General features: G+C 42.9%; 4 protein-coding genes across 12 annotated transcripts in view; 2 read left to right on the forward strand and 2 right to left on the reverse strand.

Annotated features, from left to right (window-relative positions):
* LOC125896421 (meprin A subunit beta-like) overlaps positions 1–10,008 on the forward strand; it is a 21,742-nt gene extending 11,734 nt beyond the window's left edge. Inside the window, exons 13-16 of one of the 2 annotated variants that reach the window (XM_049588980.1) lie at positions 1–54; positions 155–331; positions 426–601; positions 7,478–10,008. The exon at positions 1–54 is cut by the window's left edge and continues 157 nt beyond it. In XM_049588980.1, coding sequence (XP_049444937.1) covers positions 1–54; positions 155–331; positions 426–592 — 398 coding nt within the window. In that variant the 3' untranslated portion in view covers positions 593–601; positions 7,478–10,008. The remainder of the gene's footprint in view (positions 55–154; positions 332–425; positions 602–7,477) is intronic. The other variant, XM_049588979.1, reaches the window with a different exon arrangement.
* Positions 10,009–31,016: 21,008 nt separating this feature from the next.
* On the forward strand, positions 31,017–50,695 carry LOC125896422 (meprin A subunit beta-like). Its single transcript, XM_049588981.1, has 16 exons — positions 31,017–31,118; positions 31,446–31,495; positions 31,638–31,665; positions 32,069–32,119; positions 32,211–32,254; positions 33,426–33,501; positions 33,617–33,734; positions 35,869–36,047; positions 36,227–36,445; positions 42,390–42,539; positions 44,140–44,355; positions 46,079–46,335; positions 47,302–47,512; positions 47,613–47,789; positions 47,884–48,059; positions 48,186–50,695. Exons 2-15 carry the CDS (start codon positions 31,454–31,456, stop codon positions 48,048–48,050), a joined length of 1,935 nt encoding a protein of 644 aa, XP_049444938.1. The 5' UTR covers positions 31,017–31,118; positions 31,446–31,453; the 3' UTR covers positions 48,051–48,059; positions 48,186–50,695.
* Positions 50,696–51,791: 1,096 nt separating this feature from the next.
* On the reverse strand, positions 51,792–78,661 carry LOC125896427 (NLR family CARD domain-containing protein 3-like). Of its 2 annotated transcripts, XM_049588992.1 has the most exons (9): positions 78,629–78,661; positions 78,249–78,386; positions 77,429–77,533; positions 63,075–63,313; positions 60,643–62,434; positions 59,666–59,839; positions 56,788–56,961; positions 54,807–54,980; positions 51,792–52,995 (listed from the first exon to the last, which is right to left on the reverse strand). In XM_049588992.1, the coding sequence occupies exons 2-9, from the start codon at positions 78,365–78,367 to the stop codon at positions 52,992–52,994; spliced, it is 2,781 nt and encodes a 926-aa protein (XP_049444949.1). In that variant the 5' UTR covers positions 78,368–78,386; positions 78,629–78,661; the 3' UTR covers positions 51,792–52,991. The 2 variants fall into 2 exon arrangements, with proteins under 2 accessions (XP_049444949.1, XP_049444950.1); XM_049588993.1 differs by lacking the exon at positions 77,429–77,533.
* Positions 78,662–79,629: 968 nt separating this feature from the next.
* Positions 79,630–117,295, reverse strand: LOC125896426 (NACHT, LRR and PYD domains-containing protein 12-like). Of its 7 annotated transcripts, XM_049588984.1 has the most exons (12): positions 117,033–117,295; positions 116,678–116,788; positions 115,922–116,026; positions 113,152–113,256; positions 112,728–112,966; positions 110,689–112,525; positions 109,781–109,954; positions 108,067–108,240; positions 107,376–107,549; positions 106,692–106,865; positions 106,270–106,443; positions 105,112–105,884 (listed from the first exon to the last, which is right to left on the reverse strand). In XM_049588984.1, the coding sequence occupies exons 2-12, from the start codon at positions 116,755–116,757 to the stop codon at positions 105,875–105,877; spliced, it is 3,246 nt and encodes a 1,081-aa protein (XP_049444941.1). In that variant the 5' UTR covers positions 116,758–116,788; positions 117,033–117,295; the 3' UTR covers positions 105,112–105,874. The 7 variants fall into 7 exon arrangements, with proteins under 7 accessions (XP_049444943.1, XP_049444945.1, XP_049444947.1 ...); XM_049588986.1 differs by lacking the exons at positions 105,112–105,884; positions 106,270–106,443; positions 106,692–106,865; ... (7 more) ...; positions 116,678–116,788; positions 117,033–117,295 and adding exons at positions 79,630–83,371; positions 83,773–83,946; positions 84,200–84,373; ... (6 more) ...; positions 99,854–100,003; positions 100,219–100,257; XM_049588991.1 differs by lacking the exon at positions 113,152–113,256.
* Between the last annotated feature and the right edge of the window lie 3,217 nt (positions 117,296–120,512).

A 120,512-nucleotide genomic window follows, 5' to 3' on the forward strand; every position in this document is an offset into this window, starting at 1 on the left:
AAATGAACATGCACCGCACGTTCACCACTGACCCCAACATGAAGTCCTCTGATGGTAAGAGAAGGAGGGATAACTTGTAGTACAAGTCTGACTTGCTCCTTATTGTTGCTTTGTTGGTTAAAAAGAGAATCACAGCTCACCTCTTTCTCCACAGGCACTGAGTACTTTTGGGATAATCCCCAGAAGGTGGGGTCTCGAGTAAATGAGTCTAATGGCAGCTTTTACTATCGAGGCCCAGGCTGGGGATGGTCACAATTCATCGACCACAGCAGCCTAAAGAGCAGAAACTTCATCAAAGGAGACGATGCCTTCTTCCTCCTCAGTCTGGAAGGTGTGGAGTCAGACAGGACCAAGACATCACATACAACCATACTGTATATCATCCTGTCTCTGAAATGTCAACGTTATTGTCTGCTTGTCCTCAGATATCTCTCATCTCCTGGTATCTCAGCCTCTTCCCCGCTCTGCAGTCCAAGCTGACGCCGATCTAATGATGGCTGCAGACCAAGGTGCTCCGCAGGGAGCAGGGATGAGCAGGAGTAATAGACAGCAGGAGATCGAAAAGGTGCCGATCATACAAGACATGTCCTGATTCACAGAAGTGAGTGTAAAACATTAGGGTCAGCACTAGTTCACATGATAGCAATTACTTACCGTGTTGATGCATCTAAAGCAAACTGTTATGAGAGGCCCTTTGAGACATAATTCACACTTGGTTTCACATGTAACATCATACTCTCATACATACACCACCATACTCTCACACAAACACTACTATACTCGCTTATATTTATCATTATGTTTTCTTTTATTTACTGTCATACTCTTGTAACAGAGGTAGTGTAACAGAGGATAATATTATATGTATGTAAGTATGATAGTATGTACATGAAAGTAACAGTATATGTAAAACAAAGTTCTAATATATGTATGAGAGAATAATATTATATTTGAAACAGAATAATAGCATATGTAAGAGAAATTAGTTGTACATGTGAATGCAAATAATCATGTGTAAGTGTAACCCCTTCCTAACACTGGAAGTATGATATTAATCTGGGCTACAATTTCAAATTTACTGAACAGGATCCTGAGTGCTTAGCGGTTGATGTTGAATTGGCTAAATCCCCTTTTCCCAGTAGATGTTATCTTCACAGGCGTATGTATCTAAAAGGTAATAATAGCGCGGTGCCTCCACTGTGGAACTATTTAACTCAAACCCTATGAGCTACACTTATAATTCCCCAGAAACAATGTTAAATATCACAAATGTGAATAAACCTTAGAAGATAAAATGCTCAGGACAACACTGGTAAAATGTACAACATGAATTAATTTATTTTCTTTTATCTTGGTATCTTTTCTGTATGCTTGTAACCAAAATATTATTTCTCTCCTCTGGTCCTTGTCCAGACATAAATGTTATCTAATGTTGACCACAATAAACTCAAAATAAGTACCAATGTACCAAAAACCCTTAAATTGTGAAATAGGATCAAATAAAATTTCACGCAAGTGTCCTTTAACTTTTTAAAAGTAAATACCAAACTCAGGTAGTTGACCTTTAACTTTTTAGCTTAAATTGAAAATCTCACATACGTGTCCTTTAAACTCAAAGTTTGTCTTGTAAATAAAATAGAAAAAAAATATATTTAGTCCTCAAAACACTTTTATCTCTTAAAATAAATATGTTACCTTATTTTTTTGTTTTTATCCTACCAGGACAAAAAAAAAATGTACCAAATGAAATACCTTCAAATTTTTAGATTAGAATCACTTATGAACTCTTAACACTCCAGATGAAATATATTTTTAACAAGACACAGTCTCAATGAGTTTATATTTTCATGGTCCGTTAACTTAACCCTTTTTAAACGTGTCCAGTTATTACCAAGCGCTTGGGTTTCTAACCGTTGGGGCCCTTATAGTCTAGCAGCAAGTCCTCAAAAAAGGCTTTAGTTTTCGAGATACCCCTACCCGAGGTAGAACAAAACACAACAATGTTTTTTTTAAATCTTTAGGGTCTCCCATTCATGAAATGGATTGTCTTCAACTTTTATTTTGGGGCAAAATTATTTTTGGGGGGCATTCTTTACAACTACCCCAATCTCTGAAAAAGGGACAAATCAGGCCAGTTCGGGTAAGGGAAATATGACAAAAAAGCCAATTTCTTGAGAATGCTCACTCCTTTCCTCATAATATTTGCTGAAGTATAAAACAAGTGTCTGCCCTACATCACAAAAGAGTCAGAAAGTAATTCACTTTAAAAAATCCTGAAATATAACCCTGAAAACATGGCTTTAATTTAGGCGGAAATTGCATTTTTGTGATAATAAGAAAAGAGGGCTTCTTTACTTTTCTCTTATTTAACAGAAAATCATAAAGTCCTGTCAAATACACTGTTACTGTATTGTCTAAGGTGTTTTTGAAAAATAACCATTGGTTGTTTGGAGATACCTAGTACAGTTTTGTTGTAAATGAGGTTTCTATAGGTAAACCCCTTCTCTAAAAACAGCCAAATTAGGTCATTCCGAATGAGGAATGGGTGGCATAGCCTATAAGTTAAGAATGCTTAATCTGATGGTCATCACACTTGGGGAAGAAAAGACCAGGTGATTGAAAGGTTGAGATGTGTATAATACAGTCCTGTCAAGACCTTAAACATGAGTTTTATGAGTGGCAAGTTATGGGAAGTTTTATCCAGGGAGAAGAGATTCATTCTTCCGAATAGGGGAAGGGCAACATAAAACCATGTCATTTATTAATGGAAATCTATTTTGATCAGATTTACAATTTCAGTAGTCAGAACAATCTGTTCTACACACTCAAACAGAAAGTGTATTAATAAATTAATTTAGCTGGGAATTATAAGGCTCTGAATACAGACAAGTGCTGCACACTTACAGTACACTTACAGTAAGTGTAACAGTAACAGTCAGTGTGGGGGCGCTACTGATGGTCAGTTATTTTAAATCACAACATACAGCTCTGCTGAGGAGAAACATGAAATGCGCTGGAAACAAAGGAACCACCAACCTAATGGCAAATAACAGGTAAGACAAATGTGCAAATGACATATTCCTTCATATTTTTAGATTAAAGAATAGTTTGTTTTATTTGCAAGATAGATTGGAAGTTGTAAGTCACTGGCAGGTGTTCTGATCTAGGCTGACAGAGGCTAGCATGAGTTAGCAGTTGTGTGTGTGTGTGTGTGAGAGTGTGTGTATGTTTATGATGGAGAGAGAGACTTAGGCCAAAAATTGGCCACATAAAACTACTGTATTTTCCATATTTTCCAGAGTTTACTGTAATAATGGAGCCAACAGAGCCAGCGCAGTCAGGAAGCCAGTGACAGTCATATCCTTTGAAAAAACTGTCTTAGTTAATTCTTCAGTTAGTTCAGTGAAAGTGCCCTACAAGGAGATAAGAATAATCCACACGTCAAGAACCCCACCTTGCAAGGACTCAAAACAATACTTAAGGCTGCTGAGGAACGAGGTGATGAGGTCCACAAGCGACTATCCCCCCACTCTGACGACATACTGTCCTTCAAGGTTAAGGTTTCATATCACAGATCATGTAGGGCCAGTTATTCCAATGCACATAACTATAAGCCTACGGCCAGTGAGCAAGAACCAGCCAAGGATCAGTACACAAGGAAACGACTGACCAGAGAAACTGGATTTGACATTCGCACCCAGTGTTTCATTTGCAGCCAGAAAGCCACAAAGGGAGAAGGCCTGACAAGGTCAAAGGTCCTCAGTGCAGCTTCAGAGAGGCATGATGAAAAAGTACATCATCGTATGCTCACCCATCCAGATTTATTTGCTTATGATGCCAAGTATCACAGAAGCTGTCTTGGACACTACATTTCAGAAAGAAACATTTCAGCAGCCAGAAATAAATATCTGTCAGAAAAGAAGTTAAACGAACATGAAAGAGCTTTCACTGAACTAACTGAAGAATTAACTAAGACAGTTTTTTCAAAGGATATGACTGTCACTAAAAAATGATTTTATTTTTTTTAACTCGGTCACGGAAGTCATTTAAAATGCAGCGAAGCATAATATCCTACTTAAATTAAAACATACTGATGTAACACTCAGATTAGGTTTTTCAAAAGTGCAAGTACACAAAAAACTAAATGTCAGTCCTTGCTTTTCACCTCTAATGATCCAGTGGCTATAAGTGCTTGGTTTTTATTTACATCTTATTTAGCGTATTTGGAGAGCATTTTCCGAGTTAGATCGTCACTTTTTAAACATGACAGGCTTTGTCATAGTGTGCAGTGTTGTACAGACTGTAATGTGGCACTGAATATGTTTGTAGACTCGTGGAAAAGGAACAAGAAACACTGATAAATATGCTTGGATATTTTCAAGGCAAGCCGAGGGTAACCAGTTGTCTCAGGTCAGCCCAAATCAAAATGTTACCTGGATGCTGACGTAACTTACTAATACCCGAGGAAAGCCGTGTATTTTGTGCGTCTCAGTGGCTCCCACAGGTAGACGTGCGGTTAGTGTTATATTGCCTTTTGTTGACGTGATATCGAGTCCAGCTTGAAGCAAATTTGTGTATATCATGTTTTCTTTCCTTTCTTTTTTTAATGTCGCTGGTACGTAGTGCTCACTTAGAGAAGCATATTCGCTGTGGTAGATGTGGGCTGCGACTTTAAAATCGCCAGTAATATGTTGTGTATGTTTGTGAATTTGTGACGAATCTGCTGACGGAGGTGCAGCACATCTGCGGCTGTTCGGTAAGGAAACCAGTTAAATTGGAAACCAGTAGGGACACAACACCGGCACGGTCCTCGTCTCTCTCAGTCTTCAGATGAAGCGGCGGCTGGCGTTTATAGCTGATTGTCCCTCACCACGATACTAGCTTAAACGTCCACGCTTTTCAAGTTTACACTTAACACTTTTTCCAAAGCTAGTGAAAACAATAAACGCGGTTAGCCTAGCTGCACTTCACTTCAAACTGCGGTATAATGAGTCGCTAAACAGTGTGTCACACAAGACATTTATCTGCAAAATAATACTTGTGCCAGTATTTTTAAAAGTATTTAAGTCTACAAATATCAGTCACCTCGATATTAAACTTAGTTTTTCCTGCTTCGCTCGCTGAACGGCCACGCTCCTCTCCTGCCAACATGTCCTCCTCTCCTGCCAGTTTTTTTTTCTCCTCCTCGTTTACTTCCACCAACCAACAAAGTAAATTCTGATTGGCTGCAGCTTTACAGAAAATCTATTGGCTGACTAGACAGAGCTTTACAATTCACCACAGCAACTTTATAGGAAATGTAGTTTTCAATGCATATACACGTATATGATTTAAAACACACTTTCCTTCTAATTCTGTATTTTGTAGGTCCCTACATAAGGAACAAAATGACAGTGAATGTAAGACAGAATGATAGGGTGTGTGAATGAGAATAGTTGTTTGTGTGAGAGAGTTTGATTGAAACGGAAGGTAGGGTGACCATATTTTGATTTCCAAAAAAGAGGACACTCGGCCCAGCCATGACATAGCCTACTTAAATGATACTCGCAGTTTACTCATAGATGCCTTATAATTTTAATATATTTAAAATGTATATGTATGGATAGAAAATTCTCTAATATCTCTCAAAGACAGAAATTCAGATAGGCCTCAATAGGGGACACATACACACACTAGAGTGTGGCAATTCGAGCCCCACGCTACCCGACGGGTCGGGCGGGTTTGGTCAGAAATGTAGCTATAAATTGTATTCGGGCTTGGATCGGATTCGGTCAGCTTTCAGTGAAAATGTAGTGTGAACATAAATAAAATCCTATTGTCTGTCCTGTTTATTGCTTGGGGACTGTTATTTATGTGACAACACCTGAACAACACACACACACACACACACACACACACACACACACTGGCTGTTTGTTTCTACCTCCGCCTTGATTGAACGTTGAAAATAAAATAAAAGAGGGAGACAGGTTATTCCTATTTTATCTTATTTTGTTTTATTTCTCCCTCTCCCCTCGCTGGAAGCGTCGGACCTCCTGCTTCCCGCTCCCATCTCAAACAGAGAGGTCTCCCTCTATGCTGAGCACCCACAGCGCACGCCCGGCCTGTTAAATAGCCTGTAACCGCAACAACTGTGTGACACAAAGTCAGTGCTTTGGTCATTAAATAATGTCGGGCTCGGTTCGGGTCCGGACAGAAATATGCGGCCCGTGCCGCACTCTAACACACACACACAAACACACGGAAAACCGGACATTATCATCAGTTTATGAAACCCCCCCCAGACGCCCCGTACGGGACGTGAAAAGTGGACATGACGTTTGGTCAGCCTAACGGAAGGGAGTTTGATTGAAACGGAAATAAGATTGAATTCTCAGTTCCTGATTGGTTATTTCTGATGAAGTGAGAAGAAGGCCTGCCTTCCCAATCATAATATGAGAAGATGGCGGACCTTGAGCAACTAGGTGAAGCTGTTGGCCTCTGACTGTCCACACAGGCCGCTGAGCAGAGCGGAGTGCCTCCTTGACTGTCCACACACTGAATGAATAGAGCATATTGTTCTGACCATTTTATTTATGGCTGTAGGCTCGGTGACACAAAATTAAAATTGTAATGAAGTGATTTGGGTATTGAAAAATGTGTTTGGTTATGCATTGTTGTGTTATTTTAAATTATAAACAGGGTATTTTCTCCTTACGTTCTACAGTGCGTGCTGTTGTTATTTTATTTTGAAAATTGGCCGGATTCTCTTGTCTTTTCTCTGTCCGACTTCCTGTTTGGTACGATCCGCTCTATCCAGCTTGACAGAAGCGCTCAAGTGAAAAATAGACTAGACGCCGAATTGAAGCGCTGCAGTGCGCGAGCCTCCGCGGGCGCGAGCCTGCCTCAGAGGCCAACAGCTTCACTGAGTTGCTCAAGGTCCGTCATCTTCTCATATTATGATTGGGAAGGCGGGCCTTCTTCTCGCTTCATCAAAAATAACCAATCAGGAACTGAGAGTTCAGTCTTATTTCCGTTTCAATCAAACTCTCTCACACAAACAACTATTCTCATTCACACACCCTATCATTCTGTCTTACATTCACTGTCATTTTGTTCCTTACACATGATTATTTGCATTCACATGTACAACTAATTTCTCTTACATATGCTATTATTCTGTTTCAAATATAATATTATTCTCTCATACATATTTTAGAACTTTGTTTTACATATACTGTTACTTTCATGCACATACTATCATACTTACATACATATAATATTATCCTCTGTTACACTAAGAGTATGACCATAAAGAAAAGAAAACATGATGATAAATACAAGAGAGTATAGTAGTGTTTGTGTGAGAGTATAGTGGTGTATGTATGAGAGTATGATGTTACATGTGAAACCAAGTATGAATTATGTCTCAAAGGGCCTCTCATAAACTGTCATGTTCTTTGTTTGTGTTCTGTCCCAAATGTGTCTTTCATTACAGTGGCAGACGTCCCACGATTTACCATCTCCTCTCACCACTCCATGATGTCCCGATCAGAGAAAGCAATCAGCACTAACAAGGCAAGAGATCACATTACTACATGATCTCTACAACCATGGGCACCAAATTATAGTTAAAAGTGGAGGAGCGGAGGGTCTGGGGCTCCTCTCTATGTCTATTATTTTACCAAGCCACTTTGCATGAAACCACGCCCACTTCCGCATGACGAAAATGAGGAACTAGATGTCAAGGCCTGATGACTGGCTGCCAGCATACTGCTAGTCAGTCCTCTGTGCGATATACCTGCAGCCCCTCTGAATTATTTCTCCCCAGAATGTTTGTTGATCCAGCGGGGAGTTGGGGGGCGGTCCAGTCACTGAAGGTCCATGAAATTCATAGCGTGGAAAACACAATAGGTTGGAAAATAGCAACATGGGTAGTTAAAGGGAAGCTTTGCTGATTTTCAACCAGCTCTGTGTTATCGCAGTGTGTGCAAGCAAAAGTTCGGTGGACCTCCACCAGCAAACGACCTTCCAGCGCTTATAGCACAATGGAGAGCCAAACACTTGGAGTTCCCCGCTGAACATACTTCCTACACTGTGATCACCGAGCTGGTTGGAAATCAGCAAACTTTCCCTTTAACAGATGTAACGACTTAACGTCAGCCAGCGACTGTCAGTATAAAACATGGACTGTACAATAAAGATGAACATGACAGCTCCCCAGAAGTGATCACCCCCTGGTGGCTGGATGCAGTATAGGTTATAAACCCCGCTGCCTCAATGTTTAGCAGATGGGACATGGGCCAAACTAAAAAAATAAAAGTGCAACCCAAATAAATTTTTACCCAAAACCATCTGTTATTTTAGGTAGCTCTTATAATGTTCAAGTGTGGTGCTCAAAAGTGGTTTGACATCATGATTGACAACTCTGTGGAGACTGCCACTGCGCAGACTCTGGCTTCAAATGATATCACCAACATGAAATGGCAGCGGACGTATCCATGATGTTTTGACTTTTTTTGTACGGAGGGAGTGGAGACACATAGTCCATCTTTTAAGACAGTCTATGGTAAAAACAGACACATGGATACATAAAGGAAATAAAGGGACAATGAAAGCTAACATCCTGCCGCTAAGAAGAGGGATGAGAGGGGTAGAGCTCCTTTGTGTTTTGGGGCAAAGGTGGCGTTCAAAGCCACTGATGAACTCAAGCTGTGTTGTTTCATACCCCGCCCAGCATGCCACAGTGAGTGTTACTTGCAGCCAGTAATCGGGCCTTGACGTCTGGCAGCCTGCTTTCGTCATGCAGAAGTTTCATTTAAAGTGAGTTGTTACAATAACAGGCGCATCCTCGGCCAGAAAATTTTCTGCATTCCAGTGAATTTTTACACTCCAAATTATGGTGCAAATGTGTTAATTTCCTTAAAGAAAAACACGAAATTCAGGTGAGAGGTGACAATTCAAAATTTCAAAACATCATGTCGTGTAAAGCAGTGGGGCTCTTACACATTCTGATTTGCTTGCAAATATTTACTCTCTTGCAGATTAGCTTCTCATTTAATGTTGTCTCTGCTGAGTCACACACGTAGGCATGATTTACTTAGTCCTCCTTTGTGTCTTTTGCTTGTAGAAGTATCCTCTTAAAATGTGAATGTGGCACCTATTCACATTAATGATACATTTCATCAGAAACACCTGGATTTTAATAGCTCATCTGAGTTTCAGCAAGACTTCTGCTCATGTTAACTTCAAACTGCAGACTGTCACCAAAGAGGCCGCTGTTTGTTTCACATGTAAATTTTAAGACAACCCATCATGTTTTTTTCTTAATCTAACCATGAGTGTTTGTTGCCTAAGCCGAAGGAAATCAAACTAAGGACTAAGTATTTTATCTATGTTGTAAGTACTTTTTTTCAAAGTATGCATTTAGAGAGCAGAAACTGCATTTCCTGTAAAAACAAAGGTGTATCTTGTGAAAGAAACAATCGACATGCTGTATGTGAACATCTAAAACAGACGCAGGAGGGTACCTAGCGCAACACACCTGCTCTGTGGGCCCAATGATGCAGAAGCTCCAGGTTATTTTACGCATTAAAGTCAAACATCTTTGGCTTTATTTATAACATTAAAAGGAATGAATGGGGCTCCACCACCAATACTGTATCCAGGTCTCTATACATCCATGGTGAGAATGTGTCTGTCACAGAAAATCTCCTGTCGTGTGTCACGTGTGTGAAGGGTCACATCCAGATCTGAATCTTTAAACATAGTCTGAGTTCATATGAGAAAACAGCTTTGGTTAGGATGGGAAATGTAGTTTTTAATTCATACTGCATCCACTTATCCAAACTAGCTTGAATGTTTAAAGAAAGCAAAGATTGTTGATCAAAAAGTAGGGATGCAAAAACACACGTCTGCTCCCCCAAGTGTAATAGTGGGGTGCAGCTGCTCAGCTTGCTCCATTGCTCAGGCGACTCTGTCTACAGCAACTCCTTTTCATTTATAATTTGAAATAAAAATCTTTATGAACATGCATTTTCAAACCATGTGTTTCTATCATCATTTCCAGATTTGCAACTCAACATTGATTAAAATACTGTGGTTATTTTCTAGGGTCCTCAACCATGTCATTGTAAGCTTAGAGGGAACTTACTTATAACTGACCCTTAGCTAAGCCCTGTCTCTTTGTGATGGGCAAAGTCAGAACTTTCTTTAGGGTGATGGGGTTGCACCAGGGGGGATTAGGACTTGATACTCTTATCAATCCTGGCTACGCCCCTGCATTCAGTTTGTTTTGGTTGGGAGTGCATATTTGTGGCAGGACTGATTCCCCAGATTTCAGGTGATCAGGAAGAAGCCTGAGAACCAGTTCCCTACCACATAATACAAAAACTATTTAGATGGAGAAACAAATCTCACAAATGCCTTCACAGTGACAAAATGCCCCATTAATGATAAAATAAACCAATGAACAAACTGTTGGGAATATGTTCGGCAAGTAAACTCTTGCATGAATAGCACTAAGATCTGCCCTGATGCAGGCAGTCTAGTGGAAAGGTGGTCTCTAATATTTCCTCCACAGAGGTTTCAGAAAACTCAAAATCACCCTCAACCAGAAACTCAAAAGACAGCAAAGAAGTCTGAAAAAGGCCAAGACACCAGAGTTTCTGTCTGAAAATATCTGCTAACATGAGGATTGCATTAGGCTGAGGAAGGATCAGAAAGTCCTTAGTGTGCATTTCCTCACCTCTCTTAAACCCTAAGGTGTTGTCACACCCCGATTGGCCCAGAGGAGAAATGCACCAAGCTGCTCTCAATTCTTATTTAGGAGTCAGTCCCCACACCCTGCACAACAGGTGATCTGAATAACCCTCCAATCAGCTCAGGGGAACTGTGACATCCAGCTGAAACAAATGAGGAAAAGGGAAATGACAGCAAGCACCAAAGAATGAGGGACTGCTACACTCCCCCCATAATAAACCCTGCGTCATAGATGTTTTACACATATCCTTCACACAGTTATTTACCTTTAACACAATTTGACAAAACCCCATAAATTCATCCTCATCACTGGTGTCACTGTCCATAAAGTTGCACATGGCTGCTTCTCTAGCCTCCACCTCAGCACAGGTTGGGTGACCCTCCTTCAAGTCACACACATTATTGTTATGATTTTGATTTTGTTATGATTTTGTTAAGCTTGTGTGTGTGTGTGTGTACGTGTGTGCGTGAGCTTGTATGCTTGTGTGACATGTGTATGTGGACTTGTGTGTGTGTGTGTGTGTGTATGTATGTATTTTTGTGTTGCTCTCCAGCTGCTGGCCCTCATCACTGCGCGATCTGATCCCTTATCTAAAGATTTTGTCCTTAAATGTTCTTGATTTAGCACCATTGGAAAAAGTTGATGAATTTCAATATTTGGGCCTCTGGCTTGACTCTCAATTATCTTTTAAACCTCATATTGATTCAATTACAAAGAAAATCTACTGTTGTTTGAAATTATTGTATCGTTCCATTAATTGTTTTACGCTACAGGCCTGTCATGATGACAAATTTTGCTGGGCGATTAATTGCATCAGAAATTATTGCGATAAGCAATAATATTGCGTAATATTTCGCTTTTAAGGCCATTTTTATTTTGGTTGTTATTTTGCTGTTTTTAGACCATTTTTTAAACTTATATAATGATAGTAAAGGCATATTGATGCAAGTACACCCTTTTAAAGAGAAATAAACATTTATTTAACAAGAATACTTAGGAATGCAAAAAATAAAATTTAAATATCCGAAATAACACGTAAGTTCACAAGTTCCCTGTCTTTCTCTTACGCTCAACTGTTTTCTTTTTTCTCAGCCTCGTCTCCCCCTCACGAAGATCGCACTACATCTGTGTGTGTGGCCCATAGCCCCGCCTCCCCCACAGAGACAAAGACACTTGATGACAAGAGCTTTCCCGCCGTTCATTATGCTAATGAACCAATTCACCTGGTTGCCAGATGATGCACGGCAGTGAATGCTCTTGTCTTCCAATCTCTTTGGTGGAGAGCGACGAGGAAAACAAACACGCATGAATATGGCAATTAATCGCAGCCGGAAAAGTTACCGTCTCCCTTTTAATTTACCGTGTAATTAACTGATTTATCGCATATCGCGACAGACCTTAATATGATTCCCAGTCCCGCCCACTCCTGTTGACCTTTTTTTTCCCATCCCGTCCCAATCATGTGACAAATAGGGAAACTGATCCCCATCTCACACTGTTCTGTCCATTAAAGGCTAAAAGCCCCCCCAAAAAATCTGAAAGGAAAAAAAAACAAAAACTGTCTGTGAAACAATCCCTTTATAACCTGACGCCAGTGTTACCAGATGGAGGACACAATCCGCAGTCTTGTTCTGTGTAAAAGTTCAGATTAAACTAAAATGAGCCTGCAGCAGTCTAAGTGACATAGTCAGTGTTTTGGGTTTGACAGTGTTTCCTTGTTGAACTGCAATGGAGAAATAACTGGAATAATTACCAGAGTAATAGTGCCCTCTTGTGACTGTACACATAACATAAAATGCACTCTACCCAACACTAATTCATGATACATTTGAACAACCAAATAACACTTCAGCCTAACTCAATATGAGGAATAACCCATACACTGACCAGCATAGTAACAGGAGAATTATTTACCAAGAACACATGTGTAAGTTTAATTGTGAAAATACTGTAATATTGTAAATCAAATATTACAAGATTGGATATTAAGAACAATATAATATGAACATGACATTACTCACTTAATCTTCATGGACTTACACCGAAGAAAAAAATGTGCATAAATCCACTCTAAGAACTTACTACTCAGCCAGTCAGGAATTAAAGGTAATTAAACATTAAATGAAGGGAATATTATGGAGGTATTTTTGTGTCTTTTTGTTGCAATCCTATAAAACTGTTTTAAGAGCATATTTCTTGAACTGCAATCAAAAATCAAGTTTGTAAGTAAAAACGTGTGATCATTTTGCTTATAAAATAGTCCTGTGCGAGTTAAAAACTTTTGCTTCAACTTTTGCTTCAACTGCACTTAATGGGCAGGGCCTACGCTGATGGATGAGTGAAGAGTTTCTATTGGTTGGTTTGACGTGGCTCTATACAGATTGGGCTACACTCACGATTCCATCTCTATCACTGGAAACGCTCGACAGTCGGCATTACTGCTGCACCTCGGGGCATCGAAGGTACTGACCGTTACGCCTTCGAATAATTCTGCCCTGGCTAACCAAAAGCAATCTACATGCACCAGTTAAAATAAAACATTCTTGCTATTATTAGGCCTAGTCCACACGGACCCGTGTACTTCTGAAACCATGTATCATTCAATGCGATTTGGCTGTTTAGCCACATGCAACCGCACTTTTGGGCCCCCGAAACTGCATTTCTTTGACACCGGAGTCCAGGGTGAAGTTTTTGGAAGACTCCTATGCCAGCGGTTGCGTGAAGATAGGATAACCGCAGTATTTTATTACCTGTCTCCATTGTTTGATGTCAGAGCAACGGTGAATAATTTAATTTAATTATATATACTTTATTAATCCCCCTGAGGGGAAATTCAATGATTTCACTCTTGCTGTCAATTACACACAGGTCCGAAAGACACACACATGCACAGACAGGACCTATACTTGCACAAAGTGGAGAGATGTCAGGGTGAGGGGGCTGCCTTTGGTCAGGCGCCCCAAGTGGTTGGGGGGTTCGGTGCCTTGCTCAAGAGCACCTCGGCAGTGCCCAGGAGGTGAACTGGCACCTCTCCAGCCACCAGTCCACACTCCATATTTGGTCCGGACGGGGACTCGAACAGGCGACCCTAACCCAAGTCCCTATGGACTGAGCTACTGCCGCCCCATATAGCTCTTTTCTCCTGTGTTAAGTACAATGTATCTTAACCAGTGCTTAATTTGAGCCGGAATGTACTGGAATGCGTACCAGGATCTTTTCAGAAAAGGCCCTGGTGCGTTCCGGAACTAATTTGCATGGGTCTAGAACTTTTCGCATCTAAAAACTGAGAGAGAGAGAGAGAGAGAGAGAGAGAGAGAGATCAAACCATATTTAGGAGATAGTAATGTTAACCTACACATTTAAAACCTAAACACATCTGATAAGGATATTATTGACTTTTGTCTACATCTTTTATTGTTTATTCAGTTTGAGGTACTGCTGGTTGTCAGAGATCAGCTGTGTTTCTCTGGCATCAGCTCTGAAGTCCAACCCCTCCCACCTAAGAGAGCTGGAGCTGAGAGGAAACAACCTGCAGGATTCAGATGTGAAGCCACTGTGTGATCTTGTGGAGAGTAATCACTATAGACTGGAGGCTCTGAGGTCGGTAGAGGGTTGGAGTCAGTTCATGCTGGTTTCAGCAGTATTGTACCAAACACAGTTTGTGTAACAGTATTTCCTGTAAACCTCCTCCCTTCTCAGTGGCTGTGAGAGGAGAATGGTGACAGGCTTTAGGATTGGGCAGAAAGACAGAAAGGGCAGCAACACAAGTTGATGGCAGCTTGTGATGTTTTTCTTTAAATGGTCATCTGCTACAGTCACACTGCTGCAAGTGTAATTTACACACACTGTGTGTAATGTCAAAGAAACATGTATTCTTGGTCACCAATGTTGTGACTTTATCGCAGATTTCAGATCATAATCCTGCTGGAACATGTTCGGTTGTGTTTAGAAGTTTTTATTGATGATTTTTCATTGTAGAAAGTGACGCTATTTTCCATTAGTATCAATTATTTTCCAGCTGACCAATCAGAGCAGACAGAGCTCTTCAGGAAGGAGGCTTAAAGAGACAGAAATTAAAATGTTTCAGACAGAAGGTGAATACAGGTGTTCCAGCACAGACAGCATTAGGAAAATAGGAAAGTAGAAACCTTAAATACAAGTATGAACCTGAACATGAGCATAACAGATCCTCTTTAAAGTGTTTGTTCTCCTCATCTCTGTCACAGCTCTGAGATCAGTCTGTATGAAGCCTGCAAATCAGTGGCTCTGATTTCAAAGAACCATCATTACATTTAGTAACCATGTGGTCTTTATACAGAGCAGAACCTCTGCTGAGGTCCAGTAATCACAGCTGACGTGTTGCTGTTCAGTCTTTGTATCAACAAATTCAAATTATATCAATTCTACAACAGTCATTCAAGTGAATCTCTGTTTGATGATGTGTTCAGCACTCCCTGCAGTTTATTTCTACTGTGCACTTCAGTGAAATCTGCAGAGTAAACAGACTTGATGCCTAAAGTCTCTGCAGGTCCGCAAGCCTCCAGCTCAGTGTGTTCTCTCCAACATGTTAGACCTGAAAGGAACCCGGCTATGCTACACAGCTGCTCCACTTCTGGTCTGAACAGGACTGAAGTCCCTGCTGGTCTTTATACTGGATGTGCAATGTCACTGACTGACAGCTGATTTATGACTTATGTTGTCTGTCTTTTTCTCTCATCAGCTGGAGGTGATTTCTGTCAGAGTAAGTGATCAGCACGGTGGATGTGAGAGGTTATAAAGCAGCTGCATCAGTTTGTGTGTGGAGAGACTCTGACTGGATCATATTACTTGGAGGTAGAGTGGAGATGACTCTCAGTGCTATAGTCTGAACTGCTCTGAGATCAGCTCCACTGTCAAGTCCACCATCATCCCTGTGTATTCCTCTGGATCTGACAGAGTATCATGGACTGCTCTGTTCTTCAACACTTGACTTGTTCTGCTCCACACTCAGCCACCTCCTCCACCCTCCACCTGGACATGAGTCTGAATTTTGTAGATAGATATGCTGAATCTGACCCTGCAGATTTCTACTGTTTATGACAACATCACAGTAAATTTACAGTCATTTAAACGGCACTCAGGCTGCTCAGATTACAGTGAACTAGTGTAAAGTCTGTGATTGTCTCTGTATTGTTTTGTGTTGCACCTCCACACTGTGGAATGATGGAGAACTGCTGTTCATGTTCACATGATCCTGTATGTTGGAGGTTGATGTCAGGATGCAGAAGTCTGCAACTACATTTAATCATTTTTATCACTGAGATTATATTTCTGTATATATGATCTTTTTGCTTCTGCATATGTATGTTCCTATTTTATTTGAATAATATATTCTGTAGCAGAGTGCATCAATTTTTGAGCCATGGTGGTTTTATATTTGTAAAACTTCCTTTAAAAATCTGTGACGACATCACAATGTAAAGTCAAAGAGCTAAGAAGGAACTTGAGGGCGGGGCCAGTAAGAGAAACATTACAACGCATATTCCATACATCTCGTTACTTATAGTGGAGTATGCAGTATGTGTGAGTATGTGGCTGCAGTTATACATGTCTCACCTCAAGACCCCAGGAACGCTATCCAGCATTGCACCCAATTTTTTTTCCAGTGGCCACTTGAGGTATTGCAACAAAACATCCCCTGCAGCCCAAAAAACATTTTTTCCACGGATAATTACTTCTGTCTTCATTGAAACTTCCATATTCTTAAGAACAGATGAAGTTGTGACAGTACTGTTAGACAATATCTATTGTGAAAGTACTAAATAACACCATAGGGACGACGTTGCAAAATAAAGTCAGACTTCGTACCTTAATATTGCATTTAATCTGCTTGCATGGATTCTAGTGATACTGACTGTGGCAAAGGTGGTGATGATGATGATGATGATGATGATGATGAAGATTTTTCTGAATTAATTTTTTTATTTCACCAAGGTTATGATGATGTCATATTTAATGTCAAATTATTGTTGTTTAGCATGTCAAACAAACAAATATGTTTGTTTTATGTTTTTTTGTTTGTTTTGTTTTGGGTTTTTTGCTAGAGACAAAGACTCTAGCCTAAATTGTGTTTAATTTTCCTTTTGGTAAAATGCACTGTATATGATGAAATTAGAAGTCAAATATCCTGAGAATAGTAATCCAACCCTTCTCCCCTATCCTTTCACTGTGGATCCAACGTGCTAAATGTATCACGCATCTACACCGAGTAATGTCTGTCTAAATTACACCAACATGGCAATCATTTAAGCAGAGCTCAGATTGGCTTTTTTATTGAATACTGGCCTGGCGTTAGTTAAGGTTACCTCTTGGGATCCACATTCACAGCTTAGTAATATGCACACTGATTCTAAAAGGGCCAACGTGCCTGAACATGTGGTTAGTAAGAAGAGCCATAGGTTGAACCAGAAGCTTTGAGTTCCCTCTCTGTGTGTATAAAGGATGGTTCATTGCATGCAGGACCTTTGGCCTTTATAACCCTACTACATAGAGGTCACACCATTAATTAAACAGCCTGTACTGTTACTGTGCTAACATTAGCTATGCTAAGTTATTACGTTACCAGTCCATGATTGGAGGGGAAAAAGATGCTGTGGCTCATTGCTTTCGTCAACCTGTGGTTGTCTGTTGCGGATGATTCTGGTGTAGAAGAACTGTGGTTCCAGTGCAGCCTTTGTTGTGCTACACTCCAACGAAGCAGGTAAGAACAAAGTGGTTGCTCTTTGTCCTTACAGAGTTAGAAGTTTGGCACTAACCCAGCTTTGTTTTTCTTGTTGCTTGTGAAGCCCTGAAGAAAATGTTAAGTTCGCATTTAGCTAGCTGTGAAGAGTTTGGTTAAAAGAGAGGCGGTTAGGATAATGGTAATGGTGAGGGGTACATCTCGCTACTTGTAGTGGATTATTGGTGCTTTTGGCCTCATATTTATTCTCTACAATGTCACGTGGTAGCAGGGTTCAGATAGCTGTCGTGTTGGAGGATTTGGCTTGTGCTAGTGGTGGGTGTCATCTGAAGGGAGAATGTCATGTAGGCTCCTAACGAGATGTGGCTGCAGTTATACATGTCTCACCTCAAGACCTCAGGAATGCCATCCAGCATTGCACCCAATTTTTTTCAAGTTGCCACTTGAGGTATTGCAACATCCCCTGCAGCCCAAAAGACATTTTTCCCACAGATAATTACTTCTGTCTTTATTGAAACTTCCACATTCTTGAGAACAGATGAAGTTGTGACAGTACTGTTAGACAATATCTATTATGAAAGTACTAAATAACACCACAGGAATGACACTGCAAAATAAAGTTAGACTTCGTACCTTAATATTGCATTTAATCTACTTGCATGAACTCTAGTGATACTGATTGTGGCAAAGGTGATGGTGATGATGAAGTATTGTTGTTTAGCATGTCAAACAAACAATTATGTTTTGTTTTGTTTTGTTTTTTAACTTAGTTTTTATTTAGAATCCAGCAACTTATACACAGGGGTGTCAAATTATCACGTTAATTGCGAATAATTAATTACAGCCATATTTAACGTGATATGTTTTTTGATCGCGATAATCTCATTTTTAATCTCTAACGTTACTGTTTCTGTATGCCACAGAGTTGCCTTTGATAAAATCCGTCTGTAGGCGTACGATTGGGCAATCGTAATTTTCGGGACAATCAGGGCAGGATTCCGGATTCAGGCCAACTGCTTGGATTTCGGGACTGTGCTAAGCAGTTGTCTTGAATACTGCCCTGATTGTCCCGAAAATTACAGTGAGAGCAGAGTCTGGAGTAGTTAATGTCTGATAAAACATTAAAAACTGATCATGGTGGTTGAGTTGTCATGCAGCTCCCACCGGCTGCACATTGGCTGCAGCAGTTTCTACATGAATTATGGGTGTTGTAGTTTAAAGAAGACAGCGCAAGTTGCAGCCGCAAGGACAGGGAAAGCGCAGGCAGCCACGAGAAGGAGTGATTTGCACGTTGCAGTGCAGCCTCTTGTTCTAACTGTTCAAAACTGTTCTATAAACTGATTTAGCTATAACGAATGTACCAGGTGTCTTTTACTTTGTTAGCTTTTATTTTTTATTAAGTTTAAAGGACAAGTGCACTTACATTGATCACTTCCATGAAATAAAACAAGAAATTGGAAAACAGGAAAACAATTTAGAAAATTGTTAAAATAAAATTAGGGAACTGATCACAGATGTATTGTTTCTGTGTGTTTTTACATCTATCGTTGCGTTAATCTGCAGCTATGCTTTTAATGAAGCTGACATGTCATGACAGTCAAGCATCCCCCTGGTGGTCGAGACTGAAGGTTCCAGCAGTCTTTATTGGGACTAATCCCAAAAACAATAGAATGTAATGGCTAGGTGTACTGCATCTGTGTTCAAGAGTGTAACGGGTGTAGGATAAACCCAATTGCAGCACAAATGAACCAGGTTTGCAGTGTAACAGCTTTTATTCAGCAGGTAAATGCAAGCACACAGACAATCACTTGATGAGTCAGTGGGTATGGCAGGATTCGAACCCCGGTCTCCCGTGTGGTAGGCAAGGATGTTACCACAAGACCAACAGGGCAGGCAGGAATCACAGTGAGGCTCGTGAGCAGGCTCAACGAGTGTGTTGGAGGGGAAATGTCTCAAACTCACTGCTGTTGGAAGTCTTCCTGGCAGTTGGTACAGATGAGGGCTGGGAACGGATCTGGACCTTGAGACGAAGTCGGGTAGGCTGACGGTACCAGAGGTGAGGAGCTGACGGGGTGTAGCTGGCGCAGTGGATCTACCGGCAGAGCAGGAACAGGCTGAGTGCCAACCAGCCACAGACTGACGACGGACAGAAAGCAGGCAGGCAATACTCGTAGTCGAGGACAGAAGGCTGGTGGATTTACCGGGGCTGAGACGTGAAGCAAAGGTCGGAGGCGAGTCGGGTCGATACCGACGTCTGACATCTCCCCCATGGAATGGGCCTCATCATCCTGGACAGGCGGGGGCAAGATGCGGGTTCCCCGACGAGCAGACCCATTGGCTGGCTGGTCGGGGTGTTGCCGATGAAAGTCAGCCACGAGATTGGGGTCCACAATATGGCGAGCAGGAACCCAGGACCTCTCTTCAGGACCGTACCCCTCCCAGTCCACAAGGTACTGGAGACCTCTACCCCGCCGACAGGAGCGAATCAGACGACGCACTCTATACACTGGCCCACCATCGACCATTTGTGGAGGGGGAGGTGGTGGTGCCACAGGAACCAAGGGACTGCTGTGGACCGGCTTAACCTTGGACACATGGAAGGTTGGGTGAACTCTCATGGAACGCGGGAGCTTCAAACGGACAGCCACTGGATTGATGACCTTCTGGATCGCGAAAGGCCCGATGAACTTAGGTGCCATCTTGTTGGACTCCACTCGGAGAGGTAAGTCTCGGGTGGAGAGCCACACTTGCTGACCGGCTTGGTAGGTAGGCGCAGCAGTACGGCGGCGGTTGGCAGTGGCAGCATAGCGACCCACAGAACGAAGGAGGGTGGAGCGAGCTTGGAGCCATGTTCTGCGGCAGCGACGGATGAAGGCTTGGACAGATGGGCAGGAAATCTCCTTCTCTTGGGCGGGGAACAGGGGAGGTTGATAGCCATATGCACTGGAATGGAGAGAGGCCAGTGGCAGAGCAGACAAGGGAGTTGTGAGCATACTCAACCCACAATAGTTGTGACGACCAGGAGGAGGGGTTTTGGGAGGCCATGCACCGCAGGGCTGTTTCCAGTTCTTGATTCATGCGCTCAGTTTGTCCATTGAGTTTGTCTGGGGGTGGAATCCAGAGGACAGACTGGCGGTGGCACCCAGCAGACTGCAGAACTCCCTCCAGAACACAGAAGAAAACTGGGGCCCACGGTCCGACACGACATCAACAGGGAGGCCGTGCAGGCGGAAAACATGGAGCAGGACCAACTGAGCAGTCTCTTTAGCAGTAGGGAGCTTGGGCAGAGGCACAAAGTGGGCCATCTTACTAAAGCGGTCCACGATGGTCAGGATGACTGAGTGGCCGTCAGAGGTGGGAAGACCAGTAAGAAAGTCCAAGGATATGTGAGACCATGGGCGGTGAGGAACAGGAAGAGGTTGAAGTAGCCCAGCAGGCGGCCAGCGGGAGGTCTTGTGTTGACTGCAAGTAGGACAGGCCTTGATGAATTCTTGGACATCCTCCTGCAAGGTGGGCCACCAGAAACATTGGAGGAGGGCATGCCGTGTCCGTAGCACACCAGGGTGGCAGGAGAGCTTGGAGGAGTGGGCCCATTGTAGCACCTCCGATCTCAAGGCTGGAGGGACGAAAAGGCAGTTCGACGGGCAGGAGCTGGGACCCGGCTGTCCTACTGTGGCTGCTCTCACCCTCTCCTCTATGTCCCAGGTCAACGTGGCAACAAGGCAGGATGTAGGGAGGATGGGCTCAGGTCTGTCACCAGAATCCTCTGTCCTCAGGAACTGACGGGAGAGGGCGTCAGGCTTGGCATTGCGGGATCCTGGACGGTAAGAGAGGACAAAGTTGAAACGGGCAAAGAATAGGGACCAGCGGGCCTGGCGAGAGTTCAGTCTTTTTGCGGAGCGTATATACTCCAAATTCTTGTGGTCAGTCCACACAAGAAAAGGCTCCTTGGTGCCCTCCAACCAATGGCGCCACTCTTCTAGGGCCATCTTGACTGCCAACAGTTCTCTGTTACCAATGTCATAATTTTTCTCAGCAGAGGACAGGCGTCGAGAGAAGAAGGCACAGGGATGGAGCTTTTGGTGCCAGAGCGCTGAGACAAAACGGCCCCCACCCCAACATCTGAGGCGTCCACCTCGACCACAAACTGTCGTTCAGAGTCAGGCACCTGGAGGATGGGTGACGAGGTGAATCGATCTTTGAGGGTCTGGAAGGCTGCTGCAGCTGGAGGTGACCACTGGAAAGGCACCTTGGAGGAGGTTAGGGCGGTGAGAGGGGCTGCCACAGAGCTGTAGTTGCGGATGAAGCGCCGGTAAAAGTTGGCGAACCCCAAGAAACGCTGAAGCTGTTTGCGGTTTTCAGGAACAGGCCAGGAGGTGACAGCTGAGACCTTGGCTGGGTCCATCTGGATGTTGCCTTGTGCCACAATGTTCCCCAGAAAAGACACTAAAGAGACATGGAATTCGCACTTTTCAGCTTTTACATATAGGGAGCTCTCTAGGAGGCGCTGGAGGACGGACTGTACATGGTGAATGTGTTGCTCTTTGGACCGGGAGAAGATGAGTATATCATCAAGATACACAAAGACATATCGGTTGAGCATGTCTCGGAGCACATCGTTTATCAATGCCTGGAAGACGGCAGGGGCATTGGTGAGGCCAAATGGCATTAGGTACTCATAATGTCCGGTAGGGGTGTTGAATGCCGTCTTCCACTCATCTCCTTCTCTGATGCGGACGAGGTGGTAGGCGTTGCGCAGGTCAAGTTTGGAGAAAATGGTGGCCCCCTGGAGCAGTTTGAAGGCAGAGGAGATGAGTGGCAGTGGGTAACGTTTTTTTTTACAGTGATTTCATTCAGTCCTCGGTAGTCTATGCAGGGTCTCAATGTCTTGTCCTTCTTCTCAACGAAGAAAAACCCTGCTCCTGCAGGAGATGAAGACGGACGAATGATGCCTGCGGCCAGAGAGTCATTGATGTAAGTCTCCATGGCTTTTCTCTCGGGCTCCGACAGGGAGTACAGGCGCCCCTTGGGAGGTGACGTACCAGGCAGGAGATCTATGGCGCAGTCGTAGGGGCGGTGTGGGGGCAGAGACGTAGCTCTGGCCTTGCTGAAGACCTGGCGGAAATCATGGTACACTGGTGGCACCCCGGTGAGGTCAGATGAAAAGCTGGAGCTGGAGGAGTGAAGCGGAGCTGAGGCTTGCTGCAGGCACCTCTGATGACAGGAGGAGCTCCATTCCAGAACGGCCCCAGTGGCCCAGTCAATGTGAGGGTTGTGAAGACGGAGCCATGGATATCCCAGGATGAGAGGCAGGCAGGAGGAGCTCAGAATGTGGAACTGGACTGTTTCGTGATGATTACCAGAGAGCAGCAGGTGAACAGGAGAGGTCTGATGTGTGACGGTGCCCAAGATATGTCCGTCTAAGGCTCTAGCAGGAACCGGGTGAGGCAAAGGAACCTGCTCAAGCCCCAGCTGAAGGACCACCTCCTCATCAATAATACAGGCATCAGCCCCAGAGTCAATAAAGATGGCCAAGGTGTGGGGGCCATCTGGAAGGAGGAGGCAGCCTTGGAACACGGGTCTCTGGCTTTGGGGAGGTGACAGGGCAGTTGAGCTCACCAGGGTCTCCCCGGCTACTGGTGAGCTCTGGCTTTTGCTGGACAGCTGGAGATAGTGTCCCGCTACCCCACAATAGAGGCAGAGGTTGGACCTACGGCGGCGCTCCTTCTCTTCCAGGGAGAGGGAGGTGCGACCCAGCTGCATGGGTTCAGGATCCCCAGGCTGCTGACCCATTGAGGTGGAGTTGCTTGTAGAAGCACCCCCACGGGAGCGGGGTGGAAGAGAACGTTGGGTTCCCCCTTGACGCTTCTCTCGTCGACGAGCCTGGATTCGAAGATCGATTCGGATGGCTAAATCAATCACCCCGTCCAAGGTGATGGGGTGTCAAAACCAGTTCATCTTTGATGTAGTCAGCCAAGCCATGGAGGAAGGCATCACAGAGGGCTGAGCTGTTCCAAGTGCTATGGCTGGCCCTCGTGCGGAAATCAATGGAGTAATCTGCTACTGTTCTTTCGCCTTGTCTCAGTCCCATCAGTCCCCTTGCAGACTCAGAACCACAATTCTCAAAGCCGAAAACCTTGCCAAGCTCAGCAGCAAAGAGGTCAAAGGAAGCACAGGCTGGAGACTGCCTCTCCCACTCAGCTGTTCCCCATAGCTGAGCTCTGCCCGTCAGGTGGTTGATGACAAAAGCAACCTTCGCTGGTTCAGTGGCGAAGGTGCGGGGTTGCAGGGCGAACAGAAGAGAGCAGTTGGTGAGGAAGGGCCCACAAGTCTCTCGATCACCGTCGTAACGCTCCGGGGTACCCACCCGGGGCTCAGGAGCGCCTCTGGGCGGAGAAGAGGCTGGTACAGGTGCAGGAGCCGATGCTTCAGAAGAGGAGGCAAATCCAGTGGAAGAGGAGAGCTGGGAAAGTTGAGCTGCTAGCTGTTGCATCTGTCCAGCTAATGCTGCTAGCGCTTGTCCCTGAGCCTCAGCAGCCTGCCTGGCCTCAGCAGCAGATTGTCTGGCTTCAGCAGTAGATGCAGTCATCATGGCTTCATGTTGCTGCAGGACGCCCTCAATAGTCTCGAGGCGACTAAGTGGTGTGGGATTGTGTGCTGGGTCCATAGCTGGCCAGATTGTACTGTAACGGGTGTAGGATGAACCCAATTGCAGCACAAATGAACCAGGTTTGCAGTGTAACAGCTTTTATTCAGCAGGTAAATGCAAGCACACAGACAATCACTTGATGAGTCAGTGGGTATGGCAGGATTCGAACCCCGGTCTCCCGTGTGGTAGGCAAGGATGTTACCACAAGACCAACAGGGCAGGCAGGAATCACAGTGAGGCTCGTGAGCAGGCTCAACGAGTGTGTTGGAGGGGAAATGTCTCAAACTCACTGCTGTTGGAAGTCTTCCTGGCAGTTGGTACAGATGAGGGCTGGGAACGGATCCAGACCTTGAGACGAAGTTGGGTAGGCTGACGGTACCAGAGGTGAGGAGCTGACGGGGTGTAGCTGACGCAGTGGATCTACCGGCAGAGCAGGAACAGGCTGAGTGCCAACCAGCCACAGACTGACGACGGACAGAAAGCAGGCAGGCAATACTCGTAGTCGAGGACAGAAGGCTGGTGGATTTACCGGGGCTGAGACGTGAAGCAAAGGTCGGAGGCGAGTCGGGTCAATACCAGGGAAGCAGTCCGGAAACAAACGCTGGAGAGTCAGGCATGAGAGCGAAGACAATCTGGCAAAGAGTGAGTGGAGTGAGGCTGCATATAAGCTGGCTTGATTGGAGATGGTGAGCAGGTGACAGCAGCAGGTGAAAGCAGTGAAGCTGATGAGGGGTGTGGCTGAGCAGCAGAGCAGGGGAGAGGGAGAGCAGACTGTGACAAAGAGTGTTATTGTTGAAAACAACAAATATGACTTTATAAAACCACTTTTTATAATATATATCAATCTTTTGATCATCTGCCACAATAATGTAATGAATTTAAATGAAATGATAATGATAATTACAGATCATAATTAATTAATCTCTCCATTTTTTTAATCTCTTGACAGCACTACTTATACAATCATTTTCAGAATTTTCATGCTTTTTTTTTTCTATCTTTACAGCTGTGTCTATGTGTCTTACTGGCAAACAACAATCAGTGAAAATGAACCAAGCACATCCCAAGTATTAATTTTGCAATAGAATATGTTTGGTTTATACTTTGTTTTTTGTTTGTTTGTTTTGCTTTGCCTGTACTGTTACTGTGCTAACATTAGCTATGCTAAGTTATTACATTACCAGTCCATGATTGGAGGGGGAAAAGATGCTGTGGCTCATTGCTTTTGTCAACCTGTGGTCGTCTGTTGCAGATGATTCTGGTGTAGAAGAACTGTGGTTCCAGTGCAGTCTTTGCTGTGCTGCACTCCAATGATGCAGGTAAGAAGAAAATGGTTGCTCTTTGTCCTTACAGAGTTAGCAGTTTGGCACTAAACCAGCTTTATTTCTCCTTGTTGCTTTTGAAGTTAGCTTGCATACTTTGTGTCTGCTGCAGGTGCTAACTTGTTTCATCTCGTCAACCATTTAGATGAGTCCTGTATTTGCTTCGAGCGGGCCACATGGTGACCAAAGAGTCTTTTCTGCTGTGAGCAGAAAGGTGAGAAAAAAAAGTGGAGGAGGGACAGATATAGATATAAACAGCTCATTCTAAAGAAACAGAAACAATTATTCTTTCAGCTAATTATCCACCTTATTTACGAACACGGAAGTAAATAGTGATCAACTTCCGTGTTTTTGTGTGTGACTTCCGGTCAGCCGCTTTCCCTCATGCTTTCCCTTGCCGGAGCTAACGGTGCAAGCTAATTTTTTTCAATTTTCAATTGTTTATGTTAGTCAATCAGTTAGTTAGTTAGTTTGTCTGTGTACTTTATATAGATAACTGTGCCCACGTTTCCGTTATCCGGTAACTGCCAGTAAAATAATTCCCTCTAAACGCGAATAAATCGCACGTCAATCAAAAACTATGAACCAAAAAAAGCACAATCTATCCCAAGTGAGACAAACTGCTTGATCCCTGTCTCCAGTGTACCAGCAGAGAACCTGCAGAACCGAATCAGCGAAAAAACACACCGGGCCACACACACCTTTCTGCCTGAGCAGCTGAAGCTGCAGCTTGCACCCTTGACACACAGACGGTGCGTCTGCATACCAGCCAAACGTGTGCTCAACTGTGAGAAATAAATATGTGAGGTGTATGCTGCTTTTCTATCTTTTTTCTTTCTTCTTTCCTTCTTCCTTTCTTTCTTCCTTTCTTTCTTCCTTCTTTCTTCTTTCTTTCTTCCTTCCTTTCTTTCTTCCTTCCTTTCTGTCAGCGACATACACTCATAACACAGGACGGGTTGTTTTTATTGACTGAGATGATTATTAAGCCATAGTGATGCGCAGATAGGCTCTGACAGCACCCGAATCAGCATGTACGCATCAACCATCCCGCCGTTACAACATGATTGAGCTAGCAAAGCAGTTTTGTGTTGCTATGTGTGGTATTTATTCAGTTTTGGGAAATCACGATGTCTAGAAAGCATCAGTGGCTGCAGCTGGCAGGGACAGCTAACACTAGCAGCAAAGCTAACATCAGGACGTCATCTGTTCAAAGCCTCCCATTGTCAGATACAACATGAAACTACTCCAGTTAGCTCAATCATGTTGTAACTAAGACATCCGCTGGAAAAAATATTTTTTTCACGGACCGTGATTAGCCCAGCTAATCTACGATAACCATTGTGTTTATAGACTTTACAAACATCAGATTAGTCTAAACGGTGATATAGTGATGTGAGAAATGTGATATACAGTATATATAGCTAAACTCAACAAGGTAAACAACAAGGCGATTCCCATTTACACAGTGGTCAAGAGTGCTGGACCGGAAGTGTCGCACAAAAAAACGGAAGCTGGCTGCGTTCTGTTTTGCCTCCGTGTTTCCCTTGAAAAATAAGGTGAATACACTAAAGAAAACATACTTCTGTTCCATTTCTGCCAATAATATATCCCTCTAAATCCTACATACTGGAGCTTTTAAAAAAGATGACGCGCACAGCTGTATAGGTTGAATTCAGAGGACAGCCGATAATTTTTTGGGCTGTGTTTATGACCCTCTGAAAAGCTTTTTTGTCTGCAGCCAGCGTACCGAACTGTGAGGTAGTATGTTAAAACGCTCTATTGTGGAGCAGTAGGTCAGATTATTTTTCTTCAGGATTCTCAGGAGGTGCAGATGCTGCTGTACTGTGCCTTCTTGCAGTGGTGTTGGTGGATCAGGAGAGATTGTCTGATATGTGGATTCCCTGGAATCTGAAGCTGATATAGCTAAGTATATTACTGATTTGCCACAGAACAAAATCCTTAGGAAGGATTTTCCGAAGCATCCTAAGCTTTTCCATTGGTCATAAGGAAGGGTGACATTGAACAAATCAGTCATTCATTCATTTTCCGTAACCACTTATCCTCTTGAGGGTCGCGGGGGGCTGGAGCCTATCCCAGCTGATACTGGGCAAGAGGCGGGATACACCCTGGACAGGTCACCAGACTATCACAGGGCTGACACATAGAGACAGACAACCATTCACACTCACATTCACACCTACGGACAATTTAGAGTCACCAATTACCCTGCATGTCTTTGGACTGTGGGAGGAAGCCGGAGTACCCAGAGAAAACCCACACTGACACGAGGAAAACATGCAAACTCTGCACAGAAGGGCTCCCCAACTCTGGGTGACCCTCTTGCTGTGAGGCTACAGTGCTAACCAATACACCACTGTGCCGCCAGTTTTCTTTGATATCATGTATGATACCTGACTACTTGACAAATTCCATATTCAGTAATCCAATTGATGTAAATGGTTTTAAACAACAGAGTGACGTAAAGTGTGATATTGAAGTAAAACCTAAATGGGTAGCTCTTCACACTGCACAAATTACAACGTAATTTCATAAAGTAACTTTAAATTTCTGGCAATGACAAGTAACAATTTCGTCATCTTAAAGTGTAATCTAATGGTTATATGCTGTTTCTGGTGATAGAAAGTAATTATTAGCATTATAACAGTTTGTCATTAATGTAGTCCACTTGTTGAAAACTACTTTTTTTTTTTAACTTCTCTCTTTGATGGAACTTCCATATTCTTGAGAACAGATGAAGTTGTGACAGTACTGTTACCCAATCAGTGTTGGTTTTGAGGGCGATTTTTGAAGAAGTCCTTAATAGATAAATAAAAACAAATGCTGGTCTCTTCTAATAGAAAGAGAAGGCCCACCCACCTTTTGATAAAGAAAACAATAATGAGTGCCATCACTGTCTCTGGTTATAAATCTAAGGGCTGAATGGTAGACAGCATTTAGAGGCACAAGAGTGGAGGCGGTCGCATGGCGATAGATTAGATAGATAATTATGAACGGCCAGTCTGTCTTACAGTGCATACAATAAAGATTAGTGGGAAGAGGAGAGCACAAAATCAAGATGATGTGTACTCTAATGGCTCACATAGTAAGGTCAGCGTAATTAACAGTTTTACTGCCAAACCACAGTCTTGTAACTGTGTTGCAGGCCACATATGGCATATTTTGAACAACAAGCCGGCAGCCATGTAAAGTCAGTCTGTGGGCCACAATTGACCTATGGCTAAGCCGCGCCCCCCTCCACTCACTCAGACAAACTATCAGCATTCAGTGACTGGTGCTATGCCAGGTGTCAGAGTATGTGACATTTCTCAGGAGGCAATTGATGTTTTTTGGGGACATAACGATCAGATGTCATTGAGAAGTAACCAAAAGGGCCTAAACCAAGCATTGGAGGGATATATTAATCATTTTATTGTTGAGAAGGTCGATGAAAAGCTCAAATTACAAGCCAAAATTTACAGGTCACAGTGCACGCTTGTGAACTGCATCTCGTTGCCGTCACCATCAAAGACAACAAGTTAAAGTGCCACTGAAGTTAAGGTTTTTGGCTCAGAATATGAGAAGTATAACAGCCTTTTTACCATCTTTACCAAGAGTGTCTCTCCGTTAGTTTGGTGCTGCAGTATTTACATTGAATCATTCAGCATAACGTTTGTTACCGTTGTTAACGTTTGTAACCTTGTTATCTCTGCCATTACAGATAAGTTAATGAAGCTAAGCTCCAGAAGTTAACGTTAGCTTAACTAGAGCCCTTTGGACAACAGTTAACAATGATGTACGATCACCAAAGTACAAAACTAGAACAAAATAGGCTAATGAACTCCCAGCAAACAAGGTGACATGATGAACAACGCAGCTAGGAGCTACCGTTAGGCTAACTTTAGCTAACGTTAGCGAGAGATGTTAAAGATAACTTTATATTTCTTACCAGCAAAGTGACAATATGTTGCCTCAAACACGATGTTGACTTACCTTAAAACAGATGTAGACATCATTGTTCATCTTATTCACGTTGAGTTGATGTTGTGGTCTAACGTTACCACACAACTTTATCCAAAGGAGACACTTTTCTCGGTTGAGATGTGGTTTAAAGTGTAAGAAATACACCTCGTCGTCCAGCCTCTCAGGATACCTTGTGTTGGAGTTGCATGTACCCCATTTTTACGCTTCAAATCTTCGAAAAAGATGATGAAACTGAATAAAACTGACTTTCTGTAATGCATTTCAATGGACGTCCAGGTAGAGAATGTCCGAGTGTATGGGAATGGCTATACATACTGTCATTGGCTCATCGTGTTTGAGGGCGGGACTTTGGTCAATTGGCCCCCAGGGTTAGAGTGAGCTGTTTATGTCTGCATAGGCAGCCGGTCCTAATGTACGGAGATCACCATTTTGCACCAGCATGTTTCTACAGTAGCCCAGAACAGACAAACCAAACATTGGCTCTAGACAGGGCCATTTGTGTTTTGTCATGGGCCACCATACTTAGCAGCCCCTCCATGATGAGAGCATGGGAAACACACAACATTTTTTAAAAACTGCTTTATTCAGTGTTTTTACTGGTTTAAAGCACCTGGTTCATTTGTTTTGGAGATGAAGAGATGTCTGAGGATAATTCAGCTCCTGGTAAAAACCTCCTGAGCAATGAACACTTAAGGAATTCTAACTGGGAGAAGTTTCAGCTGGTTGTAATCTGCCATCGCTAGTTGCCACTAAATCCCCCTAAATCTTGCTCCTTTCAACACAATGAAAGACGCTGATATCAAGAGGTTTTTGGATATGTGGAAATATCACAATGTGGACCTTTTCAAGAGGGTGGCTGAAGGAATGAAAGAGGGAGGCTGTGTTCACACGTTCGGATCTATTTTGACACGACACAAGACATGTTAGGTCACCCTAATCAGAGTACACATGGCTGCATGTAAACAAAAACATTAGTAGAATATTCATTTTCATCAGCCCTGTTAGCTCAGCTTAATCAGAATATTGTCTTTTTTGAAATATAGGCGAAACCCAGAATATTTTGTGCATGTAAACATAGTCGTGTTTACTGCAGGTCTGATGGCCCTGTAGCAAAATCCACTCTTGCAACAATTCTATTTTTAGTTTAGGGATGTAGGACATCTACAGACAGTCTGCAATCAAAGAGAGAAACACTTTATAACTCAGCAGTCAAGAGACGATTGTAAATAAAATTTCAGACTTTGAGAGCCTTATTTTAAGGAAACTGGAATAAATGCTTTTAAAAACATTTCAAAGACCTGCAAATGAAAAACACAGCGGTCACACATATCCTAAAACTATTCAAGGCAGGTGCTGGACAACAACAAAACGGCAATAAACAGTCTGAAGGAGAGCATTCAGATCAAAATGTCATTTGTTGATGTGCCGATAAATGTCAGTTGAGAGCTACAGCATGTGAACCTTTTTTGCGTGCTGATAAAGACCTCTTCAGGTAGAAGCCAATTTCAGTCCACTGTTCGAATTGCTGTCACAGGAAGTGATGTGGCAGGGTTTGGCTGAAGCATCACATATAAAAGCTGGCGATTGTTTGGGTGAAGACATCATACAGGGCATACATTCCTGTTCAAAATTTCATCACCTGCTGTTCCAGGAGACGCAGCAAGCAGCTGAAATCCAGTCTGAGGAGGCGTTCAGGGACTTCAGTAGGTGAGAAATATACTGTCTCACTTTAATTCTTTATTTGTGCATGGAATAATAAAAGACAAAAAAAGAAGAAAAGAAATATAACAACATAAGAAAATGTGCAGGTGGACTGACATTGAGATGAGAGAACCAGGAGTGCTAAAATGCTAACTCATTTCTGGGATTTAAGACTCATTCCTGCAGCACTCTACAGAGATGCCACAGGTGGACAGTGAATAGTGGGGTACAAAAAAACTTCACAGACACTGAGCACATATTCAGTTTATGAGCGAACATGTGTGCTTGTCTGTACAACTTGTGACACTGTCTGTAAACGTCCTTATCATGTAGCTGGAGCCATGGCAGTCAGCTGGATCATTCTGTTCTATGGCCTGGGACTGGTACCAGTACACCTTTGTATCTTTATACAACATTAACATTCATATTATATGTCCACTGCAAAAACAGTGACATTGTTTATTACAATGATGATGATGATGATGATGATGATGATGATGATGTACTTTTTCTTGTATTTACCAGGCAGCAGCTAAGCTAACGGGTGATACAGGCAAGTCACATATTATAAATGTTTTTCATGTTAATTACTGTCAAAAGGGGGACAAAAACTTGACTCAGGCTGAGGTTGGATTCAGAGTGAGAAGATTTCAAATACCCTGTACCCTTTACACTTGTGATTTTTTGGCAGGCTAAAAAAAACTCTGTGCATCTTTGCTGAGAAGGCTCTCACTCAGAATGATTTAGAAATTAATTTCAAATCTTAAGGTCAGGCACAATTTTAAATTTAAGTATTGATGCGCACTTTAAACATGACATGACATTTTAAAGTAAACATGTCTCAGGTCTGTGGGACAGGAAGCAACCCTAACTGTTCCAATACATTGGTAATTATGTAAATAAGGTACTTTTGTAGTCCTGTTTTGAGCAGCATCTAATTGATTCCACATCTACAGAAATGGATGTTGATGAAGGTCGTGACTGGGACATCTTTGACATCAATGAAGGTTTGTGGACACATTATGGTTTTTGCTTTGTTGTATAATCTGTGCATATTGCTGAGGATTTTCATCAACTGATGAAATTTTCCTGTTGCAGCGGCGGGGCTGGACCTGCTGGAGGGAGATATCGAACAGGACGATGTAAGCTGGTCTACACAGACACCAAAGACTCCAAAGGCTCCTGCTACTCTTCAGTAATCTCCATATTCAGGCCTATTTGAGTATGGCATTATATTTAATCAGGAGAGACAGATGAATGAAGTAATAATAACTGTGTGATAAGATTACAGGTGTAGAGATTAACAGATTATGTGCTGCTCAAGATTTGACAGAAGACTATCCAGTACGGAGTCCAGATGCTGATGAATCTGAGAACACTAGGCGGTGATGGAGAGGTGGAGGTTGCGTACCACTGTAGGAAGAAAGAACTGCAGGCAGGAAGAGAGGCATGTTTAAAACAAGAAGCAGAGACTGTGTGTCGCTGTGCTGTTGGTTCACTGTGATCAGCTGGCAGACAGGCAGAGTGAATGGCTAATGGTACAAGACATAAATTACCGATCTTATCATACAAAAGCTGAGCAGACCCAAACGAACACTGACATGAAGATTCTTTCAGCTATATCCAAGACATATCTCAGGACTACAAGGTAATCTGATTGTTTATTGTAACAGCTTGGTTTGGTCTTACTGTTGCATTTTGTTTGTCGTCTTTTTGCATAACTGTTTTTATGGTAATGCTGCTAAATTTTAGTAATATTACTAATTTTAGTAATATTACTAATGTACTAATATTATAGTACATTATAAAGTGTTAATTTCATTGACAAAAACCGTGTGCTGCTGGATGCAATTATCCTGAAAATGGAAATTCACCACAATCGTGTATTGTGATCCACAGTAAAATCATATATCGTCCCGTCCCTTGGGATAATAATTTATCCACAAAAATATGTTTTTCTGTCCTCAAAATGCCCCATTGTGCACTCGGAATTAAGACACTAACTTCCATATTTGAGCAGTATATGCAGGAAATAAAGCTGGGTGATTTGAACAGCATTAATGCGATGATAATCATTGAATAATTAAAATGATGCTGGTGTAGAGATGTTGTCATTTCAGCATTAGCAGCAGCAGAGAACACAACTTTATCAGTCTCAGGTCTCATTTTTAAGTGATTGTTTGGAAAGACAGTAATAATCAAGGAACGCAAACAATTTCAAAACACCAGGTTACAGTTAGATCACTAAAGTGAGTTTGCCCTGTTTTTATTCATCTCTATTTGTATATGTGTTGTTCTCTTCATTCCAATCAGGCATTCAGAAACTCCATCATAGGTGACAAGTATCGCTGGCCAACAACCATTCCCTACTACCTAGAGGACAGTCTGGGTAAGACACCGCATTACAATGGAAACTTACATTTACTGTACTCATCATGTTATCATGGATATGCACCAAACAAGGAAGCTTTTTGTTTCTTTGTGTTACACTTTGTAATATGTAGAGATCAATGCAAAGGGAGTGATCCTGAAGGCATTTGACCAGTACAGACTGAAGACCTGCATTGACTTCACACCACGTAAAAGAGAGAAGAACTACATCTCTGTGTACAAAGGGGGCGGGTGAGCTGCTCTGTTCAGTTCAAATAATCTGTGGTATTGAACACAACTGTGTTAGTGCGTATTCAAACTGTCCTCCCCACAAAAAGGCTGAATAGGTTGTCTGTCCAAGCAGACCACATCTCTGTTTACTGTTAGGTAGCGACCTCTGGTGGCTGAAGTAATTATGACAGAAGCAAAAGGGCCAGTTGTTAAGAAAATATCATTTGGATTAGAATGATCCAGATATGGAAATCCAATGTTTTGCTATCCATGTGATTGGATCACCGTGATCCAGATACACACTTAACAAACCGGAAAATCAGTGCTCTAAACAAAATATAACAAACAAGCAAACAAACAAACAAACAACAAATTGCTGTCAAAATCAAACAAAAAGTCTTCAATAGATAGCATAAAGTCTAATTTATCACACTAACTGTTCAACAAATCACGAAACGTGCAAAATATGAATAAATGTGGTTCTTTTCTGCTGGGATCAGAATGATCCCTATTTTTTTTGGATCAAAGGTATCCCAGTCCTATTAAGAATGAAGTTTTGATCCATATCAAAACCAAGACTGGACTGTGTGATCTAATCCGATTTCAGTAGCCTTTTTTTTTCCTTTTGAACAACCCAGTTTCAAGATTTGATCCAGAAGTCTGATCAGATTACTTTTGAACAACTGGGCCCTGGTGACGCAGTCAAAGATGTCCTGTAACAGAGGTTCTCAACCAGGGGTCGTTCAGGGAGTTTCAGGGGGTGTCCAGAAAAATGAAGATGTAGTTTATTTTCATTATTTAATTCTCTGTAGAGTTGAGCTCAAAGACTCATAGGAGAAATTCTGATCAGGGGCGTTTGTAGGATTTGAGGACATGTGGTGCTTAGCACACCGGACCTCTGTAGGGGGGTCCGAGGGGAACCTTCTTTGGGAATATTTCTTAATGAATAAGCTCTTATTTATCCTTAAACCAGTTTATTTTCCATATTAATTATGAATTAATAGTTGACAGTGAATGATACTGAGTAGCAACAGAATACTTTGCAACTACTATCATTAAAATTAAAACATTTTGAGGAACATGTACTTGAGTATTTCCATTTTATTCTACTTCAGGCCCTGATCACACAGAGCTTGTTTTCGCAGCTGGAGGCGGCTTTTTGTAATTGTTTTAATGAGAATGAAGCTCTTTGCTCGCTGTATTTGTGTTGCTACGCTCCTCGTGTTTCTGCACTCTAGGCGCCTGGCATTTTTGTTGGCACACTCTGAACTCCTGTTGAAAAAACTTAAACTCAGAAGAGAAAAGTGCCTCATGTCATCTCCACTTTTTCCCCATTGTCCAGTTGGATGATTTGAGAGGCGGGCCTTCTGTGGTGGTCAGGACAACAAGTTTACAGTTGGTTAACAATGGAGGAGGAACTGCGTTTGCGAAGCGTTTTTTTTTTTATTTTTTTAACTATTGGCATTCAATTATTGAAAGAAAAGGCAGTGCGGTACGTCTTGCGTTTTGCAACCTGCTAAACTCTGTCTCTGTGTGATCGGAGCCTCATAATTCTACTCCTCCACATCTCAGAGGGAAACACTGTACTGTTTACTGCACTACATTTATTGCCTGCTTCGGTTATTTTGAAGACTCAGATTATTAATACAAAATATAACTAATACAACTAATAAATGATGATGTTAAGTCAGATAACCAAAAGATATCGTGGGAAAGTTGAACTGGTATCGTAGTTCAGGCCTCAGGACTGCCATATAAAAACAGGCCCTGTTTGCTTTTAACAGCTCTTTATAGGGTGATAAGAGCCCATGTCAGTGTTTCAACACTTTGATCTACTGTCTCCAATTGAGCCTTTGCTCTGCCTTCAAATGCAGACCAAAAATTAGAGAATATTCCTTCATGGAGTTGGTGAAAGGCGAGCTCTGTGACAGCTTGACGGTCCATCACAAAGGTGCAGGACTTTGCAAAGGGTCATTTGGCTAAAACAAAAAATTTCAACAAAAACCTAATGGGAGTGCAGTTTTAAATTCCAGTATAATGGACCGTTAGGTTAGGTTTCTGCACAAATATCAATCCTCTGATATTGAGGCCTCTGAATGTTGACCTTAAAAGACCACTCAGTAAAAAGTGCATCTTGCTTTCCCTCTCTGTATAGATGTTTCTCCTCCGTGGGGAACCAGCGTAAGGGGAAGCAGCAGCTGTCCATTGGTGAAAGGTGTGACACACTAGGAATCGTTGAGCATGAGTTTCTGCATGCTCTGGGCTTCTGGCACGAGCAATCCAGAGCTGACCGAGATGATTACGTCAACATCATATGGGGAAACATCGAAACTAGTAACACTGATCAGTAAAATCTTATGTTGTAACTTCATAAAATAAATGAAAATGTTTATTATCACCTGGGTTTTTCTCCTAATGCATGCCTGCTATCTGAAAACATTTCTACAGTAGTGAGCAGTTGCAATACTGTTGTTCCATTGATCCTTGTTAAAAACAAAAACTGCATTCCCTAGATCATACACACAACTTCAAGAAATACGATGACACAGAGTCCAGTGCTCTTGGTGTTCCCTATGACTACGGCTCTGTAATGCACTACAGCAAGACAAGCTTCAGCAACAACTCTGAGCCCACCATCGTCACCAAGATCCCCCAGTTCATGGATGTGATCGGTCAGAGGATAGGGCTCAGTGCTAGTGACCTAACCAAGCTGAACCGTCTCTACAACTGCAGTAAGTCATGTCAACCTGTCATTGTGTCCATTACACAATTAATGAGAAAATCACCTGCACTTTGAGTGTCGGAACAATCAATACACTAAACCACCTCATAAAATAAAATATTCTAATATTCTAATCCCACAGAGGTACAAGACAAGAGTCAGAGTTTATCTAGCAGGAGGTGATGCAAATATATATTGATAATCTTTGGCAGTAACCTCTAATTCAGACCAGATGACCTCAGTGCTCATTTGTTTATTTTTTTATTTTTTTTTTTCTTTACAACTTACAACAAAAGGGTGTAAGCTTCTTGTGAAGATTGATGCACTGTTAATCTTGCAGTCAAGTATTTTATACCCATAATGCGTGGTTGTGACCGTCACCCACCCTCCCTGGAGACTAGCCTAACAGCCTTTATTGGAAAAACTTCCTAATATGAGTCAGAGAGGGCCGTGATACAACATAGTGTGTCAAGGGGGAAGTAAGGAAACAAGCAAGGGGGAGGGGGCAGGTGCTTAAGTCCTGAGTTGTATAGTGACAGTGCATGTGGAGAAGAAGGAGAACAAATAAACAAACAAAAAAAACAGAGGAGAAACAGGCAGTGTAGCTGATGTATTGCGGCCTTGAGGTGGTTGTGCTCCATGCAGATTATCAAAAATAAACATATATATGTCTACTATACTGTACTGAAAAACAAAAACAAAAGAGAAGTCTATACTGAACACCAAAAATGTGAGAGTCTTGGTGGAGGGGGAAAGCCTGATTGTAGAGAAGAGCTGCCAGCGCGGTGTGGTAGGTTTGAGATGCAAGTGGGCCCCTTTGGAGTGATCCCATCGGTTCTTTGCGATGCGTCACGGAGCTGAAGTATCAAACATGCATGCGTGTATTTGAACCCTCCCAATGTGTTTATGAAAACCATCACCAGGGTCCAGGGCTAGCCCTGCGGGGGAAGGGGGGCGGTATGGCACCCCAAGACCGCAGGAGTGCCCAGACCACCCGCCCGCCCCCACCACCCACCCATGGACGCACCCAGGGACTGTCCCCAACCCAAGGAGCCAGGCGCGGGGGCCCGGCACCACCCCCGGGGAGAGAACCAGCACCGCACCGGACTGGCCCGCACCAGGAGCCGGCCACCAGCAGACGCCAGACCAGACGGTAGTGAGAGCCCACCCAGGCCCGGGCGAACAAGGGAGGCAAGGAGGCGGTGATGCTGCAAGGCACATGTCCCCGGCGCATCGGGAACCAGGGGACCGCGAAGGGCCACCCACCCAAACCCCCCAGGACGGGCCGCCACCAACACACAGGAGAGAGCGGCCCGCCACGAGCAGTCAATCCCCCATCGGGACCCCCTAGCAGAGGGCCCAGAAACCACAGCCGGTCAGGAGGCAGAACCCAGGCAGGAACCCACAGAGCCCCCAGGGCGCCACCCGGCCCACCCACCACAGGGCCACGGGACCCCCCAGACACCGGGAACCCAGCAACACCACCATGATGTAAATGGGCTCCCTGGCTCCAACCCTCAGCCCAGGAGGGCCGGGCCCCACGAGCCACGCCATGCATATCTACAGTGTCTGTAAACCCACCAGCCCCCCTCTTACTATGATTCTCCGATCCCTGACGGAGAAACATTAACCCTACACCGTGAATGTGAATGTGAATGCCCATAAGTGTGATGTGGTGCATTAAAATTGAGGGACATAGGAGACAGGTGGGGGCAAGGCTGATGGCTACAGCATACTGCTGTCCTGCAGCCCGTGCATCCATAAGCACCTGGAACCTGTTCCCATCTGTCCCACAAGATGTAGGTGTATGTGGTGCTTTAAAATTGGAGAGCAGATAAGGATGGGCTGGGGGGCAGCATGGAGGGCTACCGGACACCACTGTCCCATAGCCTGCCCCATCATGAAGCCCCCCAATCCATCAGTGGTATGCACCTCGAAGAGTGAGTGTATGTGGTGCATTAAAACTGTGGAATGTGTGGTGAGTGAACTAAATGTGGTTCAGGAGGCTAGGCCAGTGTAGGCCCGGCTCGAGGGCTGGAGGGATGGATGGGAGGGGCTAGAAGGTGGCGCCAACCAGACCCCGGCGCCACGAGGCCCCCAGCGCCCATGGACAGCGGGGCAGGCAGGCCCCAAGGAAACCCATTGGGCCCCCACCCAACCCCGCCCCACAAGCAACTGCAGCGTCAGGCCCCCGCCATGGTCCCGACCTGGGCCACACCGCCCGCAGCAAATCGACCCCCAGCAGAAGGACGAGGCGCGTCACCAGGGTGCACGGATGACGGGCCCCACCCAGCCCCCCCGAACCCCGACGCGCAGGAGCACAGGCCAACCCGCAACCCTGCCAGTACCCTCCCAGACCGCCACAGACCCAAAGCCGGACCCCCAGCCCATCCGACCCGCCCCCCCACCGCCGGCCGCACACAAACGGGCAGGCCCACACTGCTCAGCACCAGAACACCCCCCGCGGACAGCCACCAGCCCCCACACCAGGCCCCGGGCCCGCCCGAGTCCGGGAGAGAGGAGCAGGGAGGGACGGGGAGAGGGGGGAGGGAGGAGGGAGGGGGAAGGGCGGGAGTGGAGCGAAGGTTTGGGGGGGGGGGGGGGGGGGGGGCGGTGACCATTTTTCTGTAAAGTATGTTAATTGGTTTCTGTGGCCAGCAGATATTTTCTCCAGCGAAATATGTTCTACAAGGAGATTCAGCCAATGGTTGATGTTGAGGGTCTGTTTATCTTTCCAATTGACTAGGATTGTTTTCTTGGCGATGGCGAGAGCTACAAGAAGAGAGTTGCAGTGGCTGTTTGGGAGGTCAATTGTCATCAGGTCACCAATTAAGCACAGGTTGGGAGATAATGGGATCCTGCAGTCCAAAATGGAGGAGAGTTTTTGAGTGACTGTTGACCAAAAGTGCTGGACGGGTGAACATAACCAGAGTGCATGAAAGTAGGTGTCAGCAGTGTTCTGAGTACACTGAATGCATGTGTCAGATTGACTAAAGCCCATTCTATTCATCTTTTGTTGGATGATGTGTGTTCTGTGGAGTACTTTAAATTGGATAAGTTGTATATTAGTGTGTCTTGGCATCTTAAATGTATTTTTGCATATCTGAGTCCAGAAGTCAGGGTCCGGTGATACACCCAGCTCTTTTTCCCATTTTAAAATTGGTAAATGTATAGAACTGGTCTTTGACAGTAGTTTATAAATCTTAGAAAGGTTCTTCTTATTACTCGGAGAAAGCTTTGTAATATGTTTGACAAATTCTGGTGGCTGCAAAGTGTCCTGAGGCGCTGGAATTCTCCTCTTGATTGTTTTTATCAATTGTAAATATTGTAGAAAATTTCCATTTCTTATTTCAAAAGTTTGAAATAAGTTTGTGTATGTCATAAGTATATTGTCTTGGAAAAGGTGATGGAAATGAGTTACTCCCTTCATCTCCCATGTGCTAAAATGGAGAGGTCTTTTGTTAATTTCAAAATCCCGGTTGTGCCAAATTGGAGAGAGCAAGCAAGGTTCTATCAGAGAGTTTGTGATTTCTAGTGTTTTCCACCAGGCTGACAAGGTGGAAGCAATCATTGGGTTCTTAAAACAGTTATGACGTCTGAGTGTAGTGGTGATAAACAGGAGGTCAGAGAGTTTTATATTGTTGCAGTCCGCCTGTTCTAGTTCAAGCCAGGAGTTGTAGTCTTCGTTAGGATATAACCATTTCAATAGGTATTGTAGCTGGTTCACTAAATAGTAAAGTTTAAAGTTTGGAGCATCCAGTCCCCTTTCCAATATGTTTTTCTGAAGGGTGCTTAGGCTAATTTTGCGGACTGCCATGGCCAATGGTTCGATGAATATTGCAAACAGTAGAGGTAAGAGTGGGCACCCTTGTCTGGTTCCTCTCTGCAAAATGAAGCTTTTAGATGTGATCCCGCTGGTGGTGACTGTGGCCTTAGGGGAATTATATAAGGCTGATACCCACTGGATAAATGACACTCCAAAACCAAATCCACTCAGGGTGGCAAATAGGAAGGACCAGTTGACCTTGTCGAAGGCTTTTTCTGCATCAAGTGACAGAATAATTGCTTTTGTATTAATGAGTTGTACTTTACTTATCAGATTAAGAACTCTTCTGACATTATTACTTGAGTGTCTGCCATTAATGAAGCCCATTTGATCATTATGAATTATTGATGCGATTATTTTCTCCAGTCTAGAAGCAAGTGCCTTTGAGATAATTTTGATATCACTGTTGATTAGTGATAGAGGACGGTAGCTAGAAGGAAGTGTGGGGTCTTTGTCTGGCTTTAGTAATAATTTGATTGCTGCTGTATTCATGTGAGGTCTTATACGTCCGTTCTTTTTGATCTCTGTCACTGTACTGATGAAAAGTGGTGCTAATATTGTCCAGAAATGTTTTATAAATTCAGCAGGAAAGCCGTCTGGACCTGGAGCCTTACCTGTTGGCATTTTGTCTAATGTGCTCTGCAGGTCATTAATAGTCAGGGGGGTGTCTAACATATTTCTGTGTTCCGTGGATAACTCAGGTAAATTTAGGTTATCGAGAAAAGCCTGAATATCTTCTGGGTTTGGATTGTTTACTGTTGAATATAAGTTATGGTAGAAAGAATAGAAAATCTGATTGATCTCCTGAGGAGATTGTGTGTAATTTCCGGACGGCCCCTGGATTGTTGGTATCTCTTTATTGCGTTGGAGCTGATTAGCCAAAAATTTTCCTGATTTGTTACTGTGTTCAAAATCATTATATCTTAGTTGCTGTATGATAAATTCAGTTTTCTTTGATAGAATATTGTCCAGTTGCGAGTTTGTACACTGTAATTGGGTCCATACTTGATCACTTGGATTGTTTGCATATTCCTGTGTTAGTTGTTTAATTTTTTCCTCAATGTTTTTTTCTGCTTGCAATTCCTGTTTCTTCTTGTAGGAGGAGTATGATATAATTTTTCCTCTGATTACTGCCTTCCCAGTTTCCCATATTAAAGATGGAGATAAATTTGGAGACTCATTGTCTTCAAGGAAGTTTGCCCACTCCCGTCTCACTATTTCGTCAAAGTCTGGGTCTTTAAGTAAAGAGATATTAAAGCGCCATGTTGGGGGCCGTTTATGGGTGGTTTCTATTTGCAGATTGAGGAGGGAAAAAAATAGAGAAGGAAAGGGAGAATACTGGGTGGGGTATGTGAAGTGTACATTCACACCCTGTGAGATTTTTTTTTTTTTTGAGAAGATCTACATCTGACGTGACCGCCGCTAAGGTGGAGCGGAGTTCTGCGTTGTTTTGCTGCAGGTCGCTAATCTGCTGGTAAGTGAACGCCAAGCTTACCTTCAGGTCTTTTATCTCCTGGTGAAGCATACCGAGCACTTCTAGCTTCTTGTTGATGGATTCCAAGACGCTAAATTCGGAGGATAATAAGTCTTGTGTATCGGTGGCTGAGTCGGTCTTCTTCCTCTTATTGGGGTTGTCGACAGGACCCTCCATGATGCACTCGTAGTAGTAGTGATCGATAAACTCTTCTAGGTCCTCCACTCTGGCTGATGGTGCAGGCTGGAGTTGTCATCCGTTAGGTAATTATATTTGTTTGGCTAGTTTGTTGATATCTAATCTAGCAGCTAGGCGCCGCCATGTTGAATCTCAAAATCTCACAGTGGTCTCGCGGTCTCACACTGCCATCCGGTCTCTTGGTTATCAGTGCTCATTTAATAATCATGTGGCCATAGCCTTTATTATCCAGAATGTTTTCAGGTCTCAGATCAATACACAGTCTTTCTGCTGAGGGTTGCCAGCTCTTTTCTGTTCCATGTTTTCTTTTGGGTTCAGGCACACTTCTGCTGTGAGATGATGTCACCATATTTGTGTGATGGTACTTTTGCTCTGTACCTGCATAATCCCCCCCATCAGTTATGAAGCACTGCACTGAAGCATCTTGGTGAAATTCTGAGTGTTTCCTCTCCACAGCCAAGTCTTCTACCTTTGTGGACAGCTGTGACTTTGAGGAGGACAACATTTGTGGGATGATTCAGGGTCCCGGCAATGCAAAGTGGGAACGACTCACTCGTGCTCGTGGAGGGCCTCAGACTGACTTCTCCAACATGGGACAATGCAAAGGTGACAGTCAATCATAACAAATGCATGTTATAGAGTTGAACCTTTTTTAATGTCCTGGATGTTCCTTTTACAATCTACTGCAGACTCTGACAAAGCATTCTCACAGAACGGTTCCTATGATATCATACTAATTAACGCCCCATTAAAGGGAAATTTCAGTTTATTTCAACCTGTCTCCTATCGTCCTAAATTTGTTTCAAGTGACTAGTGACATAAAAATAATAGTTAGCATGTTAGCCGTTAGCCTAGATACAGCCGGGGCGCATAGTAGCGTCAGACCTGTTAAAACGTAAGAGAACGGGCAACCTTCAAGTGCAAAGTTAGTCCACTAAACAAGCTTTTTTCCCCACAAAGACCGCCTCATATCGTTAGGATAAATGTCAGAGAAAATATAGAATGACATGTAAACGTGTTGTCTTACCTTACCAGTGTGCTGCCATGTTTGTTTACCATTTAGCTCTGCTTTCCAAAACACGGCCGAAATATCGCAAGAACAAGCAGCGATCTCATACCATGCCTGAAATCTCGAGAGCTCTAGATAAAGCCCAGCTGGATACTACTCCAGTTGGAGGTGTTTCGTCCTTGGTCACATCCAGACCTTGAAAATAAGGCTGCAAGCGGTCCCATTCCTTGCAACAGAGGCATTCCTCTTCTGTGGGCACTGGGGCACAGCATTCACAGGTACACCACCAATCTCCAGAGCTACGCAGCCTTCCAGCAGCCATTCCTCCTCTCTCGTCCTCTACCTGTTGCGCCTCTCTCTCTCTCTCCTCCTACGTTCTTCATATTCACAAAGCTCTTTGTCAGTGTATTCTGGCTCAAATAAATAAGGGCGGCCATCAAACTCTGCAAAATCAAATTCCTCCTCCACAAAGTCGAAGTCTGGCAAAAAGTCAGCCATTATTCTATAAATTTAAAAAATAAAAAATAAATGAATGAACTTTTCAGGCTACTGTCCGGTTCTGCCCTCCAGCTGTTGTTGCTTGTTCTTGTGAGATTTCAGGCATGGTATGAGATCGTTGCTTGTTCTTGCGATATTGCGGCCGCACTTTGGAAAGCAGAGCTCAATGGTAAACAAACATGGCACCACACTGGTAAGGTAAGACCACACGTTTACGTGTTATTTTCTATATGTTCTGACATTTATCCTAACGATATGAGGCAGTCTTTGTGGGGAAAAAAGCTTGTTTAGTGGACTAACTTTGCACTTAAAGGTTGCCCTTTCACTTACGTTTTAACAGGTCTGACACTACTATGCGCCCCGGCTGTATCTAGGCTAACGGCTAACATGCTAACTATTATTTTTATGTCACTAGTCACTTGAAACAAATTTAGGACGATAGGAGACAGGTTGAAATAAACCAAAATTTCCCTTTAATGACGTTACGACGTCCTAAACATACAGTCACATGCTTAATGTAAAGTCATGGAGGTTAGGTTTAGGCAAGTAAAGGCTATCCACAAAATTTGAGCCCCTTATAGTGCAGGCAGTCGGACCTGAAGGAGACTTAAATAAACTGACAATAATAAAGTTGGATTAGTCCCATAAAAAGTAATGTGAGGCCCAACATTACTCACTGTTGTCTCCTCCTGCCCTCAGGAAAAGGCTACTTCATGCACTTCAGCACAGCCTCTGCTAAATCTGGTGCCCGTGCTCTACTGGAGAGTCGCTGGTTTTACCCCAAACCTGGAGCCCAGTGTCTGCAGTTCTTCCTCTATAACAGCGGGGCAGCTGATGATGTTCTCAATATCAAGGTGCGACAGTATGACAAGGCCAACCCCAGCGGTAAACTGAAGTTCTTCAAGAGAATTTCAGGTAACAAATGAAATATTGCATGTTGTGTGTTTTATACAGTGTTGTTATAATTAAAGCCTCCACATGCCAGAAGTCGGTGACTTAAATGACTCTGAGCAACACTTTGACTGCATCTATGTCCACCTGCATTCTCTCATTTTTCAACAACATCCCTTACGAATGTTATCAGCCCATTAAATGGCCGTTATCAGGTGTTGTCACTACCATTAAAATGCTCCAGACAGAGCAAAGTGCATCTGCCAGAAGGTAAGAACATGCACATCCACTGCTGTGAAAAAGTTACAGCTGGAGTTCTCAATCTCAAGCCGAGCCCGATGGGTTGGCTAAAAATGTCCGCTTATTGGCCAGGTTGGGCAGGACTCAGGCTGTGGAAAAGACACACATTTATTTATGTATTTATTTATTTAATTTAGAGCAGGGAGCTTCTCTAGCGTGGAAATACAGTGTGGAGAGTTGGTGATCCACTGAGCTGGTCCATTTTCCATCGGAGACACGCATGACTTTTAGTGGTCCAGTTTAGTCAAGTCTGGGCTCAGTATTTTACGTGATAATCTCAGACAGGCTGAGTTGGGGCTTCAGCTAACATGGGTTGGCACCGTTTGGGTTGTAATTTTTTCGGCCTGTTGAGAACTGTACTACTCTCTACTTTCACTTTTGTTTGGTTTAGGCACTAAAACTACATGGTCAGGGATAGGAAGAGATCACAGTTTGGGTTAGAATAAGTACAACTGTTATGACCATTATGTAACGTGAATTACACTGGGTATGTCATTTCAGTTCTGCTCTAATTCTAAAGTCTTCAAATACCATCAGACGCTGACGCCAAAAGCCACTTTTCATGGTGGTATGAGACACCGCTGGGCAGTGTCAGTGTGTAACGCAGCCAGATAGAACCTTTTGCGGTGTTATAATACACTGCTGGTCAGCAGGACCATGTCCATCGCAGTGATATGATATGCTGGTAGATAGCAGAAACACTGCCAGTAATGATGTTCACAAAGAAGCTGGAAAGTCCACATAGTTGGGTGGGAGGCGTGGTGGATTGGATCCCACAAACCCCAGACTTTCACCCAGGAAGCCAGTGTTTGCATCTTGTTTGAATGTAGAGCCAAACCATCAGGTTTTTTCTAAACCTGACTGTGTATGCTTTAGTTGACATCCTGGCATTGGTTGGGCGTCCCACAATGTCAACAGCAGACACATAAGGACACCTAGCCCATAATATATAGACATAAAAGGCGACTGACAAAGCCGCGACATGTGACGACATTGTAACGAGAATGGGTTGGTTTCACACAGGACACAGACAGCCAGAGTTGGGGTGAAGCAGAACACAACAACGGTGTTATGTACTTAAAATACAAAGTAACTGTATTTTGTTACAGTTTAAAGAGCTGCCATTCTGAATACAGCTATTGTCTTTTGAAGGGATTACTTTTTGTTTCTGTTTTATGGTATAATTCTCCGGCCACTAGAGATTGCTGCTTAACAGTTAACATGATGAAAGAAGCCAGGCCAAACCATCACAAATCTGTGCCCCTGACAACTGATAATGGACATTAAATGGGCTGATAACATTAAAAGCAAGGGTCAACATCAAAAAACAAATTATATACATAATAGATCAGCTCAGATCAAAACAAAAACTCAAATATTTCACCTACAACTTCAACCATGGTATTTACATAGTGATTCATCTCTGTTCTATCGGTTCTCCTTACAGGAGGTGATATGGGCTCCTGGGAACTGCATAACATCAATCTGGATATGACACAGAAGGCCCGTGTGGTTTTTGAGGGCGTGAGGGGAAAGAAAAGTTCAAATGGAGGTTTCTCGCTGGATGACATTAACCTGTCATCCACAAAGTGTCCTCAACACACCTGGCACGTCCGCAACATCAGCCGCCTGCTTGCCACCACGTCAGCAGAAAACCCACAGTACAGCCCTCGCTTTCTGTCACCAGCAGGTTACTCCTTTCAGGTAAATGCCTTTTAAATATCTGATTCTCTCGATGCTGAAGAAATCCAAAGCTTGACTCACTTGTTGTTGTTCTAGTTGCTAAGCTATCATTGCACAACAGCTGTTCTGTCGAGGTGTTAAGTTTATGGTCAGTGAACTAACATTACCGTAACATGCTTGCACAGTACTTTAATGTTACTTAATCTCTACAGATATCGACATATGTATGCAGAATGTGCAGGCAGCGGGACAAGACTTTGGTATTTGTAGTCCTTGTTTGTAGTTTTTTGGGGGAGTTTCTCCTTATCTGCTGCGAGGGTCCAAAGGACAGAGGGATGTCGTATGCTGTAAAGCCCTCTGGGGCAAATTGTGATTTGTGATATTGGGCTTTATAAATAAAATTGAATTGAAAAATTTAATATACTGACACACATGTTAAATGCACTCAAGTAGCCAAGATCAAGCTGACAGGGAGAGCTAACAGTTGACGTGGCAAAGTTAGCTTAAGAATATAAGTGTGACCATGTCTGGGTTTTTTTTGTTGTTTTTTTTTTTGAAAGTTGTTAACACAGGGTATATAATGCCAGGGTTGGCCCTCACTAGACAGGTCCACTGGGAAAATTCTAAAACCTCCCAAAAGCCAGTCTGTGCATGTTCGGTTGTATGCAGTCTTGGAATCCATCAGCTATTGTCCCACAACAATTTAGCTTTGTTATCTTTTCTTTTATTTGTCCACATTCATATGCAGGTATCTGTTTCTACAAATTAGTGGAAATGTCCATCCATCTCCAAACTTGAGTCTCATGTTACTCATCGAACTGTAAGCAATGACCAGTGCACAAAAGAGAAAGTCTTGGTCTGGATATCATTTATGTGGATATCCATGGGCTAAAACAGATCCCCTGAAATACTGGCTTGCCCCTAGAGGCTAAATTTGTCATCGACAATAGCTGACGGGATTGCTTCATACTGCTTTGTGATCCACAGGTCAGTGTGTACATGAACAGGAGAAAAGACCGTTCAGAGTACTTGGCCACCTATTTCCGCCTGACCTCAGGCCCTAATGATCACAAACTCAAGTGGCCATGTCCATGGCGACAGGCAACCATCGCCCTGATGGATCAGCAGTCTGACATCAGACGGCAAATGAACATGCACCGAATGGTCACCACTGACCCCAACATGAAGTCCTCTGATGGTAAGAGAAGGGGGGATAACTTGTAGTACAAGCCTGAATCACCCCTTATTGTTGCTTTGTTGGTTAAAAAGAGAATCATAGCTCACCTCTTTCTCCACAGGCACTGAGTACTTCTGGGATAATCCCAAGAAGGTGGGGTCTCGAGTAAATGAGTCTAATGGCAGCTTTTACTATCGAGGCCCATGCAAGGGATGGTCACATTTCATCGACCACAGCAGACTAAAGAGCAGAAACTTCATCAAAGGAGACGACGCCTTCTTCCTCCTCAGTCTGGAAGGTGTGGAGTCAGACAGGACCAAGACATCAAATACAACCATACTGTATATCATCCTGTCTCTGAAATGTCAACGTTATTGTCTGCTTGTCCTCAGATATCTCTCATCTCCTGGTATCTCAGCCTCTTCCCCGCTCTGCAGTCCAAGCTGACGCCGATCTAATGATGGCTGCAGACCAAGGTGCTCCACAGGGAGCAGGGATGAGCAGGAGTAGGAGACAGCAGGAGATCGAAAAGGTGCCGATCATACAGGACATGTCCTGATTCACAGAAGTGAGTGTAAAACATTAGGGTCAGCACTAGTTCACATCATAGCAATGACTCACCATGTTGATGCATCTAAAGCAAATTGTCATGTTCTTTCTTTGTGTTCTGTCCCAAATGTGTCTTTCATTACAGTGGCAGACGTCCCACGATTTACCATCTCCTCTCACCACTCCATGATGTCCCGATCAGAGAAAGCAATCAGCTCTAACAAGGCAAGAGATCACATTACTACATGATCTCTACAACCATGGGCACCAAATTATAGTTAAAAGTGGAGGAGCGGAGGGTCTGGGGCTCCTCTCTATGTCTATTATTTTACCAAGCCACTTTGCATGAAACCACGCCCACTTCCGCATGACGAAAGTAAGGAACTAGATATCAAGGCCTGATGACTGGCTGCCAGCCTACTGCTAGTCAGTCCTCTGTGCGATATACCTGCGGCCCCTCTGAATGATTTCTCCCCAGAATGTTTGTTGATCCAGCGGGGAGTTGGGGGGAGGTCCAATCACTGAAGGTCCATGAAATTCATAGTGTGGAAAATACAGTAGGTTGGAAAATAGCAACATGGGTAGTTAAAGGGGAGCTTTGCTGATTTTCAACCAGCTCTGTGTCATCGCAGTGTGTGCAAGCAAAAGTTCGGTGGACCTCCACCAGCAAATGACCTTCCAGCGCTTATAGCACAATGGAGAGCCAAACACTTGGAGTTTCCCGCTGAACATACTTCCTACACTGTGATCACCGAGCTGGTTGGAAATCAGCAAACTTTCCCTTTAACAGATGTAACAACTTGCGACTGTCAGTATAAAACATGGACTGTACAATAAAGATGAACATGACAGCTCCCCAGAAGTATTCACCCCCTGGTGGCTGGATGCAGTATAGGTTATAAACCCCGCTGCCTCAATGTTTAGCAGATGGGACATGGGCCAAACTAAAAAAATCAAAGTGCATGCCAAATAAATTTTTACCCAAAACCATCTGTTATTTTAGGTAGCTCTTATAATGTTCAAGTGTGGTGCTCAAAAGTGGTTTGACATCATGATTGACAACTCTGTGGAGACTGCCACTGCGCAGACTCTGGCTCCAAATGATATCACCAACATGAAATGGCAGCGGACTAATCCATGATGTTTTGACTTTTTTTGTACAGAGGGAGTGGAGACACATAGTCCATCTTTTAAGACAGTCTATGGTAAAACCAGACACATGGATACATAAAGGAAATAAAAGGGACAATGAAAGCTAACATCCTGCCGAGGAGTAGAGCTCCTTTGTGTTTTGTGGCAACGGTGGTGTTCAAAGCCACTGATGAACTCAAGCTGTGCTGTTGTTTAAATGACCCCCAGCATGCCACAGTGAGTGTTACTTGCAGCCAGTAATCGGACGTCTGGCAGCCTGCTTTCGTCATGCAGAAGTTTCATCTAAAATGAGTTGTTACAATAAGAGACACATCCTCGGCCAGAAAATTTTCTGCATTCCAATGAATTTTTACACTCCAAATTATGGTGCAAATGTGTTAATTTCCTTAAAGAAAAACACGAAATTCAGGTGAGAGGTGACAATTCAAAATTTCAAAACATCATGTCGTGTAAAGCAGTGGGGCTCTCACACATTCTGATTTGCTTGCAAATATTTACTCTCTTGCAGATTAGCTTCTCATTTAATGTTGTCTCTGCTGAGTCACACATGTAGGCATTTACTTAGTCCTCCTTTGTGTCTTTTGTTTGTAGAAATATCCTCTTAAAATGTGAATGTGGCACCTATTCACATTAATGATACATTTCATTAGAAACACCTGGATTTTAATAGCTCATCTGAGTTTCAGCAAGACTTCTGCTCATGTTAACTTCAAACTGCAGACTGTCACCAAAGAGGCCACTGTTTGTTTCACATGTGAATTTTAAGACAACCCATCATGTTTTTTTTCTTAATCTAACCATGTGTGTTTGTTGCCTTAGCCGAAGGAAATCAAACTAAGGACTAAGTATTTTACCTATGTTGTAAGTACTTTTTTTTTTTTAAAGTATGCATTAGAGAGCAGAAACTGCATTTCCTGTAAAAACAGAGGTGTATCTTGTGAAAGAAACAATTGACATGCTGAACATCTAAAACAGACGCAGAAGGGTACCTAGCGCAACACACCTGCTCTGTGGGCCCAATGATGCAGAAGCTCCAGGTTATTTTACGCATGGAAGTCGAACATTTTTGGCTTCATTTATAACATTAAAAGGAATGAATGGGGCTCCACCACCAATACTGTATCCAGGTCTCTATACATCCATGGTGAGAATATGTCTGTCACAGAAAATCTCCTGTCGTGTGTCACATGTGTGAAGGGTCACATCCAGATCTGAATCTTTAAACGTAGTCTGAGTTCATATGAAAAAACAGCTTTGGTTAGGATGGGAAATGTAGACTTTAATTCATACTGCATCCACTTATCCAAACTAGCTTGAATGTTTAAAGAAAGCAAAGATTGTTGATCAAAAAGTAGGGATGCAAAAACACACCTCTGCTCCCCCAAGTGTAATAGTGGGGGTGCAGCTGCTCAGCTTACTCCATTGCTCAGGCGACTCTGTCTACAGCAACTCCTTTTCATGTATAATTTGAATTTGAAATAAAAATCCAGATTTGCAACTCAACATTGATTAAAATACTGTGGTTATTTTCTAGGGTCCTCAACCATGTCATTGTAAGCTTAGAGGGGACTTACTTATAACTGACCCTTAGCTAAGCCCTGTCTCTTTGTGGTGGGCAAAGTCAGAACTTTCTTTAGGGTGATGGGGTTGCACCTTGGGGGATTAGGACTTGATAATCTTATCAATCCTGGCAGTTGGTTTTGGTTGGGAGTGCATATTTGTGGCAGGACTGATTCCCCAGATTTCAGGTGATCAGGAAGAAGCCTGAGAAGCAGTTCCCTACCACATAATACAAAAACTATTTAGATGGAGAAACAAATCTCACAAATGCCTTCACAGTGACAAAATGCCCCATTAATGATAAAATAAACCTTTGAACAAACTGTTGGGAATATGTTCAGCAAGTAAACTCTTGCATGAATAGTACTAAGATCTGCCCTGATGCAGGCAGACTAGTGGAAAGGTGGTCTCTAAAATTTCCTCCACAGAGTAAACTGAGAAACCAAGTTTCTGTCTGACAGTATCTGCTAACATGAGGTCTGCATTCGGTCTAGGAAGGATCAGAATGTCGTGAGTGTGTATTTCCTCATCTTTCTTAAATCCTAAAGAAAGGACATCGTCACACCCTGATTGGCCCAGAATCAATGCAACAAGCTGCTCTCAATTTTTTATTCAGGAGTCAGTCCCCACACCCTGCACAACAGGTGATCTGAATAACACTCCAATCAGCAACTGTGACAGCCAGCTGAAACAACTTGGGGGGAAAAATAAATGACAGCAAGCACCAAAGAATGAGGGACTGCTACATATTTACTTTAACAAGCAAAATTTGCCACACATCTGATCAACTTGCATAAAGGGCAAGATAGGTGTGCATTTCACCATTTGAAGGTGATTTAAAAAATTACATGGTTTCTTTTATCTTACTTGTGCAGGGTTTAGCCATCTAAAAAGTTGTGCAACCTTTTGTGAATTTGTCCCAGAATGCATATTTTAATCCTGTATGGAACATATCATGGTCCACATTGTTCAGAGCATGCAGTTTTACATACTTGTAAACCAAAATCCCCAAATCTGTTGGTGATTTTAAATAAATCGCAGAACTGCTGCAAGAAATAAAACCTTGTGCTTTCATGTACTAGGATATCAAATTTTTGAAACTGTCTACCTTAGAGACATCTCACTGGATCACCTTGAAAAGAAGATATCTGATGACCTGTCTGTCATTGTATCCATCAGGCAGTCGCTTATTGAGCAAAAAACACACGGCAAACATCAGGTCATGTCAAGCATCATTTTTATTTTGAGATACTCAAGGAAAACAGTGTAACTGTTATAATTCCCTCTCAACTGGAAAGCTGTAAGCATAGACTAACTTCCACAGAATGTTTTTTGTTGTTCATAAGAGTGTCAAAGTCATGGGTGGTGGTTGACAAAGTAACTCTAAGGTCGTGTTCAGTGTTTACTCTGTTCCTGTACTTAGTCGTCAGGTGGACCAGAGCTGAGTCGCCACTTTCACGAAGATAGGTTGTGCAGAATGTTGGGATATGTTCGACTGCATGGGAGTCTGGTGACCCTCTGACACTGTGCTTCCTTTAGAAAGAAGTTTTGAAGCAGAATGCAATAACCATTGCTTTGAGTTGACCTATAGGACACCTCATGAAGGAGGACTATTCACTGGATTAGAAAGAAATTAACTTTTCACATATTGATTATTTGCTGAGAATTTTATAATAAATCAATCATCCCACTTCTTCAATTATCCCACTGCTTTCTGGTACAAAATTTATAGCTCAAATAAAAAAAAAAGTCAACAGTTGTCTTTTCACATTTATTAAAGATATAGTTTTGAGGTGTTCAGACTCAAAAGATGATAATACCTTTGCAAGACCCCCCCTTCTGATCACATCATTCTGGTTTTGGTTGTCTGAGACTGCAGCACTGAGAATCATGTCCACTTGGGATTCTTCTGTCAGTCAGTGCTGGATGAAGCTCTCCACTCTACCTCTCAGTAACATGGCCCAGTCAGAGTCATCTCCACTCTACCTCTCAGTAACATGGCCCAGTCAGAGTCTCTCCACTCTACCTCCCAGTAACATGGCCCAGTCAGAGTCTCTCCACTCTACCTCCCAGTTACAGTACATGGCCCAGTCAGTCTCCCTGTCTTCCTCCCAGTAACATGGTCCAGTCAGAGTCTCTGATACAGCTGCTTCAACCTCTCTGGATCATCAGGATGCAGCTGATTCTCTCACCACATCCACCTCACCACCACATCACTCATACTGCCAGAGATCAGTTTCTAGCTGATGAGAGAAGAAGACAGACAACAGAAGTCATAAATTTAATTTACATGCACAGTTATGTCGTGCCATTTTATAGCATGACTAGGCCGTTTAATTAGACTACTGTCCTAGTCCCAGTACACAAGTAACAACTGAACAACAACATCTCAGCTGTGGTTCCTGGACCTCAGCAGAGGTTCTGTTGACTACATGGTTACTAAATGTAATGATGCTTCTTTGAAATCAGAGCCACTAATTTGCAGGCTCCACACAGACTGATCTTAGAGCTGTGACAGAGACGACAAGAACAAACACTTTAAAGAGGATCTGTTATGATTATGTTCAGGTTCATACTTGTAATTAAGGTTTCTAGCCTTTGTGCTCCACTGTCTCGCAGGTTAACTTATATTGCAGTGGTGCCTGGATGGTGTGTCATGGTTGTGCTGCTGCCGTGGTCCTGCCAGATGCCTCCTACTGCTGCTGTTATTATTAGTGATACTTCTACTGTTATTATACACATATAATTATTGTCACATATGTATACTATCAGATATTAATATATACCTACAAGATATTGTATCGCAATAGCCATAATTATTACTGTAATATTATTACTTTCATTAATGTTGTTGTAAGCTACTGTCATTACCGTCTGTCCTGCATCTCTCTCTGTCTCTGTCTCTGTCTCTCTTTCTGTCTCATTGTGTCATACGGATTACTGTTAATTTATCACGTTAATCTATTCTGTACGACATCTATTGCACATCTGTCTGTCCTGGAAGAGGGATCCCTCCTCAGTTGCTCTTCCTGAGGTGTGTACCATTTTTTTCCCTGTTAAAGGGGTTTTTATGGGGAGTTTTTCCTTATCCGCTGTGAGGGTCCTAAGGACAGAGGGATGTCGTATGCTGTAAAGCATCTGAGGCAAATTGTTATTTGTGATATTGGGCTTTATAAATAAAATTGATTGATCAATTGATTGATTAATTGATTGACTGATACTAGAACATGTTTATTTTCCTCAAACTGTCTGTGCTGGAACACCTGTATTCACCCTCTGTCTGAAACGCTCCATTTTAGTGCCTGTCTCTTTAAGCCTACTTCCTGAAAAGCTCTTGTTTGCTCTGATTGGTCATCTAGAGAAAAACTGAAACAGAGAATAGTGTCAAAAATCATCAATAAAAGCTTCTAATCACAACCCAATATGTTCCAAGAGGATTATGATCTGAATGCTGGGAGAAATTAACGTCAGTGACCAAGATTACATGTTTTCCTGAAGTATGTATGTAGCTACACGTAGCAGCGTATGTAATGTAAACGGTTGCTGCAGCAAGACTGAAGCAAATGACCATATAAAGAAAAATGTCACAAGCAGATGTTAGCTTATCTCAGTGGAAACAGTGAGGTTTTTACCCATAGTGATTACTTTTACATACATTAACCTCATTATTTAAAATTTTGGCCATGTTTGGTATGAACATCCAACATTGTAACATTATGTATGACACAAAATAAGGAAAAAACATAATGGGTTCCCTTCAAGCTTAGATTACATGGTGAGACAGTTTGATGAAGGAGGACAGCTGTCTCTATACGTGTTGTGATGCTGACAGCTTTAATCCAGCTTCCTGTAGACATGAACGCAACAACAGTCGTCTTCACATCAGCTCAAGCACATGATCACACCAAGTTTCTGGCTGATTTGATTGGCTGACTGTTTTCTCTGTCTTTCTGTCCAAAGTTTACAGGAAATACTGGATCTTTGCTTTGATTCTAACTGTGTTTAGTACAATACTGCTGAAACCATCATCAACTGATTCCAACCCTCTACTGACCTCAGAGTCTCCAGTCTATAGTGTGGATTCTCCAAAAGATCACCCAGCAGCTTCACACCTGAATCTTGTAGGTTGTTTCCTCTCAGCTCCAACTCCCTCAGATGGGAGGGGTTGGAATTAAGAGCTGAGGCCAGAGAAACACAGCTGATCTCTGACAACCTGCAGGAACTCAATCTGAATAAAGAATAAATGATGTAGATGAGTCATTCATAATCCAATCAGATGTGTTCAGATTTTTAAATATGTAGCTCAACATCACTATGTCCTAATCAATGAGTTTTTCCCTATTCATGTCAACACAGATTAATAACATGCTGATGATCTTAGTCAAGTTTGGAATTAGAGGATCAATACAAAATTGATATGCTGAAAATATGCTCTGTGTGTGTGTGTGTGTGTGTGTGTGTGTGTGTGTGTGTGTGTGTGTGTGTGTGTGTGTGTGTGTGTGTGTGTGTGTGTGCCTGCGTGCATAAACAGAAGTCTGTTGTGACTTCAGGATAAATTTTTACAATAAAAATGAAAATGCACAATTTTACAGATGTAAGTTGCCGTGTCTCATCTCATCAACCGAAACAACATAAATTTTCTAGTAAACAAAACATAGCAGTTACCGTTCTTTCTCCTCCCATCTCTAGTGAAATCTGATCTCCTTCAAGTTGCGGTGCGCGGCTCAAAGCTTGTCAGACACTGTTGTTAGTCCGTTTACAAACATATTACTATTATGTTAATCAAGTTGTCATATTGTTTATTACTAATACAGGTTGGATTTAGTGCTGTGATGCAATCAGCACAGGTTGCTGATTTAGGCGACTTTTTAATTTAGTCATAATGACAAATGCTGGTTCAGCCAGTTTGCATACAATAAAAGCAATTTAAGCTCGTACACTGAACCACAAAAGCAAAATCCAGCTCTTTCAGCATGTAAACTTTAAGTTTAACCTCTCTAACTACAGCAGGACGCTGACGTCCTCGCTCCGCCCCCTCCTCTGTTAAATGATATCTCCCAGGCACGTTACGTCATCAAACCATGTGATGTTTGGTATTGCCGGCTTCAGGAAGCTCTCGACTTTTCAAAAATGACATCATTTTTTTTAATTTATTATATATTTCGCACCAGAGCAGCCTAAACACACAAAGTCCTAAATCACTATGAGTGGTGACAAGTCATGCCATGCCCTTTTTCGACGGGAAAAGTTAAAGGATTACTCACGATCTTATGTGGAGCCGTCAGTGGGCATGTAGCTGTTTTATAGAAGGTAAGAGTCACACTCCTACCACTATTTTTGGCTGAGATATTCCATCTAGAAAGTGGGATCATAACTTTCACGTTTCATATGGCTTTATTTGGTGATATTTTATGGAGTTTCTGTGTCAAAAACAACATCAGCTATCATAATCACACATGATTTCAATAAGGTACAATGTTAGAAGCTGGCTGAGTGTTGTTTGATCACTGATAGTACTGTTTTGAAGCCGAGTGAGCGCTCTTGTCATTTGGAGCTCCGCCTGGATCTTTTCATGGAAAAAACACTGTAGAATGGTCATACTTTGAGCAATCTTCTTTAAATTTTAAACAAATGTTTATTGATAGTGTGCCGCCCCACAGTGTCATTTACCCGCTCATATGAAACCACAGACAGTTATTCATCCTCAAACACATTTTTTATTTTATTTTAGGCAAAATCTTCAATTTTTTTACTGACTTCAGAGGCCCATTACTCTGTCTCTGTATCACCTAGAGTGTTTCTGACACTTTCACAAGAAACAGGGAGTTTTCTTTCTGGTAAGACCTCATGCATGCATGTAGTCAGTGGACATTTTTGTCTGTTGTGACTGCAGATCAGTTTATACAAGAATAATTACACAGATAACAAATGGAAATATAAAATTTTCTGGGTGTAAGTTATCTATATGTAGATAGTTCAAATTGTTACTTAAATATGCAAGATTGATAACTGTAACACACAGTCAGTGAAATTACCTCAGACTCTCCAGTCTACAATGTGGATTCTCCAGAAAATCACACAGGAGCTTCACTCCTGAATCCTGTAGGTTGTTTTTACTCAGCTGCAGCTCTCTCAGATGGGAGGGGTTGGACATCAGAGCTGAGACCAGATAGTCACAGCTGATCTCTGACAAAGTGCACCAACTCAATCTGAATAAAGAAAAATTGGTAGATAAACATCATTAATAATCCATCAGATGTGTTCAGGTTTTGAATGTGTAGTTCAACATTACTATGTCCCAATCAATGAGCTTTTCCCTAAAATGAGTGGAGCGACTTTTTCACTGTGTTATTGTGGATTATCATCATGTCAGCCTTCTACAGACATCATCCAAATGTCACCACAGCATTCATACACCTGTTCATGTCAACACGGATTAATAATATGCTGCTGATCTCAATCAAGTCTGGATTTAGAGGATCAATATTTAATCGGACATATTGGACTAAAGAACTGTTCATTATTTAATTTCTTAAATGACCTTCTTCATATTGTTTTTATATATGTAATTAAAAGCAGAGCCACACATCTATTTAAGTCTGTCTTAAAACAATAGCCACATGCACATCAATAGTTATTGGTCAATTTAAACAAATATTAGTTCAGAGGATCTTCTTCGTATGATGTGACCATCCATCCATCCATTTTCATCTGCTTATCCGGGGCTGGGTCACGGAGGCAGCAGGCCAAGCAAAGCACCCCAGACATCCCTCACCCCAGTAACGCTTCCCAGCTTCTCCTGGGGGACCCTGAGGCATTCCCAGCCAGAGATATATAATCGCTCCAGCGATGTTCTGGGTCAGCCCCAGGGCCTCCTACTAGTGGGACGTGCCCGGAACACTTCTAACAGGAGGCACGCAAGAGGCATCTTCTCTATTTCTACTCCGAGCTCCATCTGGATGTCCGAGCTCCTCACCCCATCTCTAAGGCTGAGCCCAGCCACCCTACAGAGGAAACTTATTTTGGGCGCTTGTATCTGCAATCTTATTCTTACAGTCACTCCCCAGAGCTCACGACCATAGATGAGGGTTGGGACGTAGTCTCTTTTTCCGACTGCTTCACACTCAGCTGCAAACCACCCTAGTGCATGCTGGAGGTCACAGTGTGATGAAGCCAACAGAACCACATCATCTGCAAAAAGCAGAGATGCAATTCTGAGGTCCCAAAACTGGACCCCTGACTGTCCATGAATATCACAAACAGGATCAGTGACAAGGGACAACCCTGGCAGGGGCCAACGCCCACCGAAACTGTGTTTGACTTAACACCGAGTATGTGGACGCAGCTCTCACTTTAGTCATACAGGGACCAGATGGCTCAAAGCAGCAACTCTGGTACCTTGTTATCCCACAGTACCCCTCATAAGACTCTCTGAGGGATGCGGTTGTAAGCCTTCTCCAAGTCCGCAAAATACGTGTCGACTGGATGGGCAAACTCCCACAACCCCTCCAGCAGCCTCGGAAGGGTAAAGGGCTGGTACATTGTTCAACAGCCAGGACAGAATCGACATTGCTCCTCCTGGATCTTAAGCCCTCCTGGCCAACCGGTAGCTGTCTGCTGCTTCAAGTAACCCCTGGGCCAGCCAGACCTGAAAGCCCTCCACCTTCAGCCTGGCAGCCTCCCTCATCACGAGTAAATGGACCTGCATTTGTATAGCGCCTTTCTAGTCATCCGACCACTCAAAGCACTTTCTACACTATGAGTCACATTCACCCATTCACACACACATTCATACACAGGTGGCCAAGGCTACCATACAAGGTGCCACCTGCTGGATAAAAGCTGCTACTTTTTAACACACTCACACACCAACGGAAGCATCATTGGGAGCAATTTGGGGTTCGGTATCTAGAGCCACACATCTATTTAAGTTTGTCTTAAAACAACAGCCACATGCACATTACAAGAGTTATTGGTGGCAGTAATTATTCCTCCTGTCCACACTGAGTGTGAAGTGGTCCCTTCCTAACACAGCTACACTGTAAGAAATGACTTCATGAGTTAAGCTAGAACTATTATGAAGCTTTTGCTGTCTCAGTTTGTCAAATCAAGTGGGTGTCTACCAAAGTTACAGACTGTTAAGCAACAAATCCCCTCTTTGAGTTACTATTCCTCCACTGCAACTCAACAAGGAAACACTGTAAAACACAAAATACTGACTGTGTTACTCAGACTGCTGAAGCCTCAGATTAGTTTAATCTGAACTTTTACAGAGTAAGACAGTGGATTTTGACCTCCATTTTGTAACATTGGATTAAGGTTATAAAGGGATTGTTTCACAGACACCAACAAGAAAAGTGTACTTAGTAGAATGCAGATCTCCACCAGGTGGCTGCATCACAGCTGTGACTCTAGACAACAATGCACATGGTCAAGCTGCACTTACTGAGATTTTCCCTCCTGGGTCCTTAACAGTCAAGATGGCAGCAAAGATAACATCTTGTATCACTCCTAATTTTAGTGGATCTAAACATATTGGGTATGTAATTAATCTGCAGGTGTTCTAGTTTAAAGTTAGACTTATCTTTTCTATGAATGTCAGTTTTTGAGTCATGACAGTCAGTCAAGTGCAGTCAATAAAACAGTGAATCACCACCACCACGAGAGGTTCTTGAGCATACAGTCATAAATGTTTACACAAAATATGAGGCTGATTGGTTCAGTAGATTGTGAGATTAGCTGCAGACAGACAGACTGACTGATACACATACTCACAACCAAATGCATGTTACCAGTGGTCCAGCCATTTAGAAAGACAGACAATTTCTGGAGAAAAATGTAAAGCTTTGTGACCTCAGTCAAGGAGTTTAATTAAATATATACCAAAACAACTACGTAAACAAGTGAACTGACCTCAGAGTCTCCAGTCTACAGTTTGGACTCTCCAGTCCAGCACACAGCTGCTTCACTCCTGAATCCTGCAGGTAGTTGTCACTCAGGTGCAGCTCTCTCAGGTGGCAGGTGTTGGACTTCAGAGCTAAGGCCACGACTTCACAGTGACTCTCTGAGATTCCACAGCCAGAAAGTCTGTTATGATACATATTTAAAAATATGTTATTATAGAGGAAGACACTTTATACTGACTTCACGCATTTGATGACTCAATAGTTTGACATATCCTGAAGAAAATGACAAATTAAAGCTTATAAAAAGCATTTCAGGCACTTTTTTTCTTTCAGTCCCTTGTCTTAAAGAAGGGGATGTGGCATCCACTAACATCCTCCATGCTTCCTATAAAGTGGCTCCAAAACCATTATGGAAAAAATTATAGCAATAATCGGTGGAAGCAGTTCTTTGGGACTACAGAAATCTGTTTCGGAAAATGACACAGATCTTATTTTTTAGTCTTAGGTGTAGTGGTCAAGAAACTCAGGGGTTATTTGCATATCTGATTATATAAATCACCTTCAGAACCTACTGATGGTGTAATAACTGCATTCACTGATAACCATAAAATACTGCTACATGTTGGGCTGAAATGCCTCGGGATAAAACCTCAACCACAACCTCTAAAATTCTTCATTTGTTTGACCAAGTTCACTGTCGCCTCCATCATACAAAGGTGAAAAACAAATAATTATTAGAAATGAACAGAATAACTCGGTTTCATTAACTTGATAGCTATAAACACAACCAACTGAAAAATCTACAATTTTTACACACAGCATTTGAAACAGCTCAAGAACATTTGTGACAACAGACAGATAATTTTTGTAATAAACAAGTGGAACATATTTTAAGAATAATAAAAAAAAAAATTAGTGTGTATATTTGAAGAACTAAACTACTAATCTACAATGATTTATGATATTAATCACATCTGGACTCACAGAGCCTTTCTGCAGTTCCTCACAGCTGGAATCAGTCTCTGTCGTCCCTCCCACGATGTATTGTACTTCTGCAGGTCAAACTCATCCAGAACCTCCTCTGACATCTGCAGCATGTAGGCCAGAGCTGAGCAGTGGAAGTCAGAGAGTTCCTTCTCTGATCTGTTCTCTGACATAAGGAACTCTTGGATCTCCTGATGTACTGAGTGGTCGTTCATCTCCAGCAGACAGTGGAAGATGTTGATGCTTCTGTCAGGAGAGATTTTAGACATGGTCATCTTCTTCAGGTTGTTGATGGCTCCCTGAATGATTTTTGGACTGTTGTCTGAACGACCCAGCAGGCCTCTCAGTAGTCTCTGGTTGGACTCCAGAGACAGGCCATGAAGGAAGCGGACAAACAGATCCAAGTGACCATTTTTACTTTGGAGGGATTTCTTCATGGCTCTCTCCAGTAAAACATCCAGGGATCTGTAATTATCCCCACCTCTCCCCAGGAAGTCCTCCAGTACCTCTGTCTTCCTCTTGGTGAAACAGTGGAACATGTAAACTGCAGCCAGGAACTCTTGAATGCTCAGATGAACAAAGCAGTAGACTGTTTTCTGGAAGATCACACACTCTCTTTTGAAGATTTGTGTACAAACTCCTGAGAACACCGAGGCCTCTGTGACATCAAGATCACAGTGCTCCAGGTCTTCTTGGTAGAACATGATGTTTCCTTTCTCCAGATGATCAAACGCCAGCCTCCCCAGCTTCAGAAGAACTTCCCTGTCAGCCTCCGTCAACTCCTGTGGACTTGTCTCACGTCCCTCATCATACTTCTGCTTCTTCCTCATAGTCTGAACCAGCAGGAAGTGTGAGTACAGGTCAGTCAGGGTCTTGGGCAGCTCTCCTCTCTGCTCTGTAGTCAACATGTGATCCAGAACTGTAGCAGTGATCCGGCAGAAGACTGGGATTAGACACATGATGTGGAGGCTCCTGGATGTCTTGATGTGGGAGATCATTCTGCTGGACAGCTCTTCATCACTGACTCTCCTCCTGAAGTACTCGTCCTTCTGGGCGTCAGTGAAGCCTCGTACTTCTGTTATCCTGTCAACACATGCAGGAGGGATCTGATTGGCTGCTGCAGGTCGGGAAGTTATCCAGATGAGAGCCGAGGGGAGCAGATTCCCCTTGATGAGGTTTGTCAGCAGCACACTGACTGATGACTTCTGTGTGACATCAGTCACAACCTCATTGTTGTGGAAATCCAGAGCCAGTCTGCTTTCATCCAGGCCATCAAAGATGAACAGAACTTTACAGACAGCGAGCTCCTCTGCTGTGACCTTCTGTAATGTTGGATGGAATACATGGAGAAGAGTGAGAAGACTATACTGCTCATTTTTGATCAAGTTCAGCTCCCTGAACGAAAGCAGAATCACCAGACTGACATCTTGGTTTTCCAAACCCTCGGCCCAGTCCAGAGTGAACTTCTGCACTGAGAAGGTTTTTCCAATGCCAGCGATGCCATTCGTCAGAACGACTCTGATGTTTATCTGTTGGTCAGGTAAATCTTTAAAGATTTCGTGATACTTGATTGGAGTGTCATGGAGGATCTTCTTGGAAGCTCTCTCAAGCTGCATCACCTCATGTTGGGTATTAACCTCTTCACTCTGTCCTTCTGTGATGTAGAGCTCAGTGTAGATCCTGTTGAGGAGGGTTTCACTTCCTGTTTCATCACTTCCTTCAGTCACATGTTCACATCTCCTCCTCAGACTGATTTTATGTTCATCTAAAACCTCCTGCAGACCACTACCTGCTGAAAGAGAAGGAACACTGTGAGACTAAAAGAAAAGAGAAGTAGACTCTATTTCCTAAGGAGGTTGAGGTCATTCAACATCTGCCAACCCCTACTGCATAGTGTTTACCACTCAGTGGTGGCCAGTACTCTGTTCTTTGCTGTGACGTGCTGGGGAGAGGGGACACGTACGGCAGACAGGAACAGAATGGATAAAATCATAAAGAAGGCCAGCTCTGTGGTTAGCTCTAAACTGGACACTGTCCAGCAGGTGGCGGAAGACAGGGTGCTGTCCAAGACGAGGGCAATCTTGAAAAATTCCTCCCATCCACTTCATGCACTGGGGGTGATCAAAGGGAGCACCTCCAGTGACAGACTGATTATTCCTAGGTGCAAGTCAGAGCGCAGCAGGAGGTCTTTTCATCCTGCTGCAATGAAACTTTTTAATGAGCACTTATGATACATAAGTTACAGTGTGCATTTTCTGTTTTTTATCTTTATTTATTTATTTATTTATTTATGCATGTAGGTGTGTTCAATTATGGCTGCTGTAACAAAGTAATTTCCTGTGAAGGATTAAATAAAATACTCAAAAGTACCCCTTGTATAAAATTCTAGTTCCACCACTGCATGACATCAGAGGACAGATGTACAGTCGTACTTTGTACAGTGATGGTCTGACTGGCTGTCTGCCATCCAGCTCTTGTTCTGGATCTTTTCCCACTCTGAGGACAGGAGGAGTCTCCTGATGAAGCAGACTGGTCCCAGTACGAGGTGATGCACTGTCTGCAGAACCAGTGTCCACAGCTGGTAGAGACTGGATCCTTCAGGACGTCCTGACACAAAGCACAGCAGGACAGCTGCTCCTCCACAGAAACATGACTCCTCTTCTTCTTCACTCTGTGGAGATGAATACATTCTTTAGACCCTGAGACACTGAAAACCTCCTGAGTAATGTTCTGCTCCTCTGTGAGACAACTTTCAAAAGGCTCAAAGCTTCCTCATTTCTTTCAACATTTCCCTGCAGTCAAACTGTTCTTGATGAGAAGCAATCGCTCCTCAGGCGGTTTTAGTTTTAATTAGTCTTTAGTTTTAGATTAATCACTTGTCTCAGCAAATTCATTCTCTCATCATTCATCCTTTAACTGCTGAACTGCTTTAAAATCCATGAGTGTCATAAGATGGGCATCAAAGTCTGTCCATCCCCTTAGGTTAAGCGTGTCATCCTGGGGGCGTCGGTGGCTTAGTGGTAGACCAGGCGCCCCATGTACAAGGCTGTTGCCACAGCGGCCCGGGTTCGAATCCAGCCTGTGGCCCTTTGCTGCATGTCATCCCTTCTCTCTCTCTTGATGGACTGGGGGCTCATCCTACTCTCCAATGTGCTATGTGTGAGCTCAGTCCTGCATGTTCTTTAATGAAGCAATAGGAGAAGATATTCGGTCTCAGTTAATGTAGTTTATTAAGCAGTAAAGGAATAAAATTACAGAGCTCTGGGTCTCAACTTCAAGTCCCTGACGAACAACAAAGGTGTGTCAGTTCACGAAGTCTGACCTCCTGTCCTTTCCCTGACCCAGTATATTTGAGCGTAACAGAGTGTCATTGTGCACGCAAGGCGTTGTCCTCTTCTCATTGGCAGTTCCACTTCCTCCTTCACCACACCACGCCCCTGCCTCGTGTTAATCTGACTCCTTCCCGCTGACAGTGGGGGCGTGGTTCCTGTTTTGAAAGACAAGAGAACAACACAACTCCCTACACGTGCTGTACCTTACTATCTGTACATCACTTTCTATTATTTTTACCATATATGAAACTAATTATCTAAGCATTGCGGTATGTGCTCCTCAGATTTCATGTCTCTTCCTCTCCTGTACTTCTCCGCTTCTGCAAAGCAAACACATTCAGATCAGCTGAAATCATCTTAGTATTCTCATTGTTCACACATCTAAAACTTATATAGTGAAACACAACTGATAGTAAAATGCATAAAATCATTCTATTCCCAACAGTCCCCCTTTTGGCCTCATAGGACTGAGGCCACTTTTCTTTTTTTCAGTCCCAACGTATCCAGGTCCCCCTTTTTAGGTCTTGTGATTACTGCACTTTTTGTTTCTTTTGAAACAAAAGTTATAACTCCCTTTTGGTCTCATACATGAGACCACTCACTACTGTCTTCTCCTGAGGCTGAGTCGAATCTGAATCAGTAGGCGGCTCTCCTAACAGGGTGGCCGTCTCCATTTGAGTCATCTGATATGGTGGGGGCTGTGGATGTTTCTCTCCACAGCTGTCACTATGATTCTTTCACAGAGGACCGGATACATGGGATACAACAACAACCACATAATGCTAACACATGAGCATTCCCACCAGAGACAAGAATACCGATACCACTAAATCTTTCCACTTACCGAACCACTTCTCGAAGATACCACAGGGTTTATCAATGCCTGAGTGTTCATGCATTTCCTCAGAGAGCGTGCAGCCTTCTAGCGCCTTAGTTACTGACCCGTCTGGAGCTGTGTTGTTTGGGATGAAGGTGCAGCAGAGGCCCTGGAACATAGAGCAGACACCCCTTTCTCCGCCAAAAGCATGTCTAACGCAATTCGGTTCTGTACTGTCATCAGGGAGGTAGCTGCCAGTTGTTCAGAGAGTCCTCCAACCGCGTCCCTAGTGCTGTTGGCCAGTCTAAGAACATTGTAATGCACATAATTAATTCTGTCCACATTTTTGTTAGGGGTGATGGGAAACAGTGCAGCTAATATGGGTATGTTTTCAAAACCAGCAGCCACTTGGTCAGCCAATTTGTACTGGTCTGGGACCCAGGAACACCTATGGCATCCATATACGTGGTTGTTCCTGGCTCATATCAAATGCATTTCTTTTCTGTCTACCTGAGTTGGTCTGGGTATCCCTCATCCCCAACAAGATCAGGGGTACAGCCAGTCGGACCAGTGCACGTACCAACCCAGGAGGATGGCAGGGACAAGTGGAGGGTTTATCTCCACAGTACCAGAACAGGTCCCCTCTAGCCTGAACCATGCTGCTGGCGTTCTGCCACGTACTCACATTCAATGTTCTCTGGCACCAGTCAGCTTGCATCTGTCCCATATCAGTTACTACCCGGTGGAGAGGTTCCTATGGAAACAAGTGTAATTGGCGATTCTGGGACTAAACGTTGGTGGGATGGTGTGATTCTTTATGTGTGGAAACAGAGAACTCAGAGTGGTACAATTAGCAGGATCAGGATACATGGTCATATTTATCATGCAGTTGAAACCAATAGGGTCTGTGTCAGGATACAAAGGGGCTGGTGTGGTGAACAGCGTAGGTCTGGCGGATGAACATCGACACAATTGGACATGTTCATGGATTCTGCTGTCGCCGTCACCCAGTCTAACCATAGGTTTTTGTCTCCGTAGCCTGTGGCCAATCTGACTACGTCACTGCGGGTCAATTTAGAGTAGTCAATGTTTATCACGCCTGTGTTCTGTTGAGGTTCAGGCGCCTTGGTTCCATTACTTGGGGATACGGTGGTATTAGTAGGGGGAGGATTCAATAAGGTTAGTTTAATTAGTCCCATGGTATCGGTGCCACTGTGGTCTACTCCCAACACCAAATACATTGTGGTGTTGGTGCGATCTCCACATTTGGTGCGGTGCCTAATTGAGTTTGACCATGGGTTTGTTGTGAGATTATACACACTTAGCAATATCAGTTCTGCTTATGGGAGCCTGGAAGAGGCTGAAGCTGCTGCCTCTGTATCTTTATCTTTTTCCCAATGTCCTGTCCTCCTACCCTATATGGTGGTGGGTCCCAAAGCCCAGAATACGTCATCACATCTCTCCATCTTCCACACCACGGATTGTGTGTGGGCCCTCCCCATGAGAATCCGCATAAGTACACGTCATACCCCCTCCAATTTGGATCCTTTCCTTTACAGTTTATTACGGAGCACAAGTCAAACTGGAACCCTGTACTTTGCCCTATGATGTATGTCAATTTCTCCACCATACTTAGCTATGCAGGAGTCTGACGTTCCACTCCTGGGGTGTCTCTCCTGGTTCGGTTTAGTGGTGGTTCTACGGCTTTGTCTCTGAGGAAGACTCATAATACAACAGAGGTAAAACAATAACACAGGTTAACACAACAACTCCCAACACAAACCACTTATGGTGGCGTGGTTCTAATCCTAATAATTCTACTAATAATTTCATTTTTTTTTTTTTTTGCAAAAGGTAAATATAAACGTGTAAAATATAAGAGTAAATATGGAGTGTAAATGTTCTGCAAGCGAGTCTTTCTTGTATCCTGGCTTTATATTACTCAAACGTACTCTGGGCAAAGTGTTGCTCCAGAGGAGCTTCAAACCTTCACATTGATCACAGGATATCTCTTCCGCACTTATGCTAAGCTAAATGAATAAATGTCGGTGTGAGTAAGCTGTGCGTGTGTTTTTTTTTTTAAGCTTTAGTGTCTCTTATGTCCTCCAGTGTTCGGGCAGGTGTCTCTGCCACTGCACACTGACTCCAGTGATACCATGTGTCACCTTTTCCCTGTAGTTTGGCGTGCGTGGGGCGTCCGTTCCACGACTTTGTAGGGACCAGTCCACCTAGGCTCTGACCACTTTCGTTTGATCACCTTGAGTAGGACCCACTCTGATGTTGGGGGGTCTTTCCCTTCTGCTCCCTCCCGAGCTGTGGTCACCTGTTTGGAGAAAGCTGACACCAATGCTGTTAGTTGGTCATAATATGGTTTGTATTGCATAGGGCTTTCTATTTCTTCTGTAGTTTGGATCCCAGCTCCCGGTCCGGGAACTGGTGTCCTATTTTTAGTTCATATGGCGTGAACCCTGTCAATGCGTTCACCGAGCTCCTGATTGACATTAGAGCTAGGGTAGAGCATCTACCCAGCTCATTTTAGTCTGAGCACAGATTTTGCCTATTTTTCCCTTAATAGACTGGTTCATCCTTTCCACCTTGCCCTGTGACTGAGGATGATAGACTGTGCCAAATGTGTGTTTTAGCCAATGCCTTCTCTACCTGCTGTAGGTCTTTGTTTTTAAAGTGAGTTCCGTTATCAGATCTGATTCGTTTGGGGAACCCGTGCCTGGGGATATATTGATTTATCAGAAATTTGATTACTGTTTTTGCATCCTCTGATTTGGCAGGTATGGCTTCTGGCCAGCCGGTGTATGCATCCACCGCCACCAGAAGATACCTGTGCCCTCCCACTCTCTCTATCATATCTGTGTAGTCAATAATGACCTCTTGACCTGGGAGTTTGGGAGAGAAATTTCCCTTGGTGTGGTTTCACTGTGGGTCTGACATTATATTCTGTACATATTTTACATTCTCTGATGTGATTCTCAATCATGGCTGGCAGAAAAGGGTGCCACCAATGAGTGAGACCTCGCACCATTTGCACCTTTCCACAATGAGCCACCCCGTGAGCCTCCTGGAGGACTGATCTCATCAGCCCTGGGGGTAACACTGGTCTTCCGTCCGGAGACCTCCACACACCCTCTGTTCTCACTGCTCTCTCTCTTTCCAGATTGTAAGCTCCTGTGAGAAGCTTTCTGCTGCTCTGCTATTAACATATTTACATTACACGGTGGCAGGAGATCATGTACTGTTTCTCTGTTTGTAGCATGATATACTGTGGACTATATCCTGCCTTTCTCTTGGCTGCCATGTCTGCAGCCTCATTTCCCCTAGCGATAGCTGTCCCTGTTTTATCATGGCCCTTACACTTAATGACTGCTACCTGTGCTGGCTTCATCAGAGCCTCCTGTAGCCTCTTCATATCTTTTCGTGTTTAATGGGGTTTTGCTGCCGTTAGAAAACCCGATCTGATCCACTGTGTCATCTCCACATGGATTGCTCCTACAACATATGCAGAGTCTGTGTAGATGTTCACTCTCTTCCCTTCTGACCATTCTAATGCTGCAATCATTGCCTGGAGCTCAGCCAACTGTGAGGACTCTTTCCCTGTCACCCTTTCCGTGAGGACTTCCTCAAACCCTGTTTCTGTCTGTCTCACCACTGCATATGCTGCTTTCAGTCCCTCAGTTGGATGCCTGAAACAGCATCCGTCTGTGAACAGTGTTTCCTCTGCGTTAGTCAGGGGCTTCGCCTGCAAATCTTCTCTCACCCTGGTGTCTTTCTGCACCTTTTCCTCACATCTGTGTGGCTCGCCCTCTCCCATGTTATCTGCCATGTTTACACCTTCATGTGTGACTGTTATGTGTGGTGCATTTAAGATCTTTTCCAGCCTCGTCTGTCTGAGTGATGTCATAGTAAATGCCGCTGAGTTTACATATGCCACTATGCTGTGCGTTGTTAGTACAGTCAGTGCGTGTCCCATCACTATGTGTGCTATTTTCTGCAAAATTTTTGCCACTCCTGCTGCATGTCGAGTGCACGGTGGGTGTCTATCCTCGGTTGGGTCTAAGGATATGCTTACATACATCAGCACCTGTCTGCCTCCCCTTTTTCTGGAAAAGCACACCAGAGGTGTGTGTCTTTTCGAAACATCAAGAAAAACGGTAGCTTGTAGTCGGGGATGGCTAGATCCGTAGCAGCAGAGAGTGCCTGTTTGAGGGAGATAAATGAGGTTTCAGCGTCAGTGGTCCATACCAGGAGCAGTAAGATTGCGCATGCCCTGTGCGTTAACCATGGCACGCAAAGGATGGGTTAGTTCGCCATAAGAGGCCACATAGTGCTTGCTGTACCCGGTGAGGCCCAAAATGACAACATGTCTTTCACGGTGTGTGGTTTTGGGTGATGCAGAATCGATTCTCTGTGTGACGGGGACACGGCCGTGCCCTTAGCCGACACTATGCGACCCAGGAACGAGACCTGCTGCCTACAGCATTGTAGCTTGGTTTTAGAGACTTTGAACCCTGTGGTGTAGGCGTAGTAAGACAGAGCGTGTGGCCTCCAGGCAGGTGGAGGATCGGGTGCGGCCAAGAGGATATCATCAACGTACTGGATTACCACAACCCCTTCTGGTAGTGACAATTCGGCCAGCTGCTGTTTGAGAACCTGATTGAAAAGACCAGGTGACAGGATAAAACCCTGTGGGACGCGGGTGTAACGTAGCTGTCTACCACGATGAGTGAATGAGAAAATGTCGCGAAGGCGGCGCGAGAGGTAGGCAGAAAAGGCGTTCGCAAGGTCTATACAAGAAAACCACTTATGTTCTGGCGACAAGCTAGACATGGCGGTGTATGGGTTTGGCACTGGTACTGTGGGTGTGGAGATTACTGCATTAATGCGTCTGAGATCATGCGCCATGCGATATTTGCCTGTATTCTGTTTCTCTACAGGAAGAATGGGTGTGTTCCAGCTGGAGTTTGAGGCCTCCAACACTCCAGCCTGTAACAGACCCTCGATAGTATCTGCAATACCAGCCTCAGCCGCTGGCTTGTGGCGATATTGATTCTGCCAAATCGGTGTCCAATCATTTAACTCAAATGTAATGGGGGTGACCTGTGCACAGTAGCCCACATCGGTGGGCCCAGAAGACCAGAGAGAGTCAGGAAGTGTGTGTAACATGTGTTCTGCGTCTGGATGGTCAGTCTTTTCCTACCATGAAACCTCTCTATCTGTCGGTGTTCCAGGATCGCCTTGTCTGTAGCTCCCTGCCTGATGCGATATGCTTTCTCAGAGGGTGAGAAATCCACCTGAGGAATTTGAGTGCGGATCCAATCAGTGAGTTGCATTAGCCTCTTACACATAGGGCCCAAGTCTTTGGCCTGATGTTTTGCATGGATTGCCAGAGATATGTGAGGAGGCTTCTTCCTCCCCTTATACCACTGTTGCTGTTCTGAAGCGAGGTCAACAGCTGCAGCCACTCCTCATTACCCACCAGTATACAGGACGACTGTATATCCCACCTGTGACCTTCAATTTCGTTATAAAATGCCTGCTGATACATCTCATCCCCTTTTCTATCATAATAAAGTGTTACATGGAAGGGATCAGGAGGAGGTGTGTAAGGATTTAATGACTGAACCCAAGGGCGCCATGACTGATAGAGAGCGCAAATCCCAGGAGTTGCTGTGGTGTTTGGCTCGAGGAGGCCCCAGTAGATATCTGCCCACTGTCCTTCAGCTGTGGGGGATGTGTCTGCAGATAACAACATTTGTGAAGATGAATGTACAGTTGACAATGAGCAGTTCACAGTGTATCCATTTGGGAACGTCACTATCAGTCCGTCCGGGCTGCACAGGATGGAGGCTCCACACTTTAATAACACATCTCTGCCCAAAGGTTAACAGGACATGCCATTGAGGAAACAAATGTGTGTGGAAATGTCTGATCTGCTTGGAGTATGGTAGTGGTGAGTGGTTTTGTGAGTGGCAGATTTTCTGATTGACCCGAGAACCCAGTTAATTCAACCGCTGATGATGACATGTGAGTAGCAGACACAGGGAGGTTTAATGTGGAATACCGTGCCCCCGTGTCCAACAGAAAGGCAGTTCTTGATTCAGTACTTTCAGTCGCAAGTAGGGGTCTGCCAGCCCTCCCGCGTAGGGGTTCTTGGGCCCGTCAATATCCTTTGGTATTTTCCCAGGTCATCAGAGGATATTGACCCTGCGGAGCGACAGTGGCATTGGGTGCTTGATGCACATAATCTTGATAACCTCCCCTGTGCGGTCCCTGATACCCGCCCCTGGGGTTCTGTTTCCGCCACCCCTGGGAGGTCCGAGCTGCCTGCCTCGCATCCTGTCCTCCAACCACTCGGGGTCAGCATTACATGAGTGGGTCTGGTGTGGACAGCGTTCCCGCCAATGCAATGGGTCTCCACAAAGGAAGCACCCCCCATCACCCTGTCCCCGTCTGGGGCCGCCACGTCGTCCCCTGCCTCTGAATCTTCCTGTACCACCTCGGAGCCGCTCCAATTGGGAGGGCGAGGGTCTACCCCTCAGGGGTTGGAAAAGATCGGGGTAACTGTGGGTGATGGCTGAGGCTGCTGAATCATTTGATTGTTTGATTTTTGTCTTTTTCACATCGTTCGTTTTCGTGCATCCTCCAATTGAAGTTTGAGCAGCTGAACCTGTGCTGAGTCTGTGCTTTCCTTCTCTTCCGCCTGTTTAGCTCTGTGGTTTTTCATGTGGTGTGTGAGGTGTTTCTCCCACTGTTCAGTGGAACAGCCAGGAAGGTCAGGATTGTTCTCTAATGATTCTTTTACCTTCGTAGGCAGTCCCTCTAACACGGCCTTTCTGAACAGGGTGGTTTGTAGGTCACAAGACCCTGGGTGTACTCCAGCCACATCTACCCATGTGTTCTTACATCTGCTAAGGAATGTTGCGACGTTTCGTCAGGTTCGATGTGAAACGTGAGCGTGTGCATGGCGCCAGATGGAATGGGAAACTGTTGTCGCATGGCCCGACCGATAGCAGTGGCATGTTGGGCGAATGGCTCTTTATCCGCTAAATTAACTGTTTTTGCCAACGTCTCAAGTGCAGTTAAATCCCAGCTGGAGAGCTGTTGTCCCAATAGCGCTCCAGTCCCCTAATGCTACTTTGTGACCCATGGTCTGTTTACAGAAACGCTCCATCCAGGGCCTCCTCCCTCTAATGGCGGGGCATCTTATCCAGGATGCAGTGCATATCTGTAAAGGAGAAGGGTTGGTATACCTCTCCTCCTCCTGGGGTCTTTTCCAGGAGTGGCATGGCAAATGTTTTTGGCTTGTTCTTATTTTGTCGGAGATTATAAGGAGAATGTGGACAACCTGAACGTGAGCCCGCAGCACTGTGTGGCCTTTTGATTGACTTTATTATTCCTGTTAGTCTTACAGCCTTCGTACCTTGGTCACTCTCAGAGTCTGACCCTGACCATCCTTGACTTTCCTCATCCTCCATTTCCTCTATCTCAGAACACTCCTCTGGTTCTTCTTTCCTTTCCTTATTTCTCCTTTCTCTGTTGCTTCTATCTGACCTCTCTCTTTGTGCCCTCAACTGAAACACTGCCTCTGCTAGTGGCCTCGGCTCCTCCTCCGTTGCTTCCACGTTAGAGGTGCTGGAGGAAAGAGGGCCCTGTTTCATGCTTCTCTTACTGTCTCTGCTCTCTATGCTGCACACATCATCCTGCATGTCCCTACTCCTGTCTATAGATCTCAGAGTCTCCTGATACACATTCTGCGCTCCGCCATACAATATTCATCATGTCCTGTTTCATTGCCTCCACCTGTACTATTCCCTGTCTTATTTCCTTCATCACTTCCTCTTTGGCCTTCACATACTCTCCTTCCCCTATCACATCTGTATTAAGCACACCGTCTTTAATCATCAACATTGGCATTTGCATATTCTTTCCTGAATATGGTGGGGGAATTGGAGGTGTGTGTGTTTGGGGTATCTCAGGATACAACCTATTAGAGGTGGGCTCTGGTGGGGGTGAGGCTGGATCCTTTGCAGGAGCAGACAGAGGTTGCTTATCTTTGTTTTGTTTTTTGTGACTTTTGTCTGTGTTTTTCCAATAGGCCATGGCTGTAACTGCCATCTGATGGAGCAGAGCTCGTTTGCGCTCCTTCATTTCTTTTGATGTTTCCATGTTCTCTTTATAAATTTAGGTTCGTTCTCCTTTTTAGCGTGTTCTTCCAAATCATCTCTCGCCTTTAACTCTGCAGCCAGCAATTTCTTTGTAACATTTACTGCCTCCTCATCCCGAGGAAGCTCATTTTGGGCCTGTAATGCCTTCCATAAATCATCAAACTCCTTTCCTACAGCCTGTCTCTGCTTATCTATTACTCCTGACAATAACTGTTTCCTAATCTCCCGTACTGTGTTTTTACTAGGATGGGAGGACATCCACCCTGCTCACGACAGTCCCTGTCAAATTCACCGTCCATGATGTCTCTCTGTCCCTCCTCTGTCCTTACTTATTTTACTCAGAGGGTACTACTTGTCACGATGTTAAAAAAAAAATAAAAAAAAGTTCACACAATTACAACAATACAAGCAATACGCAGCGCCACGTGACCGCTCTGCAGCGCAGTCTCGCGGACTTATTTTCCCCTTTCTATCGCTGTGATTTCGCTGCTTAAGTTCCACCAATTGCAGGCCGACACATCCAAGCTTCTACACCACTCTCCTAGGAGGGTGCGGGATGCCTATGGCTCGCGACAATTGGCTTCTATCTTAAGGCAAAATTACACAGCTTCCTCTTTTTCTTCCCCACAGAACGCGACCACCGCTCAGGCACGAAAAGAGTTGGAATTCGAGTCACCTCTAATAGACTCTACACAACTCTTCCGCCCCGTAAAGATAGCTGGTTGTCGGTAAGCCACCCACAAAACAATATCCCCTAAAAGACTTATTTATTTACACTCCCAATATCAGGGTGGTTCTGCGGACCACTGAATAGATGTCTCAACATGAGCGATAGTATTCAGTGTTAGGGATCACATGGAAAACGCTCCCCTGCCCGCAGAACTCTGTAACCTCTTTTTTGTGTTGTAGCAATCTACACAAAGGTCTTTCAACCTCAGACAACCCGTGTCTTCAGACTATATTCTCAGCTGTCCAAGGGGCAACCTTATGGGTTCTCCCCCCGAGCTTATCCACCTCAGGACACTTGTCTTTTTCTTTTTTAGAGATTAGATGGAAAACCTAATCTCAGGGTTTTTCACCCGACTATGTTTCGTATTTAGGAGTCAAATTTATGATTTGCTCCAGGGCCTTTCACCCGACTATGTTTCATGTTTAGGAGTCAAATTTATGATTTGCTCCAGGGCCTTTCACCCTGCCCCGGGGCTTTCACTTTTGTGTTTTGTTCTAACTTTATTCCTTTACATTTCAGACTAGGAGACTTTAGTACAATGACAACACAAGTTTTAGTGTTTCCAATTGCAGAACTTTGATAAAACAGGCGTCTGCTTACCTTCTTTTTAGGCCGCGGCAGGTGTTGTCACAATACTGCTGTCCTCCGCTGTTGAATGTCTTTTATCCCGTCACTTCTCCGGCTTCAAATCACGTCGGGGTCACCAATTGATGGACTGGGGGCTCATCCTACTCTCCAATGTGCTATGTGTGAGCTCAGTCCTGCATGTTCTTTAATGAAGCAATAGGAGAAGATATTCGGTCTCAGTTAATGTAGTTTATTAAGCAGTAAAGGAATAAAATTACAGAGCTCTGGGTCTCAACTTCAAGTCCCTGACGAACAACAAAGGTGTGTCAGTTCACGAAGTCTGACCTCCTGTCCTTTCCCTGACCCAGTATATTTGAGCGTAACAGAGTGTCATTGTGCACGCAAGGCGTTGTCCTCTTCTCATTGGCAGTTCCACTTCCTCCTTCACCACACCACGCCCCTGCCTCGTGTTAATCTGACTCCTTCCCGCTGACAGTGGGGGCGTGGTTCCTGTTTTGAAAGACAAGAGAACAACACAACTCCCTACACGTGCTGTACCTTACTATCTGTACATCACTTTCTATTATTTTTACCATATATGAAACTAATTATCTAAGCATTGCGGTATGTGCTCCTCAGATTTCATGTCTCTTCCTCTCCTGTACTTCTCCGCTTCTGCAAAGCAAACACATTCAGATCAGCTGAAATCATCTTAGTATTCTCATTGTTCACACATCTAAAACTTATATAGTGAAACACAACTGATAGTAAAATGCATAAAATCATTCTATTCCCAACACTCTCTCCCCTTCACACTTAACTGTCCTGTCCAATAAAGGCAAAATGCCCTAAAAATATCTTTAAAAAAAAAGAGTGTCATCCTGGACAGTACATTGTCCTTTGAGGCACACATCAATAATGCTTCGAGGTCTGCATGCTTTCGTCTCCACCTGTCGCAGACACCTCACAACACTGCTTTCCCCCTTAACGCTTTGGTTGCATCCCATATTTATTATTGCAACTCCGTCCTCTTTGGTCTCCCTCTCAAGTGTCTTCATGAACATAAACTAGCCACTTGTGTCATTACTAGAACCCCCTCCATAGATCACATCACTCCTGCAGCTTCACTGGCTTCCTGTTAAATATTATATGGATTTCAAGATTGTGCTTCTCACATTTAAGGCCCTTCATAACCTAGCCCCTCTGTATCTTTCTGAACTCCTTTATATCTACACACACTCCCATACTCTTAAATCTACCTCTGCTCCTTCCCACTTGACTACCATGGGTTCGAGAGCCTTCAGCCATTCTGCCCCCCAGCTTTAAAACTCTCTGCCACAAGACATTTGGAATATTGACTCCCTTTCACATTTCCCCATTTGAAAACACACCTGTACTGTCTGTATATAACCAGTATGTTTCTCATTTTCTGATTTGTCACAGCAGTCAGTTTGCTACTGTGTTCTGTCTGTTTAAGGCCAAATAGTATTGACGTTTGTTTTGGGGTTTTGTGGTAGATGTCCAATAGTTGATGTCGTTTTCTTTTTCTTAAGATATAATTTGGTTGAGCTGGATTGTGTGAGGTTTGTCCTGAGGCCTTGTGCTGTTGGAGGAGGTGAGCCTCAGGACCAGCTAGCTGAGAGGACTCCTCGCACTCCTCTGGGGTCACTTGTTTTAAGGTGTTTGTAGAATTTCATTGCTCTTTTTTGAATCCTAATTACAAGGGGGAATTGAGTTCAGCTCGGCATCCATTATTAGGGGTGTTCCTGTGGACTCTGAGTATACTGTTGCAAATCTCAGTGTGTGGGACTTCATCTGGGTGTTTGTCCAATTTTTCAAAGTCTTGATCTGCAAGAGGACCCCACACTTCACTACCATACAGTAATGCGGGTTCGATTATAGATGTGAATATTTCGAGCCAGATTCTAACAGGTAGACTTTTTCTATAGCATAAAAAGCTCTCATTTCCTTGTCTCTGAGGTCATTAACAGCCAGACTGTAATTTCCTTTTAGGGTTATTCTTAGTCCCAAATATGTGTAGCTGTGTCTGTGTTTTATGTCAGTCGAGCCCAGTAGGAACCTGATTGGGTTTCCCTGACACCTGGGTCACTTCTGGAAGACAATAATTCTAGTTTTTTTCAGATTAACCATCAGGGCCCAGGTCTGACTGAAGATTTGCAGCTGATCCAGTTGCTGTTGTAATGCTTTCTTAGATGGAGCTGATGGTATTAGATCATCTGCAATGAATTGGCGTTTAATTCCTGTGTTAGAAAGGCTGAGACAAGGAATGTCTGACTATTCTGGTGATGTTGCTAATTACACAATAAATGTTAAACGGGGTGGGGCTGAGACTGCAGCCCTGTTTCACCTCTCTGTCCCGCACTGTTTCTGTTATAGTCTCTCTACCTTCTTGTGTGTCCAATGAAACAGTGCTGCAGATTATACACCTGCTATTTTCAAATGTTAAATTTCAGACTCAGTTTCCTGCTGCAGTGAGAGGTCAGCAGGCTGTTTGTACACATCTACATATTCTCTTCACAAATTTTGAGCCACTGAACAGGAAACTGATCAAATACATTGAATTTGAACACTGTACACTTCTTCAGGTCAGTTTACAGTAGAAACAGTCTCTTACTTTGTGTCTGAGGGTCCAGGTTCATTACTGAAGCTTATAGGTCTGTCCAAAGACCGGTCACTCTTCAAAGACAGACAATTTGACACTGGAGACTCTGCTCTCTGTCTATGGAAACAACAAATGTTTTACACATATCTTTAGACCTTGTAAAGAGCAGATGTAACATTAACATGACACATGATCAAGATTTGATAATAACAACAAATAGTTGTGTTTATTTCTCCATCTGCATCTTTGTACCTTGAGCATGTGTTTGGATCTAGAAGCACTAAGGTGTGTCAGATTCAGCAGCTACAGCTGTTATTACAATGTGTCACATGCACATTTAATCAACATTTAGGTAAATATAAGTATCAGGTCAGACTCTGTATAAGTAGATACACACATTTAAAGGACTCTGATCCCCAGTGAGTGACTACAACAATACCTCATGTTATTATAAAAACACAGTGTTGTAGTGTAGATTATCAGATAATATTAAAAACGGAATCATATTCAGGTCAGTTTACAGTAGAAACAGTCTCTTACTTTGTGTCTGAGGGTCCAGGCTCATTACTGAAGGTTACAGGTCTGTCCAAAGACCGGTCACTCTTCAAAGACAGACAGCTGGACACTGGAGACTCAGCTCTCTGTCTGTGGAAACAACACATGTTTTACATATATCATTAGACCTTGTAACATTAACATGACACATGATCAAGATTTGATAATAACAACAAATAGTTGTGTTTATTTCGCCATCTGTATCTCTGAACATTTTACCTACAGCTGGAAACATGTGTATTGTAGGAGTGAAGAGTTTGTAATGGCAGTATAGCCCAACTTTGTACCTTGAGCATGTGTTTGGATAGTAGCACTAAGGTGTGTCAGATTCTGCAGCTACAGCTGTTATCAAATCACTGTACTCTACTGAGTTTCTTTACACTACTCTACTCTACTCTTAACTATAATGTCCTATGCTTCTTTATTCTATTGACTTACTTTACTGTACTCTGCATGTTCTGCATGTGCAGCTTGAAGGAATTTCACTCTGCTATCTTTTACTGTATAATGGCAATGAAGCTGAACCAGTGTTTGAATCTAGAAGCACTAAGGTGTGTCAGATTCTGCAGCTACAGCTGTTATTACAATGTCAGATACACATTTTTGTCAATATTTAGGTAAATATAAGTATCAGGTCAGACTCTGTATCAGTAGATACACAAATGTAAAGGACTCTGATCCCCAGTGAGTGACTACAACAACACCTCATGTCATTATAAAAACACAGTGTTGTAGTGTAGATTATTAGATAATATCAAAAACTGAATCATCTTCAGGTCAGTTTACAGTAGAAACAGTCTCTTACTTTGTGTCTGAGGGTCCAGGCTCATTACTGAAGAATGGAGGATCAGACTTACTCTTCAAAGACAGACAGCTGGACACAGGCGACTCTGATCTGTCCCCCTCTTCCTCCAAATCACTCATCTTCTCAAATCTGAGATGACTGGACACACACACACACACACACACACACACACACACACACACACACACACACACACACAATAATGAAGTCAGTACATTACCCATACAGTCAGTAACTTGTTATTGACAGGACACTGATTACATACTGGGTGGGTATTTTCCTGACACTATAACAGACTAAACAATTAATCAGAATAAAAATCAGCAGATGAATCAATAATGAGAGTAATCATTATTTGCAGGTCTAGTATTAACACTCACCCTGATTCAGACGACCTCTATTCCTCTGACTGCTCCATCGAGTTTAAAATGGAATCTGGGACAAACAGGTTTATCTTCAATGTTCTACCTGTTTGTAACTCCTCCTCCCTTTTTTAGAAAGGAATCTGGGTGAAGTTGCAATCACAGTGACTTGAGACTAAACTTGGGATCGAGATTTGGGACCCCCCAATATTATTATTACTATTATTATTATTTTGGCACATTAACATAAGAAATAAAAAGCAACAGCAGTCAGTCAGGGTGCTGCTTCTCTTTTCTGTGTCACTGCCTGTTTGCAGGAGGGCAGGGCTGCACTCTACACACACACACACACACACACACACACTCACACACACTCACAGCGAAGGGACTTATACAGATTTTAGGATATATTTAACTGGAGTCAGTGACATCGGTGCTCATTATAACTACAACAAAAATGTATCAAACACCTGTTGAACAAGCAACACACTAGTTCTTTTTCTTTTTCTACTTTAATATTTTACTTTTTAAATTTGGCCCATGGCATCAATTCTACATTAAAAGTGTGCTGTAACACCTGACAACTGTATTTGAGTTTTAACTGTCCCTTGTCACAGTCACCACAGTTAACGCACTTAAATCGAGCACCCCACAGAGCAGCATCACATCTCCTTGTGACCTGTCTTCATGGACAGACAGGTAGTGATCATGTTTTGCCCTAAGCCTTGGTATTGTACACTTTTAAAACATCTCAATACAGCCAGTCTAACTTTGGCAATAACCCACCGTTAATCCGAACAACAAGTAAGCTAGTCTGGCATCAAATCACACTGTCTCCCTCAAACTCTGTCAGATTCAGGTTTACCAGCTCCCTGGTGTGAGCGAAGACAGATGCTGAATTGCTTTCCCACCTTATGTCTTTAAAAAACAAACAGAGAATATTTAACTTTCTCAAGCTGGGGAAAGAACATCACATCTGTAAGCCCATTAGAAATGGAGGGAGGCTGTGAGGATTTCCATTAGAGAAAAATTAAATTTTATTTCTGAACCAACAGAAATTAAAGCATTTAGCTGGATCACAGGTTAAATTAAAGGGTTCTGTAACAACAAGATGAAATACAAAATAAGCCTTGCATTTCAGGTCCAAAGAAAAGAAACATGTTTTTAGAAAGCTGAATTTGATGTAAATGAACCAAACTATCTCCCAAAAGACTATTTTCTCTTCAGCACTCTGTTAACTTCATATGTAACTGAACAACTCTAAGATAGATAAATCATCCTCAGTGTGTCGCTGTGTCAGAGCAGCTTCTACTCTGCACATCCAGAACCATTTAAACCTCACTACAGAACAGTGATCTACAGGAGAACAAATATTTGACAGCAGCACAGAATGGGAAGGAGAAGAAGCGTGTTATCTTTAAACTTTTCCAGCCTAATTAAAGAGTGAAAAATCAAAAGCTCAAAAAAAAACAAAGTATTGTCTAGTTCTCGGGAATGAGTGAGTTAATTTTAATTAATTAATTAATTCAATGAGCAGAAGAAAGTGGACGGAAACAGAGATCGGGACAGTCGGATAGGATTTCATCTTACAGTGCAAACTGCCTCAGAAGAGAAACTGCTCTGACTGCACTCAGACAGAAAAAAGAACATGTCAGAAATGGAATACCTGCTCTAAAAGGGCAAATGTTCAATCAGAACACCTGTTAAATGTACAAAAACTAAGTATCAAACAGGTGTTCATTTAACAATGCATACACCCGCCCAGTGCCTTAGGCCTAGTCCACACAAGCACAGGTATTTTTAAAACCGAACTTTTTTGGCCTCCAGTTTTAAAAAAACCTGCGTCCATACAAGCAGTGTAATAAAAATACCTCCGTCCACATGACACCGCAAATTCCACTATCAAGCAATGTAATACACCACAGCAGTAGGTGGCGATATAACTCCTAACTGTAAGGCCATTGTAGCCAATCAGAAGGCAGTAAAATGTCATTACCGGAAAAAACAACAACAGCAGGAGCAGTCTCCGTAATAGCACACTCTTGCGCCTCTGTTGCTGGATGTGGTTGAGTAGCGTTAGTTGTATGATACAGCCACAAAGTGCTGATATACTGCTAAACAGCAGCAGTATTTTGTTTAGGTCCATCCTCAAATCGTCTCTCGCACACACTGGATCGGGTAATAACACAGCTGTTTTCTGTTTACGTCGCACACTGTGACGTCATACAATGGAGACAAGACAAAATAACTGCGGTTATCCTGTCCACACATGACTGCTGACACCGGACTTTTCCTAAAAGTTCATCCTGGACTCCGGTTACAAATAACTCCGGTTACAGGGGCCCAGAAGTGCAGTTACGTGTGGATGAAAAGCCAGACCGTGAGCAAAGAGTCACGGTTTTATAAATATCCGCGTTGGTGTGGACAGCCCCTTAGAGTTTGTTTTGTTGTTGATGTTGTTGTTTCATTTGAAATACTGTTTTTTTGTTATATTTAAGTACTTATTATAATACGGGAGATTTACAGGAAAATACTAATACGGGAGGACGGTGGGAAAGAGGGGTAAAATATGGTAGTTTCCCTGCCAAAACGTGAGACTTGACAGCTATGGTTGGCATTGTTGAGAGGGTAGATCCTGTGAATTACAGAATAGTACTGGAGGACACAGGACAGGATCTACAGGTGGTTAATGTGTGTGACTTGAAGGAGGATCATCCAACCTGTGCCGAGGTGGAGGCTAGAGAAGCTGCCATGTGCAACTTTATGGACAGTGACACCAGTGATGAGGATGAATTTATGTGGTTTTGTCAAACTGTGTTAAAGGTAAATAACTGAGTAAAATGCGTCATACTTAAGCTTCAAAACCCACCATGTCATTTGTGTCATATTGAAAGTTAACTTCTCTTAAGGTGAATAAAACCCCATATAATTTCTCCACACTGAGACACAATAAGCAAAAACATAAATTAAAGCGATAGCTGCAAACCGATGACAGGCTCGGTAAACTTTAGTCATCGCTACCAAAGGATGAGACACTGCTGGCAAAGACAGATCACAAACTGTCACGTCAGTTAAATGACAAAAAGAAAAGAAAAAGAAAAAAATGGAATAAAATTGTTATGGGTGTCCTCATGAAAAATCACCTGCAGTGTCATATCAGTGAATCCAGTCATTATGTGAGTCTATGGGGAAAATGCTTTTTGGGCTGCAGGGGATTTTTCTTTGCAATACTGCGAGTGGCTGCTGGAGAAAGTTGGAGGCAAGGCTAGGTGACGTTCCTGAGGGCTTGATGTTTCTGCCTGGGCAGAACCATAGACTGTTTAAATAATGGATGACGCTACTGTGATGTCACCCATTGGTTTGTGGAGTCCTGCTTTGAAGCTTTGACTCGAGGGAAGCGACTAATCAAATGAATAACTCTGGAAACGCAGGAATGTGCAAAACCCTTCACGTAATGAAACCTAAATTAAAATCAGGATAATTAACTAAGCCTCCTGCTCGACCTCACTCCGGGCCCCGGACTGTTGCTTCGCAGCTCCTGGTCTTTCCAGCAGAATGGAACAGCTGTCTCACAGCAGAGTTGGAGCGGTTGAGTTTGCGATGTCCTGTGGGTACCCCAGTTGGTTGGTTTACGCTGCAGAAAGCCTTTGGGCTTGGCACAAGGACCACTGTGGCAAGTGTTATTAGTGTTATTAGTTATTATTACGTGCAAAAATGTTGAAAACACTGGAGATAAAAGAAAACTGGATCGACAAAATTTAAAAGTTCAAAATAACTTTGATCGTGAGCACAAAAGAGTTACGCATGAGCTAAATAATGTAAAAATGAAAGAGCATAACACAAAAGAGACTAGAGAGTAATAAAAATTACGCACGACAAGAAGGTAAAACACGAATAAGCACGACAGAACTAACAGCAAGAAGAAACAGCAAGGAGACTAACAGAAGACTACAAGACTAACTGAAAAACTAAAAAAAAACTGTAAGAAGACTGACTCGAGCCGCGCCGAGCGCACTTGTATTTGACTGGCCAAAGTGGGCGGATTTGATCAGGGAGGCTCCTCTCGTGATGAAAAATAGTCTCTGTGTTATTTTGGAGGAAACTTAATGCATTTCTTATAAGAGGTCGTATACTTTGATATGTTACATGCGAGGGACACATACTCTTCCCACTGATCATCCAATTAAACATAGAGATTAACATTAAATCAAAATACAATTATTATGCCATGGTATCAGCTAGCCTACGTCAAATACACACACTCTAGATTAACTCAATGACAATATATAATGAAAAACAAAATGAAGAAACACATATTCATGCAAACAAGTTGATTAATAATTCCCAATTATATCTTCATTCAAATTATAAAGTTGACTTCCTTGCAGTAACTCTTCTTAACTCCTCCACAAGATGGCAGTATGGCTACATGTTAGACGAGGGGTTAACAGTTGAAACTAAAATTGAATTCTGCAATTTATCAATCTTTTGTTTTACAGGGTTAAAGCAAAGTATCATTCAGATAAAAACATGATTATGCACGTGTACAAGTCAGGACATAGCAAACGACCAACAAAGAGGAACAAAATGAGTAATCTCACTTCCAACATACATTTCAGTTTTATCACACAGAAGCATTTGGTCAGAGAGGGGATGGCGTGGAGGAGTTTCGGTGTTGAAGGACAGAGCAGTCAGTGATACACTGATGATGATGACACTCTGAATAGACCATGTTACTCTACATCTAGAGTTCACCTCCAGCTGATGAGAGAAGAAGACAGACAACAGAAGTCATAAATCAGCTGTCAGTCAGTGATGCAGCACATCCAGTATAAAGACCAGCAGGGACTTCAGTCCTGTTCAGACCAGAAGTGGAGCATTCATCTTGTATCATGCCTAACTTTAGTGGATCGTAAGTCTTCAACATCACATTAACGTAAACACATGATCACAACAAATTTCTGCCTGATCCAAATGGCTGAATGGTCTCTCTCTCTCTCTCTGTCTCTCTGTCCAATCCTGAAGCCTGTCACCATTCTCCACTCACAGCCACTGAGAATGTTGGAGGTTTTCAGAAAATACTGGACCTTTGCTTTGATACAAAATGTGTTCAGTACAATGTTAATGAAACCAGCAAATACTGACTCCAACCCCCTACTGACCTCAGAGTCTCCAGTCTATAGTGTGGACTCGCCAAAAGATCAGAGAGCGGCTTCACATCTGAATCCTGCAGCTTGTTGTGACTCAGCTCCAGCTCTCTCAGGTGGGAGGGGTTGGACTTCAGAGCTGAGGCCAGAGAGATGCAACTGATCTCTGATAAACTGCACCAAGTCAGTCTGAATAAAGAATAAATTACACACAGTTGTAGATAATAAAACTCTTTTTTCATTACAAAAAAAAGAAATAAAGAAATTTGTAACTAACAGCAACAATGGACATTTTCTATAGTTTAGAAACAAAAGTCCGTGACAACAAATGAAAATATGAACAAATGGAAATGGAAATTTTAATGGATATAAGTGAGGTCTCTATGGAAATTAGGCTAAATTGTAATTATATGTATAATATCTGTAACAGTAACAAACTGACCTCAGAGTCTCCAGCCTACAGTATGGACTTTCCAGGAAATCACACAGCAGCTTCACTCCTGAGTCCTGCAGGTAGTTGTAGCTCAGATCCAGCTCTCTAAGATGGGAGGGGTTGGACTTCAGAGCTGATGCAAGAGAAACACAGCTGATCTCTGACAAACTGCAGTACTTCAATCTGAATAAAGAATCAGAGATGTAAATAAAAGTCATTAATGATACAATAAGATGTGTTCAGGTTTTAAATGTGTAGCTCACCATTACTATGTCCTAAGCAATGAGCTTTTCCCTAAAATTAGTAAAGTGAAGTTCTTATAGTGTTATTGTGGATCATCATAACATCAGCTATCTACAGACATCATCCAAATGTCACCACAACATTCATTCACATATTCATGTCAACACAGATTAATAACATGCTGCTGATGTTGCTCAAGTCAGTCAAATCCTTCCAACAGGTGCATTTGGAAATATGCTTTGATCTGTGTGTGTGTGTGTGTGTGTGTGTGTGTGTGTGTGTGTGTGTGTGTGTGAGTGTGTGTGTGTGTGTGCGTGTGTGTGCGTGTGTCTGTGTGTCTGTGTGTGTGCGTCTGTGTGAGTTTATATGTCCTGAGGGATCATTATCAATGATCAGACATTATTTCTCAAAACACACTAAGAAGAGAACTATTCCCACATCAGCATATAAACTTTATCAATTTAAAACAAATATTAGCTCAGAGGATCTTCTGTGTACAGATGTGACCATTAACCAAAAATTATAAATGTCAATTTACTTTAACAACTAACAGTCGACATTTGCCATAGTTTCTTTAAGAAACAGAAGTCTGTTTTGACTAAATTTATACAAGAAAAATTAAAATATTAACACATAGTAATGTACATTTCTAAAGATATATGTTAAATATGTACATAAATCAGGTTCAATTGGTAATTAAATATAGAAGATCTCTAAGAGTAACAGTCAACAAACTGACCCCATAGTCTCCAGTCTGCAGTGTGGCTTCTCCAGAAAATCACACAACAGCTTCACTCCTGAGTCCTGTAGGTCGTTTCCACTCAGCTGCAGGTTTCTCAGATGGGAGGGGTCGGACTTTAGAGCTGAGACCAGTGAAACACAGCTGATCTCTGACAAACTGCAGGAGATAAATCTGAATAAAGAATAAATGATGTCCCTTGAGAAGACAATGTTCTTGCTTGAAATCATTCAGTGTTAAATAATGTGTTCAGACCTGAAGACGGCTTAGAATGTAAAAGATTAGAAAATGGAAACCTAAAACACCTGAACTCAATAGGATGCAGGTTAACAACTATAAAATACAAAAAGTGAAAAGAAGCTCTCATTAATATTAATGACAATGTGCTGCTACTTCAATAAAGACATAGTGATGTCACCTCTCCATCATCACAAACTCATATTGTGCAAACACACACAAATGACTTATTTAAAGAATAACGAGGGTAAATTTAAGTTAAAATCAAGGGCTCTAGTTTCCCGGCGCAGCGCAGGGTGGCGAACCCCGCGCAGAGCTAGTTTTGAGCAGTGCAACCCGAGGCGCGCTCAGTTTGGTAGTTTGGCAGACCAAGGTGCGCTGAGGTGGGTGTGGCGGCGCAGCAGGGGAAGGTGTCGACAGATCCACCTTGGCGCAGTGACAGTTTCGTGCCAAAAGGCTTCGCCAAAGCTGCGCTAAAAGCTCGCCAGCTGAAACCAGGTCGACTGTCAGCGCAGGTGGAGCGCAGCCGGTGTAAACCAAAGTTTGGCTGACCGGCGGACAGTACGCACACGTCACCAAAACCTCACAGACAGGTTTCCAGAATATCAGGCACATTAACAATGCAATAAATACCCAAAAAAACACTATTCAATGCAACTATCTGCAATCAGCACATAAATGTATCTCTATATCGACTGTCCCATCACATCTGATGTCAGATCAAAGGGGATTGGCACCGTTTGGCATGTTTGGCACGCGTAATGGAAACCCAACCTGCTTTGATTAACACAGTTGCAAACTAATGAGTTCACATCCCTCTCAGCCAACCACAAACAACCACAGCATCAGATAGGGAGTATATATTCAGCAACTATCATCTTAGAAAAGTCAAAAGAAAAGAAACAGAGTGAGACTGCGAGAGACAAAGAGAGAGCGCACACGCGCACGAGAGAAACGCAACATTGATTTACAATTGTGGTGACCTCCTCCCAGGCTACCTTTGCATCATCAGCCCGTGGAGGTCTGCTCGCAGTTCCGTATATTCGGACACTGCGAGCTTGGACGTCCCGGAACAAAACATCAGTTTCCTCCTGGGAGAAGTTTGGCCGTCTGACGCTGCTGCTCTCTTCTGCCATGGCGAATTGAGTAAACTCTCATTACGCCTTCACGCAGCGCATTTAAGGGCGAGGAGAGGGGCTCATTTGATTGGTGTGATGTGTGTAAAACCCACTCCATGCCTTCTCTCCTCCCTCTTTCCAACTTGCGCAGGTAGGAGGGACGAAGGTGGGAAAGAGGAGTAGCTGCACCAGGTGCACGGTGTGCCAAACTTGCAAAATCCGTCTGGCCACACCCAGTTGGCGAAGCCCGCCTCGCCCGGTCTGCGAAACTAGAGCCCCAAATGTTTAACAGGTTCAGAGTAAATTATCCAGTGATGTGTCTTCTTATATTGAGGATTTAGCTCAACATTGCTCTGCCACAGTCAATGGATTAACCCACTGAAGAAGAAAATTGATTTAAGCATGAAGATTCTCAATGTGGATCAGTAAAATATCAGCCTTGTGTATGCAGTTTAGTGCCACCACAACTTTCACATCATATTCATCTCATCACAGGAGCAAAATATGGTGTCTGACCTCAGAGTTTCCAGCCTACAATGTGGACTTTCCAGAAAATCACACAGCAGCTTCACTCCTGAGTCCTGTAGGTTGTTATAGCTCAGCTGCAGCTCTCTAAGATGGGAGGGGTTTGACCTCAGAGCTAAAGCCAGAGAATCACAGCTGATCTCTGACAAACTGCAGGAACTCAACCTGAATAAAGAATGAATAATGTAGATAAAGTCATTAATGATACAATCAGATGTGTTCAGGTTTTAAATGTGTAGTTCAACATTACTATGTCTGAATCAATGAGCGTTTCCCTAAAATAAGTAGAGTGACTTTGTCATTGTGTTATTATGGATCATGATTTGATCTGTGTGAGTGAGTGAGTGAGTGAGTGAGTGAGTGAGTGAGTGTGTGTGTGTGTGTGTGTGTGTGTGTGTGAGAGAGAGAGAGAGAGACAGAGAGATTTCTGCTTTAGCCTATAAACTTTAAAACAAAAAAAGTAAAATAAAAATATGAACAAATGGGAATGTATTTTTTTATGGATATAAAATACATATGCATGTCAACACAGGATCAATATCAAACCAGACATGTTGGATCAGTCTGTCTTAAAACAACAGCCATGTGCACATTGGAAGAGTTATTGGTGGCAGTAATTATTCCTCCTGAGTGTGAAGTGGTCCCTTCCTAACAGAGCTACACTGTAAGAAATGACCACATGAGTTCAGCTGAAACTAATATGAAGCTTCAGCAGTCTGAGTTTGTCAAATCAAATCGGTGTCTACCAGAGTTACAGACTATTTAGCACCAAATTCCTCTACTATTCCTCCACTGCAGCTCAACAGGGAAACACTGTAAAACACAAAATACTGACTGTGTCACTCAGACTGCTGAAGTCTCGGATTAGTTTAATCTGAACATTTACACAGGAGAAGACTGTGGAATTTGTCCTCCATCTCATAACATTGGAGTCAGGTTATAAAGGGATTGTTTCACAGACAGTATGGAAAGAAGGAATGATTATATGAGGCTGGTCCAGTTGTTTGTGGGATTCAAATGCATGACCCCCTTGAGGCTTATGCCTGGCAAAGTCATATAATGTACATGTGGACACCTGAGTATTGTATTGACATGGACTTAAAAAATATGAACATGTCCTTCAACACAAAAATGTTTCCAGTGCAGACTATTTATACGCTTTTAGTTGCAATCTAAAGTTCTGTGACTTCAAATAATTAGTTAATGTTGACATGAAAACAAGAATAACTAAGAACCTGAGGAATCTTTAATTTTGCTTTGATGAATCTCAAACTTGATGATGTCATTCTAAATCATCAATCTTTACTTTTGTTACTGTTTTTTCAGCCATTTGGAAAGACAGAAAATTTGGATTTGGATTACACAGTAACAGACATTGGACCGGACATGACTATGCATTGGACCTGTGACTCAGTGAAGGATGGGGACACAGATCTATCACCCAGGGCTAGAATTAGCAGCACTCAGGGCAAGGCAAGCGCATCTGGAGAGGACAAAAGTAGTACAATCGAGAACAGGATGCTTCAGGTTTGTCCTTGCGGCTGGCAGAAAGTAACATCAATAAAAGGCCTCAGAACTCATCAGGGAAAGAAGAAGTGTGTGACAAAGAAAGGGCAGAGTAGCCGCATTGATCAGTGCTTCCTAAGAAGTCAGTCGAGTCGGATGAAGTCCAGCGACAGGTAGAAAACCACAGTTCACAGGATAGAGGAGGAGGAGGAGGAGGAGGAGGAGGTAGTAAGAGGGGGTGCAGGTGACACTGAGGTTAGCAGGCCAGTCAGAGAGAGAACCATGGAGCAAAAAGTTAGAGTTAGATGGCCTAGGGCAAATGACAGTAAAGAATGGGAGATAATAGAGATTTGTCAGTAATCTTAAGCAGGCTGAGAGGAAATGCAATAGAAAAGTTAGAAAAGATGGGAGATATAATTTACTCATATAGTGCAGAGAGGTTTGGGGTGCATGAGAGAAAGAGGAGTGAAAGGGTACAGTCAGGTAAGTCTAGGCGGCAAAGAGAAATAGAGAAGTTAGTTAAGGAAAGGAGACAGTTAAGAAAGCAGTGGAAAAATGCTACAGAAGAAGAAAGGGAGGGAATTAATGTGTTGCAAGAGGAGTTGAGAAGCAGGCTAGCAGCTCTTAGAAGGGCAGAGCATCTCAGGAAAAAGAGGAGGAAGAAGGAATATGTAGGACAGCTTTTTTCAGGGACCCTTTTAAGTTTGTTAAAGGATTGTTTAGCCAGGAAAAGGGAGGGCAGCTTAAAGCAACAAGGCTAGAGGTTGAGGAATATTTGAGAAATACATATTCAGATTTAGAGAAGAATAGGATAGTAGGTTTTCCACCGGATATCCCTCCATTTGGTGGTATAGAGCACAAGATGGATGTCAGGCCACCTAGGTGGACGGAAGTTCAGGAGGTGATCAGGCGCACAAAGGCTTCTTCAGCCCCAGGGCCTAATGGAGTTCCCTACCAGGTTTATAAAAGTGCACCTGATGTCCTACATTTTTGTGGAAACAGCTCAGAATAGTTTGGGAGAAACAAAATTATACCAAGAGCATGGCGTAGGGCAGGGAGTGTCCTCATTCCTAAGGAGAAGGAGTCTGTGGACCTTAGCCAATTTCAGATGATTTCTCTCTTGAATGTAGAGGGGATGATTTTCTTTAGTGTAGTAGCGCAGAGATTAGCTAGCTACTTAGAAAGGAATAGCTTAATAGATACTATGATGTAGAAGGCAGGAATACCAGGTTATGCAGGGTGTTTAGAGCATACTAGGATGATCTGGCACCAGATTCAGGCAGTGAAGATTAAAAAAAGGGACCCCGCATGTAATATTTTTAGATCTTGCAAATGCATTTGGTTCAGTACCGCATAGCCTCATTTTGAGTGTTTGACTACTTCAAAGTGCCACAGGTAGTTGTTAACTTAGTAAAAGCAAACTTTCAGGATATTAGGTTGTGTCTAAGTACGGCAGGTTTCACAACAGTTTGGCAGAGGCTAGAAACAGGTATTATGGCAGGGTGTACAATTTCTCCATTAGCATTTACTATGGCGATGGAAGTAATGATCAGGGCTTCCAAGTGGGTGGTAGGTGGGGAGTGATGGCAGAACGGGTTGCATCTTCCACCAGTTGTCATGTCATCCAGCTTACGTGGATGACATGACACTGGTGACCACAACAATGCCATGTACAAAGAGGCTACTAGAGAAGGTAAATAAGAAGCTCAAGTGGGCCAGCATGAAGATCAAGCCCAGTAAATCTAGAAGCATCTCAATACGTAGAGGGAAGTTAAGTGGTAGGAAGTTTGTCATAGATGATGAGGAAATCCCATCAATTAGGGAAAAGTCAGTAAAGAGCTTAGGTAGGTGGTACAATGTAGAGTTGAATGATGAGGAACAGGTGGTGAAATTTAGAAAAGATGTGGCAGAAGGATTGGATAAAATAGATAAATCAGAACTTCCAGGAAAGTTGAAGTTGTGGTGTTTGCAGTTTGGGCTATATCCTAGGTTAATGTGGCCATTGTCAGTTTATGAAATTCCAATAACTGTTGTGGAGAGAATTGAAAGGTCAGTTAGCTCCTATATTAGGAAGTGGTTGGGCGCTCCTAGGTGTCTAAGTAGTGTCGCATTGTATGGAAAAGGGATACTTCAGCTGCCACTATCTAGTTTAACAGAGGACTGTAAATGTACCAAGGTCAGGACAGAGCTCTTGTTATCTGGGAGTAAGGACGTGGTAGTTAGGAGTGTGGTTCCAAATCCAACCAAGGGGAAAAAATGGAACCCAAGATCGGCAGTTCAGGAGGCAGAGGCAGCTCTTAGGCATGCAGAGATTGTAGGTAATGTTCAGTTTGGCCAGGGAGGCCTGGGGCTTGGCTCAGGCAGACCGGTATGGAATAAAGTAGGTCCCCAAGATAAAAGAAAGCTGGTTGTGGAACAGATACGTAGACAGGAGGAGATATTAAGGGGTGCCAGGGTAGTGGCCCAGGCTAAACAGGGACAGTGGTTGAATTGGGAAAGTGTAGAGAAGAGGAAGCTTAGTTGGAGGGACCTGTGGAGTATGGAGGAGAATCATATTAGATTCCTGGTAGGGGATACATATGGTGTAACCAACCCCCCAGAACCTAAAACTGTGGGTAAATGAGGACCCATCATGCCCATTGTGTTCAGGTACCGCAACCTTAAAGCATATTTTGTCAGGCTGTAAAGTTAGCTTGTCACAAGGCCGATATACATGGCAACATAACCAGGTGCTGAAAAGTTTAGCTGCAGGAATCGAAGGGAAACGAAGACAGGTGAATTCAGAAGGTTTTAAGAGTAGGAGTTTAGCAATTCAGTTTGTCTGTGAGGGGGAGAAATACAGAAGAAATAAGTTAGTAAGGAGGCAAGGCCTAGAAGGTGCTTGTGATTGGGAAATGCAAGTAGATTTAGGGGTAAAGATTGTTGTTCACCAGGAAATAGTTTGTACCAATCAGAGGCCTGACAGTGTTGTGGTCAGTGAGTCAACGGATAGTTTATTTCATTGAGCTGACAGTTCCTTGGGAAGACTCAGTGGAAGAAGCCTATGAAAGAAAAAAGTTTAGGTATGCAGACTTAGGAGCAGAAGCTGAGCAGCGAGGGTGGAAAACTAGGATTTGTTTTGAGATCATGCTGCAAGGTGAGTGTGTTTGATGATCTTGTGAGTTTATCTATCTCCTTTAACTTTAGTTTATATTGGAGTTATGCTATGTAGCGTGTGAAATAGAGTACGGTGAATGTGCTAGGAAAGGTAGTATCGCCACGGTCACTATCTGGAGCTCACATAAACGGAGCCTGGGTTTGTTGAAGGTGGCAGTGTTGTTTGGGCTGAGAAAGCCATGTGTAAGTAAGATAAAGGAGGTTATTGGGTGGGTGCGGGGAGGGGAGCAGTGAGAGCTGGCATTAGGGGAGTGTCTCTGGGACGGCAGAGATCACTGTCTAGCCTCCTGGAAGCTGTCGTGGGACCAACTAGACGAAACACTGGTGAAAGTAGGTTCCCACCTGATGACCCCAAAACTTGTTCGTTATCACTGCTCACTGGTCTGTATAGTTAAGCCTTGCCATAATAACTTAGCATAGGGCTTAGGAGGTTATTCACTGAGCGCTGATCCTTTATCTAGAGCACACATTTTTTGTGTTAATTTGAACTGACAAAAAGTGAAATGCTGTAACCTCAATCAAGGATCTGAACTGAATATATACTGAACTAACCTCAGAGTCTCCAGTCTACAGTTTGGACTCTCCAGTCCAGAACACAGCTGCTTCACTCCTGAATCCTTCAAGTCATTTCCACTCACCTCCAGCTCTCTCAGATGGGAGGGGTGTGACTTCAGAGCTGAGGCCACGACTTCACAGTGAGCCTCTGAGATTCCACAGCCAGAAAGTCTGTCATGACACATATATTAAAAGATATGTTATTATGGCAGAAAACACTTAATATTTACTTCATGCAATTTCCGAAACACAAAATAGTTTGACATATCCTGTTTTGTTAGATTGAAAGTAGTTAAATGTAAAAAAGGACATGAAGAATTACAAGTGATTTAAAAGCAACTTATAATTTTTTTTTTTAGAAAATATATGTTATTTAAACAGTGTTAAGTAGATCCCATAATTTGAGGGTTTTTTTTGTTTGTTTGGTCTATTTTCCTTAAAAAAGGGGGTGTGGCATTCCCTAACATCCACCGTGCCTCCTATAAAGTGGTTGAAAAACCATTACGTAAAAAAAAGGATATAAAAAAAAAATCTGTCTGCATATCTGATTATATAAATCACCTTCAGGACCTACTTGTGTAATAATAACTTTACTGCACTGATAACCATAAAATACTGCTACATGTTGGGGTGAAATGCTGCTGTGAGAAAACCTCAACCACAACCTTTAAAATTCTTCATTTGTTTTACCAGGTTCACATGCCGCCTCCAAATACTGTAAAATGTAACAATTATTAGAAATAAATAGAATAACTGTGTTCATTAACTTGACAGCTATAAACACAACCGACAAATCTACAGTTTTTACACAGTTGAAACAGCTCAAGAACATTTGTGACAAAATACGACACACACACATCATTTTTGTAATAAACAAATGGAACGCATTTTAAGAATAATAAGAATTTTATAGTTTGTATATTTGAAGAACTAAACTACTAATCTACAATTATTCATGATATTAATCACATCTGGACTCACAGAGCCTTTCTGCAGTTCCTCACAGCTGGAATCAGTCTCCATCGTCCCTCCTCTGTTGTGTTGTACCTCTTCAGGTCCAACTCATCCAGAACCTCCTCTGACATCTGCAGCATGTAGGCCAGAGCTGAGCAGTGGATCTCAGAGAGTTTATTCTCCGATCTGTGCTCTGACTTCAGGAACTCTTGGATCTCATGATGTACTGAGTGGTCATTCATCTCCAGCAGACAGTGAAAGATGTTGATGCTTCTCTCTGGAGAGATCCTGTACATGTTCATCTTCTTCAGGTTGTTGATGGCTCTCTGGATGATTTCTGGACTGTTGTCTGTATGACCCAGCAGGCCTCCCAATAGTCTCTGGTTGGACTCCAGAGAAAGGCCATGAAGGAAACGGACAAACAGGTCTAGGTGACCATTTTTACTTTTGAGGGATTTCTCTGTGGCTCTCTTCAGGACGTCTTCCAGGTATGTGTAGTTATCTTGGTCCTTCCCCAGGAAGTCCTCCAGTACCGCTGTCTTCCTGTTGGTGAAACAGTGGAACACGTAGACTGCAGCCAGGAACTCTTGAATGCTCAGATGAACGAAGCAGTAGACTGTTTGCTGGAAGATCACACACTCTCTTTTGAAGATCTCTGTACAAACTCCTGAGAACACCGAGGCTTCTGTGACATCAAGACCACAGCGCTCCAGGTCTTCTTGGTAGAACATGATGTTTCCTTTCTCCAGATGTTCAAATGCCAGCCTCCCCAGCTTCAGAAGAACTTCCCTGTCTGCCTCCGTCAGCTCCTGTGGACTCGTCTCATGTCCCTCATCATATTTCTGCTTCTTCCTCTTAGTCTGAACCAGCAGGAAGTGTGAGTACAGGTCAGTCAGGGTCTTGGGCAGCTCTCCTCTCTGCTCTGTAGTCAACATGTGATCCAGAACTGTAGCAGTGATCCAGCAGAAGACTGGGATTAGACACATGATGTGGAGGCTCCTGGATGTCCTGATGTGTGAAATCATTCTGCTGGACAGCTCCTCATCACTGACTCTCCTCCTGAAGTACTCCTCCTTCTGAGCGTCAGTGAAGCCTCGTACTTCTGTTACCCTGTCAACACATGCAGGAGGGATCTGATTGGCTGCTGCAGGTCGGGAAGTTATCCAGATGAAAGCCGAGGGAAGCAGATTCCCCTTGATGAGGTTTGTCAGCAGCACGTTGACTGATGACTTCTGTGTGACATCAGTCACAACCTCATTGTTGTGGAAATCCAGTGACAGTCTGCTTTCATCCAGGCCATCAAAGATGAACAGAACTTTACAGACAGCGAGCTCCTCTGCTGTGACCTTCTGTAATGTTGGATGGAAAACATGGAGCAGAGTGAGAAGACTGTACTGCTCATCTTTGATCAAGTTCAGCTCCCTGAACGAAAGCAGAATCACCACACTGATATCTTGGTTTTCCAAACCCTCTGCCCAGTCCAGAGTGAACTTGTGCACTAAGAAGGTTTTTCCAATGCCAGCGACACCGTTCGTCAGAACGACTCTGATGTGTTTCTGTTGGTCAGGTAAATCTTTAAAGATTTCGTGACACTTGATTGGAGTGTCATGGAGGGTCCTCTTGTAAGCTGTCTCAAGCTGTGTCACCTCATGTTGGGTATTAACCTCTTCACTCTGTCCCTCTGTGATGTAGAGCTCAGTGTAGATCCTGTTGAGGAGGGTTTCACTTCCTGTTTCATCACTTCCTTCAGTCACATGTTCACATCTCCTCCTCAGACTGATCTTATGTTCATCTAAAACTTCCTGCAGACCACTATCTCCTGAAAGAGAAGGAACAATGTGAGAGTAAAGACACAAATAGAGAAAAAGAAACAAATTTTATGACATTAGAATTTTTTAGCACTGTTATGTAAGAAAGGGTACTGTTCAGCATGAATCCAACTATTACTCACAATAGCAAGTATGTGCAAAAACAATTGACCAGTGAAACTCCACCTAAATTAAAGTTAGGTACGTTTTTCTCTTGTTAGTTTCTTTTCTCTTCCCTTGTCAAAATGAGGGAGTAGGGGGAGGTAAAGTGTACGGCCCGGTCCGGCAGGGTAGAGTTCAGTCCGCAAAGACGTCTTTCCTTGGCTCTGCCTTACCTATACCCCTTATTACTTTTCTATGTAAATGTGCTCTTCCCTACTTTTCTATCTATCTAACCTTAACCTCTGGCTCCCACTTGGAAACCCCCAGATGGCACTATAACTCCCAATCATAGTCTCAAGTATGTGCATCAAGCGATTGTAACATCTAGTCCTAAATTGAACTGCTGCAGAGTGTCACGCCACAGTCCTTCAGTTGGCTGCTGCAACAACTTGAAATCAGCCAGTGCCAGGGGTCTAATCCATGGGTGTATAAAGAAAACCTCTCTCTTTGTAGCTCTATTGTCTGGTCTCACACCACCCTGACTCCCTGCAGAAACAGCTTTCTGTTGCTGCCATTATACAGGTTCGACCCAGTGCTGCTGCTGTGACCCTTGAGCTGCCACTTGCTCTCTGCCTGGCAAAGTCATCTGGTGGTGGGAGTGAAGTAGAGGGGCTGGGGGGTGGCTAGCTAATTTTTGTCTTATTTGTGTTCTGATAAACACAGAAAAAAAGCAGAGAAAGGAGGGGCTGAGCAAATCAATGTCCTGCAAACAACTCTACAATGAAATATGAATTCTACAAAGAAGCACACAAATAAATCAGTGTATGGTAAACACTGGACATTGGCAGGGATGAAATGTTACACTCTGCTGTCTGATTGTTGTTGTTTTCCTGTTGAGCTGTAAGACAGATCACTACAGCTTAGTTTGCTTAACTCCAAAGTATATGTCATGCATTGCTCACAGTGTATGAGGTTTTGAGTTTTACAATATCAGTTGCCATGATGTCTGTACTGAGAATACAGAGCCTCTTACAGCTACTTGGTGGTGTATGATGTCATGCCGTAAAGTGCCACATGTCTCCTGAGAGATCCTACCTGCTCACCAAAGTTACATGATGCAGGAGCAGGTGTTTGCAGCACAGAGTGAGAATTAACAGCACCATTCTACCTGCTACAAGTCAGTGAATGATCAAAATGATTTTGAAGCTGTGTAAGAGGAAAATGTGTCTTAATGTTGCTTTAATGTGGATGCTGTACAACACAACAAATAAACCAAGAAGAATCCTGTGTTCAGACATGATCACATCAGAGGACAGATGTACAGTCTTACTTTGTACAGTGATGGTCTGACTGGCTGTCTGCAGTCCAGCTCTTGTTCTGGATCTTTTCCCACACTGAGGACAGGAGGAGTCTCCTGATGAAGCAGACTGGTCCCAATGTGAGGTGATGCACTGTCTGCAGAACCAGTGTCCACAGCTGGTAGAGACTGGATCCTTCAGGACGTCCTGACACAAGACACAGCAGGACGGCTGCTCCTCCACAGAAACATGACTCCTCTTCTTCTTCTCTCTGTGGAGATGAACACATTCTTTAGACCTTGTCCTGCCACCTCTGCTGGAAATACTTTGTTTTAGTCACACACTTAAGCACTGGCAGTTCAAATATCTCATGGTGGAGCTTCATGAAAACCTCCTGAGTAATGTTCTGCTCCACTGTGAGACGACTTTCAAAAGGCTCAAAGCTTCCACATGTCTTTCATCATTTCCCTGCAGTTAAACTGTTCTTGATGAGAGGCAGTTGATCCTCAGGTGGTTTTAGCTTTGGTGCTTTTGGTGGACATGCTGTGTAATTCAGACAAACTCAAGCTGTAGATTTAGTCTGAACTGGTACAAAGATTATTCATGTCTCGCTAATTCATCCTCTTATCATTCATTCTTTAACTGCTGAACTGCAATGAAATCATCATGAGCGTCAGAAGATGGCTCTTAGGCACCTTAAAGTAGATTCAACGGTCTGAGGCTGACAGACTGAAATATGGAGATTCTACTGAACATTACTTTCTTCATCTGAAGCCACCAGAGGAGATATTTACCAAAACTGTCACTAATCACCATCAGTGGTGCAAAATTTATGTCTCCACAGTTTTTTCAGTTTTAGCAGAATATTTCCTAGACTTTTAATGAGCTGCAGTTCATCAGATTTTTGTAAACAGTGTTTTCTGCTGCCGAATTTTGTGGAAGAGTTTTTGTAAACATTTGTGTCTGACTGAGACGTGGCAGCAACCCAGTGACTTTTCTCAACTTAATCAAACTATTACTCCTGGGTTTGTTTACACTTGTCAACCTCATACCTCTGGGGGGTGGGGGGTGGAGAGTTTCTTTAACCGTGTCTGTGAATGTTTCATTCAAAGCCATTGTTCTACAAATCAGTGGACCTTTCCCCACTATACTAGCCACTTTTGACTGACAACCCAAGCCTGCTTTTTTTAAAACCTTTTTGTCTCCTATTAAAATAGCACTGGGTGATTTTAATACACACATGGGTAATGTCAACAATACTCTCACAAAGGACTTTAAATCATTTCCAGTTTGGATCACAGCAATATACTGACTTTCCTATACACTTCAAGGGTCACATTCTGGAAATGATTTCCTGCTCTGGTGTATATCCAATCAAATCAAATCTCAGTGCGTGGGACTTCAACTGGGTGTTTGTCCCATTTCTCAAAGTCTTGATTTACAAGAGGACCCCACACTTCACTACCATACAGTAATGCGGGTTCGATTATAGATGTGAATATTTCGAGCCAGATTCTAACAGGTATTTCTATGTTTGAAGACTTTTTTTTATAGCATAAAAAGCTCTCATTTCCTTGTCTCTGAGATCATTAACGGCCAGATTGTAATTTCCTTTTAGGGTTATTCTTAGTCCCATATATTGTGTAGCTGTGTCTGTTTGGGTTTCCCTGACACCTGTGTCACTTCTGGAAGACAATAATTCTAGTCTTTTTCAGATTAACCATCAGGGCCCAGATCTGACTGAACTTCTGGAGTTGATCCAGTTGCTGTTGTACTAAGGAGCTGACAATATTAGATCATCTGCAAAGAATTGGCATTTAATTCCTGTGTCAGAAAGGCTGAGACGAGGAATGTCTGACTGTTTTGGTGATGTTGCTAATTACACAATATAAATGTTAAACGGGCTGGGGCTGAGACTGCAGCCCTGTTTCACCTCTCTGTCCCACACTGTTTCTGTTATAGTCTCTCTACCTTCTTGTGTGTCCAGTGAAACAGTGCTGCAGATTATACACCAGCTATTTTCAAATGTTAAATTTCAGACTCAGTTTCCTGCTGCGGGCAGCACGGTGATGTGGTGGTTAGCACTCTCGCCTCACAGCAAGAGGGTTGCTGGTTCGATCCCGGGCGTGGGAGCCCTTCTGTGTGGAGTTTGCATGTTCTCCCCGTGTCAGCGTGGGTTCTCTCCGGGCACTCCGGCTTCCTCCCACAGTCCAAAGACATGCAGATTGGGGACTAGGTTAATTGATAACTCTAAATTGTCCGTAGGTGTGAATGTGAGCGTGAATGGTTGCTTGTCTCTATGTGTCAGCCCTGCGATAGTCTGGCGACCTGTCCAGGGTGAACCCTGCCTCTCGCCCGATGTCAGCTGGGATAGGCTCCAGCCCCCCCGCGACCCTCAAGAGGATGAAACGGTTAGAAGATGAATGAATGAATGAGTTTCCTGCTGCAGTGAGAAGTCAGCAGGCTGACATCTACATATTCTCTTCACAAATTTTGAGCCACTGAACAGGAAACTGTTAAAATACATTGAATTTAAACACCGAACACTTCTTCAGGTCAGTTTACACTAGAGACTCACACTTACTTTGTGTCTGAGGGTCCAGGTTCATTACTGAACTCTGGAGGTTTTCCTTTGGACCGGTCACTCTTCAAAGACAGACAGCTGGACACTGGAGACTCTGATCTCTGTCTGTGAAAACAACAAATGTTTTAAACATATCATTAGACCTTGTAAAGAGCAGAGGTAACATTAACATGACACATGATCAAGATTTGATAATAACAACAAATAGTTGTGTTTATTTCTCCATCTGCATCTTCTGGACATTTTACCTACAGCTGGAAACATGTTTGCTGTAGGAGTGAAGAGTTTCTACATCTACATGTTTGAGGCTGATTTACTGAACACAACCTCAAATGATTTCAATAGTTTATTCACAAACACTTAAAACTTCACTGTACTCTACTGTGTTTCTTTACACTACTCTGTTTGTTTACTGTACTCGACTGTAGTTCTTAACTATACTGTACTATGCTTCTTTAGTGAACTGTGCTTTTTACATGTTCTTCGTGTGCAGCTTGGAGGAATGTTACTGTGCAATCTTTTTTTATTGTATAATGGCAATGAAGCTGAACCAAAACCAGTTTTTGGATCAAGTAGCACTAAGGTGTGTCAGATTCAGCAGCTACAGCTGTTATTACAATGTGTCAGATACACATTTAATCCATATTTAGATAAATATAACAATCAGGTCAGACTCTGTATCAGTAGATACACAAATGTAAAGGACTCTGATCCCCAGTGAGTGACTACAACAACACCTCATGTCATTATAAAAACACAGTGTTGTAGTGTAGATTATCAGATAATATTAAAAACTGAATCATCTTCAGGTCAGTTTACAGTAGAAACAGTCTCTTACTTTGTGTCTGAGGGTCCAGGTTCATTACTGAAGTCTGGAGGAAGTCTGCCTTTGGACCAGTCACTCTTCAAAGACAGACAGCTGGATACTGGAGAGTCTGATCTGTCCTCCTCTTCCTCCAAATCACTCATCTTCTCAAATCTGAGAACACTGGACACACACACACACACACACACAAACACAGCATAATGAAGTCAGTACATTACCCATACAGTCAGTAACTTGTTATTGACAGGACACTGATTACATACTGGGTGGGTATTTTCCTGACACTATAACAGACTAAACAATTATCAGAATAAAAATCAGCAGATGAATCAATAATGAGAATAATCATTATTTGCAGGTCTAGTATTAACACTCACCCTGACTCAGACACACACACACACACTCTGACTGCTCCGTTGAGTTTAAAATGGAGTCTGGGACAAAGGGTTTAGACAGGTTTTATCTTCAGTGTTCTTCCTGTTAGTAACTCCTCCTCCCATTTTATAGAGAGGAATTTGGGTTAAGTCGCAATCACAGTGACTTGAGACTAAACTTGGGATCGAGATTTGGGACCCCCTAATATTATTATTACTATTTTGGCACATTAACATAAGAAATAAAACAGCAGTCAGGAGGGCAGGGCTGCACTCTACACTCTCTCTCTCACACACACACACACACACACACACACACACACACACACACACACACACACACACACACACACACACACACACATACACACACACTCACAGCGAAGGGACTTACACATATTTTAGGATATATTTAACTGGAGTCAGTGACATCGGTGCTCATTATAACTACAACAAAAATGTATCAAACACCTGTTGAACAAGCAACACACTAGTTCTTTTTCTTTTTCTACTTTAATATTTTACTTTTTAAATTTGGCCCATGGCATCAATTCTACATTAAAAGTGTGCTGTAACACCTGACAACTGTATTTGAGTTTTAACTCTGCCAGACTGCAAGAACCCCATCACTGTCCCTTGTCACAGTCACCACAGTTAACGCACTTAAATAGTGCACCCCGCAGAGCAGCATCAGCATCTGAATTGCTTTCCCACCTCCACATGTCTTTAAAAAACAATCAGAATATTTAACTTTCTCAAGCTGGGGAAAGAACATCACATCTGTAAGCCCATTAGAAATGGAGGGAGGCTGTGAGGATTTCCATTAGAGAAGAATTTTGCGGAATGCTAATATGGTTGTGGAAGCGACAATGTCTGCTTACACAAAAAACAAATTTAATTTTATTTCTGAACCAACAGGAATTAAAGCATTTAGCTGGATCACAGGTTAAATTAAAGGGTTCTGTAACAACAAGATGAAATATAAAATAAGCCTTGCATTTCAGGCCCAAAGAAAAGAAACATGTTTTTAGAAAGCTGAATTTGATGTAAGTGAACCAAACTATCTCCCAAAAGACTATTTTCTCTTCAGCACTCTGTTAACTTCATATGTAACTGAAGAACTCTGAGATAGATAAATCATCCTCAGTGTGTCGCTGTGTCAGAGCAGCTTCTACTCTGCACATCCAGAACCATTTAAACCTCACTACAGAACAGTGATCTACAGGAGAACAAATATTTGACAGTAGCACAGAATGGGAAGGAGAAGAAGAGTGTTATCTTTGAACTTGTCCAGCCTAATTAAAGAGTGATAAATCAAAAGCTCAAAAAAAACAAAACAAAGTATTGTCTAATTCTCAGGAATGAGTGAGTTAATTTGTTGTTTTTCTCTACAGGCTGCAAATCAATGAGCAGAAGAAAGTGGACGGAAACAGAGATCAGGACAGTCGGATAGCATTTCATCTTACAGTGCAAACTGCCTCAGAGTTTGTTTTGTTGTTGATGTTGTTGTTTCATTTGAAATATTCAACTGGTGTTGTTTTTTTGTTATATTTAAGTACTGAATAGGACCCACTATGCAACAATTCAGACTTGGAGACAAAAAAAGCAAAAGATAAAAATTTAATGGAATGTTCCAAAAAAAGGGGTAGAGAGTGGACAGGCAGAGAAGTCAGAGTCTTCATCCAAACACACAATCTTCAGAGTCTCAGGGACAGACACAAAGCAGGGCAAGGCTGGCTTATGACCAGAGATGAGACCTGAAGCACAGGAGACAGCCGTCAGGGGAAAAGAGCCGACAAAAAGGCAAAAACAGGCAGCAAAAGCATTCACAGAGGTTCTTCAGAGTCTGATAGGCCGTTTACATGTTGCCAGCTATTTTCATAAACGGACATTTTACCGTCTCCATTTTGAAAAAGATCTTCGTTTACACTTACCCGTGTGTATATATACACAAGAGCATGCCAAACCTGTAGGTGGCAGTGTAACGAGACGCTCAAGCCTTGCATGTATCCATTGTCACCATAGCAACATAGGTCACACTTTTGAAGCAGGCGCAAGTTCTGGTTCAAACTGTGATGTCAGCTGCCTACGGAGATAAACTCTGTTTATCTCTGTTTATCTCAGTTTACATGCAAATGCACAACCGGAGTTTTCCAAAATCTCCACTCTGGCCGGAGTTTTTAGAAAAACTCGTTTTCAGAGGAGAAATCTCCGTTTGCGTGCAAACGAAGTGCACAAACGAAGGAAGATGTCTCCGTTTATCAAAATCACTGTGTACGTGTAAACAGCCTCTGAGTAGTTACCACTAAGGGAAATGGACGATTTGACAAATACTGGAAGTTGAACTGGAGTCTGTATAGTGAGCAGGCAGGTGAGTTCTTGATAGGCTGATTGATGGCAGGTGTGCAGTGGCAGAGAAGGCGGGGATGAACAGGAGAGGGAGAGTGGCCAGCCACGCCCTGCAGCAAGGGAGAGACTAACACAGACAGGGGAGAGAGACAGACAAGAAACACAAGGGAGAGGGCAAAACACAAGAAACATGAGGGAAGAAGGAGGAGACATTTTTCTTGTTGTTTAAGTCTGCATCATGACCCAGCCCATCAGGCTGAGGATCAGCTTTGGTGAAGATGATGACAGGTAGCTAATTCTGCCAGCAGGGATACCAGACTCCATAGAGGAATTGTTCCAGACAAGTAAGACCAGTTTTGGATTAAATTTCCAGCTTCAATATCAACATGCTGATTTCAGAAATTAGTTCATAAACCTGTTGCTGACCACAAAAATGAATGACAAAGCAACCATCACAATGATCTACTTTCAGATTTATGCAGAAGAAGATGATATACAGACACATCAGTCTCTGAGAACACAGGTGTCCTGTCAACAGTTCTACAGACGTCTCTTTTACAATGGTGGGAATAGGGAAATTGCTTCTTTGCAATACTGCGAGTGGCTGCTGGAGAAAGTTGGAGGCAAGGCTGGGTGACGTTCCTGAGGGCTTGATGATTCTGCCTGGGCAGAACCATAGACTGTTTAAATAATGGACGACGCTACTGTGATGTCACCCATTGGTTTGTGGACTCCTGGGGCCTGTATCACAAAGCGAGATCAACCTTTCCTGGGTTACCCAGACCTATCCTGGGTTGACTAACCCTAACAATGGCAATCAGGATAATCGGTATCACGACGCTGGATATCAACTCGGTAACACAACCCAGGGTTGCTTTATCAAGAGCCGTGAACGCGCACGCAGCGGACCAATCACAATCATGAGAGAAGCGCAGCGTCACTGAGCGTCACTGAGCGTCCTCACAGAGCGCCATATGTGAGGGAAAAAAAGTATCTCATGTGAGGATCAGAGATTAATTCAACTAAAATATGAGGAGGAGAAAAGCAACATTACAGAAAAGGCCAACACTGTGGCAGCTGCAGGAGGAGGAAACGTGCGTGGCAACGCATAACGGGATGAATAATGTTTAGTTTTAGTTTAGATTAGTTTATTTGCACATAATGTTAAAAACAGACAGTATAACATTTACAAGATTAAAAAAAGAAAAGTGCCGGAGAGGTTAGAAGCCACTTAAAGCTTATCAAAGAAATTCCCCTGTCAAAACATCAATGAAATCACATAATAGAGAAGAAAAAAGGTCAGGAAAGAAGAAATAGAGGAGGAGAGAGGGAAAAATCAAGACAAAACAAGGTAGCAAATAAAATGATGTGTAGGTTAAATGACTCATCACTGGTTCAAGTAGCTACAGTACCTGTACCTGCACATCTGACACTGATCACACCCTTGAATGCCATGAAATCAATGCTGCACAGATGAATTGCGTGTGTTACAATTATCGTCTAACATCATTGCATCTGACAAATTGCTCTTCTTTGTCATAACGTTATATATGCTACAATAAAGCTTAAAGCTGACGCCACAATTAAATCATATCAACACCAAATTGATAGTCTGAATAAAATCATCCTGATATTTAGGTGTGTTAGAAATTAACAGCTGCGCAGAAATATACCTAGTCTCCCTCTTTAAAAAACAAAAAGGAAAATCCCTTAAACACCATGAAGTGTAGACATGATAGGCTACTTTCCACATTTCCAGCAGCAAAGCTGTCAATTAGGCCCATTATCTTTAACAGGGATCATTTCCTCCAACAAAACAAAATGTTGGCACTAATTAATGGTGCTATTAAGTGTCCGCAAATGATCAGTTTCTTTCTTATGACATTTCGACTTCTTTCCACTCCTTTTTGAACAGTCTTTTCATTGTCTGTTGTTGTTGCATTCTTTTCTTTTTTTAATGTTCAAAATAAACTTTCAAATCAAAATCAATCAAATGAATTAAACTTCCTGTCATGACTGGGCTGCATTTCTGTCAGCTGAGTCATTTTTTTCCCAACAGCTGATTGGCCAGTGGGTGGTGCTTTTTATAGGATCAGATTCAACCCTGAACTTACCCTGCTCCGGAGCAGGATAGCCGTTCAGAGTAAGTTACCATGGTGATCTACCCCGATAAGAACTGAACCGGCTTTGTGAGACCGAAAACCCAGGGTTAACCCTGAAGTTACCTCGCTAAGACATTAATCCTGCTTCGTGATACAGGCCCCTGCTTTGAAGCTTTGAGTTCAGCACTTCAGCCGTTGCTATCTTGGCTTATGGAGCCAGAAGTGACCATATTTGGGCAAGAGGCTGGAGCTGTGGAAGAGCAAGGGGTGGATCTGACTGAGAAGCTGAGGACACCATCAGCAGACGGCCTGTCACTCAAAGTGTCCCCGCCCTTAATTAGGCATAACTTTAAGCCTAATAAAATGCAAAGGGGTGAGTTATAGCAGCTGACTGACTGTGAGCAGGTCTGAAGAGTCCTCTGGATTAAATCACTTCAGAAACATGTGGAATAATAACAACATTGTTTTTAATCATTTTTGTTGATTACAGAACAAAAAATATTTCACTGACAGTTTCATGTAGGTGGGAGCTCTCAGAAATTATTTGTGCCCCTTCTCATTTATTTATTGTGTCAACACACTGGTTTCTGTAAATAATGTATTCTGCTACAGAATATAATGATTCACATAAAATAGGAACATAAATATGCAGAAGATAAAAGAATGTGTTACAGAAATATCATCTATCAGTGATAAAAATGATTAAACGTAGTTGCAGACTTGTGCTTTCTGACATCAACCTCCAACATACAGGATCATGTGAACATGAACAGCAGTTCTCCATCATTCCACAGTGTGGAGGTGCAACACAAAACAATACAGAGACAATCACAGACTTTACACTAGTTCACTGTAATCTGAGCAGCCTGAGTGCAGTTTAAATGACTGTCCATTTACATGTTTGTTGTCATAAACAGTAGAAATCTGCAGGGTCAGATTCAGCATATCTATCTACAAAATCCAGACTCACATCCAGGTGGAGGGTGGAGGAGGTGGCTGAGTGTGAAGCAGAAGGAGTGAAGGAGTTTCAGTGTAGGAGGACAGAGCAGTAAATGATACACTGATGATGATACTCTGAATAGACCATGTTACTGGAAGGTAGAGTTCCTCTGGAGTCTCTCCACTCTACCTTGCAGTAACATGCTTCAACCTCTCTGGATCATCTCTCTCAACACATCCACCTTTCAGATCACTCACTCTGGCAGAGTTCACCTCCAGCTGATGAGAGAAGAAGACAGACAACAGAAGTCATTCATCAGCTGTCAGTCAGTGATGCAGCACATCCAGTATAAAGACCAGCAGGGACTTAAGTCGTGTTCAGACCAGAAGTGGAGCATTCATCTCGTATCATGCTTAACTTTTAATGGATCATAACTCCTCACATCAACTTAAACATATGATCACAAGTTTCTGGCTGATCTGATTGGCTGACTGTTCTCTCTCTGTCTTTCTGTCCAATCCTGAAGCCTGTCACCATTCTCCTCTCACAGGCATTTAAAAGGTTAAAGGTTTACAGATAATAGTGGATATTTGCTTTGATACAAAATGTGTTCAGTACAATGTTACTTAAACTGGCATTAAGTCACTCCAACCCCCTACTGACCTCAGAGTCTCCAGTCTACAGTGTGGACTCGCCAAAAGATCAGAGAGCAGCTTCACATCTGAGTCCTGCAGGTTGTTTCCTCTCAGCTCCAGCTCTCTCAGATGGGAGGGGTTGGACTTCAGAGCTGAGGCCAGAGAAACACAGCTGGTCTCTGATAAACTGCACCAAGTCAGTCTGAATAAAGAATAAATTATTTACAATTGTAGTTAAAAATTCTATGCATTCATAAAAATAAATTTGCTTTAACAACTAGAAACTAGTTTAGAAACAAAAGTCTGTGTCAAAAAAGACAATATGAACAAATGAAAATGGGAATTTTTAAGTATGTAAGTTAGGTGTGTGCAGACATTGTTAAATTGTAATTACATAATATATATATATATATAATATCTATAACAGTAATAAACAATCAGTGAACTTACCTCAGAGTCTCCAGCCTACAGTGTGGACTTTCCAGGAAATCACACAGCAGCTTCACTCCTGAATCCTGCAGGTTGTTGTAGCTCAGATCCAGCTCTCTCAGATGGGAGGGGTTGGTCCTCAGAGCTGATGCCAGAGAAACAAGGCTGATCTCTGACAAACTGCAGTACCTCAATCTGAATAAAGAAAAAACGTTGTAGATAAAGTCATTAATTATTCAATACATAGGTTCAGGTTTTAAATGTGTTGCTCAACATTACTATGTCCTAATCAATGAGTTCTTCCATAAAATAACTAGAGTGACTTTGTCATTGTGTTATTGTGGATCATCATAACATCAGCCGTCTACAGACATCATCCAAATGTCACCACAACATTCATACACTTATTTATGTCAACATAGATTAATAATATGCTGCTGTTTTCAAGTCTGGAATTAAAGGATCAATACTTTTTTGATCAAACAGCTGCATCTGGAAATATGCAAAATATTAGCGCACACATCAATTTCCCTTTAAACAGTTTCTTTAAGAAACAGAAGTCTGTTGTGAGTACAGACTATATCTGTACAAGACAAATAAAAATATGAACAAATGGGAACATACATTTTTATGGATATAAATTACATATGCACATAAATTAGATCACATTAAAGATATCAGGTAACTGAAGATTACTGAACTGACTTCAGAGTCTCCAATCTGCAGTGTGGACTCTCAAGACAATCACACAGCAGCTTCACTCCTGAATCCTGCAGGTCATTTCCACTCAACTGCAGGTCTCTCAGGTGGGAGAGGTTGGACTTTAGAGCTGAGCCCAGATAAACACTGCTGATCTCTGACAAATTGCAGGAGATAAATCTGAACAAAGAATAAATGATGTAATTTTAGAAAACAAAGTGCCTGCTTGAAATCATTCAGTGTTTGTTTTCAGAGCTGAGGAAGGTTTAGAATGTAGAGGTTTAGGAAAAAGGAAACTTAAAACACCTGAAGTGAAAAATAGCTCTCATTAACATGAATGACAACATGCTCCTACTTTGAAAAAGATTAATGACTTTGCCTCTTGAACTCTGCCAGTTCCACTCGTCATGATGTGCAGCCAAACACAACTCCTTTATTTAAAGAATCATAAAGGTAACTTTAAGTTAAAATCAACTGTTTGACAGGTTCAGAGTGAAATACCCAGTGATAATTTGTATTATATTAAGGATTTAGCTCAACAATGCTCTGCCACAGTCAATGGACTAAACCACTGAAGAAGCTTTAGCATGAAGACACTGTGACACAGTGTGAATATCAGCCTTATGTCTGCAGCTTAGTGTCACTACAACTTTCACATCATATTAATCTCAGCACAGGAGTAAAAATGATGTCTGACCTCAGAGTCTCCAGTCTACAGTGTGGACTCTCCAGAAATTCACACAGCAGCTTCACTCCTGAATCCTGTAGCTCATTGTGACTCAGCTGCAGCTCTCTCAGACGGGAGGGGTTGGACTGCAGAGCTGAGGCTAGATAGCCACAGCTGATCTCTGACAAACTGCAGGAACTCAACCTGAATAAAGAATAAATCACGTAAATAAAATTCATTAATGATACAATCAGATGTGTTCAGGTTTTGAATGTGTAGCTCAGCAGTAGTATGTCCTAATCAGTGAGCTTTTCCCTAAAATAACTAGAGTAACTTTGTCATTGCGTTATTGTGGATCATCCTAATGTCAGCCTTCTACAGACATTATCCAAATGTCACCACAACATGCATACACTGATTCATGTCAACACAGATTAATATCATACTGCTGATCTCAGTCTCAAGTCTGAAATTGGAGGGTCAATATCAAATCAGACATGTTGGACCAAATAACTGTTCATTATTTCATTTCTTACATGACCTTCATCATACCGTATTTGTATATGTAATTAAAAGCAGAGGCATATATCTGTTTAAGTCTGTCTTAAAACAACAGCCACATGCACATTACAAGAGTTATTGGTGGCAGTAATTATACCTCCTGTCCACACTAAGTGTGAGGTGGTCCCTTCCTACCATAGCTACACTGTAAGAAATTACTTCATGAGTTCAGCTAAAACTAATAAGAAGCTTCAGCAGTCTGAGTTTGTCAAATCAAGTGGGTGTCTACCACAATTACAGACTATTTAGCAACAAATTCCCTCTTTGACTTTTCTCCACTGCAACTCAACAAGGAAACACTGCAAAACACAAAATACTGACTGTATCACTCAAACCTTTTTACGCTGCCAGATTTTCTGTGAATGTTGGGCTGTTTTGCTGGCAAGCTGCGAGCGTTTATACCACATATGTCAAAGTCAAGGCCCGCGGGCCAGATCCGGCCCGCAAATGAATTATCTATGGCCCCCGGGATGATATTTAATTACTATTGAAACCGGCCCGCAGGCCGCAGCCACCCGCTGGTGTTTTGCACGCACCAACACTACATTCCCCACAATGCAACGGTAGCCCGCGAACTCACTGCAGCGCAGCAAGCGGGCCTCGGCTTCATTAGGCTGCTCATCAGCAGTCAGAGCAGATGTCAACTTTCAGCTACCCCCTCCCCAAAAATGGCTAAACGGAAGGTGGACGCTGAGAACAGGGGGTTTCAAGCCAGGTGGGAGGCAGAGTACATGTTCACGGAGGTAAAAGGCAAACCTGTGTGTCTTCTGTGTGGAGAAAGTTTGGCTGTAATGAAAGAATATAATCTAAGAAGGCACCATGAAATGTCTCAGAAACACAAAGACAAAGACAAGAATATGAACACGGAACAAAGGCTACAGAAGGTGGAAGAATTAAAACGAGGTCTTAAGTCCCGGCAGGCTCTGTTCACAAAAGCCATAAGACATGGTCAATGTCGACATGAAAACAAGAATTACTCAGGACCTCAGGAATCCTAAATTGTGCTTTTGATGAATCTCAAACTTTATGATGTCATTCTAAACTATAATTTCTCTATGTTTTGTCTATAGTTTTTCAGGCATTTGGAGAGACACAAAATTTCTGAAAAAAGTGAAATCCTGGAACTTCAATGAAGGATCTGAATTGAGTATATACAAAAAACTGCATTAACAAGTGAACTGACCTCAAAGTCTCCAGTCTACAGTTTGGACTCTCTAGTCCATCACACAGCTGCTTCACTCCTGAATCCTGCAGGTCACTGTGACCCAGCTGCAGCTCTCTCAGATGGGAGGGGTTGGACTTTAGAGCTGAGGCCACAACTTCACAGTGAGTCTCATCAAGTCCACAGTCAGAAAGTCTGTTATGACACATATTCAAAAATATGTTATTATGGAAAAAGACAATTTATATTGATATGCAAAAAAATTCCTCCGCACACTGAAAACGAAAACGAAACGAAAAACGAAATGGGTCATGTGACCAGCAAGCATTTAAACACACCTGAGAATGCTTAGGTCAGACCTGGTAAGGTGAACCTGATGACGCTAAACGCGAAATGCGTTGTTCCCTTCATTAAATTTCGATAGTAAAGTCCATGTCAGTGTGCGGAGGAATTTTTTTGCATATCTTATGACTCACGTTCCTGCTGCCTACCAGCACCTGACGATCTGTGGCTGTGCAAGGAGATTTCATTGATTACAATTTATATTGACTTCATGCCTTTGATGACAATAATGCATGACAGCAGTTCTTCAGGACTTCAGAAATCAGCTTTGGAAAATGCTACAGACTAGTGCACAGTGGTAAATAAACTCAGGTATTATCTGCATATCTGATTATATAAAAAGCCTCAAAAACTGTAAAATGTAACAATTTTTAGAAATACATGAAATAACTCTGTTCATTAACTTGACAGCATTAAACACAACTGAAAAAGTTACAGTTTTTACACTCACAGCACTTGAAACAGCTCAAAAACATCTGTGACAAAATCAAGTGGAACACATTTCAAGAATAATATGAATTTTATAGTGGGTGTACTTAAAGAACTAAACTACAATGATGTATGATATTAATCACATCTGGACTCACAGAGCCTTTCTGCAGTTCCTCACAGCTGGAATCAGTCTCCGTCGTCCCTCCTCTGATGTGCTATACTTCTTCAGGTCCAACTCATCCAGAACCTCCTCTGACATCTGCAGCATGTAGGCCAGAGCTGAGCAGTGGATCTCAGAGAGTTTCTTCTCTGACCTGTTTTCTGACTTCAGGAACTCTTGGATCTCCTGATGTACTGAGAGGTCGTTCATCTCCAGCAGACAGTGGAAGATGTTGATGCTTCTGTCAGGAGAGATACTGTACATGTTCATCTTCTTCAGGTTGTTGATGGCTCCCTGGATGATTTCTGGACTGTTGTCTGTCTGACCAAGTAGGCCTCCCAATAGTCTCTGGTTGGACTCCAGAGAAAGGCCATGAAGGAAGCGGACAAACAGGTCCAGGTGACCATTTTCGCTTTGGAGGGATTTCTCCATGACTTTCTTCAGGAAGACATCCAGGGATCTGTATTTATCCTCGCCTTTCCCCAGGAAATGCACCAGGTATCTGTCATTATCCTGGTCTTTCCCCAGGAAGTCCTCCAGTACCTCGGTCTTCCTGTTGGTGAAACAGTGGAACATGTAGACTGCAGCCAGGAACTCTTGAATGCTCAGATGAACGAAGCAGTAAACTGTTTTCTGGAAGATCACACACTCTCTTTTGAAGATCTCTGTACAAACTCCTGAGAACACCGAGGCCTCTGTGACATCAAGACCACAGCGCTCCAGGTCTTCTTGGTAGAACATGATGCTTCCTTTCTCCAGATGTTCAAACGCCAGCCTCCCCAGCTTCAGAAGAACTTCCCTGTCTGCCTCCATTAGCTCCTGTGGACTCGTCTCATGCTCCTCATTATACTTGTGCTTCTTCCTCTTTGTCTGAACCAGCAGGAAGTGTGAGTACAGGTCAGTCAGGGTCTTGGGCAGCTCTCCTCTCTGCTCTGTAGTCAACATGTGATCCAGAACTGTAGCAGTGATCCAGCAGAAGACTGGGATTAGACACATGATGTGGAGGCTCCTGGATGTCTTGATGTGTGAAATCATTCTGCTGGACAGCTCTTCATCACTGACTCTCCTCCTGAAGTACTCCTCCTTCTGAGCGTCAGTGAAGCCTCGTACTTCTGTTACCCTGTCAACACATGCAGGAGGGATCTGATTGGCTGCTGCAGGTCGGGAAGTTATCCAGATGAGAGCCGAGGCAAGCAGATTCCCCTTGATGAGGTTTGTCAGCAGCACGTTGACTGATGACTTCTGTGTGACATCAGTCACAACCTCATTGTTGTGGAAATCCAGTGCCAGTCTGCTTTCATCCAAGCCGTCAAAGATGAACAGAACTTTACAGACAGCGAGCTCCTCTGCTGTGACCTTCTGTAATGTTGGATGGAAAACATGGAGCAGAGTGAGAAGACTGTACTGCTCATCTTTGATCAAGTTCAGCTCCCTGAACGAAAGCAGAATCACCAGACTGACATCTTGGTTTACCAAACCCTCGGCCCAGTCCAGAGTGAACTTGTGCACCGAGAAGGTTTTTCCAATGCCAGCGACGCCATTCGTCAGAACGACTCTGATGTGTTTCTGTTGGTCAGGTAAATCTTTAAAGATTTCGTGACACTTGATTGGAGTGTCATGGAGGATCTTCTTCTTGGAAGCTGTCTCAAACTGTGTCACCTCATGTTGGGTATTAACCTCTTCACTCCGTCCCTCTGTGATGTAGAGCTCAGTGTAGATCCTGTTGAGGAGGGTTTCTCTTCCTGTTTCATCACTTCCTTCAGTCACATGTTCACATCTCCTCCTCAGACTGATCTTATGTTCATCTAAAACCTCCTGCAGACCACTATCTCCTGAAAGAGAAGGAACACTATGAGACTAAAAGGAAAAGAGAAGCTGATGATTATTTTCATGACCAACATTAGATTAAAGCATTTAAAATATTATGACTTTAATAACAATCTTTTATGTGGATGCTGTACAACACAACAAATAAACCAAGAAGAATCCTGTGTTTAGACATGATCACATCAGAGGACAGATGTACAGTCTTACTTTGTACAGTGATGGTCTGACTGGCTGTCTGCGGTCCAGCTCTTGTTCTGGATCTTTTCCCACACTGAGGACAGGAGGAGTCTCCTGATGAAGCAGACTGGTCCCAGTGTGAGGTTATGCACTGTCTGCAGAACCAGTGTCCACAGCTGGTAGAGACTGGATCCCTCAGGACGTCCTGACACAAAGCACAGCAGGACGGCTGCTCCTCCCCAGAAACATGACTCCTCTTCTTCTTCTCTCTGTGGAGATGAGCACATTCTTTAGACCTCGTCCTGCCACCTCTGCTGGAAATTGTTTGTTTTATTCACACACTTAATCACTGGCAGTTCAAATATCTCATGGTGGAGCTTCATGAAAACCTCCTGAGTAATGTTCTGGTGGTTTCACTTCTTTAGGTCAGTTTACAGTAGAAACAGTCTCTTACTTTGTGTCTGAGGGTCCAGGTTCATTACTGAAGTCTGGAGGTACAAATTTACTTAGGTTACTCTTCAAAGACAGACAGCTGGACACTGGAGACTCTGATCTCTGTCTGTGACAACAACAAATGTTTTACACATATCATTAGACCTTGTAAAGAGCAGAGGTAACATTAACATGACACATGATCATGACACACAAAAAGCTGGTCCAAATGGCATACACTCGCGGTACCAACCACATATGCTCTCAGAGCCTGCACAGGGCATAACCGCCCAGACTTGTCGTCCTCTTCACCCTCTGGTGGGTCAAACCACGCCAGCTGGATTGGCTGATTGAGGTGCAAGCTCGACAAAACCTTAGGCAGGAATGCAGTATTCGGCCATAAGGTGACCCCTGAACATAAACTAGCCACCTGTGTCATTACTAGAACCCCCTCCATAGATCACATCACTCCTGCAGCTTCACTGGCTTCCTGTTAAATATCGTATGGATTTCAAGATTGTGCTTCTCACATTTAAGGCCCTTCATAACCTAGCCCCTCTATATCGTTCTGAACTCCTTCATGTCTACACACACTCACATACTCTTAAATCCACCTCTGCACCTTCCCACTTGACTACCATGGGTTTGAGAGCATTCAGCCACTCTGCCCCCCAGCTGTAAAACTCTCTGCCACAAGACTCTCTATGTTCTCCTCTTGGCAATGGAGAGCCTTGTAATGGTAGGGGGTGGGGTCACTTGTTTTATGGTGTTTGTAGAATTTGATTGCTCTTTTTTGAATCCTAAATAAAAGGGGGGGAATTGAGTTCAGCTCGCTGTCCATTATTAGGAGTGTTCCTGTGGACTCTGAGTATACTCTTGAAAATCTCAGTGTGTGGGACTTCAACTGAGTGTTTGTCCCATTTTTCAAAGTCTTGATTTGCAAGAGGACCCCACACTTGTAATTTGTAATTTATTATTTGAGAGGGACAGTGCAAGTTAATGAACATCACCATACGAACAATACAATGATGTAAACATGCCCGATTGTAGCCATTGGCTAATTTCCATCTGTTGTCCCTAGCACATGCTTCAATACCATACAGTAATGCGGGTTCGATTATAGATGTGAATATTTTGAGCCAGATTCTAACAGGTATTTCTATGTTAGAAGACTTTTTTCTATAGCATAGAAAGCTCTCATTCCCTTGTCTCTGAGATCATTAACGGCCAGATTGTAATTTCCTTTTAGGGTTATTCTTAGTCCCAAATATGTGTAGCTGTGTCTGTGTTTGATGTCAGTCAAGCCCAGTAGGAACCTGATTGGGTTTCCCTGACACCTGGGTCACTTCTGGAAGACAATAATTCTAGTTTTTTTCAGATTAACCATCAGGGCCCAGGTCTGACTGAAGATTTGCAGTTGATCCAGTTGCTGTTGTAATGCTTTCTTAGACGGAGCTGACAATATTAGACCATCTGCAAAGAATTGGCATTGAATTCCTGTGTCAGAAAGGCTGAGACAAGGAATGTCTTACCGTTCTGGTGATGTTGCTAATTACACAATATAAATGTTAAACAGGGCGGGGCTGAGACTACAGCCCTGTTTCACCTCTCTGTCTTGCATTAATAATCCATAGAAGTTCATTCTTTCTAAGTGTTAAATTAGTGTTTTTCTTTTCATTTATATCAGACAAGATAAGGTTTGTTTTACTTTGACATGTTTCAACGGGTGTCTTCCGTCTTCTTCACAAGCGTCACCAGATGTCACTGGTGGCATGCCTTATATCAGCTGGTATTACGGAGGCGTAGTCACCCTGTAAAGTTTAACAGGACAACCACGCCTCCTGCTGTCAGGTCGCTCCTCGAACACGGCACCCCAAGTATGTGACAGCATATATGCTCCCTCATTCCGGTTCATCGTCCTGCAGGCCCGCTTCCTTATCTCCACTGCCTCCATGATGCAGTGTTGGAAAGAAATATCTATAATCTATAATCTATATATAATATATGTGCAGATGACTCTGGCCTCCTCTTAGTTCATGATGTGGTTCTCTCTTTTGCAGTGATCAGAAATAGCTGAATTCAGGTTTTCTTGATCGGCCTTTTCTTTTTCCAATCTTGTGTGTCTTTTTTCTGTTTCTTTTTTGCATTCTTTCTGGTGTTCTTTTTTTCTTGTGTCAAAGCATCTGCCCATTTCCCCAATGTAAGTTGTATTGCAGGAGCGGCAAGGAATTTCGTAGATGACATTGCACCTATGGTCTGGTTATATCTTGTCCTTCGGGTGTATGAGTAGCTGTCTTAGTTTGATGAGTGGTTTGATCCGTGTGTCAATATGATACTTTGCGTTGGATGCGTTCTGTGATGCCTCTGATATATGGTAATGTGATGATAATCATTTCCAACGCTGGATGGAGTGGAGATAAGGAAGCGGGCCCGCAGGATGATGAACCGGGATGCGGGAGCACATAGGCTGTCACATACCTGGAGCGCTGTCCTCGAGGTGCGTGGTCGTCCTGTTAAATTTGACAGGGCAACCACGCCTCCGTAACATCAGCTGATATAAGGCATGTCATCTAGTGACACTTCTGAGGAAGACCAAAGACACCCATTGAAACATTTCAAGGTAAAACAAACCTTGTTAAATTTCAGACTCAGTTTCCTGCTGCAGTGAGAAACCTGCAGACTGTCTGTACACATTTACATTCTCCACAAATTTTGAGCCACTGGACAGGAAACTTTGAATTTGAACACTGAACACTTCTTCAGGTCAGTTTATAGTAGAAACAGTCTCTTACTTTGTGTCTGAGGGTCCAGGTTCATTACTGAAGTCTGGAGGTACAAATTTACTTAGGTCACTCTTCAAAGACAGACAGCTGGACACTGGAGACTCTGATCTCTGTCTGTGGAAACAACAAATGTTTTACACATATCATTAGACCTTGTAAAGAGCAGAGGTAACATTAACATGACACATGATCAAGATTTGTTTATTGTGTTCTGTTTATTATTATTGTGCAGTCATGCTTTGTATAATGGCAACAAAGCTGAACTTTGTACCTTGAACTAGTGTTGTCGAGGTGTCAGATTCTGCAGCTACAGCTGTTATTACATCAATGTACTCTACTGAGTTTCTTTACACTACTCTACTCTTAACTATAATGTCCTATGCTTCTTTATTCTATTGACTTACTGTACTGTTCTCTGCTCTGCTGTATACATGTTCTGTGTGTGCAGCTTGAAGGAATTTCACTCTGCTATCTTTTACTGTATAATGGCAATGAAGCTGAATCAGTGTTTGAATCTAGAAGCACTAAGGTGTGTCAGATTCAGCAGCTACAGCTGTTATTACAATGTGTCAGATACACATTTAATCCATATTTAGATAAATATAAGAATCAGGTCAGACTCTGTATCAGTAGATACACAAATGTAAAGGACTCTGATCCCCAGTGAGTGACTACAACAACACCTCATGTCATTATAAAAACACAGTGTTGTAGTGTAGATTATTAGATAATATTAAAAATGGAATCATATTCAGGTCAGTTTACAGTAGAAACAGTCTCTTCAAAGACAGACAGCTGGACACAGGAGACTCTGATCTGTCCCCCTCTTCCTCCAAATCACTCATCTTCTCAAATCTGAGAGGTAAACCAGGGACACTGCGCGTGCACACACACACACACACACACACACACACACACACACACACACACACACACAGCATAATGAAGTCAGTACATTACCCATACAGTCAGTAACTTGTTATTGACAGGACACTGATTACATACTGGGTGGGTATTTTCCTGACACTATAACAGACTAAACAGTTAATCAGAGTAAAAATCAGCAGATGAATCAATAATGAGAGTAATTATTATTTGCAGGTCTAGTATTAACACTCACCCTGATTCAGACGACCTGTATTCTTCTGACTGCTCCGTCGAGTTTTAAATGGAGTCTGGGACAAACTAATTTTCACTTTCAGTGTTCCTCCTGTTTAAACCTCCTCCCGTATTATTTAGAGGAAACTGTTAAGTCGCAAACACTTTGACTCGAGACTCGTCCTCAAAAGACCCGTGAACGATCTTCATTATTAGTATTATTATTATTTTGGCCATAAAAGACATAAAAGCGACGGCAGCCAGTCAGGGCGGTGCCTCTCTTCTGTGTCGCCGCCTGTTTGCAAGAGGGCAGGGCTACAACCCTTCCTCCTGTAGCCTTCAATCACCTGATATTACCTGTGATCAGTGTTATCTTATAGACTCTACACACACTGCCATCTAGTGGTCAAAAGTTATAGTCTGTGCACACAATACATGGACAACTTTTTCCCATAGAAAAATAGATACACACATTCTAAATGGCCCCTACACTCTGTGTGGAGTGTGGCTCCTCCTTGGGCCTTTCCATTTGCTTGTTTTGTGCAGAGTGTGTGAATCAGTCAGAGTTAGCTAGCTTTTGTATTTATTTCTGTAGAAACTCTGAGTCTATCCTTGATTTGTAGATTGCACTGTAAATGTCTGTGTTAAGATAGCTACTAGCTGTGCACCACATGACCATCACTAAGAATATGTGTATATGTCTGTATGTCACAATTCCCCTGAGCTGATTGGAGGGTTATTCAGATCACTTGCTGTGCAGGGTGTGGGGACTGACTCCTAAATAAGAACTGAGAGCATCTCGGTGCATTTCCCCTCTGGTGTCTTGGCCCTTTTCAGACTTCTTTGCCATCTTTTGATTTTCTGGTTGAGGGTGATTTTGAGCTTTCTGAAACCTCAGTGGAGGAAATATTAAGACCACCTTTCCACTAGTCTGCCTGCATCAGGGCAGAGCTTAGTGAAAGAGTTTTAGCTTGTCTAATGATAACCCAACAATTTGTTCATGGGTCGATTTCATTATCAGTGAAACATTTTTCATTGTGAAGGCACTTTGTTTCTCCAGCTAAATATTATCTATATTCTGTGTTAGGGAACTGGTTGCCAGGCTTCTTCCTGATCAGCTGAAATCTGGGTAATCAGTCCTGCCACAAAAAATGTTAAAAGCATCAAAATCAGGCTTCAAAACCCACCATGTCATTTGTGTTTTACTGCAGAATGTAAATGTAATGAATGTAACACCTATTAAGATTATTAAAACCCCATACTCCAAGAAACACTTTAGAAGGCATGACCTTGGTGTCCTCAAAGGTAGCTACAGCCCTAACTGAACATCTTACAAATATGTTGTATTTCCTCTGAAGGGTCTGAGGCTCAGAGGTCTTAAGGCTGCGATGATGCCTTCCAAATAGTTTAAACTGGAGCTGCAGTTGAGCCACAAATACACTTGCCACTTAGGCAAAACACTAACTTCCTGACTAAATCAAACCAAATTTATTCATAAAGCACATTTAAAACAACAGCTGTTGAACCAAAGTGCTGAACAATCATGAGCATAAAACCAACACAATAAAATAAATAAAAAGCACAAACAGATAACACAGACAGAAATGCCAAAACTCTCATACAGAGTTAAAAGCCAAAGAATAAAAATGTGTTTTAAGACGTGATTTAAAAACTGGCAGTGAGGGGGACAGTCTGACATGCAGGGGCAGCTTGTTCCAGAGTTTCGGGGCTGCAGCTGAAAAGGCCCGGTCTCCCCTTTGCTTTAGCCTAGATCTGGGCACAACTAAAAGCGACTGGTCAGCAGACCTGAGGGCACGTGGAGGTGCATGTGCCAATAAAAGATCGGACAAATGGGGACTAGCTCATGTAAAGATTTATAAACGAAAGTTAAAATTTTGAAATCAATTCTAAAACGTAGAGGGAGCCAGTGAAGGGAGGCCAGCACAGGAGAAATGTGCTCTCTCTTGCCTCTTCCGCTTACAAGGCAAGCTGCAGCATTTTCAACCTGCTGCAGTTGTGAAAAGGAGTTCTGGCTAATCCCAACATAAAGGGCATTGCAATAATCCAGACGGGTAGAAATAAAAGCATGGATGAGTCTTTAAAAGAGTCGTTAAAAGAGAGGCAGGACTTAACCTTAGATAAAAGCCTCAGTTGATAAAAACTGGATCTGACGACTGAATTTATGCGTTTATCCAAATTAAAACCACTGTCCACTGACGGATGATTTTACATATGGACTTACATTGCTCAGGTCCATATTGGGGCCAACACAGGCACTACTGGGTCCAAATATCAGAATCTCTGTCTTTTCTTAATTAAAACTTAAAAAAATTAAAGGCCATCCAGCAGTGGCAGGAGGGTGCCATTTTGTTTTAAAGGCAGATAAATTTGTGTATCATCTGCATAAAACTGAAATGCAATGCCATGTTCTCTCAGAATTAAACCCAGGGGGAGCATATAAAGGGAAAAGAGGATAGGCCCAAACTTAAGTCACACGAGTAAGTACGAGGTGTTGAAACTACAATGACTCTTAATTAAATGTCAACTAGACATTGGAGGAAAATGCGTCAGTTGATGATGCTTTAAGTGGTTAATAGTCAAAATTACTGAATATTAAAGTTTTCATTTAAAGCTGCCATCAGACTGTACAACAGACACTGACTTTGTTTTGCTTCCTTAAACCTTATTAATCTGCACCTTTACTTTATTATCGACACAGTGAGATGCCTGACCTGCAGCAGCTGACTGTGAGCAGGTCTGAAGAGTCCTCTGGATTTAATGGATTCAGAAACATGTGGAATGACAACAGCATTATTTTTAATCATTTTCCCTGTCATACATTCTCGTGTCAGCACGGTGGATGTGGAGCCTCCAAGCATTCCTACGAGACAGCGCTGAGCAGGTTTTTTTCATGCAGCAAAGCGAGACTGTCATTGGATAAATGCAAAATCCTCACTTCCAGGGAGGCTCAGCTTCCCTGGGACCTAATGGAGCGGTAGGCAGGAGAGGACGCTCAGTGTCTGCATGATGATTGGAGGAATTGTCTAAAAGGCTGACCCCTTTGTGATTGACAGTGCTTTGGAAATACGCACCGGCATCGTTGTATTTTGAGTTCAGTCCCATGTGGATATTTGCAAGTGGAGTCTTCTGACAGAGTGCTGCCCGGAGTTCCTTATTTCCATAAGCCATATAGCTCATTTTCAGCATTTGTAAACCCATCTGAAAATCTTTGAGGTGTGTTTTGCTGTGGTTTTATGGCATGAGTGTGGATGAAAAACTGATTCAATGAAATGCTCCTTTTATAAGTTACTGCCTCGCTACAATATGACAGATTTTATGATGTTAACTTAAAGTGCCCTTCCCCTGTTTAAAAGACCAGCAGCCGCCACTGGGCTCCAAGAGACTTTTTTGTACATCTGGACATGAAATATGTGCATACCAAATTTCATACTTGTAAGTGCAACATACTGTGGAGGCTATTTCGTCGAAGTTTTGTAGGGGT

The sequence above is a fragment of the Epinephelus fuscoguttatus genome, linkage group LG10, assembly GCF_011397635.1.
Source record: "Epinephelus fuscoguttatus linkage group LG10, E.fuscoguttatus.final_Chr_v1".
NCBI lineage: Eukaryota > Metazoa > Chordata > Actinopteri > Perciformes > Serranidae > Epinephelus > Epinephelus fuscoguttatus.

What these genes read in the sequence shown, in the direction of transcription:
- LOC125896422 (XM_049588981.1), top strand. Translation starts at nt 31,454, where the DNA reads ATGGCAGTCAGCTGGATCATTCTGTTCTATGGCCTGGGACTG. An exon ending in ATGGGGAAACATCGAAACTA is followed by an intron (nt 36,048 to 36,226) that starts GTAACACTGATC and finishes TGCATTCCCTAG; the next exon opens with ATCATACACACAACTTCAAG. An exon ending in CAGCAGGTTACTCCTTTCAG is followed by an intron (nt 46,336 to 47,301) that starts GTAAATGCCTTT and finishes TGTGATCCACAG; the next exon opens with GTCAGTGTGTACATGAACAG.
- LOC125896427 (XM_049588992.1), bottom strand. Translation starts at nt 78,367, where the DNA reads ATGAGTGATTTGGAGGAAGAGGGGGACAGATCAGAGTCGCCTGTGTCC. An exon ending in TGTAGACTGGAGACTCTGAG is followed by an intron (nt 56,962 to 59,665) that starts GTCAGTTCACTT and finishes TTCTTTATTCAG; the next exon opens with ATTGAGTTGGTGCACTTTGT. An exon ending in TGTAGACTGGAGAGTCTGAG is followed by an intron (nt 54,981 to 56,787) that starts GTAATTTCACTG and finishes TTCTTTATTCAG; the next exon opens with ATTGAGTTCCTGCAGGTTGT.
- LOC125896426 (XM_049588984.1), bottom strand. Translation starts at nt 116,757, where the DNA reads ATGAGTGATTTGGAGGAAGAGGGGGACAGATCAGAGTCTCCTGTGTCC. An exon ending in AGGAACTGCAGAAAGGCTCT is followed by an intron (nt 109,955 to 110,688) that starts GTGAGTCCAGAT and finishes GTGTCATAACAG; the next exon opens with ACTTTCTGACTGTGGACTTG. An exon ending in TGCAGATTGGAGACTCTGAA is followed by an intron (nt 106,866 to 107,375) that starts GTCAGTTCAGTA and finishes TTCTTTATTCAG; the next exon opens with ATTGAGGTACTGCAGTTTGT.